We start from the raw sequence: 127,474 nt of genomic DNA, 5'->3' as shown, positions 1-127,474 counted from the left end.
GGTACTTTTTATGAATTTGTACGATTCCACCAATTATTAAAATCCGTTCGGTGTACGTGCAGTCGAAGCTTCTGCCTTCGGGCCCCGTACGATATTTTGGAGGATGCAATCGAATGATATATATGTACGGACATCGCAGAAAAAGTCGTGTGGAAATCGCAAGGAACACGGACGTACCTCGTACGATGCTCGTAACGTCAGTGTGACCTGGGTATTGATTTAATATATCAGATTGCATATGCATTGGTTCATATTGATTTCTAAAATAGTCCATATTAGTCTATATTTAAAACCAGCTCTTTCAATGACGCCCCGCATGTTTTATTGCTAAAACAGTCGGTGACATTGGAAATGAAATAGTATAGCATAGCCTCAACTAAATTATATGATTGATCACCTTTTTGTGCACCGTTTTAATTTCAAGTAAGTCTTGCACTGATTTTAAGGACAGAGACCACTTAATAAATTTCCTCTATATTTTATAGCCGATTGACAAAATTGCACGCGAAATAACACTGATTTCTGGTGTTTCATGACCCCCGACACCATATATGGGAAGAATGTTCCACTTGTTTTCTAAATACTAAACAACGTTGGAACATGTTTCTTATAAGAAAAATACAATTGGTTGAACGTAACCATTGTGTATTCGATTAACTGACCACATCCGGCGTAGTAATACAAACAGTGCGATGAACAAGAAAACAAAACAGAAGATCAAATAGATTCAACATGTTCAGCCTGTTATTAAAAACACAATTCCATTCAGCCTCAAAACCTTTAAAGGTGGAAAGTAGCCAAGAGTCTTAAATGGTATAACCATGCTTTAACTCACTGTCATGTGTTTTAAAAAAGGGGAAAAAAACATGTAACACTGAGTAGCCACATCCGAATTGGTGTAATTTGCCCTCAAGACACGTGCCCTGTTTTCGTCCGGACTGAGTATGTTGAATTCAAACAATAATTTCCCTGCCATGACTTGAATTTAATATTTAATACAAGCTGTTTATCAGTGTTACGTATTCATTTGCTTTCAACTAAACCCTGTTTTGTTTGTTAAATAAAAAAAACGTTATGTACACACAGCATGGCTCCGAAAGAAGCATAAGTCATTTTAGCGGGCAAGTCATTAAACATTTAAAGAGTCTACGGGGAACAGGCGAAAAGTAATTAGCGTTATCGATGAACAGCGTCGCTATCCGATAGGACTTGTTGAACTGCCGGTTGCACAGGGCAGTTCAGTTTTAACGTAAAACCAAGAGTACAAACTGCGGTTCGGTTTTAACGTAAAACAAAGAGTACAAATTATTTAAATGACTGAGTTCCCTTACCATTGTTCATTAACCGATATAACCCCGAATTATCTACAAAAGGCCACTATCTACTGAGATAAGGCCAAATAAAAAATAGGTCTGTTTCAGGTTACCCGACCGACCCTATTTTTTCCCGCCGACCCTAACCTATTTTTCTCTGAAAAAAATGTGATTTGGGTACGAAAAGCATTTGTTACGAAATGTATGTACGTAAAGTTGACAATATTATATAATATATTTCTAAATGTATTTACCGTACTTCACCTTAGAGTTCGAACACCTTAAAATAATTAATTTTTCCCTCTCCGAATTAATAGAAAATAACCATTTTTACATGTTTATCTACATGTATGGTAAACCTGCCTTTTTTCTTCATGTCTGCATTTTACCACTCATTAATTTATCCGTAGTTATCAATGGTTATTATGCCTATATGTGTAACTCCTTCATCAAGTTAATTAAAATCCCATTCAACACCATTTTATACATGCATTGAAATGAATAAACACCTTTTATCGGCTTAAGATCAAACAGTCACATTGTGTGACGTCACATAACTCTCAGTTATACACACGAGGATCTCATGGAGAGCATGGATATTGCTATGCAGGATTAATGTTTCTGAGTGGTGTTTTCGATTGTAACTTAAGTATTGCATTTCTAACTTTAATTCATCACATTAAATAGTTACCTGTATCATTGAATGAGTTGATTTTTATTGATGTCACAATGAGTATTACTGTACGATTATTGCTTCATAAAGTCTATATTAAAAGTGTGGTACAAGTTTCAAAGTTTATTGGCGGATCGTTTTACATACATGTCATGTCTGTGTTTTCTTAATCTCTTGATTGCCCTTGTTGTTTTTTTAATCCTCCATTAAATATATCACACATCCTTTTCAACAGGCAATAAATCGTTTAGGATGGGTAGTAACTAACTAACTTATCACAGTGATGTATACGGTTAGGTAATCTAGCCAGGCATTGTAACGATAAAGATCAATAATATTTGTTTGTGAGACTTAGTAAATGTAAAAGTTACAATCAATGTCCTTTGGGTGTCCGAAAATTAGGTACCTAAAATAAATTATTTTTGAAAATAATAATGGATGTCCGAATTTTTAGATTGTCCGAACTCTAAGGTGAATTACGGGTAGTTTGTGCTTGTGTGGCAGGTATATTTCAATTCTTGAAATATAAATTTTCTTGTCAGATACAAATGAGTCAGATACTGACTTTCGGATTGATATGTCAGACTTAAGTGTGCAATTTTGGCAATAAAACCTGCATGTTACTTGTTCTTCAAACCTGAACCCCCAGGTCCTCTTGACAGCATTGAGGTTTCCTTGGCTGATGGCTTATATGGTAAATTTGCTGTCCCACTCTTCATGTAATTATGTAACAGGGAGGTTAGCATTCTACAGAGGGTGATTGAAAGCAAAAGGATGCATAAAGAAAAGTAAAACCGTTCCTGGAAAGTCTTAAATAATAGCAGAGTGGTGTACCATAACTTAGTTGAAATCCAACCATCATTGTCAAAGTATTTACCAGACAAATAAAGAATGTTTCCTTTAAAGCATGGAACATGTTTAAAAACTACTGATAAACCTGAAAATTGATTACTTTTATTTTTGTTACTTTCTGAGTCAACAGTTACTGAAATCAATATATCAAAAAAAAAAAAAAAAAAAAAAAAAAAAAAAATGTTCCGACCTACCTACCCTATTTTTTTGGCAGCGTTACCTGAAACGCACCTATTTTTTTATTTGGCCTTAACAGGTTTATTACAACTATAAGGTTTGAACTTATATAAAGTTACTTTTGATTTCTAATAGTATTGCATCTTTAATGGAATAATAAATAGAGAACCTTTATGATTAAAGTCTATTTGTATTTAATTCAATTATTATCTTTGATACACAAAATATGTTAGAGCATAGTTGTCGCAAATTCATCTCTTTGGATGGAGATTTAAAGCCAAATATTCAAAAACAACGTATTTGTGCTCCTTGATATGCTATTAAATAACATTTATGTCGAATGTTTACAAAGGAGATATGTTACACCACTTCTTTCATCTATGATTGTAATTGTTCTCATTCAATGTCCCCTGGAAGCTGCACTCTCACAGATATACCATTTTTACAACTTTTTTTTTGTCTTGGAAAGAGCAAATTTTTGCGTAAATATCTGCAAACCAGTGATATAAGATTGCTGACAAAAAATCAGATCGTAGATTTTCATATTTCCGTTCGAAAATAATGTGTTATGGCTTAAACCATTACTAACTGTTAAAGAAAAATGCAAAAAACATCAATTTTTGAACTTTAATATAAAAATCTGCGATCTAATTTTTTGTCAGCAGTATTATATATTAACTGGTTTCCATGGATTTTCGCAAAAATTGGCTCATTCTTAGACAAAAAATAAAAAAAAGTTGTCAAACGTTCAATCTGTGAGAGTGCAGCTTTAAAGCATCCATTATATCTTTTTATAGATATTGCACAAGAATGTTTCAAAGAGGTCCAACGTATAAATCTCAGATTATTGGGCATTTCGGAATTTTATTAATAGTGTTTAAGTGTCCCTTTAATTAAATTGAAATACACGGAAAATATTGTATATGCTTAATGTTTTCATTAACAGAAGAGTTAAAAGCCTTTCTTCTTTGCAATTTTAATTAATTACATTCATGTTCAATTTAATTAATGATCGAGAAATTGATCATTAGTATTTAAATGAAGAAATACGCAAATCTTGTAAAGATTTCAGACGTCGTAACCAAATAACATAAAGTAGGAAGAACAGTTTGTGTACTTGTATTAAATTGTCAATAATAAACATAAGTTTTCAAATGGACGCATCTCACAGTGGAGGATCTGAAGTAGCTAGGACGATTTGGATAGTTGGATCTCCAATTGTTTTCTCCTTTGGAATCGTTGGCAACATCATCACAATGATTGTTCTCCTGGGACGTAAAACACGTAAAACATCAACGACAGTGTTCCTGACACTTCTGACATTTTCCGACATATTGGTGATGGTCGTAGCTTTACCTAGATGGTGGTTTATTTACTTATAAGGGATATATATTAGGCACCTTACCGATGCAATGTGCAAAGTACAGTTTTTTCTTGTCCATGTGGTAGGCAACGTGTCAAAAACTTGCTTGGTCGTCATTGATATTGAACGAGTTATTAGCAGCTGGGCCCCCTTTATTGCTGAAAACAAATGTACACCAATGCTGGCAACGATAATGTCCGCAGTGGTAACACTTATTATCACCGCACTGGAAAGTCATATTCTTTATGGTTTTAGCTTGCAAACAGTAAACGCACCCACTGTAAATATTGCCAGCCATGACGACACGTATGAAGATATGCTGGACAACATTACTAAAGACGCATCTTCCAGATCTCATGAGAATGCATCTTTGTCGGACATAAACGTAAACCTGATGGTAAACGTTACACATGATAACACAACAAACGCTGTCGATGAAAGGTATATTTGTTGGATTAATGATGACGGATACGATAAATTTTACAACGAGATATTTTCACAAATTCAGTTGGCTACCGACTTCGTCTTACCAATGTCCCTTCTCCTGAAAGAGAGGGGGGGGGGGGCTATTCATTATCGGTAAATTGGCAAAGACTGATGTTTTTTCAAAATCAATGAAGGTACGAACACACGAATCCGGAAGTTCTCTCAGAAGCCACTCAACCCAGATCACAGTTACTATTCTCGTTGTAAAAACCGTGTTTCTACTTTGCGAAACACCAGTGTCAGTTTTCATGTTTGGCCGCTCTCTGTGGATTGACCAGAAGGTTGGAATGACCACAACGCAGGAAATAGTATGGGCTGTCTGTAACCAACTATACTACATCAACCATGCTATCAACTTCATGCTGTACTTTTTTTACCGGATCGTGATTTAGTATTTGATCTTCTAAATTGTAAACGCGCTGTTGAAATGTCAGAAACATTTTTTGGACAAAGTTCAGCCTTGTTACTACTAGGCAAAGAAATTAACATGTTATCCGTTTAGGAACTCCGGAATCATTTTAGTGGTTTTAACCGAGGCCATTCGCGTTAAGCGCAAAACCTTTTCCCGAGTGTTAGTAATGACAGTTCCAACAAGGAATAATTAGTCAATTAATTAATGTAAACTATCTGAAATATCTAGTTTGTTTGCCTGTTTGTCATTTGGCTGTGGGCTATTGTGCCATAAAACATTATCATGGTTTTTGGCTACGGTTATGGTCATCAGCATCGTAACCACTAGGTAAAGCAACTTATCGCTCACCGTTGGCAAAAAACCGGGATTGTAACCGGAATATTTCTAATAAATTTCAAACTTATTTTTCAGTCTGCAATTAAATGATTATAACATTGTGGTATGCCAAGTGCATTTTAGCTTGTTTGTCTGGTTGTCTCTTTGGTGCTGTAAAACAAACAAGATGGTCGAAAGTTCTTGAATACTGTGCTTGCCATGGTTGTTTCCATCGCACCATTATTTATCTCTTCGTCAAATGAATTGCACTCGCATGGTATGTGTAAGGTTAACACAGGCACTGGATGTATAGCATAAACCGAACAAGGACAAGTGGATAAAAAAGAAAAAAAAATGTAGTAGCACCTTCGGCATACCTACAACACGAAACATATTTTTTTGTAATATATTTAGAGACACCTGGCATATTGAATCACGAGTTTTACTTGGTTCGTATCCTAACAAACTTGGCAGTTATAGCATTTTAAACTATGAAACACATCAGGATGGATAATCAACATTGGTTTCATTTTTTCTCGTTTTTTGTTCATCTCCTTTTTTGTTACATGCACGACTCTTACTGGTGTTTAATGTCAAACCACATTTCTTGAAATCATTGGGTGTTCAGAATGTCTTCACGTTTATTCTTAATTCTTACTCTTTTGAAGTTTTGCTAAATGTTTAGTGTCATTTAGTTGTAACTGCTAGAAAATCCTGTCCGCCATTAACATCTGCGTAGAATGGTGATTATGGGGATTTGTTTTTTTTAACCAGGCTTTGATTGACAATTTGATTAAAAATATTTGTTTGGACAGAACATAAAGAAAATGCATATCATGTATCAAAATATAGTCATACTTTTTGCCTCATGAAATCATCAGCCAATAACAAAATTAAGTGGTCGCGCGCATTGTTGATGGTTACTGTTTATAGTATTATTCAATGTTGATGAACACATGTATGTATCAACAGTTTGTAACGTGCGTACGAGAAACAATAAAGAAGGAAACCTAGACAAATAAACCCCAAATCAAACAGCCGTTTTCTAATATGTCTTTATCTTGGTCAAGTTTATCAACCAATATGTTCACCGACACACTTATAATCATGGCGTCAGTTCAAAAAATATGAAAAGTATTTTAATGTTTTGCCGAAAAGCCTACCTTTATGCTTTTCTTAGATATGCATATAAACGAACGCCTCGCGAAAAAAGATATTGTTAGATTTTATAAATTATAGATATTGAAGATGAATTCCATTTTATATTTATCTGTCCATGCTATGGTTAACTAAGAAAGAAATATTTATAACGTTGTTATAACATGCATCCTTCTGTGTACAAGTTTCTACAATTATTGAAATCAAATGACAAGAATATAATTATTAAACTAAAAGAAGCTCTGGTAATTGGAAATACCCTAATATAAAAAGGTCTCCTGAATACTTCGCTGTTATTTAAATCGGCTCATTCGAACGTCGTTGTTAACTCCACTTTATTGCTTGTTAAAGCATTGGTAACTGTTAATCGGTGTGATATCAGAATAAAGTATGAAAATGCGTTCCTTGTTTTAAGTACGAATGTATTATTAACGAAAACCGGATTATAATAATGGTGTCATTGGCGGTCGGTCGGTAGGTCTGCCGGTCGTGCGGGCGGATTTTCGTCCACTAGGGGTTTCTAGAGAATAACTTTAGTTTCGTTCACCATATCGACATTAATCTTGGTGTAGAGTAAGACAATGTCAAGAGCTCGCTTGGGATTGCTTTTGGGTCCATTTAGTCAAAGGTCAATGTCACCGTAAATAAAGATAGAAAATTTGTTTCAGCGAATAACTACAGTATTGTTCATCATATGGACACCAAATTCAGTGTGTATTATGACCATCTGGAGAGCTCGATTGTTATTGTTTTCGGGCTCCGTTCTGTTGAAGGTCAGGGTCACTATAAAAACAAACTTGTGTCACTTACGTCACCTTTGCAACATTGATGGTCATCATGTACTCATTATTCAAATTATTCAACTAGTTTACTTCGGTGTCAAAGTCACTGTTACTACAAATAGGAAAATGGGTTAAATCTGAATCTCACAACGATAGCTGAAGTACTTTAATCGATCTTTGAAAACCTGGTTTATTCGCATTCCGGTATTTCTTGTTTTTAAGATAATTTGCATTATGTTGTTATTATTATTTATTATTATTGCTATTCTTTTATTTTAGGTATTTAGAAATAACAATATTTTGACACAACGATGCAAATAAAATTAAGTTTCATCTGCAAGGTAATGATTTATGTATCAATTAATTTTTCCTCAATTCAAATTTCAATCAAATGGGCAAAAATACACTTGCTCATCAAAACAGTTTTACACACTTTTTCCCACATGGCATTCTTAACGGTTGATAGCTGCGCTTATTGCGAAGTTTTGAATGAACTAATAATAATGTGTTCATATGACTTCTATGTACTCTGCAACAGTGCGTTTACGTGCTGTGTTGTTACAAACATATCCGCAATTATATTTTGATGATGCCGTTTGTCTGTCAAGGTGTTTTTATTTGTCGGCATTACAGCATTAATGGTCAAATGTGTCTGTGTTTAGACCATTGTACATAATAACAGCAATGCAATGTACATGTAAATAGTTTATTGAATTTTAAGAACTACCTTATATGTTTAAATTCATGATTTGTACTTGGAGGCTGATTTCGGCCATTTAATGTTTGCAGGTTCTCGGTTGTCTTAGAGAAATGGATGAAAACTCTTCATGCAAAAACACGACAATTACCAGTTTAGTAAATTATCGCATTGTCTTTGACAATATACGAAATACCGATTCTCAAGGCATAAATTATACTGATAGATAAATGAAGGACGCATTATAAGTTATTGTTTATGTGATAAGCGCATGTTAAACTCGTGCTCGGCTGGGATAGATTAAATTGTTAACTTCTCGCCCGTCTTGAACACGTCTCTGTTTGTTTCGTTGCAAAGCTAAACTTGTATGAGTATTTTTTATGTTTGTGTCAATCAAATATGTCGACTGCTTTGGATTTGATGAAAATAACATTTTAAAGGAAGACAATCTGTTTATACTGCTTAGAATGTCCTGGTAGTTACCAGTGTAGAAGGAATACGTAAAGGACAAATGAAACACAACTCATCAAAAGTCTACGTTTTTTATCAGTAACAATATATTCTACGAAAAAAGATACAATATACTTACAACGTATGATTGCTCCTTCGTGAATACAGAATATATAACAGTACACCTCGAATAATTACACTGATCAGAAAGTAGCGCTATTTATATGTATTAACTTAGAAGATGTTTATTAATAAACGTATACTGCTCCAGTTCAATTTAAATGGTTTTGATTACAACTAATCCAAACATTATGGTAACTTGCAAATTAATTAGAGCCAAGCGAACAAAAACAACAGTAGTGATTAGTTTTGCGAGATTCTTAACAACGATATAATCAAAAGTTGTTTATATGTTAATTATGTAAATTCAAACGCAACTAAATACGTTCGTAATTGGACTACTTTGATTAAAAATAATAAAGATGGCATGCCCAGAAATGAAATAAATAATGTCACAATTAATGCGTTTGTTCTCCAAAAAGAAGCATTATAATGAGATAATACGTTACCCCACGTATTAAAAAATAACGTTATGTCTATTGGCGCTTCCCAAACAGATTTGTTTGTGTTTCTGTTTTGTGTCATCATCAAAAGTTTGTAGTAACTAAACATCATTACCCATTTTAATGAGAGACCGTACGATGATGGCAACAAATTTTCATAATGATAAGAAAATAAATTTTGAAATATAAGATTAAAGACTTTTCTTATTCTCCAATGTTTTTGGCATTTTAGAAGTATTTAATACTGTTGTAAGTTCCTTTGATCATCATTTAATTCAAAATAGAAAGGTTTTTATGTTTTAAGTTGCCATTTAAGGATATAATCAAAGACATTTGTCTATTAATTAATTTTAACTACATGCTCAATCGTTAAATTTATTATTTGTTTTCAAGTATTTAAATGGAGAAGAAATACGAACATCCGTCATAAAGAGAGCAGACATCGCAACCATGTTAACATAGGTGGGACAAATTAAAGGAATAAGAGAACTGATGTATGGGCAAAAACATTTTTAAATAAATCTTAAAATGGATGCATCTCACAGTGGAGGATCTGAAGTAGCTAGGACGATTTGGATAGTTGGATCTCCCATCATTTTCTCCTTTGGGCTTGTTGGCAACATCATCACAATGATTGTTCTCATGGGACGTAAAACACGTAAAACATCAACGACAGTGTTCCTGACACTCTTGGCATTGGCTGACATATTGTTGATTCTCGTAGCTTTGCCAAGATGGTGGCTCATTTACTTATTCGGGATAGAGATTAGACACCTAAGCGATATAATGTGCAAGATACATTTCTTCCTTGTCCATGTGGGCAGCAACGTTTCGAGTTGTTGTTTGGCGGTGATTACTATTGAAAGAGTTATTAGCACATGGGCCCCCTTTGTTGCTAAGAAGAAATGTACACCAACGATCGCAACCGTAACGTCCGTTGTGTTAACACTTATTATCATCTCACTAGAAATACACATTCTTTATGGTTTTAGCTTGCAATTAGAAAACTCACCCACTGGAGACACAGGCAGCCATCACAACTTTAACGAAGAAATATTGGAGAACATAACTAACGACGCATCACCTAGGCCACATGAAAATACCACTTTGTCGGACGCAAACGTTAATCTGATGGTTAATGAAACAGACATTTTCATTACATATGAAAACACAACAAGGGCTATCAGTGCAATGTATATTTGTTGGATAAATGACGACAACTACCGTAAATTCTACAACGAGATATTTTCACCTATCCAATTGGCGACCAGCTTTGCCTTACCAATGTTAATTCTTGTTACAGGCGGAGTGCTAATTATCAGTAAATTTGCCAAGTGCGGTTCCTTTCCCTCTAAATTCACGAAACCACGAACACTCGAACCCGGAGGTCCCAAATTGTCGTCTCTCAGAAGACACTCAACCCAAATCACAGTGACCATTCTCCTTGTGAACACCGTGTTTTTACTTGGTGAAACACCTGTAGCAATTTTCGTGTTCGGCCGCTCTCTGTGGATAGACCAGAAGGTTGGAATGACCACAACGCAGGAAATAGTATGGGCTGTCTGTAACCAATTATACTACATCAACCATGCCGTCAACTTTATGCTGTACTTTCTTACTGGATCGCGATTTAGGAAACACGTATTTGATCTTTTGAATTGCAAACGCGCTGTTGAATTATCAGAAACATCTTCTGGGCAATCGTCAGCATTGTAACTACTGGCGGTGAAAATAACTTGCTAGCCATTAAGGAGTAATTTAATTGATTGATTTAGTTTGTGGTTTGTCTGACCTTTCAAACCAGAAATGGTTATCGCATTGTTTACTATCTAGGGCGTTTCGTGTTATTTGCCTGCAGTCAATTGTATAACACTTCGATAATTTTTCCACAGGTAATTGTTTAGCTTGCGTACACATTTAAATCATTTGATAAGTTTATAGATGTTATTTGATAAATATTGACCAACCAATACAAACAGGGGTAAATTTGCTTAAAGGCCTAGTTTAAGGAATGTTTGGCATGATAATCCCCCTGCTGTGCATCTCCTGCTAATCGCACTGGTGTCACAGTAGGGGCCAATTTCCTGAGTATTGGTTTATTGGCTCAGGGCCATTTAGGGTCCATTTCTATAATAAATCATCGAAAACTGCACAGCAGGATACTCAGATTGGAGATCTGATAAGCCAATCAGGCAATAAGATTAAGATCAATTAACAAAGGTTGTGTACTAATACACGGTTATTGTTGTTGTTTTGTTTTGTTGTTGTTTTTTTTGTTGTTTTTTTTGGGGGGGGGGTCACTTATAGAAGGCTTAAACTAGGCCTTCAGACCTAAAGATTAACCAGTTCTATAAAGTTGGTTGCTGGTAACATCTTGGCTGTTGGTTGTTGTGCCATAGAGCATGATATTGGGATGTTCCTGCTACTGCACTATGTACTAGTAATCTTTTTTGTTTTGAAGGATTTTCACAGGCAGAGGGTTTATAAATGAATAATGGTCATTTGACCAGGTATGCAACTAAAAAAGAACATATATTAAGAAAATACTTCATTAAAGTTTATTTTATTTCTCACAACGTAGTACTTGCAGGAGAATATTATTTTTTAGCTATATTCAGAAACGCTCGGCGTATGGGCCACGGTTCGATTTTCACTTGGGGCCACTCTGAAAGCTTAACAATTATTACTGTTTATGTTTGCTGAACACATACATATTGGCAACAGACATTAGTAATATTGTTTTTCGTGTTACCTCATTTATTGTTTCCGTTAAATGTACGCTCTTTTCTTCTCAATATTAAAACAACATTGGAATCAATCGGTGTTTTTACAATGTATTCAAGTGTATTGCCAATTGTGAATCTCGTGTAGTTTTGCTAAATATTTATTGTATATTAGTTATAGCTGCATGTATTTATTGTGTATGTTGATGGACTGCATTTGGTCATTGTCATCGGCGTCTTCAATGGTAATTGTTGTGTATTTCAATTTCATTTGTTTAAATTATTCTGCAATTAAACATTTTGATTATTTATAATTTTGGATAAAAGCTTACAAAGTATGTAAATCATTTGCAACATATCAAAATATATAATTTGGCTGGAAGAAGATATATAACTTATTAGCCCATCGAACGTTTGTGCCGTGAGGATACTGTAGTAATACTTATTTGCCATTGATATTATTATGCAGTGTGATAACAACTCACATCAACTGTTTGCAACATGCAAATGAGAAACGGGTGTTATATAATGAGACCTAGTCAAATAGCTCCCAAATCAACGAGCCTAAGAAAAACGCCTTTTTACTTTGTTCAAGTTGTTCAACCACTGAGTTCATTGACACAGTTGTAACGATATTTTTAATTGTTTAAATAATGTCGTCGAGTTGTTGTGTTTGTTTTACAATCATATTACACATGTATATAATCGTCATTTGATGCCTTCTGTATTGTTTTACAGTGACTGCAGTTTATATCGCCTCATTTGAAAGGCCTTATCAGTTCTACTTCTCTGCTTGTTATAGTATTGGTTAATGTCAATGTTTGTGGTATTAGAATAAATATGAAAATGCACTTTTTGTTTTAAGTAGAATCTTAATATATCATATGCTATTATATGAATCAAATACGCTGCTTTGTAAATGACGTGTCAATAAATTTAATAGATATACAGTAATCATGTGATTCGCTAGTTTGTAAGATACTTTGCATCATAATATTATTTTTATAATTATTCCTTCGATGGAGTTAACTAGGAAAACACTTTGTAAAGCGGCTGGATCTTCATTGAACTAAGTTTTATATACAATGTGATGATAACTGTATCTGATGTTTCCACAATTTAAATTTTCAATAGATGGGCAAAATTCAACTTCTACTCACTCGTGAATTTCCACAGAAATACATCTATACATCAAAGTTAATAGGTTCCGACATAACATTCTAAACAGAGGATGTTTGCACTTATGACGAATGTATAATTAAGAGTTTTGGATAGGATTCCTATATAACGTGTATATTCCTATTAATGTGCTTATTGTAACAGGGTACAATTCTTTGTATGAATTAAGAATTGGTTGTGTGTAACCTTTTTATGTTCTTTTAGTTCATTCACTGTGACCATTGTATTTTTTATTACCTGTCTTCTGACCATGACCATGTCGGCATAGAATTATAGTTTTTCCCGCCATTTCAATCATGTGATCTGTCACATGATTGCAGTACTTATTCAGAGTTTGATGAGAAAGGTTGGACTTCTCTTAGAAGTCAACTTTGGTTTTTTTTGTGCAGAATTTGGACATATGTTTTGGTGCGTATTATTTCTGATACTGTATCTGCAATTACCCTTTCTGTATTTGCAATGAGTTAATATGTGTTTTGTATTACGAAAAATGCATTTAGTACACATTTACTTTTTCTGCACGAGTTTCTAGAATTCAAGATGGCGGCAAATTCTTATCTAACTGATTATTAACTAATCAATTTACAATCACTTTTTCTACATCTTTTACACTTTTAAAATGATCCTTATTACAGCTAACCTCAGTCATGGACTTGTCCTAACCCATCACGGGAGAGAGACGGTTGAGAGCGTATATATCCTTTCATTCCACATATGGTAAGCCATTGTTAGATAGCCTATTGTATGTACAGTCGGCTATCTTTTGTATGTCATTATACTGTTTTTTATACTTGTGTTTATGCCACTGGATTTAGGTCACGTTTCATTGTTATAAACTGTTATAAATCACGTTTATATATGATGTTGATATACATGTATAAATTATACCGGATAATGTATATATAAGTTGTATAAGATTAAGTATTATCTTATTCTTATGATTGTATTTATCTATTTTCAGAATGCGGAATATACATAGATATAAATATAAGTTTACTAAGTTATTCTCATGATTACCGTGATTACCGAACTCTCTACAATAAACCGTGAAACAACCGGACTCTAGTGTGGACTTTTTCTTTTGAGCTAATATAGCTGGTAACAACATATTTATTCATTGGACCAGCCGGGCATGTAACCTGTATATTACATTATATTTAGACAATTAAATATAATTACATTTTTTACATATACATAACTTGTAAAAAGTTTTTAACGAGGCAAATGGAAGACCAATCATATTTATTTTAATAAAATTGTCACGTCGTCTGCCTAAAATATTGTTTCTTGAGGTGATTTCGTGTTTGGCAGTTTTCATGGCAAAAAGGCGAGAAGATGCAGTTTTTAGCGGGTTTTCAAAGGCGAAAGGCCACCAAATCAGGGGCGAAAACACGAAATAATAAATTGGCAATTTATTTTCTAATTACGGCGTCTTTTGACAAAGTGATACACAACAAAAGTTTCAAGTTTCAAAGTCCTTTTGCAGATTCGGCATTAAATATGCCTTTGACAATTAGCTACATAAGCATGGCAATAAAAAAGTACAGTATACGGAGATCGTTCAAAATAGAACAAACAAACGATGAATTATTTTTAAAAATAACAACAAACAAACGTAATTATAAATGAAACATTATTTCATAAGAAAAAACAATATTTCTTTAACACGTAGAGTCCTTCTTGTATTTTCAATTTAGTTTGTTTAGTTATTTGTGGTTGACATTTCTTTTAAACATTTAGAAAAGGCAATGATGTTATTCCAAGATACTCCAAACATCTTTTGATCTATGACAAGGCGAGAGGGTATCCGAGTTAGGATGATGTGATCGTTAAAAAGGATGAAGTTCCTGGTTCTAGAGCTTAAGTCATTTTCCTTCAGGCGAGGACATAAGGCTACATCGTAATTTCAACATCTGAAGCCTATATGGACGTTACAGATGACAACAGGTTACTTGATTCTTTGTGTTTTATATTAGAGTTTCTTGTCTTAAGAAAGAGAGGAAATATGGCCCAATACCATGAAACCAAGAAACCAAAAAACAAGCCACCATTCATTTTCTGAGTACCGCAGTCAATATATTTGTATTTCTCATCGTTTTACATATTATCTTTCTTTTAACAAGCATTTTTAAGGAGGGCATCTTATATTCAAAACACTTACTCGGTTATCTACCAGACAAAGACAAACAATTTGGAGTGTGTAAACATGGCAGGAAATATAGGCTAAACACATCAGTGCATTAGAACATTCGTCAGCCAATGATATATTGAGAATTACTGGTCGGCATACCAAGTGGCTCAAATGTTACAGTACTAAGATAGTGACCATTCGAATATAAATAAAGCTGAATGATACATTTAGAACTGCATAGCTTTATACTTTGTTTGTAAAGGTTTTACAGCAGCTGTAAGATCCACAGAAGCTCTATCTTTGTCTCGACCAATGCAGCTAGAGCTACTGTTGAGATAGTCTTACGAATATATTGGTATTACACAGTCATACAAAACAGCAAATGTATCTGATGAGAGTGTGCATTTTCCCCCCAAAAGGTCACAAGTCCAAATCTCCGATTACCTTGCATGTCGGAACATGGGGCCAAAAATACTTAGACGTTGTACATTTAATAGATGATATAAATATATAATTATATTTATAAATATCACATAATTTATTAGAATCGTATGTTCACCTAGGGCTCAAGCGAAAGAGTTAAATAAAGGAGGATGATGCACCCTGTCCTGTTTTTGGTTGCACCCTTCTGTCCTCAAGGAGCCATGTGTAGGCATCCTTCTGTTTTTGTAGAATTTAATGCTTAAGACTTTCAACAATTTATTTTGTTTTGATGAATTACAATACAATTATGAGAACATACAAACTTAACATATTTTCTGTCAAATGCATGATGTGTAAGTTCTTCACAGCCCGAAACAACATTTCCTTTTTATCTTGAACATATTCTAAAACCTGGCCTTCACCATAGTTAGCTAACAATAAAAATGACTACATAGTAATAGCTGCCTTGAAAATATAACCATCAATGGTAACATTTATCATGCTGTTGCTTTCTTTCATTAAAAGTATTGTGCTTATATATTAAGCACAACACGCTGTGATAACGTCGTTGATTCAAGTTCTCAATTTAACAAGGGATTGTTTTTTTTTTATGTAAACAACATGAATTGACTTTGATAACTTCAAACACCAACATCAAACGAATATATAAGTGGTATCGTTGCACCTATATTTATTTTAAGAACACTTTTCAACATAAAATTACATAAAACATCCAAAACAGAAGTAAAAATTATTGTGCCGTACACATATCGACGTCATCAATTTATACCAATCATGCCAGTGTTGAAAGCTTGATTCGTAAAAGGTTTGGTTCAGATTAGATTATTTATTGATATATATTTTACCATTGATACATTAAGTCACAAAGTTTGATAGCAGTATATGCAAGTACATATGTTAGACTACTGCAAAATTCACAAACAACCCAATTTATACCCTCTGCCCCGTCTTAACCTTTCATTGTTAAAACGACCATCAAAATACCAAAACGTCAATACATATAGTCATTTTTAATACAGTATCTTCAAAGGAATACCTTAATTTATATGATCACAAAATATTATGAGACGACGTCAAAAACTCAACAACGTCTTAAGAAAAAAATGAGAAACAATGAAAAAGGAAACACAGACAAATAAACCCCAAATCAAACAGCCGTTTTCAAATACGTTCTTATCTTGGTCAAGTTTATCTACCAATATGTTCACCGACACACTTATAATCATGGCGTCAGTTCAAAAAGTATGAACAGTATTTTAATGTTTTGCCGAAAAGCCTAACTTTATGCTTTTCTTGGCTTAGACTACCTGTGTATTCATTTGAATTCAGACTGGTAAATATGCCAGTTATCGAACGCCTCGCGAAAAAAGATATTGTTAGATTTTATAGATATTGAAGATGAATTCCATTTTATATTTATCTGTCAATGCTATGGTTAACTTAGAAAGAAATATTAATAACTTTGTTATAACATGCATCCTTCTGTGTACTAGTTTCTATAATTATTGAAATCAAATGACAAGAATATAATTATTAAACTAAAAGAAGCTCTGGTAATTAGAAATACCAATCAACTTTTGAGATAAATGTTTATTTCAATCCCCAATTTTAATTTTAAACCACTTATGTATATTGTTAACTTCTAAATGAACACTTTTGTATGATATATTGTTATACAACATTTGAAAATGTTCTACCATTGTATATACACGTTGACCACAATTGATGAAAACATGTATGTATTGTAGACTATGAATATTGTACAAGTCTAAATGATATACATTTGTACTGTTCTGTTCTGTTGTGTTGTGTTTATAAAATTGTCGTTGAGTTGTTGTGTTTGCTTTCATAATTATGTGACATAAAAAGGTCTTCTGAATATTTCGCTGTTATTTAAATTGGCTCATTCGAACGTCATTGTTAACTCCACTTTATTGCTTATTATTGCTTTATTGAATATGCCATTTGACTCCGTGGACATTGATACCTTAGTGTGCACATTTGAAACAGAATTACAAAATATTGTTGACAAGCATGCCCCTGTTAAAGAGAAAATTCTAGTTGTCAGGAAACAAAAAGCATGGTTCAATGATAACATCATGAAGCTTAAGCGTACCTTACGTAAAGCCGAACGTATTTGGAGGAAGTACAGACAACAGGACCAATTTGAATATTTTAAACAAATCAGAAGTTTGTACAGTTATGAAATCTGCAAACAGAAGAAAACAGTCATGGTTGACAAAATTGAAAACGCAAAAGGAAATACCAAACACCTGTATCGTATAGTGTCCGAACTTACTGGCACCAAATCTGAAAATCCAATGCCCTCTGCCGTGAACGACACAACGTTAGCTGAACAATTCGCAGATTTTTTATGGACAAAATTGCCACTATCAGAAATGCACTCAATGACTACCAGTGTTTTGAGCCTATTCCTAAGGACACCTTGTGTTTCAACAGTTTCCAGGAGCTTTCGCAAACGGACGTTAAGCGAATTATAAGTGAACTGAATACCAAGTCTTGTAGCATTGACATCTTACCAACTCATATATTGAAGTCATTTCTAAACGAACTTTTACAATGTATTACGCGAATTGTCAATTTATCACTAGCAGAAGGTGTATTTCCATCCAATTGGAAACAGGCTATCGTTCGACCACTACTGAAGAAAGCGGGACTCGAGTTTCACCTATCTAATTATAGACCTGTTAGTAACCTGTCGTTCCTCTCAAAAGTGATTGAAAAGGCAGCCTTACTAAGACTAAATGAGCACGTCGAAGCCAACAGTCTCCTTCCGGTGAACCAGTCTGCATATAGACGCTATCACTCGTGTGAAACGGCAATAGTCAGATTGGTCAACGACTTGCTGGACGGCATGGAGAAACAGGAAGTGACGGCATTGATTGCACTCGACCTCAGCGCCGCCTTCGATACTGTAGACCACGGCATCCTGCTTGATGTCCTCCACAAACAGTATGGCATTGCTGACTCGGCCTTGGCGTGGGTCGATTCGTATCTGCGTCCCAGAAGTTGCCGTGTGAGTGTCAACGCCGCCATGTCATCCTCGAGGTCACTGGAATGCAGTGTTCCTCAGGGAAGTTGCCTCGGCCCTTGGCTGTACCTCACTTATGCTGGCACACTGTTTGACGTCATTCAACCGTCAATTTCCGTGTACGGGTTTGCCGATGACCATATTGCCGGCAAGCGTTTCCGGCCTGCCTCGGAGCTTGAGGAGCACAGTGCCATACAAGAGCTTGAAGAGTGTGCGACCACAATAAATGAGTGGATGAACGCGAATAAACTTAAGATGAACACATCGAAGACAGAGTTTATTTTATTCGGACATAGTTCTCAACTAAATAAATGTTGCACAACTGAAATCAACATTATAGGTGACAATATCCCGTCCGTGAAAGTTGTGCGATATTTGGGCGCTTACCTTGACCAGTTTCTAAATTTTAAAGAACATATTCGAATTAAGTGTAAAAGTGCTATGTTTAACTATCTGAGGATTAAAAGTATCCGTAAATATCTGACCGTAGACGCTACCAAAATTCTTGTTTTGTCGCTTGTCATCTCCCATCTCGATTATTGTAATGCATTACTTTACGGAATAGCCGATTGTGATTTATATAAATTGCAGCGTATACAAAATATGTGTGCGAAACTTGTTCTTCAGCGTGGAAAATATGACAGTGCTAAAGACGCGTTATTCGAGCTCAATTGGCTGCCAGTTAAAGCACGAATTCAATTTAAGATACTGTGTTTAATGTTTAATTGTTCAACCGGAAATGCCCCATCATATCTCACGGAACTATTGACCGTAAAAATGCATCGACGTGCCGGTTTGAGATCCTCTGCTACGTCGGAACTTATTTACGATGTCCCATTTAATAGGCGAAAAACATTCTCTGACCGGGGTTTCGGTACAGCAGGCCCAGTTCTTTGGAATAAACTGCCTGTACACGTCAAGAACTCGTCTTCCATAGAACAGTTCAAAAAGAATCTTAAAACTCACTTCTTTAGAGATTTTTATGCATTTTTCTAGTCGTTGTTCATACTGTGGTTTTAATAGAAGATAGACTGATTGGACTTATCCGTGTTTCTGTTATTTGTGTTCTGTGATATTTATATGAATTTTTAGAATCCTGATTTATTTTTTATTGTAATATATTGTAATTTAAAGTGTTTAAAGTCTTAAGTTGAGTGTACTTTTATCATCTTAATCAAGCTCATGTATAATTTATTTTTATTTTTATTAATATAATTCAGCTGATTCGAGCCTCTGTTATTCGTGGCATCGATGTATAAATTTATTTTAGTCACAACGATCCATTTTTTAAAGCAGGTTATTTAAATTTTTAGAAGTAGTATGTATCGTGAATTGTTAATATTTTAATAATTCTCTTATTGTTTTATAGTTTTGCTACCTACGTTTGACATGTTTTATATGGTATATGTCTCAGTGTTTGATTTTGTTCTATAATTTGTGATTCTTATATTTTGTATTGTGTGTACAACGCCATTGAATATTTATATAGAAATAGGCGTTTAATGAAATAAATCAGTTTCAGTTTCAGTTTATTAACGTATTGGTAACTATTAATCGGTGTGATATCAGAATAAAGTATGAAAATGCGTTCCTTGTTTTAAGTACGAATGTATTATTAACTAGGCTCGATAAATTAGAAAAGTTAGAAACAAAGGTGAATGAGGTTGACGCAAAACTCTCAAAACTATGGTCAGATTTGGAAAAACGTGTAACAAAAAGTGAAGAAAAAGTATCGACCTTAGAAGAAAAAATCAACGGACGAGAATTCGATGCGGCAACAGAAAATGAAGAAATTGCCGAACTTAAAAAAGACAATGAGGGTATTAAGGCAAATTTAAATTTTATCGAGACACAGGCGCTTGCAAACAATCTAATCATAGGCGGAATACCCACCTGGGAGAACGAGGGGACGGCAAGAAACGATGGAACCTCCGGTGCGGCGGCGCCCACGGAGAACATGGCGGACACCAAAAAGGCAGTGCATAAATTTATTTTGGAAGTGCTTAAAATACCAGAACAGGATGCAAACGATATTAAAATTGAAAAGGCCAGGAGGATAGGGTTCGCGAAAGGAAATAGACCTAGAAATGTGCTTGTTACTTTTAGGTACTTCTCGGATAAAGAAAAGGTAAAGGCAAACAGGGATAATCTCAAGGACACAGAAACTTTCATGCATGATCAGTACCCGAGAGACGTTGTCGAAAAACGGAAAAAAACTAATTCCAATAATGCTGGCAGCACGAAAAGACAAAGTTGATGCGTACATTAAGTACAACAAACTTTTTGTGAATGGTCGTGAGTACACCGACAGCAAGTATGGTAAAGTGCAATAGGACAGATATGAGGGTGAGTTGAAAATTTGTTCTTGGAACTGTAATGGTCTTACCAAAGACAAGCTAAATGATGACGAATTCCTTAAAATCATACAGGGGACTGATATCGCATTTTTATATGAAACATGGACTTGTGACTTAAATGCGCGGGTCGGTGGGAAGGCCGACTACATTCTTTGTGACAATGCAGTATCGAATTTAGACCCCGATGACTATGTGCCAGATACGCCCCTGGGAAGGGTAACACAAGACACAGTACATAACTCGCACGGTATACAGCTGATTGACCTATGTAAAGCGACAGCCATGCGTATTTGTAACGGACGATTAGAGATCAGTAGATCGGTGACGTATTACTCAACAAACGGCTGCAGTTTGATAGATTAACTTTTGATCGAGGAAAGTAACTTCAGTGTCATAACAAAGTTTACCTGTCCAGTGTTTAATACTTTTTCTGACCATGCCCTATTATGTTTGCAATTAACAGTTATAACTCGATCACAAATACTCCCGAGGCAAATATGTCACATTCTGTTAAATGGGACGAAAGAAAAAAGGACGAATTTCGTAGAAATATAATATCTTCATTGCCTGAATTTAATGCAATATGTAATCGCATTGACAGAAACAGTCAGGATAGCATAAATGAAGGTGTTTCCAAATTTGCGAAATTAATTAACGATGTTGCTTTGCCACTTTTCTATAAAGAACGAAAAAATAGAAGGGGATGCAATGGAATTTATAATCTATCAGACTGGTTTAATGCCGAGTGCCGTGAGAAAAAAATCGGAATATAAAACTGCGTTGCACACTTTTAATGTAACTAAAAGTGCAGAAAATAGAAATATATTGAGTGAAAAGAAGAGAGCGTATTAAATCATAGCTCGAAAGACTAAACGTTTATATCATGAAAATAAAATTAAAGAAATTGAAGGTTTGAAAACGCCCAAAAGACTTCTGGAAGTATTTCTCCAAGAAAAAGTCGCCGATGGGAGAAAACATTAGCATGACGGACTTTTATAAATACTTTAAATCTTTATCAGAAGAAACTGAACACGGTCATAATGTTGCCGTGATAGAAGAGGACGTGCCCCTTCCGCACGAGGAGTTAGACGTTGACGTCACGGTGGACGATGTTAAACGTGCAATGAAAACATGAAAACGAGGGAAAGCTGGTGGTCCTGATTTTCTTATCAATGATTGTTTTATTGAAGCGGGCGACATTTTGATAGGTCATATAGTCGATTTGTTTAATCACATATTACACAGCGGAGTATTCCCTAATGAATGGATGATCGGCATATTAGTACCAGTATTTAAAAAGGGGGACCGAAATGACGTCAATAATTACAGAGATATTACTTTGATAAGTTGCTTCGGCAAGATTTTTACATCTGTTATTCACCACCGTTTGTCTGTTTACTGTGAGAAGTACAATATTATCACCGATGCACAATTTGGGTTCAGGAAAAACATGTCTACTGTAGATGCCATTTTTTGTTTGAATGGGCTTATTGAGCACTATTTACAGAATGGTAAAAGACTATATTGCTCATTCATAGATATGCGGAAGGCCTTTGACAGTATCCAAAGAAACGCCCTGTGGCACAAACTGAAAACTTTAGGCCTTTCTGGAAAAGTTCTGAACATTGCTAAAGCCATGTACGAATCGGTACGGAGACAGGTGAAGCATTGTGGAAACTTCTCCGATTTTATAGACCTTAAACTCGACCTCGCTCAAGGAGAAGTATGTTCTTCGATATTTTATTCACTCTATGTAGAAGACCTAGAGATTTACCGTGCATCTAGATTCGAAAGCGGATTATCGTTAAACGACATTTCCCTTATACTGCTATTATACGCCGATGATATGGCCATCCTTGCGGAGACCCCCGACGATCTTCAGAACAGCTTAAATCAACTACACGAATATAAACAAAAATAATAGTTTTTAAGCGGAGAGGTAGAAAATTAAACAATGAACAATGGTTTTATGAAGGTGTTGAATTAGATGTTGTAAACGAATTTAACTACCTAGGTAGCGTGTTTAGTGCAAATGGTACATTCAGTACGAATCAAAGCACCGTGGCAAGTAAAGGATTAAGAGCCATGAACAAATTGTTATTAAAAACAAAACACTTAACATTTAGTCCTAAGGTTTGTTGTGAGCTCTTTGACTCATTTGTAGCGTCAATTTTAAACTATGCATGTGAAATATGGGGTCATGTTAATTCTAAGGAGATCGAACGCATACATTTGAAGTTTTGTAAACGCATTTTAGATGTTAAATTATCGTGTAGCAATGCCGCTATTTATGGAGAATTGCAACGATACCCATTGTATATAAACAGATTTTCCAGAATTATAAAGTATTGGTTGGAAGTGGTTAAGAGTAAAAATTGTGTTATAAATGCTATATATAACTGTTTGTTACAAGACTGTATCGATGGTAAATCAAATTGGTTATCAAAAATTAAAGAATTATTATGTAGATATGGATATGCATATGTGTGGGAAGATCCCCAGTCTATTAATTGCAATCATTTAATTGTGCAATTTAAACAAACCATGATCGACAATTTCATGCAGGAATGGCATAGGGATTTAGAAAATAACATCGTTTTATCCTTATTGTATAAACATATGAAATTAAACTTTGAGGACGAGCAATATTTGGACGTCATTAGGAATTCAGAAAAGAAACGTTTAGTCGTTCAGATAAGAACTTCTACACATCGGTTAAGAATAGAAACCGGAAGATACGGACGAAATCGTATTGAAAGACTTGAACGTGTATGCCAAGTGTGCAACTCAAATGACATTGAAGATGAGTTCCATTTTTTGTTTAAATGTGCACCTTATGAAGAGCTTAGACGAAGCCACATTATAACTTTTTATTGGAGAAATCCAAGTGTTTTTAAAATGCTTTTACTGCTTAATTCTAAAAGAAGAAACGAACTTAATAATCTTGCCACCTATATTAGAGATGCATATCGAATTAGAAATAACGTATTAAAAAACACTCTATGATTTTTTCTTTGCATAATATATCCAGGATGTGATGAAATATTATAATTTGTTCTCTTGTTTTCATCTTTATGTGCGCATGCACTGCTTAATATTTAATTATCACTTTGTTAATATGTAGAAACTCATACGCTTGTTTTGCTTATTGTTTAACGTTTGTATCTATCTATTTTGTATATTTTTATGATGAGAAACCGTAATGGTTTAAATCGAATAAATTATGTTCTGTTCTGTTCTGTTCTATTATTAACGAAAACCGAATTATAATAATGGTGTCGTTGGCGGTCGGTCGGTAGGTCTGTCGGTCGGGCGGGCGGAATTTCGTCCACTAGGGGGAGTAGGAACATGTTATGAGCTCGCTTGGGATTGTTTTGGGGTCCATTTTAGTCAAAGGTCAATGTCACCGTTAATAAAGATAGAAAATTCGTTTTCAGCGAATAACTACAGTTTGTCCATCATATGGACACCAAAGTCATTGTGTATTAAGAACATCTGGAGAGCTCGATTGTTATTGTTTTCGGGCTCCGTTCTGTTGAAGGTCAAGGTCATTATTTACAAAAAAAACTTTTTTTGGTGTCACTTACGTCACTTTTGCAGCATTGATGATCATCATGTACTCATTATACAAATACTTAAAGATGCACTCTTACTCCCAAATAAGATTACTACAATTAATAATATTGTTTTAATATTCCAAAAAGGATGAATAAACGTCGAAAACGATGGTTCTTATGAAGGATACCATGTTTAATTTGAAAGAAATAAGCATATAAAACGATATTTTTACCTTATGAGAATAAAGTAGACCACAGTAAATCTTTTAGCATTCACCAATCATTTAATATTTTTGCACTTTCTGATATTAAATACACGGTTACAGTCTTGTTATCAGTAACTAATATTTTCCATGAATGCATTATTTAGTAAGTAGTTAAAGGATTATCAGTCAAACTTGATGTATGTTATTCATGTGTATGTATTGATTTTGAATAAGAGTGTCACTTTAACTTTGGTATCGAATAATGTAAGTTAGGTGTAACTTAACTTTGTATATAGGGTTTACCTATAGTGACCAAACTAGGCATGTAGGAAGAGTTTATGGCGGACGTCGATGTGATTGTGTTTAGGGCCCCCTGGTGTCAAAAACACTTTTACTAAAAATAGAAAAATGCGTGGAATCTGAATCTCACAACGATAGCTGAAGTACTTCAAACCAATCTTTGAAAACATGCTTTCGTCGCATTGCGGTATTTCTTGTTAATTAGAATTAATAATATGTTTGAAACTACTATGCAAATGAAATTAGCTCCATCTGCAAGGTAATGATTTATTTATCTAATAATTTTCCCACAATTCAAATTTCAATGAAATGGGCAAAAATACACTTGCTCACCAATACAGTTTTAAACTCTTTTTCCCACATGGCATTCTTAACGGTTGATAGCTGCGCTTATTGAGATGTTATGAACGAACTAATTATAATGTGTTTATTAGACTTCTATGTACTCTGCTACAGTGCGTTTACGTGCTGTGTTGTTACAAACAACTCCGCAATTATATTTAAATGATGCCGTTTGTCTGTTGTTTTTATTTGTCGGCATTACAGCATTAATGGTCAAATGTGTCTGTGTTTATGCCATTGTACATAATAACAGCAATGTAATGTACATGTAAATAGTTTATTGAATTTAAAGAACTACCTTATTTGTTTGAATTCATCATTTGTACTTGGAGGCTGATTTCGGCCATTTAATGTTTGCGGGTTCTCGGTTGTCCTGGAGAAAGGGATGAAAACTCTTCATGCAAAAACACGACAATTACCAGTTTAGTTAATTATCGCATTGTCTTTGACAATATGTGAAATACCGATTCTCAAGGCATAAATTATACTGATAGATAAATGAAGGACGCATTATAAGTTATTGTTTATGTGATAAGCGCATGTTAAACTCGTGCTCGGCTGGGATAGATTAAATTGTTAACTTCTCGCCCGTCTTGAACACGCCTCTGTTTGTTTCGTTGCAAAGCTAAACTTGTATGAGTATTTTTTATGTTTGTGTCAATCAAATATGTCGACTGCTTTGGATTTGATGAAAATAACATTTTAAAGGAAGACAATCTGTTTATACTGCTTGGAATGTCCTGGTAGTTACCAGTGTAGAAAGAATACGTAAAGGACAAATGAAACACAACTCATCAAAAGTCTACGTTTTTTATCAGTAACAATATATTCTACGAAAAAAGATACAATATACTTACAACGTATGATTGCTCCTTCGTGAATACAGAATATATAACAGTACACCTCGAATAATTACACTGATCAGAAAGTAGCGCTATTTATATGTATTAATTTAGAAGATGTATATTAATAAACGTATACTGCTCCAGTTCAATTTAAATGGTTTTGATTACAACTAATCCAAACATTATGGTAACTTGCAAATTAATTAGAGCAAAGCGAACAAAAACAACAGTAGTGATTAGTTTTGCGAGATTCTTAACAACGATATAATCAAAAGTTGTTTGTTAATTATGTAAATTCAAACGCAACTAAATACGTTCGAAATTGGACTACTTTGATTAAAAATAATAAAGATGGCATGCCCAGAAATGAAATAAATAATGTCACAATTAATGCGTTTGTTCTCCAAAAAGAAGCATTATAATGAGATAATACGTTACCCCACGTATTAAAAAATAACGTTATGTCTATTTGCGCTTCCCAAACAGATTTGTTTGTGTTTCTGTTTTGTGTCATCATCAAAAGTTTGTAGTAACTAAACATCATTACCCATTTTAATGAGGGACCGTACGATGATGGTAACAAATTTACATAATGATAAGAAAATAAATTTTGAAATATAAGATTAAAGACTTTTCTTATTCTCCAATGTTTTTGGCATTTTAGAAGTATTTAATACTGTTGTAAGTTCCTTTGATCATCATTTAATTCAAAATAGAAAGGTTTTTATGTTTTAAGTTGCCATTTAAGGATATAATCAAAGACATTTGTCTATTAATTAATTTTAACTACATGCTCAATCGTTAAATTTATTATTTGTTTTCAAGTATTTAAATGGAGAAGAAATACGAACATCCGTCATAAAGAGAGCAGACATCGCAACCATATTAACATAGGTGGGACAAATTAAAGGAATAAGAGAACTGATGTATGGGCAAAAACATTATTAAATAAATCTTAAAATGGATGCATCTCACAGTTGAGGATCTGAAGTAGCTAGGACGATTTGGATAGTTGGATCTCCCATCATTTTCTCCTTTGGGCTTGTTGGCAACATCATCACAATGATTGTTCTCATGGGACGTAAACACGTAAAACATCAACGACAGTGTTCCTGACACTCTTGGCATTGGCTGACATATTGATGATTCTCGTAGCTTTGCCTAAATGGTGGCTCATTTACTTATTCGGGATAGAGATACGACACCTAAGCGATATAATGTGCAAGATACATTTCTTCCTTGTCCATGTGGGCAGCAACGTTTCGAGTTGTTGTTTGGCGGTGATTACTATTGAAAGAGTTATTAGCACATGGGCCCCCTTTGTTGCTAAGAAGAAATGTACTCCAACGATCGCAACCGTAACGTCCGTTGTGTTAACACTTATTATCATCTCACTAGAAATACACATTCTTTATGGTTTTAGCTTGCAATTAGAAAACTCACCCACTGGAGACACAGGCAGCCATCACAACTTTAACGAAGAAATATTGGAGAACATAACTAACGACGCATCACCTAGGCCACATGAAAATACCACTTTGTCGGACGCAAACGTTAATCTGATGGTTAATGAAACAGACATTTTCATTACATATGAAAACACAACAAGCGCTATCAATGCAATGTATATTTGTTGGATAAATGACGACAACTACCGTAAATTCTACAACGAGATATTTTCACCTATCCAATTGGCGACCAGCTTTGCCTTACCAATGTTAATTCTTGTTACAGGCGGAGTGCTAATTATCAGTAAATTTGCCAAGTGCGGTTCATTTCCCTCTAAATTCACGAAACCACGAACACTCGAATCCGGAGTTCCCATTTTGTCGTCTCTCAGAAGACACTCAACCCAAATCACAGTGACCATTCTCCTTGTGAACACCGTGTTTTTACTTGGTGAAACACCTGTAGCAATTTTCGTGTTCGGCCGCTCTCTGTGGATAGACCAGAAGGTTGGAATGACCACAACGCAGGAAATAGTATGGGCTGTCTGTAACCAATTATACTACATCAACCATGCCGCCAACTTTATGCTGTACTTTCTTACTGGATCGCGATTTAGGAAACACGTATTTGATCTTTTAAATTGCAAACGCGCTGTTGAACTATCAGAAACATCTTCTGGGCAAAGGTCAGCCTTGTAACTACCGGCGGTGAAAATAACTTGCTAGCCATTAAGGAGTGATTTAATTGATTGTTTTAGTTTGTGATTTGTCTGACCTTTCAAACCAGAAATGGTTATCGCATTGTTTACTATCTAGGGCGTTTCGTGTTATTTGCCTGCAGTCAATTGTATAACACTTCGATAATTTTTCCACAGGTAATTGTTGAGCTTGCGTACACATTTAAATCATTTGATAAGTTTATAGATGTTATTTGATAAATATTGACCAACCAGGCAGAGTGTTTATAAATGAACAATGGTCATTTGACGAGGTATGCAACTAAAAAAGAACATATATTAAGAATATACTTCATTAAAGTATTTCATTTATTTCTCACAACGTAGTACTTGCAGGAGAATATTATTTTTTAACTATATTCAGAAACGCTCGGCGTATGGGCCACGGTTCGATTTTCACTTGGGGCCACTCTGAAAGCTTAACAATTATTACTGTTTATGTTTGCTGAACACATACATATTGGCAACAGACATTAGTAATATTGTTTTTCGTGTTACCTCATTTATTGTTTCCGTTAAATGTGCGCTCTTTTCTTCTCAATATTAAAACAACATTGGAATCAGTCGGTGTTTTCACAATGTATTCAAGTGTATTGCCAATTGTGAATCTCGTGTAGTTTTGCTAAATATTTATTGTATATTAGTTATAGCTGCATGTATTTATTGTGTATGTTGATGGATTGTATTTGGTCATTGTCATCGGCGTCTTCAATGGTAATTGTTGTGTATTTCAATTTCATTTGTTTAAATTATTCTGCAATTAAACATTTTGATTATTTATAATTTTGGATAAAAACTTACAAAGTATGTAAATCATTTGCAACATATCAAAATATATAATTTGGCTGGAAGAAGATATATAACTTATTAGCCCATCGAACGTTTGTGCCGTGAGGATACTGTAGTAATACTTATTTGCCATTGATATTATTATGCAGTGTGATAACAACTCACATCAACTGTTTGCAACATGCAAATGAGAAACGGGTGTTATATAATGAGACCTAGTCAAATAGCTCCCAAATTAACGAGCCTTAGAAAAACGCCTTATTATTTTGTACAAGTTATTCAACCACTGAGTTCATTGATACAGCTGTAACGATATTTTTAATTGATTAAATAATGTCGTCGAGTTGTTGTGTTTGTTTTACAATCATATAACACATTTATATAATCGTCATTTGATGCCTTATGTATTGTTTTACAGTGACTGCAGTTTATATCGCCTCTTTTGAAAGGCCTTATCAATTCTACTTCTCTGCTTGTTATAGTATTGGTTAATGTCAATGTTTGTGGTATTAGAATAAATATGAAAATGCACTTTTTGTTTTAAGTAGAATCTTAATATATCATATGCTATTATATGAATCAAATACGCTGCTTTGTAAATGACGTGTCAATAAATTTAATGGATATACATTATTCATGTGATTGCTAGTTTGTAAGATCTTTGCATCATAATATTATTTTTATAATTATTCCTTCGATGGAGTTAACTAGGAAACACTTTGTAAAACGGCTGGATCTTCATTGAACTAAGTTTTATATACAATGTGATGATAACTTTATCTGATGTTTCCACAATTTAAATTTAAATAGATGGGCAAAATTCAACTTCTGCTCACTCGTGAATTTCCACAAAAATACATCTATACATTAAAGTTAATAGGTTCCGACATAACATTCTAAACAGAGGATGTTTGCACTTATGACGAATGTATAATTAAGAGTTTTGGATAGGATTCCTATATAACGTGTATATTCCTATTAATGTGCTTATTGTAACAGGGTACAATTCTTTGTATGAATTAAGAATTGGTTGTGTGTAACCTTTTCACGTTTTTTTAGTTCATTCACTGTGACCATTGTATTTTTAATTACCTGTCTTCTGACCATGACCATGTCGGCATAGGATTATAGTTTTTCCCGCCATTTCAATCATGTAATCTGTCACATGATTGCAGTTCTTATTCAGAGTTTGATGAGGGAGGTTGGACTTCTCTTAGAAGTCAACTTTGGTTTTTTGTGCAGGATTTGGACATATGTTTTGGTGCGTATTATTTCTGATACTGTATCTGCAATTACCCTTTCTGTATTTGCAATGAGTTAATATGTGCTTTGTATTACGAAAAATGCATTTAGTACACATTTACTTTTTCTGCACGAGTTTCTCGAATTCAAGATGGCGGTAAATTCTTATCTAACTAATTATTAACTAATCAATTTACAATAACTTTTTCTACATCTTTTACACTTTTAAAATGATCCTTATTACAGCTAACCTCAGTCATGGACTTGTCCTAACCCATCACGGGAGAGAGACGGTTGAGAGCGTATAAATGTCCTTTCATTCCACATATGGTAAGCCATTGTTAGATAGCCTATTGTATGTACAGTCGGATATGTTTTGTATGTCATTATACTGTATACTTATATATATATATATAAGTTGTATAAGATTAAGTATTATCTTATTCTTATGATTGTATTTATCTATTTTCAGAATGCGGAATATACATAGATGTAAATATAAGTTTACTTAGTGGTTATTCTCATGATTACCGTGATTACCGAACTCTCTACAATAAACCGTGAAACAACCGGACTCTAGTGTGGACTTTTTCTTTTGAGCTAATATAGCTGGTTACAACATATTTATTCATTGGACCAGCCGGGCATGTAACCTGTATATTACATTATATTTAGACAATTAAATACAATTACATTTTTTACATATACATAACTTGTAAAAAGTTTTTAACGAGGCAAATGGAAGACCAATCATATTTATTTTAATAAAATTGTCACGTCGTCTGCCTAAAATATTGTTTCTTGTGGTGATTTCGTGTTTGGCAGTTTTCATGGCAAAAAGGCGAGAAGATGCAGTTTTTAGCGGGTTTTCAAAGGCGAAAGGCCACCAAATCAGGGGCGAAAACACGAAATAATAAATTGGCAATTTATTTTCTAATTACGGTGCCTTTTGACAAAGTGATACACAACAAAAGTTTCAATTTTCAAAGTCCTTTTGCAGATTCGGCATTAAATATGCCTTTGACAATTAGCTACATAAGCATGGCAATAAAAAAAGTACAGCATACGGAGATCGTTCAAAATAGAACAAACAAACGATAAATTATTTTTAAAAATAACAACAAACAAACGTAATTATAAATGAAACATTATTTCATAAGAAAAAACAATATTTCTTTAACACGTAGAGTCCTTCTTGTATTTTCAATTTAGTTTGTTTAGTTATTTGTGGTTGACATTTCTTTTAAACATTTAGAAAAGGCAATGATGTTATTCCAAGATACTACAAACATCTTTTGATCTATGACAAGGCGAGAGGGTATCCGAGTTAGGATGATGTGATCGTTAAAAAGGATGAAGTTCCTGGTTTGAGAGCTTAAGTCATTTTCCTTCAGGCGAGGACATAAGGCTACATCGTAATTTCAACATCTGAAGCCTATATTGACGTTACAGATGACAACAGGTTACTTGATTCTTTGTGTTTTATATTAGAGTTTCTTGTCTTAAGAAAGAGAAGAAATATGGCCGAATACCATGAAACCAAGAAACCAAAAAACAAGCCACCATTCATTTTCTGAGTACCGCAGTCAATATATTTGTATTTCTCATCGTTTTACATATTATCTTTCTTTTAACAAGCATTTTTAAGGAGGGCATCTTATATTCAAAACACTTACTCGGTTATCTACCAGACAAAGACAAACAATTTGGAGTGTGTAAACATGGCAGGAAATATAGGCTAAACACATCAGTGCATTAGAACATTCGTCAGCCAATGATATATTGAGAATTACTGGTCGGCATACCAAGTGGCTCAAATGTTACAATACTAAGATAGTGACCATTCGAATATAAATAAAGCTGAATGATACATTTAGAACTGCATAGCTTTATACTTTGTTTGTAAAGGTTTTACAGCAGCTGTAAGATCCACAGAAGCTCTATCTTTGTCTCGACCAATGCAGCTAGAGCTACTGTTGAGATAGTCTTACGAATATATTGGTATTACACAGTCATACAAAACAGCAAATGTATCTGATGAGAGTGTGCATTTTCCCCCCAAAAGGTCACAAGTCTAAATCTCCGATTACCTTGCATGCCGGAACATACGAGGGCCAAAAATACTTAGACGTTGTACATTTAATAGATGATATAAATATATAATTATATTTATAAATATCACATAATTTATTAGAATCGTATGTTCACCTAGGGCTCAAGCGAAAGAGTTAAATAAAGGAGGATGATGCACCCTGTCCTGTTTTTGGTTGCACCCTTCTGTCCTCAAGGAGCCATGTGTAGGCATCCTTCTGTTTTTGTAGAATGTAATGCTTAAGACTTTCAACAATTTATTTTGTTTTGATGAATTACAATACAATTATGAGAACATACAAACTTAACATATTTTCTGTCAAATGCATGATGTGTAAGTTCTTCACAGCCCGAAACAACATTTCCTTTTTATCTTGAACATATTCTAAAACCTGGCCTTCACCATAGTTAGCTAACAATAAAAATGACTACATAGTAATAGCTGCCTTGAAAATATAACCATCAATGGTAACATTTATCATGCTGTTGCTTTCTTTCATTAAAAGTATTGTGCTTACATATTAAGCACAACACGCTGTGATAACGTCGTTGATTCAAGTTCTCAATTTAACAAGGGATTGTTTTTTTTATGTTAACAACATGAATTGACTTTGATAACTTCAAACACCAACATCAAACGAATATATAAGTGGTATCGTTGCACCTATATTTATTTTAAGAACACTTTTCAACATAAAATTACATAAAACATCCATAACAGAAGTAAAAATTATTGTGCCGTACACATATCGACGTCATCAATTTATACCAATCATGCCAGTGTTGAAAGCTTGATTCGTAAAAGGTTTGGTTCAGATTAGTTTATTTATTGATATATATTTACCATTGATACATTAAGTCACAAAGTTTGATAGCAGTATATGCAAGTACATATGTTAGATTACTGCAAAATTCACAAACAACCCAATTTATACCCTCTGCCCCGTCTTAACCTTTCATTGTTAAAATGACCATCAAAATACCAAAACGTCAATACACATAGTCATTTTTAATACAGTATCTTCAAAGGAATACCTTAATTTATATGATCACAAAATATTATGAGACGACGTCAAAAACTCAACAACGTCTTAAGAAAAAAATGAGAAACAATGAAAAAGGAAACTTAGACAAATAAACCCCAAATCAAACAGCCGTTTTCAAATACGTTCTTATCTTGGTCAAGTTTATCTACCAATATGTTCACCGACACATTTATAATCATGGCGTCAGTTCAAAAAGTATGAACAGTATTTTAATGTTTTGCCGAAAAGCCTAACTTTATGCTTTTCTTGGCTTAGACTACCTGTGTATTCATTTGAATTCAGACTGGTAAATATGCCCGTTATCGAACGCCTCGCGAAAAAAGATATTGTTAGATTTTATAGATATTGAAGATGAATTCCATTTTATATTTATCTGTCAATGCTATGGTTAACTTAGAAAGAAATATTAATAACGTTGTTATAACATGCATCCTTCTGTGTACTAGTTTCTATAATTATTGAAATCAAATGACAAGAATATAATTATTAAACTAAAAGAAGCTCTGGTAATTAGAAATACCAATCAACTTTTGAGATAAATGTTTATTTCAATCCCCAATTTATATAATTTTAAACCACTTATGTATATTGTTAACTTCTGAATGAAAACTTTTGTATGATATATTGTTATACAACATTTGAAAATGTTTTACCATTGTATATACACGTTGACCACAATTGATGAAAACATGTATGTATTGTAGACTATGAATATTGTACAAGTCTAAATGATATACATTTGTACTGTTCTGTTCTGTTGTGTTGTGTTTATAAAAATGTCGTTGAGTTGTTGTGTTTGCTTTCAAAATTATATGACATAAAAAGGTCTTCTGAATACTTCGCTGTTATTTAAATTGGCTCATTCGAACGTCATTGTTAACTCCACTTTATTGCTTGTTAAAGTATTGGTAACTATTAATCGGTGTGATATCAGAATAAAGTATGAAAATGCGTTCCTTGTATTAAGTACGAATGTATTATTAACTAGGCTCGATAAATTAGAAAAGTTAGAAACAAAGGTGAATGAGGTTGACGCAAAACTCTCAAAACTATGGTCAGATTTGGAAAAACGTGTAACAAAAAGTGAAGAAAAAGTATCGACCTTAGAAGAAAAAATCAACGGACGAGAATTCGATGCGGCAACAGAAAATGAAGAAATTGCCAAACTTAAAAAAGACAATGAGGGTATAAAGGCAAATTGAAATTTTATCGAGACACAGGCGCTTGCAAACAATCTAATCATAGGCGGAATACCCACCTGGGAGAACGAGGAGACGGCAAGAAACGATGGAACCTCCGGTGCGGCGGCGCCCACGGAGAACATGGCGGACACCAAAAAGGCAGTGCATAAATTTATTTTGGAAGTGCTTAAAATACCAGAACAGGATGCAAACGATATTAAAATTGAAAAGGCCAGGAGGATAGGGTTCGCGAAAGGAAATAGACCTAGAAATGTGCTTGTTACTTTTAGGTACTTCTCGGATAAAGAAAAGGTAAAGGCAAACAGGGATAATCTCAAGGACACAGAAACTTTCATGCATGATCAGTACCCGAGAGACGTTGTCGAAAAACGGAAAAAAAAAACTAATTCCAATAATGCTGGCAGCACGAAAAGACAAAGTTGATGCGTACATTAAGTACAACAAACTTTTTGTGAATGGTCGTGAGTACACCGACAGCAAGTATGGTAAAGTGCAATAGGACAGATATGAGGGTGAGTTGAAAATTTGTTCTTGGAACTGTAATGGTCTTACCAAAGACAAGCTAAATGATGACGAATTCCTTAAAATCATACAGGGGACTGATATCGCATTTTTATATGAAACATGGTCTTGTGAAAGTAGCGACCTTGAAATAGATGGTTACACATCGCATAATTATTGTCGACGCTTCCAACACAGAAACGCAAGGCGTAACAGTGGCGGAATTGCAATATATTACAAAAGCAAGCTACAGCCTGGTATAAATATTGTAAAAACGCATTTTAATATAATAGCATGGATTCGGCTCGACAAAAGATTTTTTGGACTGATAGAAGATCTGTACATATGTGGTGCATATGTTTGGGGAAATAACTCGCCTGCATATCATGTTTTTGACCATAACCTTTTTGAAATCATTGAAAATGATATATTATACTTGAAGACGTTTGGAAAAGTAGCTCTTATGGGTGACTTAAATGCGCGGGTCGGTGGGAATGCCGACTACATTCTTTGTGACAATGCAGTATCGAATTTAGACCCCGATGACTATGTGCCAGATACGCCCCTGGGAAGGGTAACACAAGACACAGTACATAACTCGCACGGTATACAGCTGATTGACCTATGTAAAGCGACAGGCATGCGTATTTGTAACGGACGATTAGAGATCAGTAGATCGGTGACGTATTACTCAACAAACGGCTGCAGTTTGATAGATTAACTTTTGATCGAGGAAAGTAACTTCAGTGTCATAACAAAGTTTAACTGTCCAGTGATTAATACTTTTTCTGACCATGTCCTATTATGTTTGCAATTAACAGTTATAACTCGATCACAAATACTCCCGAGGCAAATATGTCACATTCTGTTAAATGGGACGAAAGAAAAAAGGACGAATTTCGTAGAAATATAATATCTTCATTGCCTGAATTTAATGCAATATGTAATCGCATTGACAGAAACAGTCAGGATAGCATAAATGAAGGTGTTTCCAAATTTGCGAAATTAATTAACGATGTTGCTTTGCCACTTTTATATAAAGAACGAAAAAATAGAAGGGGATGCAATGCAATTTATAATCTATCAGACTGGTTTAATGCCGAGTGCCGTGAGAAAAAAATCGGCATATAAAACTGCGTTGCACACTTTTAATGTAACTAAAAGTGCAGAAAATAGAAATATATTGAGTGAAAAGAAGAGAGCGTATTAAATCATAGCTCGAAAGACTAAACGTTTATATCATGAAAATAAAATTAAAGAAATTGAAGGTTTGAAACGTAAACGCCCAAAACACTTCTGGAAGTATTTCTCCAAGAAAAAGTCGCCGATGGGATAAAACATTAGCATGACGGACTTTTATAAATACTTTAAATCTTTATCAGAAGAAACTGAACACGGTCATAATGCTGTCGTGATAGAAGAGGACGTGCCCCTTCCGCACGAGGAGTTAGACGTTGACGTCACGGTGGACGATGTTAAACGTGCAATGAAAACATTAAAACGAGTGAAAGCTGGTGGTCCTGATTTTCTTATCAATGATTGTTTTATTGAAGGAATGACGTCACCATTACGTCATATGTACTTCCGTTGTGTGGACAATTCTCAATAAAAAAAAAAGTTCTTATGATTGATAGACATGTTTTCACATGCTTAATTCACTGTAAATCAAAGCTATCATTATTCCTGAAACTTTTATACCTTAAGTATCTATTCTTGCTTGATTTATCATTTAGAGTAGATATTAAAGCATAAACCGCTGCCCTATAGTTGAAAGGTCATTTTGGAAGAACTGTCATGGCGGACGGTGCAATTTTCAGAGTTTGTTTTTCAAGTGGAGTGATTTTTCTTAGGAATAACTTGACCCCCCTTTTTATTGGCTTGAAAGGTAATTTAAAGCTTGTAATTTAAGAATATATGTGGTTATCATAGCCTGCATTCGCTCGAAATGCCTTTAAATGTTGTCTAAAAATTATAATTTTACATTGAATTATGTAGGGAATAACAATGGTGGTGTGTAACCTAGAAGGGACCAAACTGCTTTGTTTAAAAAGTGTTATTTTTGGTAAGAAATGTATTGCATTTCACTATTTCTGGCAAATTTTCACAATTAAATGCATTTATCTTGTCCGGTTGATCAAAATATGCTATTTCCTGGTTTTCACAACTTTCGCCTATTTTTTTTAAAAAAATGAGACGTCTGCAATCTTACGAGCACTGAAAATGTCCAAATTTGGTGAAAATTTGACTGCGAGAACTTAAAGTGTGTGCAAAGATGTGTAGAACTGCCCCATTTGATGCTTAGAATGCCATTTGAGTCAAGGTTCAGTTGAAAAACCTCAAAGAATGGCATTTTGGGCCAAAACACCTTAGAAAATACAGACGCGCAGGCACTTGGGTGACAGGCAGTGAAACTGGAAAACCTGACACAGACTATCAGATTGAGCTAGCTTTGGGTGTATTTATGTATGAAGGACTAATCGAAAGTGTCTTTCATAAAAAAAATGCAGGGACGGGTTTAGTTATAGGAATGACGTCACCATTACGTCATATGTACTTCCGTTGTGCGGAAAATTCTCAATAAAAAAAAAGTTCTTATGATTGATAGTCTTGTTTTCACATGCTCAATTCACTGTAAATCAAAGCTATCATTATTCCTGAAACTTTTATACCTTAAGTATCTATTCTTGCTTGATTTATCATTTAGAGTAGATATTAAAGCATAAACCGCTGCCCTATAGTTGAAAGGTCATTTTGGAAGAACTGTCATGGCGGACGGTGCAATTTTCAGAGTTTGTTTTTCAAGTGGAGTGATTTTTCTTAGGAATAACTTGACCCCCCTTTTTTATTAGCTTAAAAGGTAATTTAAACCTTGTACTTTAAGAATATATGTGGTTATCATAGCCTGCATTCGCTCGAAATGCCTTTAAATGTTGTATTAAAATTATAATTTTACATTGAATTATGTAGGGAATAACAATGGTGGTGTGTAACCTGAAGCGGGCGACACTTTGATAGGTCATATAGTCGATTTGTTTAATCACATATTACACAGCGGAGTATTCCCTAATGAATGGATGATCGGCATTATAGTACCAGTATTTAAAAAGGGGGACCGAAATGACGTCAATAATTACATAGGTATTACTTTGATAAGTTGCTTCGCCAAGATTTTTACATGTTATTCACCACCATTTGTCTGTTTACTGTGAGAAGTACAATATTTTCACCGATGCACAATTTGGGTTCAGGAAAAACATGTCTACTGTAGATGCCATTTTTTGTTTGAATGGGCTTATTGAGCACTATTTACAGAATGGTAAAAGACTATATTGCTCATTCATAGATATGCGGAAGGCCTTCGACAGTATCCAAAGAAACGCCCTGTGGCACAAACTGAAAACTTTAGGCCTTTCTGGAAAAGTTCTGAACATTGCTAAAGCCATGTACGAATCGGTACGGAGACAGGTGAAGCATTGTGGAAACTTCTCCGATTTTATAGACCTAAAACTCGGCCTCGCTCAAGGAAAAGTATGTTCTTCGATATTTTATTCACTCTACGTAGAAGACCTAGAAATTTACCTTGCATCTAGATTCAAAAGCGGATTATCGTTAAACGACATTTCCCTTATACTGCTATCATACGCCGATGATATGGCCTTCCTTGCGGAGACCCCCGACGATCTTCAGAACAGCTTAAATCAACTACACGAATATTGCTCTAGCTTGGTGCTAAGTGTCAATACAGACAAAACAAAAATAATATTTTTTAAGCGGAGAGGTAGAAAATTAAACAATGAACAATGGTTTTATGAAGGTGTTGAATTAGATGTTGTAAACGAATTTAACTACCTAGGTAGCGTGTTTAGTGCAAATGGTACATTCAGTACGAATCAAAGCACCGTGGCAAGTAAAGGATTAAGAGCCATGAACACATTGTTATTAAAAACAAAACACTTAACTTTTAGTCCTAAGGTTTTTTGTGAGCTCTTTGACTCATTTGTAGCGTCAATTTTAAACTATGCATGTGAAATATGGGGTCATGTTAAATCTAAGGAGATCGAACGCATACATTTGAAGTTTTGTAAACACATTTTAGGTGTTAAATTATCGTGTAGCAATGCCGCTATTTATGGAGAATTGCAACGATACCCATTGTATATAAACAGATTTTCCAGAATTATAAAGTATTGGTTGGAAGTGGTTAAGAGTAAAAATTGTGTTATAAATGCTATATATAACTGTTTGTTACAAGACTGTATCGATGGTAAATCAAATTGGTTATCAAAAATTAAAGAATTATTATGTAGATATGGATATGCATATGTGTGGGAAGATCCCCAGTCTATTAATTGCAATCATTTAATTGTGCAATTTAAACAAACCATGATCGACAATTTCATGCAGGAATGGCATAGGGATTTAGAAAATAACATCGTTTTATCCTTATTGTATAAACATATGAAATTAAACTTTGAGTACGAGCAATATTTGGACGTCATTAGGAATTCAGAAAAGAGACGTTTAGTCGTTCAGATGAGAACTTCTACACATCGGTTAAGAATAGAAACCGGAAGATACGGACGAAGTCGTATTGAAAGAGTTGAACGTGTATGCCAAGTGTGCAACTCAAATGACATTGAAGATGAGTTCCATTTTTTTGTTTAAATGTGCACCTTATGAAGAGCTTAGACGAAGACACATTAAAACTTTTTATTGGAGAAATCCAAGTGTTTTTAAAATGCTTTTACCGCTTAATTCTAAAAGAAGAAACGAACTTAATAATCTTGCCACCTATATTAGAGATGCATATCGAATTAGAAATGACGTATTAAAAAACACTGTATGATTTTTTCTTTGCATAATATATCCAGGATGTGATGAAATATTATAATTTGATCTCTTGTTTTCATCTTCATGTGCGCATGCACTGCTTAATATTTAATTATCACTTTGTTAATATGTAGCAACTCATACGCTTGTTTTGCTTATTGTTTAACGTTCGTATCTATCTATTTTGTATATCTTTATGATAAGAAACCGTAATGGTTTTAATCGAGTAAATTTTGTTCTGTTCTGTTCTGTTCTATTATTAACGAAAACCGAATTATAATAATGGTGTCGTTGACGGGCGGTCGGTAGGTCTGTCGGTCGGGCGGGCGGAATTTCGTCCACTAGGGGGAGTAGGAACATGTCATGAGCTCGCTTGGGATTGTTTTTGGGTCCATTTAGTCAAAGGTCAATGGCACCGTTAATAAAGATAGAAAATTCGTTTTCAGCGAATAACTACAGTTTGTCCATCATATTGTGTATTAAGAACATCTGGAGAGCTCGATTGTTATTGTTTTCGGGCTCCGTTCTGTTGAAGGTCAAGGTCACTATTTACAAAAAATCTTTTTTTGGTGTCACTTACGTCACTTTTGCAGCATTGATGATCATCATGTACTCATTATACAAATACTTAAAGATGCACTCTTACTCCCAAATAAGATTACTACAATTAATAATATTGTTTTAATATTCCAAAAAGGATGAATAAACGTCGAAAACGATTGTTCTTATGAAGGATACCAAGTTTAATTTGAAAGAAATAAGCATATAAAACGATATTTCTACCTTATGAGAATAAAGTAAACCACAGTAAATCTTTCAGCATTCACCAATCATTTAATATTTTTGCACTTTCTGATATTAAATACACGGTTACAGTCTTGTTATCAGTAACTAATATTTTCCATAAATGCATTATTTAGTAAGTAGTTAAAGGATTATCAGTCAAACTTGATGTATGTTATTCATGTGTATGTATTGATTTTGAATAAGAGTGTCACTTTAACTTTGGTATCGAATAATGTAAGTTAGGTGTAACTTAACTTTGTATATAGGGTTTACATATAGTGACCAAACTAGGCATGTAGGAAGAGTTTATGGAGGACGTCGATTTGATTGTGTTTAGGGCCTCTGGTGTCAAAGTCACTTTTACTAAAAATAGAAAAAAGGGTTGAATCTGAATCTCACAACGATAGCTGAAGTACTTCAAACCAATCTTTGAAAACATGCTTTCGTCGCGTTGCGTTATTTATTGTTAATTAGAAATAATAATATGTTTGAAACTACTATGCAAATGAAATTAGCTCCATCTGCAAGGTAATGATTTATTTATCTATTAATTTCCACACAATTCAAATTTCAATGAAATGGGCAAAAATACACTTGCTCACCAATACAGTTTTACACACTTTTTCCCACATGGCATTCTTAACGGTTGATAGCTGCGCTTATTGAGAAGTTATGAATGAACTAATTATAATATGTTTATTAGACTTCTATGTACTCTGCTACAGTGCGTTTACGTGCTGTGTTGTTACAAACAAAACCGCAATTATATTTTTTAAATGATGCCGTTTGTCTGTTGTTTTTATTTGTCGGCATTACAGCATTAATGGTCAAATGTGTCTGTGTTTATGCCATTGTACATAATAACAGCAATGCAATGTACATGTAAACAGTTTATTGAATTTAGAGAACTACCTTATTTGTTTAAATTTATCATTTGTACTTGGAGGCTGATTTCGGCCATTTAATGTTTGCGGGTTCTCGGTTGTCTTAGAGAAAGGGATGAAAACTCTTCATGCTAAAACACGACAATTACCAGGTTCAATTACTTAGCGAAAACCGAGAGCTTGCGAATTTTTTGTGTTACAAAACAAGTATTTCAAAATACACCAACACAAAATGGCAGAAATTGGCCAGCGAATCTTTAAGATTGATGCTGTTAATATGAATAAACTGCGAGACTGATTCACATACAAACTCATGACATGTAATGCCATCAGCATTTTGATCATTGACAAGGTGGGGAGGTATGCTCGTATGGTTTTTCAAAGGAGATAGTGGTGATTTGGAGGGTGTAAACCTTAATCTTCAACGGGGAGATACCTGGGGCTAATATTAGCCAATACTAGCAGTCGTAATCTTAACATTAAAAACATGTCGGAACGTCACAGAGAGCAACAGGTTATATGTGTTACTTTCTTAATGATGCAACATTAATACACAGTGACGTTAAATGTATATATATGTTCGGCAAAACAATGTAAATATTAGATAAGCATAATTTCATTTTACGACTATGATATTTTAAATCGTATGACATGGTTTTTAAATTATGACTGAAAATCATTCCAATCCTATCTAATTCTAATCTCATCACCCTTTTTTATTTTGATTTAATCCTTTACACTTAAACATAATCGTGTCAATATAGTCTTAATATTGAACTAGCTTCAGATGTGCTCTGTGAACGCATTGTAATATCCCCAAATATGCAACAAATCTTTGTTATTCATAAATGATGTACATGTTTGGGGTTTTTATGTTTACCATGTAAACAAAGCCGTTTCTTTTGTAATATTTTCCTTTAAAGTTATAACAACAGTTTATAACATAAATATAACTCACTTTTATTCAGCCATGATTTATATGTACTCATTTTTCGAATACTTATTAAAGACCAAGTTGTTCTGTATGGGGACAGCCATCTTGAATAAGCTGCTTTCGCTTTGCATCTGTCATAATAATGCCGATTTTTGAGGTTTCCATTGTAATCTTTCTCTTTTTAGCATTTCGATGTTTGTGTCTTTGTGGCAGTCATGTAATTTAGACCTTCTCCTAACCATACACAACATTTTAGAAAACATTTTATTCATTATGTTTTATGTTCCTTCGGCTTTAGTATATAAGCTCGAGCTTGCAGACGATCAAGGACTCTGGCAGCCATTTTCATAGCAACAAGCTGAATTTACATTTCATTGTTATATTTATCTAAATTCACAATAGAAATACATTATAAGTAGGAATTAAGTATAGAGTCATTGGTTAAATTCTTCATACTCAATTTCAATAGAATTAAAGTATTATTTAAGAATAGTTTGACTTAAAATTTCGGTGAGGAAGAGAGAGAGAGAGAGAGAGAGAGAGAGAGAGAGAGAGAGAGAGGAGAGAGAGAGAGAGAGAGAGAGAGAGAGAGAACCTTCTATTTAAGTTCTGGGTATACAAAATTTGTGCTCTTATAATATTGAGAGTAAATTATAGTTGAAATATTCTTTTTCTTGATATTTGCACAAAGTTTAATAAATTCACTATTAGAAGAGTTGTTGGAAATTTACAAATAAACAGTAAACATGTAATATTTGGTTTTATTATTACTTACTTAAGCACATTTTAGCTTCATTTGATATTTTTCCAAAGTCCATTTTATTTATTGTTTACAATTTTAGTGGGGGGGTTTTCAATAGTGAAGATAGAACTTTCACAAGACTCTGTGATGTTATTAAAAGACTGAATGTAGCTGTTGAAAGCTAAATCTAAGCTTTCCAACATCAAAGCCATTCATTAGCAAGGGTGAGAGAACCCACATATATATATATATATATATATATATATATATATATATATATATATATATATATATATATATATATATATATAACCAGTACTCAGAAGTTTATTGAAGAGCACTTGTCAAAATGGTCATCATTCAGCTGTAAATAGGCAAGAGAATCTATACAGCGAGCTTACATAATTCGAAATAGTGCCCACTGAGGCAGGTAATCATCCAGTATATGGCATAGACGGAATTCTTCCGAAAGGTCAAATATATGTATAAAAAGTACCCGGTAGTTGGTACTCCATTGTAAACAAATGTGGATAATACCCACTCGGTGGAATTCCTAGATTGCAAGTGGGAAGGTGTACATGATATCGGAACGCTACAGTATATAGTCATTGGCACCATGGTAAGAACCATGACATTAAGCATCTTCGCCAGGTAAGAATCAACTCATTTAGCACCCAAGCAATACTAACTGATTATTGTCTTTCCATTTGTGTCCCAGTCAAACAAAATTTATGAAATACGTTGTTTCAATTTTATAATACCGATGTAAAAATATAATACATTTGTAGATCTTTTAGTAAATTATCGCATTGTCTTGACAATATATGAAATACTGATTCTCAAGGCATAAACTATACGGATAGATAAAAGAAGGACGTATTATAAATAATTGTTTATGTGATCAGCGCATGTTTAAACTCGTGCTCGGCTGGGATAGATAAAAGAAGGACGTATTATAAATAATTGTTTATGTGAACAGTGCATGTTTAAACTCGTGCTCGGCTGGGATAGATAAAAGAAGGACGTATTATAAGTAATTGTTTATGTGAATGACGCATGTTTAAACTCGTGCTCGGCTGGGATAGATAAAAGAAGGACGTATTATAAGTAATTGTTTATGTGAATGACGCATGTTTAAACTCGTGCTCGGCTGGGATAGATAAAAGAAGGACGTGTTATAAGTAATTGTTTATGTGAATGACGCATGTTTAAACTCGTGCTCGGCTGGGATAGATAAAAGAAGGACGTATTATAAGTAATTGTTTATGTGAACAGTGCATGTTTAAACTCGTGCTCGGCTGGGATAGATAAAAGAAGGACGTATTATAAATAATTGTTTATGTGAATGACGCATGTTTAAACTCGTGCTCGGCTGGGATAGATAAAAGAAGGACGTATTATAAGTAATTGTTTATGTGAACAGTGCATGTTTAAACTCGTGCTCGGCTGGGATAGATAAAAGAAGGACGTATTATAAATAATTGTTTATGTGAACAGCGCATGTTTAAACTCGTGCTCGGCTGGGATAGATAAAAGAAGGACGTGTTATAAGTAATTGTTTATGTGAATGACGCATGTTTAAACTCGTGCTCGGCTGGGAAAGATAAAAGAAGGACGTATTATAAGTAATTGATTATGTGAATGACGCATGTTTAAACTCGTGCTCGGCTTGGATACATAAAAGAAGGACGTATTATAAGTAATTGTTTATGTAAATGACGCATGTTTAAACTCGTGCTCGGCTGAGATATATTAACTATTAACCTTTCGCACGTCTTGGACACGCCTCTGTTTGTTTGGTTGCAAAGCTAACATTATATGGATATTTTTTTGTGTCAATCAAACATGTCGACTGCTTTTGAATTGATGAAAATGTCATTAAACAAGGAAAGAAAACGTTCATGCCGGGCTGAATTCTTTAACTGTTAACCTTTCGCCCATTTTGTGCACGCCTCTGTTTGTATCGTTGCAAAGCTAAAATTATATGGATATTTTTTATCTTTATGTACATCAAATATGTTGAATTTTGATTTGCTGAAAATGTCATTAAAAAGGAAAGAAAAAGTTTATACTGCTTGGAATGTCCAGGTAGTTACCAGTGTAGAAGGAATATGTAAAGTACAAATGAAACACAACTCATCAAAGTTCTAAGCGTTTTATCAGTAACAATATATTATATAAAAAAGATACAATATACTTACAATGTATGATTTCTCCTTCGTGAATACATAATATACAACAGTACAATCAGCACACTTCTTTTAAACACCGTGAATGAGCAGTGAGCAGAAAGTGGCGATGTTGTTTTTTTATATGTAATAATTTAACACTAGATGTATATTCATAAGCGTATGTTGCTCGAGTTCAATTTAAATGATTTTGATTACAACAAATCATAACATTATGGTAACTTAACAAATTAAATAAAGCCAATCGAACAAAAAACAACAGCAGTAATTAGTTTTCGGTTCTACTTAACAACGATATGACCAAACGTTGGTTGTTTGTTAATTATGTAAAACCAAACGCAACTAAATACGTTCGTAATCGGACTACTTTGATGAAAAATTATACAGATGGCATGTGCAGAAATAAAATAACTAAAGTCATAATTAATACGTTTGTTCTCCAGAAAGCAGCATGATAATGAGGATATACGTTTTTCCACGTATTAAAAAATAACATTATGCCTATTGGCGTGTCCCAAACGGATTTTTTGTGCTTCTGTTTTGTGTCATCATCAAAAGTTTGTAGTAACTAAATATCAGCATCCAATTTAATGAGGGACCGTGTGATGATGGTGAAAAAATACAATATAATTAGAAAATAACTTGTTCAAGAGAAAAGTCAATTAAATGTTTTATTAAATGAGTGACGTGATTTTTTTTGCATTTTTAAATGTATTTAACGATTTAATGGTATTGTGGTTTCCTAATTATCAAATTCGAAATGTAAAATTAAAGACTTTTCTTATCCTCAGATGTTTTTGTCATTTCAGAAGTATTTGATACTATTGTACGTTCCTTTGATCATCATTAAACTTAAAATACACAGAAAGGTTTTTATGTTTGAAGTTGTCATTTAAGGACATAATCAAAGACATTTGTCTATTAATTAATTTTAACTACATGTCATATTGTTAAAATTATTTGTTTTCAAGTATTTAAATGGAGAAGAAATACGAACATCCGTCATAAAGAGAGCAGACATCGCAACCATATTAACATAGGTGGGACAAATTAAAGGAATAAGAGAACTGATGTACGGGCAGAAAATTTATTAATCTTAAAATGGATGCATCTCACAGTGGAGGATCTGAAGTAGCTAGGATGATTTGGATAGTTGGATCTCCCATCATTTTCTCCTTTGGTATTGTTGGTAACATCCTCACAATGATTGTTCTCCTGGGACGTAAAACACGTAAAACATCAACGACAGTGTTCCTGACACTCTTGGCATTGTGTGACATATGGATGATTGTCGTGGCTTTACCTAGATGGTGGCTCATTTACTTATTCGGGATAGAGATTAGGCACCTTAGCGATGCAATGTGTAGGATTCATTATTTCCTTGTCTATGTGGTAAGCAACATTTCGGGTTGTTGTACGGCGTTGATTACTATTGAGAGAGTTGTTAGCACATGGGCCCCCTTTGTTGCTAAGAAGAAATGTACACCAAAACTGGCAACAGTAACGTCCGTTGTGTTAACACTTATCATCATCACACTAGAAATACACATTCTTTATGGTTTTAGCTTGCAATTAGTTAACTCACCGACTGGAAAGACAGGTAGCCATCACGACTTTAACAAAGAAATGTTGGAGAACATTACTAACGACGCATCACCTAGTTCACAGAAAAATGCCACTTTCTCGGACGCAAACGTTAACCTTATGGTTAACGAAACAGACCTTTCCATTACATATGAAAACACAACAAGCGCTATCGATGAAATGTATATTTGTTGGATAAATGACGACAATTACCGTAAATTCTACAACGAGATATTCTCACATATCCAATTGGCGACCAACTTTGTCTTACCAATGTTAATTATTGTGACAGGCGGGGTGCTAATTATCAGTAAATTAACCAAGTGCGGTTCATTTCCATCTACATTTACGAAGCCACGGACACTCGAATCCGGCGGTCCCAAATTGTCGTCTATCAGAAAACACTCAACCCAGATCACAGTGACCATTCTCCTTGTGAACACCGTGTTTTTACTTGGTGTAACACCTGTAGCAGTTTTCCTGTTCAGCCGCCCTCTGTGGATTGACGAGAAGGTTGGAATGACCACAACGCAAGAAATAGTATGGGCTGTCTGTAACCAATTATTCTACATCAAACGTGCCGTCAACTTTGTACTGTACTTTCTTACCGGATCGCGATTTAGGAAACACGTATTTGATCTTTTGAATTGCAAGCGCGCGGTTGAGCTATCGGAAACATCTTCTGGGCAAAGGTCAGCATTGTAACTACTGGCGGTGAAACTAACTTGCTAACCATGAAGGAGTGATTTAATTGATTGTTTCAGTTTGTGATTTTTCTGACCTTTCCAGCCAGAAATGGTTATTGCATTGTTTACTATCTAGGGGATTTTGTGTTACTTGCCTGCAGTCAATTGTATAACACTTTGATACTTTTTCCACAGGTAATTGCTTAGCTAGCGTACACATTTAAATCATTTGATAAGTTGACAGATGTTATTGGATAAATATTGACCAATCAATAAAAACAGGGGTAAATATTTCTTAAATCTAAACATTAACCAGTTCTATAAAAATGGTTGCTGATAACATCTTGGCTGTTGGTTGTTGTGCCATAGAGCATGATAGTGGAATGTTCCTGCTACTGCACTACTAGTAATCTTTTTTGTTTTGAAGGTTTTTCACAGGCAGAGGGTTTATAAATGAATAATAGTCATGAGACGAGGTATGCAACTAAAAAGAACATATATATATATATTAATTAAGAAAAAACTTCATTAAAGTATTTCATTTATTTCTCACAATGTAGTTCTTAGCATATTGAGATTTTCACCTGCACGGAGCAGGATAATATTATTTTTAACTATATTCAGAAACGCTCGGCGTTTTGGGCCACGGTTCGATTTTCACTTGGGGCCTCTCTGAAAGCTTAACAATTATTACAGTTTATGTTTGCTGAACAAATAATTCTAGCACACCGGATAGGCATTTCCGGTGAATTCAGCCGTGCTGGAAAACTCCATCTGGCATCCCCCCATGCCAGATGAGTCACGCGCTGTGACGTAACACTTTCATTTTCTTTTATTAAACACTAAATGAAACCATAGTTATGAGATTTCAATAGATGAGTTCGATTAACATTAACTTTACAAAATATTCCTTAAAAACAAAAAAAAATAACCCTTAAAAGACGTGATATCGAAGGAACTTATTGACGTAAGCGGTGAATACAAATTATTGCGCGTCATGACGTCAGTAAACATCATCGCACGCGCTTTTTGGTGAAATGTATAAAACGCTTTCTTATGTATTTTCTTCACAAAAAAAATGCAATTAAAGGTATGCTAGAAAATATATCTATCATGTGTGTCCGTTCCGGATAGAAAAATCCGACCCTCGGGCACGCTGCGTAGCCGGTAACTCGGCAAGCCTCGTTACCTGGCAACGCAGGTGCCCTCGGGTCGGATTTTTCTATCCGGAACGGGAACACATGACAGATATTATTAATATTGGCAACCGACATTAGTAATATTGTTTTTCGTGTTACAGCATTTATTGTTTCCGTTAAATGTACGCTCTTTTCTTCTTAATATTAAAACAACATTGGAATCAATCGGTGTTTTCACAATGTAATCAAGTGTATGACCAATCGTGAATCTCGTGTAGTCTTGCTAAATGTTTAGTGTCTATCAGTTGTAGTTGCTTGTGTTGTCTATGGATGTTGCTGGACTGTATTGGGTCATTGTCATTGGCGTCTTCAATAGTGATTGTTGTGTGTTGCAATTTCGTTTGTTTTAATTATTCTGTCATTGAACATTTGGATTATTTATAATTTTGGATAAAAACTTAGCCCATCGAACGTTTGTGCCGTGAAGATACTGTAATACTATTTATTTGCCACTGATATTATTATACAATGTTATAACAACACACATCAACTGTTTGCAGCATGCAAATGAGAAATGGGTGTTATATAATGAGACGTAGTCAAATAGCTCCCAAATCAACGAGCTTTAGAAAAACGCCTTATTATTTTGTTCAAGTTGTTCAATCACTGTGTTCATTGACACAGTTGTAACGATATTTTTAATTGATTAAATAATGTCGTCGAGTTGTTGTGTTTGTTTCACAATCATATTACATATGTATATAATCTTCATTTGATGCCTTCTGTATTGATTTACAGTGACTGCAGCTTATATCGCCTCATTTGAAAGGCCTTATGAATTCTACTTCTATGCTTGTTATAGTATAAGTTAATGTAAATGTTTGTGGTATTAGAATAAAATATGAAAATACGCTTCTTGTTTTAAGTAGAATCTTAATATATCATATGCTATTTTATGAATCAAATCTGCTGCTTGGTAAATAACGTGTCAATAAATTTAAGGGATATACAGTAATCATGTGGTAGTTTGTAAGATAATTTGCATCATAATATAATTTTTATAATCATTCCTTCGATGGAGTTAACTGAGAAAACGCTTTGAAAATGGCTGAATCTTCATTGAATTTAGTTTTATATAGAAGACGATGATTACTGTACCTAATGTTTCCGCAATTAAACTTTAAATTTAATGAGCCAACTTAAACTTTTGCTCATACGTTAATTTCCTCAGTAAATCAATACAGTTTCACAGATGTTTAAAGCTGCCTCCAAAATATTCTAAACAGATTATTTTTACTCTTATGTCGAATTTAATAAATGAATTTTGGATACGATTTTTATATAACGGATTTACGTATGTTGTCGTTGTCTGTAATTATATAAAAAAATTCTTTTAATGAGATTTTTGTTGGTCACTTATATTTCATTTGTCGACAATACAAAATTAATAGTCAAATGTGATTATGTTTAGGCCATGATAAATCACTACAATTTTTTTTTATATATTAATACTTGGAAATAGCTTTTATCGAGACAAACGAAGAGCAATCATATTTGTTTTAATACAATTGTCACGTCGTCTGCCTAACATTGTTTCTTATGGTGATTTCGGGTTTTCCAAAATGAAAGCGAAACGCCACCAAATCGAGGGCGAAAACACGAAATAATGATGTGGCGATTTTTCCTAAAGTCTTCACCGTTTGACAAAGTGATAAATGTCAATAGTTTCAAGTTTTAAAGTCTGTTGGCAAATTCGATATTAAATATGCCTTTGGATATTTAAAACATGAACATGGCAATAGACATATATTATAACATAATGTTCGAAATAGTACAAACAAACGGTCAATTATTTAGAAAAATAAAACAAATTGCAGTTTGGAAAAACAACAACAAACAAACATTATTATGAATGAAACATTATTACATAAAAAAACATGTTTTTAATCCTTAGAGTCTTTCATGTAGTTGGCAATTCATTTTTTTATTGGTTATTAATTTTTTATTATGTTATTGGATGTTGAAATAATTCTTTAAAACATTTGAAAGAGGCCATGATATATTCTCAAGATTCTCCAAACAAATACTCTGATATGCATTGCCGTATAAAGCGGTAGGCATTCAGGCGAGGACATAAACTCCATCATAAAATTAACATCTTAAGTCTGTATTGACGTTACAGATGACAACATGTTGCTTGATTTTTTAAGACTTTGTTTTATATGAGCGTTTCTTGTCTAAAGAAAGAGAGGAAATATGGCTCAGGACCATGAAACCAGTACAAAAAACAAGATACAAATATCTGAGTACCGCAGTCAATATATTTGTGCTTCTCATCCTTTTGCATAATATCCTCATTTATCAATGCATTTCTATCAACAATGATGTCTACAAATAAATTAGAACGATGCAATACAACCAAAGTGAAATAAAACATTGGATTGTTAAGACACGCATCTTCTTTTCAAAATACAATCAGACAAAGACACACAATCTGAAGAGTGTAGAATTGGCAGGATAACATAGACGTAACACGTGAATGCATTAACACGCTCGTCAGTAATGATATATTGAGAATTACTGACACGGCGTACCAAGTGGCTCGGATGTTACAATATGAAAACAGTAACTTTTTAAATATAAATAGATCTGAATAATGTTTTTTTAACTATATAACTTTATGTTGTTTGTAACTGTTGTTAAAAATAACATAATTACCAGCAGCTGTCAGATACACCAGCAGCTAAATATTTTGCTTAACAAAACCAGCTTCAGCTACTGTTGAGATATTCTTCTATATATGTGTATTTCACAGTCATAATAAGCAGTTTATGTTTCTTAAAGGATTACGCAAAACTGTGTCCAAAATTTCACAAGTCTGAATCTACGAGGTCCATTAAAATACTTGGACACTGTACATGATATATTTAATAGATGGTATGATTGTTTTTTATAAATATCACATAATTAATCAGAATATGTAATCTTAGTGCTTCAGCGAAAGAGTAAAAGGAGGGTGATGCACAATGTCCCTTTTTCGGTGCACCATTCTGTCCTCAAGGACTCAAGCATAGGCATTCTGCCTTTATAGAATAAATGCGTATGACTTTCAACTATTTATTTTGTTTTGATAAAAATAATTATATAATTACAAGAATAAACTATATATATTTTGCAGTTAAAACCTAGTGCTTTTCAATTTAACACAATTCCTAACATTTTCTGTCAAATTCATGATGTTCAAGTTCTTCATTGCCCGAAACAACATTTCCTTTCTACATTAATCATCTTTTTAAAACTTGGCCTTTTCTCCGTAGTTATCTTAATGTGCTTACAGTAGAAAAATAACTACAGAATAATAGATGTATTGAAAATATGACCATTAAAAGCTATCATGCTGTTGCTTCTTTAATTAAAAGTAGTGTGATTACATATTAAGCAAAGCACACAATGATAACGTCGTTATTTCATGTTTTTCAATTTTCAAAAGGGTTGTCGATTTGTTGATGTAAAAAGCAGGAATTGTATATGGCAGCTTCAAACTTTACTCTGCCCCGTCTTAACCTTTCATTGTTAAATCGACCATCAAAATACCAAAACGCCAATACATATAGTCATTTTTATTACAGTATCTTCAAAGGAAAATCTTGATTTATATGATCACAAAAACTACGAGATGTTTGTGTTCCTTCGTATTGAATACTGGGCTGGTATTCAAAGTCTTGAGTTTGAGACTTAGACTCAGAAAAGTAAATCTGTATTTTGTTGTAAAATGCTATTATAGGAGTCAAAATGGTTGTATTCGTTACAAACAATCTGATTTACAATCAGGCACTCATATTTTGTGAAAGCTAGTAATATTATACATATTTTGAAACAATTCAGATTTCAATTTTCTAATATTGATTTTCAAATTTAGACTTAAAATGTAAGAGAATACGGACCCGGTTGTCCTTTCATCATTATCAACATTTAAAGAAAGGATTATCAGTGTTTAATGCTTTCATTAAATAATTATTAAATACTTTTTTTCGTTGCAATTAAATTTAACTACAATGTTCAAGCTCCCTTAATGGACTGAAAATTAATTGCTTCAGGTATATAAAAGACGAAATAATTAAATCCGTTATAAAGACTTCAGACTTCTATTCAAACACAGGAAAGAAAACTTACTGTTCTTGTACAAAATTGGCAAAACTTAATATTTATTGTACTTAAGATGGACGCATCTCACACTGGAGGGTCTGAAGTAGCTAGGATAATTTGGATAGTTGGATCTCCAATTATCTTCTCCTTTGGTATTGTTGGCAACATCATTACAATGATTGTTCTCATGGGACGTAAAACACGTAAAACATCAACGACAGTGTTTCTGACACTCTTGGCATTGTCCGACATATTGATGATTCTCGTAGCTTTGCCTAGATGGTGGCTCATATACTTATTCGGGATAGAGATACGACACCTGAGCGATATAATGTGCAAGATACATGTTTTCCTTGTCCATGTGGGCAGCAATGTTTCGAATATTTGTTTGATCGTGTTAACTGTTGAGAGAGCTATTAACACATGGGCACCCATTGTTGCTAAAAACAAATGTACACCAGTGCTTGCAAAAATTACGTCCGCTGTGGTAACAGTAACCATCATCACACTTGAAATGCACATTCTGTATGGTTTTAACCTGCAAACAGTTAACACACTCACTGGAAATATTGACAGCTATGGCGACTATTATAAAGAAAAGATGGAGAACATTACTAACGACGCATCTTCCAGTTCTTATGCGAATGCCACTTTGTCGAACGCAAACGGTAACATGATGACAAACGAAACCGACATTTCCGTAACAAATGAAACCACAACCGAAAACACAACAGACGCTGTCGTTGCAATGTACATTTGTTGGATAAAAGACGACGGTTACGGTAGATTTTACAACGACATATTTTCCCATATCCATTTGGTTACTAGCTTTGTCTTACCAATGTCACTTCTTCTGACAGGCGGATTTCTTATTATCATTAAATTAGGCAAGAGTGGTTTATATCTCTCTTCTGCCAAGAAGGAACGTGCACAAGCATCTGAAAAATCAAAAATTTCATCTCTCCGAAGCCACTCAACTCAAATCACAGTGACCATTCTCCTTGTGAACACCGTGTTTCTACTTTGCGAAACACCTGTAGCAGTGTTTATGTTTGGCCGCTCTCTGTGGATTGACCAGAAGGTTGGAATGACCACAGCGCAGGAAATAATATGGGCTGTCTGTAACCAATTATACTATATCAACCATGCTATCAACTTCATGATGTACTTTCTTACTGGATCGCGATATAGGAAACATGTTTTCGATCTTCTGAATTGCAAATGCTCTGCTGAAATATCAGACACTTCAAATAGCAAAAGGTCAGCCTTGTAACAACCTAGCAACAGCTTACCTTCTATCCTTTCAGGAAAGTCGGAATGATTTAAGTGATTTTAACCGAACTCGTTCGCATTAAGCGAAGATCCTTCATTCTGAAATGATTTACGTAATCGAGTGTTGGCTTGTGTATGTTCCTACTCCACACAGTAATATCCCTTGAGATCTCGTACGGATGGCTTTGTCTCTCATCAATAAATTCCCATTGCACCATAACTTATCCTTGTCATACTAAGCAAATGTGAAATCTAAACAACGCCATGCGACGTCGTAAATAATTGAAAAGGAGAAAGTGTATGTATAACATTGCCTTAGACCCACTAGATTTTTAACTGCATGGGACATGTTTAGTGTATTTATTCCAAAACGTTCGGTGTATGGGTCACAGATTTTTAACCGGGTCTTTTCTGAAACTACAATATACGTTACATATTTGTTGAATACATCATAATAAAACTCACCATTGTTGCTAGTCTTGCTTCAATTCGTTCAACTCTTTTTTATGATTTAATCGTTACATGCACAATTCCTCAAAACAAATGTGCGAGCCTTTCCGTGAAATCTCTTCAAGTTTGTTGTAAATAAAATTTATATTGTAGCTTTTCGTAGTATTGTGTAGTTTTATTGTTGTTTAGCTGTAAATGATAGTATTTACCTTTGATGCTAATAGACTGGATATGGCCATTCTCGTGTGAGTTTACAATAGTTTCTTTCCGATTTTTGGTTTTTAAATCATACCAACTTGAAACGGTTGAATTAAATAAATTAAATTTTGGAAAGAAAATTCAAATTTTGCAATTCATTAACAACATATCACACTCTACGATTTGGCTCAAAGAAGATAAACATATAATACCACATTGAACGTTTGTGATGTTCAGATGTGCAGTCTTATGTATACGCCTCATGAACTCACCAAACCAACAACAAACTTGCACCCTTGATTAGCGAAGAGTCATTTATTCAATGTTGGCAAACATGTGTATTATCTGATTGTAACATGCATATGTGACACAGAGAGTATATAATGATACCTACTCATATAACCCCCAAGTCGTCCTTGTTTTGATCAAGTTTCGCATGATCACCATCAAAATTATAACGATGTTGTCACTAAGTATTAATATAATTGTCGTTGAGTTGTTGTGATTGTTTTCACAGTATATCTTGCACATGTATATGCCGTAAATTGACGGCTTTTGTATTCTTCGCTGTAATTTGTATCGGTTTGTTCGAACGTCGCTTTTATTTCTACTTTATTGCTAATTAAAGTATTGGTTATTGTAAATGTTTGTTAGATCAGAATAAAAATTTAAAAAACAACAACAACGTTTCTTGTTCATCAATGAAGGCATATATTGATATATTATCATGTCCTGTTATAAATGTATTCTTCCTCGAGACGAAAAAGAACAGAACAGAAATGAATGTGTTTTTCTGTTCTGCTAGATAAAAACAACGGATGCATTATTTTAAGGGAGATAAAATAATTGTGTGATTGGCTAGTTTTATGATAATCGGCATTTTGTAAATATTTATTATTTGTTTAATAAAGTTAAGGAAAAGTAAAGATATAGACACCTGCCTGAAACTTCATATAACTTACAAGGTGTTGTTCTCTTTATCCAATGTTTTTGCAATTCGAATTTTAATCTTACGACCAAAATTTAAACTTGGCTCACACGTGAGTTTCGACCGAAATATATTATCGTTTTACACACTGCAATAGTTGCCCGTAAGGTATTTTAAAAGAAACAGATTTTGCACTAATGAATAAAATAATGAATAAAATAATCATGGCTTCAAGTTATTTTATTTTTTCTGTACAATCAAATGATATGCGTTTCCGTAATTACTTTGTAAATGAGATCGTTGTATGTCTCAATTATATTTGAATTGTCGATAAAACAAAAATAATGGTAAAATGCGTCTGTGTTAAGGCCATTGTAAATATAATTACAAAAATGTTATATCATGTTTGATGTAAATTGTTTTTAACGATATTACTTGAACAACGTTCATTTGTTTGAATACAAGTGTCACATTGTATGCTCTTACATAAGATTAGTAAGGCCACATCAAATTGATATTTCGTTCCTCGGATTTACCGCTCCTATTTTTTTTGAAAATGTAAAAAAAATATTTTTATTTTTTTTGTGCGTCCGCACCTCCATTTTGATCGCCAAACAATTTTTTTTCAGGTAATAATTTATTTAAAGGCTAAAAATAATAAAGTATAATTTTTCTACGCTAGTTTTTGTGTTTTTTTTTAAGGGAAGTTACCGATGCGTAGTGTTTTTATACTGTATCTCGATCGGTTTAGCATTAGTTTCAATAAATTCAATCAAAATGGCGGCTTCCGGTATAAACAATGTGGCTCGAAATTTGGAAATCAAATCTTATTTTTGACAATAAATATGTTTTGAGCATGCTTGAAGTCATTGTTGATCGTCTCATGCACTAAAGGATCATTATTTAAAGCAATCATTATGCAATAAAGCATGTGTATCTGAGACTGGTAGCGATTATATTGCGTAATTAGTAACTCGTTTTGAATGAAAATCGGAATGATCAACTTAGTACTATTTTATTCAAGTCATAATACAAGGGACCAAAATTTTACCTCGTTACGACGATTCTGAAGATGACAGGTCATCTTAACTGGAACATGAGTCATTGTTTGGTCCAAATTGATGTATCAAGCTCATTTTTGATCAAATTCTGACAAAAAACAGTTTTGAACAAATATCGTTTCACAAATAGCGATATAAACACTGGTCTGGATATACCTCAACATAAGTAAGCCTAAGTTTATCACCTTATATTTTGTTTTTATTTGAAGCATAATCCACGATTGTAATGCACTTGTCAATTGTAACCACTGCCCCGCCCACCCCTCGCCCTTGTTCCAGGGGTATACCGGGGACAGCAGAGGCAATGGGCTGTGTTTTTACCTTTCAGGCGGCTCTGCAGTGCCTGGTGAATGTGGTTTTGTCTTCATATTGAAAATAGTCGGGAATGGGCCTTACATAGGTATTCGGGGTTGCGGGGCCATTAATTAGCAGGGATTTTACCAGCAGTGTGTCCCTGCAGGTCGGGTATTTTACCCGGGTTTTGAGAGACCGGAAGTCAAAGTGCCCGCTATTCCGGACTTGGGTGGGGGGGGGGGGCATATACAATTGGCTGGTGCATAAAAACATCTAAATAACCAAAAAATGTACAAAAAGTACTCTGAAAAATACCCTTGTTCTTTTTGTTTTAATAAGCACATGTCATTGCATTTCCTGTGATAATAAAAACAAAATTTAGTCTATGTTATATGGAGTCTGATATTTGATGATGCCTGTGTAAGTGATCATTTTTTACAAATCCAAAATCAATCCTAAGTTATGTCTAAGTACAGCTGCATATGATGTCAAACTAATTCAGGTAGATTTATATAAGTCGTTTCAAACTTTTTACTAAAAGCAGGGTTATTTATTATTATGAATGATCGTCATATTAAAGTACGTTTTAATTATATAAGAAATTAGATTTATCCATATAATGTTTGTACTAAGCACGGATGAATAAATAGTATGTTTTCCGACATTTTCCCAATGTCCATTAGAGGTTCAGTTTAAAATGGCATTAAAATGGGTTTAAGGGCAATTATTTTGAACAATCTTTCTTATTTATATTGAATTTAGAAAAAATATATTTTTCGCTCTTCGCTCGCTTCGGTTTTATGAAAACTGACAATTTTTTTTTTTTTTTTTTTCGCTCGCTCGCTCCAATTAGGGCAAAAATCCGAGGAACTAAACATTAATTTGGTGTGGCCTAAGGCTAAAATATGTTTGTGCACTTCAGAGGGTCGGTTTTTCGGAATTTTAGTTCAGGTGAAACTTCTTCTTAACGTTATTTTCCTACTTAAAGCTGCATTCTCACAGATGTACCGTTTTTATAACTTTTTTTTTTTTTTTGTCTTAGAAAGAGCATTTTTTGCATTAATATCTGCTAACCAAATACTAAAAAATTGCTGACAAAAGATAAGATCGCAGATTTTCATATTTCTGTTCGAAACTTAATGTTTTATGGCTTAAACAGTTATAAATGGTTTAAGAAAAATGCATAAAACATCAATTTTTGAACTTATATTAAAAATCTGCGATCTTATTTTTTGTCAGCAGTCTTATATAACTGGTTTCCATGGATTTTCGCAAAAAATGGCTCGTTTTCAGACAAAAAATAAAAAAAAAAGTTTTCAAAACGTTCAATCTGTGAGAATGCAGCTTTAACACCATCGCCGTTTAATCCGGGTCAATGTTAGCTAGAGTGCTCTATAAATAGAATATTGATGTGGTGCCGGAACAAGAATATACTAAAAAGGAATACCCAAAAGGAGAAAAAATAACGGTAGGAAATGTTGTCCGAGTGTAGTAAAAAATTGAAGGTTTGGATAAAGAAGTAAACAGTTTGATCTTGGCTAGGTAAGAGGTTATGACCATAATGCCGTTGATGTTGTGGAAGTGGTGATTTTGGCCTTCATCAAGAAGATAATGGCGGCAAGGAATTTAAACACAAACATGTGACAAATTACGAAACTAGTTCACCAACTAATGATAATTTCACTTTACTTGATAGTTTACGTCAAAGAATTTTTAAAGTAATTATTGAAAAGGACCATTATGCATACATTCAAGACAAACATTCTGACAATACATGCAATAAAGAATGGGGTAGGAATAGTTGTCTCCTGAAAATTACTTACTTCTTTTTGTAAAAGTTGACCTATTGATCAAAATTCCGTATGTTTTTGAAGCAGTTCAAGAAACTGTTCATCGGGGCAAAGCAGTGTATAACCGTCAGATAAAATGTCATTTAAATTCAACCCTCTAATATTCTATAACATACATGAAAGGGTGTTTGAGTAAGTGCATAAACGTTGTAGTGTATTTCCAAGTTAAATAGTTCAACAGTGCATCTATGACTTACTTTTTGTTTCATTAATGCATGGACAATAACTCTGATATGAGCATTTAAAAATCTTATTTTTAAATTAAAATGCTTTTGATCAAACTTGAAACACACTAAATTTGTTCTTGTTAATAGAAAATCGTTTTAAAAGAAGTTTTACTGTTCACCAAATATTTGTAAGAAGTAATTCTCAAGACAAAGTAAAAATGACCAAATGCTACAGGACTATCCTCTATATTTGGGGCATTGGGACCGTGCTCTGAGAAAGGGCTGTCTTTTTACATTTGGGGAATAGGCCCGGGCCCTAAGAAAGGAAAAAAATAGCATTTTTGGGCTGAAAATGGGAATTTTAAAATATGACAGAAACATAAAACAACAGAATCATTTTAATGCAATATGATGTCAATATACATGTCACCTCCAAAAACAGTACACAATGTAGTGTCAATAACATTTTATTTTTTGCCTGTTAGCATTTTATCAATTCATTTTATATAGAATCAGATTATGTAGGGGAATTCAAGCAAACATTTTTTGGAAAACTATATATACATTGGCCTGGTGCCTATCACCTCATCATCGAAAGCTCTGTGGTGTCACTTCTTTCCAGCCCGAGTGAAATGATCAAGTTACCATTCACCAACCCGTTCACACACGTTCATGAAATTAATTAAATTCCTCATATTTCAATCGAATTTTCACCGATTCCCAGAACCATTTTAAATTTGATAATAAATTCTGTTTTTTGTTACATCAACATTTTAAAGGACATTAAAAACTACAGTTGTCATCTTAAAAGGTCTCATTTCAGCAAATTTCATAAACAGATTCCCTTGCCCCAACATTTACCAATAATTACAACATTATATATACCATATATATTCCTCATCAGAGCAAACATAAACTTGAGAGCAATGATAAATCAAGTTAAAAAAAACAACAACATTTCAACTAGTAGACTATTTCAACATAAATAGAATATTGATGAAATATTTCATAGCAATAATGCAACGAATGATAACGCATACGTCGTTTGGTAGTCGATATGACAACTACGCAATTAAACATGCATTATCATTGTTTTCTTACAATGCTAAAGCATATATATATATGTGCTAAAATAATTTTGCCAGAAAAGATATTCCTAAAAGAAATCCTCATTTTCATTTTTATGGATTTCTAAAAATGATCTGACCACAAGTTCATGTCATGCGTTGGCTGCGTATACTGTTGGCAACAAATTCATGACAACTTATACCTTTAGGAGCTATTGTGTTGTGTTAAAGTGTTAGTATTAAATGCCAATTAACTGTAACAAACACATTATATACAATATTACCGTAATCCCTCACATACCAACAATGTTGTGACCGTTTTTGTTTATAGATACGGCACCCTCCCATGATAGCGCATTATATTCTTAATTATATGACTTAACATTTCATCCGTACGTGATAAAAATAAATATCATCAGTAGGTAAAATTTGGATGCCTAATTAATAGTCAAAACTAAGCTTACTTGACCCATGATTAGAATGAAGACTCACAATATAACTTAGAATAGACGCTTAGTATATTTATGCAAATATAGCGACCAATGACCGGCGCGGTGTAGCTTACAATATGGATAATCAGAAGTAAGTTTTAATTCATTTCATTGTTATCATTAATTAGTTGTTACATTTTTTTGACATAAAACTAGTTGCTTTGTAAAACATCTTTTAAATTAACTGTTTGGTGTTAGGCGTCCGCATTTCTTTGTATTAAGTTTCAAACTTACAATACGTTTCAAAATACTAAAACCTTAATTGAGGCGGGTCCAGATGTTGACATAAAGCGTGATAAAACAAGGGTTCGAAACTTTAAATAAGTGACCTTCCACTTCCCTCCCCGCACCCAAAAGCTGGATGCTAACAGGTTTAAATGTGGTTTGGGGGTTGTTTGATCACCTTCGAGAAAGTGCTGTTCATTTAAGCGTAGTAGTACATGTTGGTGATTTTCACGCACATATTTTTCTTCATATATTTTAACATTCAAGATAACTTGGACATACCCAATGCCCCCAGCCCAACACCACACACGCTGTACTCGTTTACGACCATGTGTTAACGTAATTGATTTACACACGTGCATATTTATGATGCAATAACTTTCGATTCGATTCAGACGGAAAGACGGATGTCACAAATGGTTGGTGTTTGGTGCTACCTACATCCTAGCGGTAATCAACATTGGCATGTTCTATTCATTTGCTGCCCTGTTTGTGCCAATTATGAACAGATTTGGCGCATCAAGAGCTGAAACAGCCATCGTTCAGTCGACTTGTGGTGGAGTACTTCTTTGCTCTGGTAAGTTGGATGATCAAGTCTTTGTTTATTCTTGAAAACGTCTAAAAGTATTACAATTTCTTCAAAAGGTCAATATTTGTTGTTACATCTGTGATATACGAATCATTAATGGTAAACATTTAACAAATCAGTCGTATAGATACGTTGGGAGTGATACACTTTCATCTTTTGTTTATCGTTTCAGGGTTCATATCTGGCATTCTTATTCACCGAATGAATGAAAGAACAGTCGGAATTGTTGGCTCTTTGATTATATTTATCGGAATGTTTTCATCTGTATTCGCTACGTCCGTTTTTGTATTGGTGATTTCACTTGGCGTGCTATTAGGTTAGATAAACTTTTAGAAGACAATATATCCATTTTTCGATCAAAGTTATTTAACTAAATATTGAAGTTCAACAGTCAGAACACCTCGGCAATTGTCCGTCACAAACATCCTCTGAAGTATGGCGGTGCATCAATATAAGTAGTTGATTATTTATGAATTGTACTGTTTTAAAGGGTTCTATGTATTACAAAATTCAAATTGATTCCAAATGAAGTGTTTTTTTGCATAAATAGTTAAGATTCCCTAGTGAAAAGTGCTTAAGTCTAACTGCTGAATTGAAATAACTACACGATCAACTTGCTGTGTAGTTAAATGTGAAGAATTCCGACATTATAAACCGTCCATATTTTCAATGGAAAATTGCGTTCCAATTGGAATTTTGCATGCGGGTATCTCTTTCAAACACAATCATTATGTTCAATATTATAAGACACAAGTTTGAGTTTATTATCGATAATACATGAAAATATTGCAGGGGCCGGAATGTCACCTATAGTTATTGGGACAATTTCTATTACCGGAAAACATTTTGAAGGCAGCAACCTAAACAGAATTGTTATGTCTGTGCTTTCAACGGGCTCCGGTGTTGGTGGGATTATATATCCTTACATCATTGCATACCTTGAGTATGTTTTACTATTAAGCAGCAGCATTTCGCATGTTAATATGCTTTAAACCATCATGTGTATCGCGAATATCCTACGAAATGATCTAACCCGACTAGCAGGGGAAGTAAGAATGCTTGGAGTTTGAAATATCACCAGAATCTTAAAGCTTTTTAGTATCCAATAATCAACTGATTTTATCATAAAAATTATTTAACATAATGATGCAAAAATTTAATGTAGTATCGGCTAAAACACATTTGCTGATATCTTTTATGTTTTTCAGTGAACAATACGGCCTTCCGGGAATTTTCATGATACTAAGCGGAGTGTTACTGAACAACATAGCGCTAATGATACTTTGGTCATCTGATAATAAACCACATAAGGAAAAGAAATCGACGAACGCGCCAGCAAAAGAAACACATGATAATCCTGCATTTCATATGAAGGAAATAACATCTTATAACACAGAAATCTCACAAAGGACACAGCAAGCACATCAGAATAATATTCAACATGAAGCTCTCACAAGCACAATTAATACGGAACATAACACAAACATTGTGATAATTGAAAAGCTTGAAACCACGTGGGGTAAAAATCGAGGAAACGGTGAAAGCAATAAAAAAACAACAGAAACGAAGTTGATCATTAAAGATAGTTTGTTATCTCTAATACGGAACAAAGTATTTATGATGTATTGTGTCAGCTTTTCCTTTGCAATGCCAGCACTCAATGTTCCTGTAATTTTTATAGTTGATATTTTCGTTAGTAGGGGATTTTCAATGAAGAATGCTATCTTTGCTTTGCTAATGTTCAATGTTTTCAGTGCGCTTGGACGCATATGCCCGGGACTACTTTTGAAAATACCTAGCATGCCAATTCTTGGAGTACCAATGTTAGCATTACTTTTGAGTGCTATAGGAACTGCGTTTATGCCTTTGGTGGCTTCGTTATCGCTTATGATCTCAGTAACATGCCTAATTGCACTGGGAAGCGGGATGTGTATTTCAGCGCTTGGTGCCACTACCATTGACCTAGTTGGCACCGCAGATTTATCTAATGCAGTTGGTATGTTGTTTACGCTAAATGGAATTGGATTTATGGCTGTTGGACCTCTCAGTGGTAAGTGAAGCGTTGAGTAAGAATCAAAACACAGGAGATGAAATTCACGGTCCATCATTGATAAAAGTAATATCTTGTAGATAATTTTGAATTATCATGCTATTGATCAAGATATGTTATATCAATTAATGTAAACAACAGCATATCCAAAAATGGAAAGTGTGTTGTACAGGGCCCATATTTATTAAGGTCTTCAGTGGAAATATCTGATATTCTGATTCAATTACCAAAACTGACTTATTTAATGTTGTTGTAAACTTGCTTAAGCAAGAGTAAGTAAGTAGAGTAAGATAACTTGTTTTACTATAAAAAAGCCGATATATTTTATTAATGTTATTTTATTAAAAATATTTTGAAACTCTTATGAATTAACTTTTTCCGAGCCTACCTAACAAAATCAGACTCAATCCGTTTGTGAATTTTAGCTCTGAGGATTGTCTTTGATTACTTTATATCCGGGTCAGTTTGTCATACGAGTTAAAATGCTTATATTTAACCATTTGCACATTCACAATATGAATGCACGACAATATAAATATATACATATTACCTTACATTAGAATTTCTGACCATAATATTGTTGCTTTTCACATTCCAGGATATATACGTGATACCACGAATAGCTACACCTACCCACTAGTCAGTGCCGCATCAGCTATTGCTGTTGGATTTGTGGTTCTTGCAATAGCCCTGCAGTACGAACGATCTGAGGCCAAACTAAGAAAGCACGTGACCAATACTGAACTTATTGTGACGTAATTTGATGTTGGCGGATAGTTTTGTCGCCATAGAAATTTGTATTGTGTGTTTAGTATACAAGCAAAAATTTCAATCCTTATATCTTCATTTTGCAGGTATAATGGTTATTGCATACGTTTAATGAAAATAAAAAAGCTTTGGTACAAACACAGACTCATTCAAAAAAAAAACCAGTTGAGTTTTCTTCATAAAACAACCCGTATTAGCTAAGTTAAAGGCCAATAGCTGATTGTATTAAACTTGGTTAAGTTGTCCAGATGTTATCGTTTGGTTCGACTGCACATTTAACGATTTGATTGGTTAATAGTTAGTATTGGATAAATATTGACCAATCAATGAACATTTCGACTAACTTTGCTATATCCAAAGAATAAACAACTTATGATTGGCTGCTGCTCTTTATATCTTGTGGCGGTCCCAAGTGCGAGTATAAATGAACTAACGCACGAACTCTTTATGTGTAGTGCAATAGCTTGATAACTGGATCAACGTTTATCCCGACTTCCACAGCCTGAAGAATATCAGTCATATAATTAAATACATTACTTTTTGAGCAGTCTGTAAAACAGCTGCTTGTACGCTGATAATGACTCTAACCGATATACATAAACAACTAAAAACGCCTCTATGCCACGATACCATGTTTTTTCTTTGGTTAGCAGGATGTTTGGGTATGTTTAATTCTACGTATCTGGATAAACGCAGCGACCTTGACCTTTTATCGTTCGTACCAACCCCAAATGTGTCTCCGGACGAGCTTGCTATTGAACAAACATTCGGAGCTCCGCGACCTTTTTATTGAAAATAACCTCGGATAAATATGGATGGTTTACATGGTCAGAAATTGGTCGACTTAAAGTCCGCATCAAGTCGATCGTGTAGTAGTTTAATTTAGCAATTAAACTTAATGACTCAGTTCTTGAGAATCTAAATTATCTTTGCAATAATACACTTCACTGGCAATCAATTTAAACTTAGATCAATAAATACAAGCTTAAACACTATATTTAATTAATGATATTATTCAATTTTTTACGAACTACTTTAACTGATGTACCAGCATACATTCGAGGTTCATTTCGATAAAAATCATACTAGTAGATTATTACAATCAAAGTTATTGGTCAACAACTTGATTTATACTAGTAGTTTGTTACAATCAAAACCATTTATCACCAACTTGCTTCCTAGTTTATGACAATCAAAGCCACAGTTCACAAATTTGCTTCATATGTTTTCACAATCAAAGCCATCGGTCAATTTCTTGATTCATAGTTTATTACAATCAAAGCCATCGGTCAACAACTTGATTTATAGTTTATTACAATCAAAGCCATTGGTCAACAACTTGCTTTATAGTTTATTACAATCAAAGCCATTGGTCAATTACTTGATTCATAGTTTATTACAATCAAAGCCATCTGTCAACAATTTGCTTTATAGTTTATTACAATTAAAGCAGTCACCCACTTACTTGCTTCATAGTTTATTACAATCAAAGCAATCGGTACAATGTCATGCAGAAAGGAAAACAATGCATCAATTTTATTTTGAAAATTAAACAACATAAATCTGTAACAACAATAGAAGTACCATAACTGGACAAACTGAGACATGATCTTATCAAAGAAAGGTATTTTAGGTAACAAAAACTTTTTGATGAATTTACATCGGAAAAACCATCATTTCATTTTATTTAATAAATTAGCATCTTTTCCATGCGTAAAAGGATAGACTTATGGATATACAAAGAAATCAAACAGATTCATGCTTAAAATTGTGCAGCAGCAAATATAAATAAATTTGAAAATTACAAAAATGAATGTGATTAACCATATAATAATATAAATTTGCATTGATATAAAGTTTGCATTGTTTGCGAAAAAAAGAACACAAGTCATAAAGATGTTGTTCAAAGCAAAAAACAATCAAAGATAACGAGAATACTTAAGCGTCTTAAGGTGACACAGTTTGTTAAACTGTCTAGTCAAATATAAGATATATGTAAATTAAAACATGAAACTTATTCATCAGCACATGCATTACATAAGAATACAGAGCAGTTATGATAAAACAGTTTCACTACATGTAAAAGCATGGTTTTTTATTTAGACCAAACAAAAACAATGTTATGGTTCCATTTACCTGACCAACCCTATATCTAAGTTCCAACTCTAATGAATTCTTCTGTAAAACAAAAAATAAAAGAAAAATATCCTTTATTACTTTTTGAAATATAAACCATGTAACGCTCATATTTCTACAGGGTGAAACAGTTTTATTCCACAGTGTTGATTTCCTGACAATAAAATAATTCCCCCCCCCCAAAAAAAAAATACCTATCTACCTAACTAACCTGTTTTATTCAAATCACTTTTCGAGATCTATTTTGGTGGAGCTTCAGAAATGTCTTGTATGTGAAATTCACTCAGTGATATTCATAGCAGATAATTAATTAGGGATGGGATATACCTGGCCCATATAATACGAAAATACTTCGTGCCCCTTTGATATTGGGGCCAGGCAGCTGAAACCATTTCAGCAGGTTAAGGGGCCACTTTAGGCCTTCATTAATCAATTGGATGAAGAATTCTGCCCAGAGGCAAACTGACTATTTTCAGAAGCTCCTTAGAGGGCTCTCCTTACAGTTTGGACGCAAACTGGAGAGTCAATACTAACAACAAATACAGAAACAACCAGAAGCAACCAACTGACTTTTATTCATCATTTCTTTCTGTGTGTGTGTGTGAGGGGGGGGCATTGAGTCTGTGGACAAATCACAGTAATATAAACAGAGTGAAGAGGTTGAGAAACCACACTGGTCTTGTACGTGAAGCTACTTGTATCAGTATGAGTTGCAGTTGGATTTAAGGTATCTAATGTACGAATCGTGCCATTGGCATTCCTGTTAACAGGGTTCATACAGCCAGACTGGGAAGATATTCAAGGCAATTTTAAGTAGATTTCAAGGAATTTTATTTGATAGGCAGTTTTATCTTGTGTTTTGACGACTGTGTTGGATTTCAGGGCAGACTCATCCATTGAACTGATGTCAATAACTTTTATGCAAAGTCTACACATTGCTGTGTGTTGCTTTTTCATGTTATACCAGACAAAGAAAAGCAAAGAGCCACCTGTTTAAAATGCCATTTTCGGTGACCATCACAGCAAAAGCAAAAGAAAAAAGGTAAATAGACTGAATTGGTTCTCATGTAAACTGTACCCCTTAAGAGCCCTGGACCTGTACTATCACACTTAGACCAACAGTTTCGAAAAGTAGAGTTACTGAAGCATCCACTAAGAACAAACAGTTTTGTAAAGATGGACCATTTTACTACAGACACTTCATTAAGAGCAAAAATTGGGAAATTTAAGTACTTTTCTCAAAATACAGTCTTTGGGTGACCCAGTTTTAGTGGGTTATTACTTCAATTTGTAAGGATATTACTTGCTGATTACCTATATGTAAAATAAATATCCAATTATTTTTCATTTTGAATCTTCTTCATTTCAATGAAAAAGTGCGTGTCTGGCATTAAAACCTGAATCATCCAAGATATACTTATGGGCCATCATGAGCACCTTTGAAGGTACATTTTAATGAAAATATTGAATGTAAACAAACTAAGTGAACACTTCAATTGTGAGAATACATATCAAGACGACTGTTAAAGCTGCACTCTCACAGATTTACTGTTTTAGCAACTTTTTTATTTTTTGGCTTGGAATGAGCCAATATTGCGTATGTATCTGCAAACCAGTGATATAATACTGCTGATAAAAGATCAGTTTGCAGATTTTCATATTTCCGTTGAAAATTGATGTTTTATGGCTAAATGCGTTACTAACAGTTAAGAAAAATATATAAAACATCAAATTTGAACAAATCTATGAAAACCTGCGATCTGACTTTTTGTCAGCAGTCTGGTTTCCATGCATTTTCATATAAATTGGCTCAGTCTAAGACAAATAATAAATAAATTTGTCAACACGTTCAATCTGTGAGACTGCAGCTTTAAAATCTGTATCAAACACAAAAAAATAACAGAAATCGATACTCATGCAAAAAATCTGTTAATAAAATAGGCCAACAATTCAAGAACATCATCATAATGGAACTGGAAAAGATTCAAATATGGAAACAAATGGGACAATATTTTCTGAAAGGAATTTTGACCTGAACAGTTAATTAGTCATCAATTAGACCTGTGTATGATACTGTAATCATATGTTACTAATTTATATTTCCATAAAATTATTTATATCTAAATGAAAAACAAAAATGTTTGCAATATGGGCACAAAAAAAAACAACTACTAAGTAATTGATGATTACTTTGTGTGTTAAATTAAAGATAAATGTGACTCTCGAAAAACCTTGTCAAATCTTTCTGTCAGGCCTTTTATGCAACTTATAGAAATATTTGTAAGCTGAAGTTATATGTGGAGAAATTAATAAATGATACCAATAGTATAACAAACACTACAACAAAACGACATCATCCATTCAACAGCTAAAAGTAAAACAAAACAACTTCATCCATTCAACAGCTAAAAATAAAACAACACTGACATCATTCATCCAACAGCGAAAAATAAAACACTGACATCATCCATTCAACAGCTAAAAATAGAACAACACGGACATCATTCATCCAACAGCTAAAAAAAACAACACTGACATCATCCATTCAACAGCTAAAAATAAAACACAACATCATCCATTCAACAGCTAAAAAAATAAAACTACACATTGACATCATCCATCCAAACACCAAGATCTTATAATTTAGGTAAGACAATCTTCCTTGCCTTCTATAACATGTAAACATCTTTATTATCCACCTCAACAAGAAAACTGTTTAATGTAGCTAAAAAATCAAAGTTCCAATGAAAATAAGAAAATCTACACAGTTCGGGCCCGTCATCCCCCCCCCATTATTTTTTTTATAAAAAATACCCCCCTACCCCTCTGAAAAAAAAGCTGGTTCCAAATTCAGATTTTAGTAATATTAAAAAAACTTTGAACTTCAAGTGAATAATACATACATTTTCTCTAATGAATATAAAACTAAATGTAAAGATGTTAGTAAAATAAGTAATATTTTGAGACTGAATTATGTATTCCTAGATGATACGGAATAATCGACTTGTAATTCGCTCCATGATAAAACTTGATCTATGGCCTGTGAAATTTTGTCATTTAACATAATTGAAGATTAGAAAGTGCTGAACTATTTTGCTCTATGGCTAACATCGCTTCAAATGATTATCTTTAAACAAGTGCACTGCAATCACATGCCAATTCTTGTCTGAAATTTGTTTTTGTTTTCAGCCAAAAGGGGCATAACTCATAATTGATAAAATCAGAGTTATGGGATACATATCATCATCTTAGTGCAATAACTCATTAATTTAATTTAGAAATAGAAGCAGATATTGAGTAATTGCATTAAGATGATGAAATGTCCATGTGCATTCAGTTCTATTTGAATAATTTTAACTGTGAATAAGCTTTGTGGCCAATGACAAAACTAAAGCCATTATGACACCTAGAATATTTGTTTAAAAACAGGACAAATCACTAAACCATGAATCAATATAGGGAGACAAACATGTGGTGCAGACTAGAATGTATAACACTGTTCAGTTACAATAAAGATATACATTAATTTCATGTTTTAAATAAGGATATTGCAGATGTAATGACTAATCACAATGTTATTATTACTATTAATTAAATGCCTAAAAAGATGTGAACACATATAATTATATGTACAGGTAACATAACATAATTATGTTTGTTTTACCAACATTATTTTACAAACACATAAACATCATTGTAACATGATGAAACAAGAGTGTCTTAGTAATTTTCAACGCTCAACTGTTCTTTTTCAGAGGAAAAAAGGGGATAAACTCATAATATATTACAGCAAGAGTTATGGGCCTTAACATACCGGTACATGTGTAATTTTTTTCTGTCAACATGTGAACCAAGTTTCATTTGAATATCATTAACACTTTTTTTTTAAATTCTAGTGAAGATTAAAAATTTTGTGCTCTGACAACAAAGACACTAAGACTATAATGATACCTCAAAACTTCTTTCCTAGAAAACAAATGAGCTAATAGTGTAGTAAGCTGTAAATAAAAGCTTACTGGAAATGGTTCATAAACAAATATTATGGACATAAAAATGCCAGTATACTATGGTAATTAAAACGTTTTATCAAACAACCACATACATTCCATGACATAAGAAAAATTACTTGAAAACAACAACAATATATTCAGTAATCTCATTGACAAACAAAATTATTAACGTAAAACCTGCATGCACCTTATTGAACTTAAATAGCAATCATTTTTTTTAACTTTTAATTTCCATTTAAAAATGGATAAACATTATTCAAAAGTATAAATCAAAACTTAAATAAAAATAAATAGTAACAAAGACAGCAACAATACCAAATACTTTTTATATTTCTTAACACAAAAGAAAATAATGGTTTTATTGATCATTGCGAAGTGCCGCCGGGTGAGAGGATTTTGGAATGGGTGACATTGCTAACGAAATTGTGTCTCCCCACCAAATTGGTAGTAAATTCATCACATACGTAAAAATATCAGCACCCGCACCACATGGGTATCGCTCTTTCGGGCGCTTGGAGAGGAGCCCACTTCTCATTGCACGCACCACTGGAGTTAAATCGTCCGGGAAAGTTTTGCACTGTTCCATTAGGCTGCTGTATATTTCGTCTAAATAATCAAGCCCGTATGTTGCCTTGGCATTTTCATCTAACTTCTCCCATATTTCTTCTTTTCTACCTTTTAGTGTGGATTCTGCAACATTTCCTGAAATATGTTTGTCAAAAATTATGGCTAAGAAGCACTGCTTAACTTAAAAAATCAGACTAGCTAAAAATTTCAAAGTCCAAAAATACTAAAATATCCCACACCCTCCCCCCTACCCCTCAGAATGTGTGACTCGAAAACCCATTTGATATATTGAAGGCATTATCTATTTATATTCTGTGAGAACATTTGAAATAAATTTAAAAAAAATGAAAAAGCTATGTCCAATTCTCAAAATCCATCAAAATTCATGTTTTTTCACCCAAAATATCAGGTGAGACTCTGTATCTTTAGGGTACAATGTTAAGAAATGTATTAGATGAACAAGTTCCCCAAGTTTCAAAGTGATAGCTTTGATAGTTTCCATGTAAGTGACCTTAATGCTTAGCTTAACCAACGCCTCCGATGACAAAGACGACAATCAAGTTACGACAAGTTTTCAAAAATCAGACGAGCTAATTATTTCTCAAAATGAAAACATTCATAACAATCGGTAACATTACATTAACATTATAATCACCTGTCCTATATCCGGTTGGTTCTATGATTGACACATTGACGCTCCACTTCTTCATCTCCTGTCGTAACGTGTCGGAAAACGCCATTAAAGCATGCTTCGCCATCCCGTAAGCACCATAGCCTTCAAATGAGATTCTTCCTAAAATGTACATGGAAAACAGATGTAAGTACATGTACATCTAAATGGTTGGAATAGCAAGGAAAGTTGGGGCTTTTTATGGAGAGTAGTGTACCAGTCAGTATTAAAGGTACTTTTTATGGAGAGCAGTGAACCAGTCAGGATTAAAGGTACTTTTTAAAACACTTGACTTTTACAGGGCTCGACATTAACGATGGTCCGGGACCACCAGATTCATGGTCCGGACCAGTAGAAACCAGTTCTGGCTAGTCCGACTGGACCAGTGAAATTTCCAAGAAGAAATAATTTAATCAGAAATGTTAAGCACGATCCCTGACTAAATCTGACAATATGTATAATCCAACAAATAAATGCAGTTCAAGCAGCGTTCGTTGTTTTTATTTACATTCCCTTGCGCATGCGTTACATCTGCGACCGGAAGTAATCAGCACAGAACAGTTTACGATAGCTGTGAAATCATCGGAATTAGGTCAATCTTTATTACGATGTAAAATTCCAATAACTTATTTTAGCAAATCATTTCGTCCATATTTATAGCATTGAATTTGGTTTTTAAGTATTTATCGTATGCATAGTAAATTAAAGCCATTTGCTAATGTGATTGACAAATTTTAATGTACATTCAAGTCAGATATGTACTAAATATCTTTTATTGCTGCCTGATAATCCAACGTATATTCTAGTCAATCCTCATACTATTGTTTCATTGTTGTAATGTTAACCAGTTAAAGTTTTATATCAAAATTAAAAGCTCACTATTATTTTCATCATGTGTGTATATAATAAACCTTCACAGGCAAAGAATTAAAATCATATCATCAAAAAGTATCAATTTGGTCAGGACTAGTGGATATTAGGTCAGGACCAGTAGAAAATATATCTACTAGTCCGAATGGACCAGCGGATTTAAAAGTTAACGTCGAGCCCTGCTTTTACAATATAAACAGGAAAACCATTATAATTTTTTTTAAACCTGTAAACTCAGCTGAATATTCTTATCATGTGAGATGATGTACTATAGTCCTAATACAAGCTCGTATAAACAATTCTAGACTTGTTTTAATGGAATAGTCAATACTGTATTTTTTTATGTTGGAACCATCAGTCTGGTCTCTTGTCCCTTTAACATTAACCCCATGCATACAAATTTCCACCAAACTCTTCTTTTTTTAGTAATTTTACATAAAAATGGACTCAATCCAATTTTGTATAGATTTGTTGTATTCTTTCAGAAAAAATATCACATTTTTTAATCTTTTGTCTATTTTTTTTTTTTAAAGCATTCTAAGGCAAATTTGGAAATCCCAATTTTAGTCAAAATGACACATTTTCCCAATTCCCAAAATAGTTGAAAAGAACAATACTGGTTTATTTTCAGAAAATAATACATTTTATTCATAGTATACCTAGAACACTGGAGACAACAACAATCCGGCCCTTTGCCTGTCGTATGAGTGGTAGAAAAGCCTTTGTGGTGTTGACAGTTCCAAACAGGTTCACATCAAACATTTTCCGCATGATTGGTTCAGGGGTCATCTCAAGCTCCGAGAAATAGCACACGCCGGCATTGTTAACAAGACCCCAAAGCCCTGAAAATAAATATTCCGCAATGCAGCTGTATTTTAACAGGCATTGGCAATTCCTGAAAAAATAATGCTGTCAATGTTTCTGTTTTATAGAGAATTAGTGCAAGAAAGAGACTTAAATCTTGTATCACTGTAGCAGACATAATTGGGCTGTCTTTTTACATTTGTTGAATGGAGCCAGGGCTCTGAGAAAGGGATATTTAGCTATATCACTCCTCCAACATAAATGATGCAATGCCATTGGTCCAGGACTGGTCATGTGGTGACCCCATCATTTTCCATATTGGGTCACCAAATTTATTTCGTACCAAAATGACGTCTATTTTCCTATTCCGATGAATAAATGAAGCATTTAAACATGCAAACAGGTTGTTGACGTGATATATATGTTACGGGGTTAATAGGTGACCTGATATGGGATATACAGGGTGGCAGGAGACCATATTCGGGTTCAAGCTTCGCTCTCACCCGATATTGTTTCCTTTGCCCTGTATATCCCATATCAGGTCACCTACTAATCCTTTAACTTATATTATTTTTACTTGAAAGGGAATTTTGCAAGTTGACCGTAGGTAGGGTAGGTAATCTGAACCACAATATAATGTTTGTTTGAACTAAAAAGTAAAAGCAAAGGTTCAGCAATAGCAAGATTTCTCTTTGAGGACCAAAAATTAGTTTTACTGGTTATGCATCTGAAATCACTCATATTATTATACTCTATGATACTGAAATTTCAGCTATATTTTGGTTTAAGTGGGATGTAAACTACCCCAGTAAACAAAAGTCAAGAAAAACATTAGAAAACCGACGCCTTAATCTTAGGTCACAATGACTTATACAACAGTAGATGGGTATTTTGACAATTTTAAAATACATTGATAACATCACATGATAATTTCATTCAACCAATCAAGTTAGTAATGGTCTTGAAAGACAATATTTGAGCAAATATCAACATTTGCTGAAGGGTTCCAGCTGTCAGTATCTTAGTTTTAACACTCTTTATGATTTGCCACACTTTATTACTTACCAGTAATATAAAAAAAATTGTACATGAGCATTTTACAAACCATGTGTTAGTCCTTTTAACATGTCGTATAATGTTTTTGTTCTCAGCTGTGAAAGGACTTGTACCAGTAACTTTATTCTACAACCTACCCTCACTTCCCACATCAAGGCGCACAATTTCAACAGCTTTCGAAATATCCTCATCCTTTGTGACATCTAATTGCAGAAGATGCATTCTGTAAAGAAACGTATTGTGATAAGCATTTCACATCAGTGACATTGTCAGTGAAAAAAGGGTCCTGTGGAAGATAAAATGATGCTTTCATTTTTGGGAGGTTTTGTGCTCTGGCACGTGATTTTCAAACTCCAAAATCCAAAAAGAATCAAATAATTCCAAACAAAAAATAACGATGCCAAAAATGTTCAAAGCGCAATTTATTTATTTTTCACATTTTGGGTATCATAATTTTTAGTTTGAAATTATAAGATTTTTTTAATTATTTTTAAAAAAATACTTGAAAAATGCTGATAGAGGAAAATAAGTGTGCAACGTTCTTAAAAAAAACACTCTCCTGAGTGCATAAAATATGACTTTAAAAGTATTTCAATTGTGCTACATGAGAAGAGCATGAATTAAACATTGCATGTGCATATGCCATGATATTGTTTACGTCTAACTTTCAAGTAAACCATATCATGAAACATGCACATGAATTTTATGCTACGACTAAGCACAAAAAATGCATTACAAATAACTGTCGTCCTGTTTCAACTAATGCTTCTTAAGATTAGTGTAAATAAATGTTAAAGTTGCCTGTCGGAAAACGAAGGCTTTATGCTCAGCATGCAAAGTTAATAAGCTGCACTATCTTTACTTAAAATGAGTGCAGGTGGCATCATATAGAGTTAATACAAGCCTGCTCAAACTAAGAATCAATAAGTCTAAATGCTGGAATTGTAGCTGAGACAAAGGATTATAACTGGTCCAAAAGTGGAAAAGTTCAAGTCATATGAATAATAAGGAATAATTTGGAATCTTAGTTGTTCACATTTCTATGTCTTGACAGAAGCACATGAAACATGACTTTTAGCAGAGTTTAAAGTGATACCTATGTTCAAGCGATGGAATATATTATATAATACAAATCAATTAGGGATTTATCTTAAGAATTATGGAAGGGTGCTCCACCCTGCCTCTTTTCGTTGCACCCTTTTGTCCTCATGGAGACCAGCATGGGCAACCTTTTCCTTTATAGAATTAAAATAAACTGTTGAAATTTGTTTTGTTTGGATTATATATACATGTACATACACACTTAAAATATTTGGCAGTTGAAACCTAATATTACTTCAATTAAACCCAATTCCTATCTTTTTCTGTCTTTATCTAATTAACTGTTAAATATTTATTTTGCATTTATTATAAATTATACCAACAAACTTTCAATATTTGGCAGTTGAAACCTAATATTACTTTAATTAAACCCAATTCCTATCATTTTCTGTCAAATTCAATGAGACAATTGCCCTTTTCCCCCTTAGAATCCTATCCCCTCTTTTGCAGCACTCTGACTTTTAAAAAGCTGGCTAAATCCCAGGCCCCAATTTCTTGAAACTTCTTTTAAGTTTAACAGGCTTAAGTCGCTTATTTCAATTAGCCAAAATGCATACTAATAATGGATTTTGATAAATGAAAAATGGTTTCTTCTTATTAGGCCTAAAAAAAAAAATTGTTTGGTTAGGGTTACATCCTTTTCAAAAATAGGAAGGGGAAGGTAGGCTTTTTTTTTTTTTTTTTTTTTTTTTATTAGGCTTTATATAAGAATGTCATTTTCATCATTGGAGAATGGTGTTAAAGTTATCTTCTATATAAGCAATTAAGGTTTTAAACTACATATTGAAAAGCCCAAAAAAAAAATTTTTTTTTTTCAAACTGACTATAAAAACGTTAGGGTCGGCGCCTATTCCGTAGGTAGGGTCGGGTAACCCGAACCAAATGTATTTTTTTTTAGGCCTTAGCATACAGATTTTTCTTATATAATTTATAGAAACTCAAAGAAGTAAATATAACGGATATTATAGAACAACAAAAATAGTGAGTTTAGCTTAATCCTGTTATAAGGGACTTAAGAAGTTTTGAGAAATTGGGGCCAGACTAACAGTAGATGAGCAAAAGAAAGCAATTTGATATCTAACACAATGTACAAACCAAGTTTGCAAGTCTATTCATCAAAACTCATGTCACAGATACAGGACAAGAAGATAATGTAGTCAATTTCTTCATGGATTGATAAAGGCCAAGGGCATGGTAATTTCTTCCTAAAATGGCACAGAAACAGGACAATGTTTATAAGAGCACTCTCAGATTCATCATATTATCATTTTTTGCAGTGATATTAATGTTTGATGACTCAAGTTTCTGACTTAAAACTTAAATCTGTATGAACGATTAGGAAAATTTAATACATTTTTTTTAACCGATGTCTAAAAAAGTCCCCAAAAATTATGAATATGCTGAACAAAAATTAAGAATATGCTGATCATTTACAAAATGAATGACATTTAATACCACCTTGATGAAAGTTCACTTATTCAAAATAGAACACTGAGAAAACAAGACCTGTCACAGAAAGTGATAAATGACCCCGAAGTTCCATTATGCAATAACTAATTTGCCTATACTCAAGATGAGCTAACATAAACTATGAGGATATGCTAGTTCCGATGAAGGTTGACCTGAAGAAAGAAACGAATACCTTTCCTCTCAGTTTCTAAACATATATGCATCAACTCATGATTAGCCAATATCTGTGACCATGAACCTTGAAGTATGGTCAAGGGTTTTGCACATGACACATAAGACATTGTCTTTATGTAATTAACACATGTGCCAAATAGTTCAAAAATCCGTTATTACAGCATGAACAAGTTACAGCCTGGACATGACCAATTATACTTCATATGCATATATGCAACATTACATAACGATAAACTTTTACATGTGACCTTGATTTTTGAGAAGAAAGTGTGTCTTGCATGTGACACGTCATATATATATATGTACAGTGTGATTTTAATTAGCCTATCTTTGGATATTTTTATGAAATGCAACAACTCTCAACTGTATTTCCTACATTTGTATATGGTTTGAGCTAAAGGGTTTTGGGAGGGTGCTGCACCCTGTCATAATTTTGGAAGCAGTGTCCCTTCTGCCCTCATGGCACCAGAATGTGCACCCTCCTCGGCTTTCAAAGAATATTAAAACAAAAAATGTTATTATGAATTCGAACAAATTACATATTTAGTAGTTGAAACCTAATAGTACTTCAAAAAAGCACAATTTCTAACATTTTCTGTGAAATTCATAAACTTTTACACACATGTAACTCAATATTTGAGATAATGATTTTCAAAACTCATGTCATTACACAAATACACAAGAAGCTGTCAAATGCCAAGACAATGGCAGGATAAAAGAACAAAAGTTTAGCACAGCGTGACACCTTGGTCAAAACGCCTAAGGTGGAAAAACTAGCATGAGAACACATAAATATGTAACAGAAATCAAAAATTGCTTGTGCACCTGTCAGGGTTCTAACCCTTGATCCCCTTGCTCAGCAGGCGGATACTCTACCACATTGCTATAAGACCTAGAATTTATAGTAACCATTTGGAGTGTTCCCCTGCAGCGCTAGATGTTGTGGGTTCTACCCCAACATATACATATTGAGGCATTGCAAACATTATACAAACTGAATATAAACAAAAATAAGATTACCTATCAGAGCAGGTATGCCTAAGAGAAACAGCCCCAGGTCCATCTTTATCTAAACATCCAGCATACACGTGCATTCCAATGGCATCCAACTTCTTTACGAGAGCATTTCCAAATCCAGAGTCACAGCCTATAAAAAATAAACAAAACAAATTTAATTTCACTTTTTCTACCAAGAATAATCTTTAACATGTAATATAGAAAAATTGAAATAAGTTGTATTTAACAGTTTAATACAAATGTAAACATTTTGTAAATATGAGAACAAATTAACATTTAGGAAGTATAAACTAACACACTAGTTGATTTTAATCCATGTAACTGATGATAACGGTGTGTCTGATTTATACTAATTAATAGCACCATATCTTACATTTATATGAAAAAAAACCACAAACCTGTGATGACAACTGCCTTGTTCCCGACAGGAAGATGGCTGGCTGGTAAGATGGAATAAATCAACAGACAGCCAGCGGCAAAGCATCCAACACCTAATGGACCTTTCACAAAGAATTGACAAAGAGGTTCTCCTAAAAACAACACTGCTAAGCTCAGTGCTGATCGAAATCCAAATCGAAATTCATTTGTCAAGAATTTTGAAAGAACAGCCATTGCAAATACGACTGTAACGCAGGAATACAGTATGGAAAATATAATGACATCGTCTTCAGGAATATCATCGTCATCTACTACGAAATTCATGGTTGACAAGTGAAGAAATAATGTCATTCTAAGAAGATTTTAAACAAAAAACAGACGTGTTCGCTTGATTCACAGCATGTCGTCCGCCATTTTAGAAATGTACTTATTTATGTAAAGAACAATCTGATTGGCTGACAGGCGATTGGTTTAATGAAAACTGTAATTTCATTTGTCCATGCATTAAAGATGGCTGCGCCCATGGAAAATATGATTGTTTTGACGGTTCTGGCTTTTATAAGCCTCACTGCGGGTGTAAGTAGTGTTCAGACGATACAATTTAAAGACGGTTGTTTAATTACTTGAAAATTTCTGTCAAGCCTATTTTTTCCTACAAGTTGAAGTTAATAGTCTGGGTAAAAAGATCGTATTCAACTTCACACCACTGAAACTTTGGCTTATAGATAATTTTAGTGTAAAACTGATTTATTCCACCTACGGGTACAAATGAATGTCACACCACTATAAAGTCGTTCCAGATATGGAGAAGTCGTATATTATATTGTTAAGATATTTGGCGGGATCTTCAATTGTTAGTCATTCTAAAATGATATTCATATTCATATTATGATGTTTAGCCTGGTCATCATTAAAAAAAAGCCTGGACAGCATTTTAGAAACGCCGTCCAGGCTTCTTTTTTTATGATTCATAAAAAAGAAGCCTGGACGGCGTTTTAGAATGACTATTCAATTGTTAGATATGATACATGTTCCTTATGTTGTACTTGTTGCTATCTTGCCATCTCAAAATAAATCTTATCATGTCTTACTGTGTTTGGGTATTAAAAGAACAAGCTGCCCGGTTTGCACATTTTGATAGAGCACCTTGATAGTGTTCTGTTAATGAGGGGAGGAGTGTAGTGTATGTGGGTAAGAAACAGCAGCTGGGTAGCTCAGTTGCTTAGAGCGCCGTGCTAGTGTTCCGGCAGCCCTACAACAGATGAATGTTTCCTGGCAGATCTGAGACAATAAGTCATATTTTGGGAGCATTGCTGAACTTTAATTATTAGAGTAAAAATGAACTTTTTAACCAGAGTCCAAGGTTATCCTCATCCTCTGTAATGTTTTACTTTTGATGTCAAACTTTGCCAGTTGTCAAAATAAACACAAGTCCCTGCACCGAAAAAATGCTTGCCTGGCTTGCTCAAATCCACGATTTTATATATATAAATTATATCTGGTTCTTGATTGAAATTGTTTGGCCCTGATAGACCCAATTACTGCATTCTGATTTCTTACACAATTATATTCAATGTAAATTATAAAAAGTGAACAGAAAATAATATTCTTGGACATTGTCAATGTACAATTTTGATCTATTTTTTGCAGTTTGAAGATGAATTTGAAGGCTCTCGAACACTAAGTTTGGAACATTCTTTCGATCAAGGTGAATATCATATAAATTTGTATTAGTATTTGACATTTAAACTTTTACTTTACATACCGGGGTACATGTGCTATTAATGTGCTGGGTTTGTAGTAGTGTACTCTCATTTAATATTGAATCCTTTAACATTAATTTTAGTTTTATTATGCCCACTTTTATAGAAAAAGGGTCATGTACATAGTCCTGCAAATGACTGTTGGTCACTCTTTCTGTTCCTTGGTAGATGAGGTCTTTTCCACACATTAACATGAGACTGGTTTGACTTACATGTAGAAACATCAGTGGAAGGTAGCCCATGACCGGCTAATGACCACTGGATATAGGTAAGTTGGTCAAAGGCAAGGTCATGGGAACCAGTCTCATGAAACTACAGTGGTATAATTCCCTCGACCAACAGATAACCCAATTGATTTTGTGGTCATTAGGTCGAAGGTTACTATCAACATTATTTTAAAAACTTCGAGAGCCATTTTACGTACATGGAGGACCATTTAACTTCAGTTGTTGGTTGCCTCTGACCTGTTGATGACCTACATGTACATATGTACTTGTTTTATAAGCTCACCTTTGTTGTTTGAATCTCTATTTGAATCACCATGTGTAACTATTATACATTCTGCATTATGCAGTGAAATTCAAATGTCATCTATGTTGGAAACAAAATTTATCGTGACACATGGTACTGATGGACCAGGTTAATCTGATCTTCATATAATATTTTCTAGGCCTTGATCCTGTGTTTACAAAGCGTGGAACACTCGTCATCAAATCTGTCCAGTCTAAGAGGGCCACGTTTTCTCAGAGTGCTCCTCTTTCCAAGGATGATAGACAGCTTCTCAGGGTATGTTAGTTTAAACTTATTATATACGCAGATAGATATATCTTGGAGCTGATACATTGGTCACCTTTGTAACATTGGATCTCATCACCAACAATTGTGTCTTATGTACTAACGAATGTATTGCACACTCATAGTGTTCCCGCTAGGTGTATTGCACCATGGCCTTGAAAACAAATTTGTATGGTTAAGGTTACATCTTGTCCAAAAACAGTTAATTTTTAATCCAAAAACAGTTAATTTTTAAAGAAATATTTAATGAAGGGACTGTATAAATGGTAGGGTTGGTGCTTATTTCGTTGGTAGGGTTGGGTAACCTGAACCTGGAGTACCTTTTTTAAGGCCCCAAATGACCTTTTGACTCTTGGAAATGTGCCATGCTGCCTTTTCATTTTGCACTGTGCTTCGTCATAAAACTTGATATAAATATTGGTCAGTATGGATAATAGTGTACCTACAGCTATTTATTTAACATTTCAGTGTCTAACAGTAGCTACGGCCATTGAATAAGTATGAAATGGTCTTAAAAATCTTGTGTTGCATGAAACTCCAAGAGTGTTGCACTTACACTCATGAAACTATGAATATTGGTCAGCATAGGCAGTGATATACTTGTCATATGTCTGACATTTTACTCAATCTACAATAGTTATCGTCCACAATTTAGTAAAAAATGGTTTAAGAAATCTTCTTTCGCATGTACCTTCAAAAGTATTGCACCTTCACTTGTGAAACTTCACAGGAATGTTGGTCAGCTGCCTTTTGTTTTTCAGTTCACTCGGTTTAATAATAGAATAGGCCCTTGACCCAAAGAATGGTTTGAAAAATATTGTGCTGCATAATCATGTACATGTAGATGCAAAAATATTTCACTAAAATATACTCATGAAACTTCATAGGAATAGCTGGTTGTGCACCTGCCTTTTGGTTGCCATTTGATTTTCTCTCTGTATAACAATAATTTTGGCCCTTGATTTGAAAAATCTTGTGAAGCATGTAGTTAAAAAAGTAGTGCATAGGAATGTGGGTCAGTTCTTACTTCTATATAACACATGCTTATGTTGTTAATTTTGCAATGAAGCCTATAACCATTCCTGTGTCCAGGTGTGAGGTGTCTATTGAAGATATTCATCATGTCAAAATTTTCTTTAACATGTGTAATTTATGATATTTTCATTTGCTTCAGAGCACTGTTGATGATGATGGAATGTACAGGGTGCGGATTCCAATTCGAGAGACAGAGGAGGGAACTGTTTATGTCTCCAGCTTTACAAGGGCTGTATGTTATCTCCCTTGATTGATTTTATTTAATTTTTTATTATACTCGGTTTGGTTAAAGGTACTCTTTGATCTGAAATCCCATTTGTTTAAGTGTTGAAATATGAAAATTGAGTCTCATAACATCATAGAGGGATTTGAAGGTGTTTCATAATGCTTCACAATTCGCTAATGGAGATAACTTGGTGATTTCACTTAATGCTTTTACTAATACTTCAAATATGCACTGTTACTCACAGTTCATTCAGTTGCTTTAATTTACTGAAAAGGATGAATAAATATTGAAATTCCATTTCATTTCAGTGTGCAATATACGAATCATCCCTGAGTGACACATTGATAGTTTCCGTGGACCAGTCAGGAGAAGTATTAGGTGTTTCCATGGCAACCACAGGTAACTGTGAGGGCTTACAAGTTCCGACATCAAATCTGACAGACTGGAGAACAAGAGTGGAACTCTCTGTTACAGTGACTGGGCCAGCGTGAGTTTTTCACCCTTTTAAGTTCAAAAACAAATTAACAATAACTGTTTTTTTATCCCCCCCCCCCCCCCCCCCCGAATCGACTATTTCGGGAGGGGGATATTGTTTTGGCATTATCCGTCCGTCCGTCCCTCCTTCCATCAGGTACCATATCTTGGTAGGCATTGATCAGAAAATGTTCAAACTTGGTCAGAATATTCCCTTTGATCATATCTTGACCACTTTTTAAAGTGGGTCACATGGGGTCAAAAACAAGGTCACTAGGTCAAATCTTAGAAAAATCTTGTCCAGAACCATATCATGGTAATGATTGGTCAAGTTATGTTCAAAATTGGTCATGATGTTCCCCTTGAAGAAATATGGACCACCTAAAAAAGTGGGTCACATGGGTCAAAAACTAGGTCAGTAGGTCAATTCTTAGAAAAATCTTTGGTACATACAAGAGGCATTATACATGGTCAAATATTCATGAAACTTAATCAGAATGTTTTCCTGATGAACTCTTGATCGTTTATAAAACTGGGTCACATATGATCGAAAATTATGTCACAAGGTCAAATCTTAGATTTTTTTTGTCTGGAATGGAAATTATTGGTCGGATTATGTTAAAACTTGGTCATGATGTACCTCTTGATGAAATATGGACCACTTGTGAAAGTGGGGCATATGGGGTCAAAAATTAGGTCACTAGGTCAAATTTTAGAAAAAATATTTGAAACACATGTATGGTCTTATATTCATGAAACTTGATCAGAATGTTTTCCTTGATGAACTCTTCGACATGTTTTAAACTGGGTCACATGTGATAAGAAATTAGGTAAAATCTTTCAAAAATCTTGTCCGAAACTATTTTATAGTGGTGATTGGTCTGATTAAGTTCAAACATGGTCAGAATGTTCTCTTGGGTTTAATTTCGACTGCATTTTTTAAGTGGGTCATATGGGTCGAAAACTAGGTCACTAGGTCATATCTTACAGAAATCTTGGGAACACTCTAGAGGCAATACATCTGATTTAATTTCCATGAAACTTAATCAAAATGCCTTGATGAAATCTTGGAATAGTTTGAAACTAGTAGGTCATGTTGGGTCAAAAATGAGGTCACCGAGTCAAATCTTAAAAAAACCTTGTGGACATTCTAGAGGCTATATTGTTTGCATATATCTGGACCAATCTTCAAGAAACCTGATCAGAATGTTTGCCTTGATAAAATCTTAGATTAGTTTGGAACTGGGTAACATGGAGTCATAAACTAGGTTTCTTGGTCAATTCTAATTGTTACATTTAATATATACAATATTGTTTTTTTATTTCAAACAGTTGCAATCAAACTCAAACTCATATATATATATTTCATCAACAATTGATTTCCATTCCTTGACTTAGCCCAATCAGGCAGGGAATATCAATTCAACAAATTTGCTTGTTTCCTTTTGATTTAAGGAGGTCATATCATTGTGAATTTTGGGATTGGCTAATTTCATCAGATTTACCTCAGCATTATTTCAATAAAATAAATCAACATTAGGCCAATAATAAATAATTGCCAGATTTTCGCAACGACGCCCATTTGATTTTTAATGCGGGGGTGGGTTGTTGGGGGGCGGTTACATTTATTTCTCTTAGATCACTGTTTCATCTTGTTTATTTTTTTATTATTGCATCTGAGACCATAAACATGAGTTTCTAGATGAACCATGATCATAACAATTCTTTTTTACATGTTTATATAGTGTTATACATAGACACTGTATGTATGAATGCACACCATTCCCACGGACCGATACGCAAATGCAGACACTAGTTCAACCAGTGACTTTATTGGTGCAATTTACTGCCTTCTAAAAGCTGTTTCTCCTTGTGAAAAAATGTCCATTTTTCCCCAAATATTTTACTTTTTCCCCATTTGATAAATGCAAAATATGTTAACGAATAAAAAACTCAATGAATAATAAACAAAAACTTGACAAGACTAGCTCTTGTAAAAAAAAACATGTATATTTGCCATTTTATTAGCTATTTTGGCCTGATTTTGTTTATTTCCCAAAGTCGATTTCCATTTGGGCTATTTAAAAGAAAATGGCTAGTTTGAGTATTTCCTAAATAAAATGAATAATATACAAATTATCATCATTTCTTTTTTCCATATCTTGTATTTCTGTGTCTTCTAAAAGTCTGGGAAGTTTGACTGAATTAGCTCCAGCAGAAAAAAAGTTATGCACAAAAAACAGGCCAAAATTGTCAGGAGTGTAACAAAAAAACGTGACACTTTACAAAAAGCACTCAATTCAAAGCATTACTGTAAACAACATTGGCGAATGACAATGTAATAACTTTATTAACCAGTAAAAAAACATTATGTTGACCACACGGTATTTTAAAAATTTAAGCAATATTCCATTATTTATGCATGAAATATTACTGATACTGATAATGTGTGTTAGGAATTTTTCCACATTTTTTTTCTTTAAAAAACTCTTTTTAAAGTATTGCTTGGATGAATTATCATATAACTTACAATCTATTTATTTAAAGTTTAGGATAATATATCATTATTTCATGTGTACAATATTTTTTGTGTGTTATTACTCTTTTTGATGTTTAGCTTTCTAGAAAGAAGCTGGCCTAAAAATGTCAGGAGTGTAACATTTGGTATAAAATGAAACACAGTGTTGGCGAACAGTTAACAAAATTAATGTACTAATTAGGGTGTTTCCTGGAAGTCTATGTCATGGAGTGATCATGAAAAATTATCATGAGTGAAAATAGTGGTTGGTTACTGAGCATGTAGATGATACGTGCCCGTCAGGAGTATAACAGTATATTTTTACAAATGTTAAGATTACAAATGTCAGAAGTGAAGGATACATTTTCAATCTGATGTAAATAAGTTTTAACCAATTTTATGCGTATAAATGTCATAAAAAATGTTTGAATTTATAACAACTCAATTACTATGCAACTGATAGAAAAATCATACAGTGACAGACAATCAACAAATGGTATTTTTTGGCTACAATGAGGCAAACTGATGACTCTGTTCTATAATTTAATTCATTTAAAACTATGTGACTTTAATTTCCAGCATGACTATTGACATGTCCTTCAATGTTACACTCCTGACCAAATATAGGTTTTGAGTGTGAATACTATTTTTTTACAGAAGAAATATCATAGAAAATAGGGACAAATTAATTGTAAGCCTTCCAGGTCTCAAAAGGGCACTAAGAAATAAAAAAATACGAGGAAGAAAGTCACTAAAAGTACATCAGAGGAAAGAATTAGGAAATACGGAGAAAATCTTAAAAAATGACAATGTAAAGTTTTAAAAAATGAAAAAGAAATAAGAAAACAAAGGAAACACAAGAAGCAAGCAAAAATCAGAAAATTGCCGAGTTATGAAGAATCTTTTAGAAAACCCCAGAGCTTGGGCCAAGACAATAAAGCTTTTATTGAATAAGGCAACTTCTAACAGACGATCAAAGTTGGTTGACAAAGATGACCATGAAGTTTTGGAGGAAACACTTGAAGTAAGCAAAGTCAGCTGTCCAAAAGTATGAGAGCAAAAATGTCAAAAGTAAGTGGGCATCTGCAAACAAGAAAAATAGTCAATCAGGCCAATAGAATGTCATGTCTAAATAGATACAAGAAGAGGAAAGACACTCAATTGAAAATTACACTGTCAAAACCAGCAGCTTGGGAAGATAAGCTGTACACCTTGAAAGCAATTCAAGAATCATGCTCAACAAAAAAGACACCATACAGGTAAATGGAAATCATGTACCAGTACCTAAATGCCATTTCCTAAGTTGAAGTCTAGAACAGCAGATAAATATGTAGGAAAAGGCAGCCCAGGCATATTTTACAAACTACAGAGAGCTGTCTGACATATCAGAATGATAATGTCCTTTTGACACTATACCTGGGACTGTGAGAATTGGGGTGTTGACTATATTCATAATTTGTATGAGCCATTACTTTCAATTTGTACCGGATCATTTTGTGGCTGATTATTCAACAGTATGCAGAAAGAAGAAGTCTCTACAGTGACACAGAGGTGACATCAATTTATTTATATTGTGGCCACAATTTAGTAATTTGAGGGCACAACTTAGTAACTTGTGGCCATGACTTATTAAATCGTGGCCACAACACAGTAATTAATATTAGTTACTTAGTTGTGGTCACAAGTAACTAAATTGTTGCAGCATTTTAATAAGTTGCGGCCTCAATTAAGTTACTAAGTTGTGGCCTCAAGTTACAAAGTTGGTGACACAATTGACTAAGTTGTGGCCACAATATATAAAGTGTTGCGAATGTCACGTCAGTGCCACTGTATTAGTGTAAGTCTGACTTAACCCTTAGGCTGCTGATGGCGATTATAAAGGCTTTGCAAACAGCTTGGAACCAGACCAGACGCCGAGTAACTCGGCGTCTGGTCAGGTTCCAAGCTGTTTGCCACTTAGTCAATATATCCCCAAAGTTTCAAGTAAATTAAAAGAAATTTAGAATAAACCAGACGACATTTTTGAGCAGACGACAATTTACCCAGCATGCAAAGGGTTAAAGAAGCAAAGGTAAAATAAATATTCAACAGTAGATGTACAATAAATTTATATTATTACTGGGTATATTAATCATCATATATGATAGAAGGACCTATTTTATGAACATGTTGTGAAATATGATTTTCTAATGAACATGTCTTAAAAGTGGATGGCTCAGATATTTAGATTAGATTAATGCAGTGAGCTACCTTCAATGGGATGTACACCTGATCAAATGCAGATGATACATCATGGCCATTCCAAGCATAATATACTAAGAAAACTATCACTGCCAACACTTATGTCTCAGTTTAGGGTTAAAATAGAAATTTGATACAATGTCATAGTAACTTGAACTTGAAATATTTTGTCAGGAGTGTAACAATTCGGAACAGTTGTATTTAATTACTTACACTGAATACCATTAGTAAAATGAAATAATAGTGTTACTGTTGTAGTGCTTTACTGTTATTTCAATTGAGTTTTGCAATTTTTTACAAGTTGAGCAAGTTGAGCAAGAATTAAGTAACAGTAACACTTTTTTATTATTTTGAAAAACCTTTCTCAGATTATGTAAAATTGCAATGTGTCAATGCTAAATTTGTTTTATTATGTTTCACTGGCTATCAATTACTTTGTAATTGCATGTCTTTTGATCTATACTGAGAAATTTTAAGTGAAATCTATTTAATGGTTGTAATCTACATATGTCAGGAGTGTAACAATTTCTTAAAATATTGTTCCTGTTTTTATTTTTGCTGCGTGAAGTGAATTATAATGCCTCCTATGATGTCTTTGTTAATGTTACTTGTTATTGTTTGGATTCTAAGAAAATGTTGTTGTTGTTTTTTAAAAATTTAATTGCACAATTTAAATAGAAAATAAAAAAATACCTTTGAATATTACATTTCATCAGTAAAAAAAGTACAGACAATCAAATTCTTCAGAAATTTTGAGCGACTGTGTAAATTCAACATTCCGTTAATGTATGCTGACTTAAGAGCTACTAAAATAATAATTGGGAGACATGTTAACATAGGTTATTTCAAGAAAAAATGACATTAAAAGTGTTCATGTATTGTGTGTTTTTATTCCATGTTTAGTTTAATAAAAGTTTGATAAAAATGTTAATATGAGTTGTTTTCTCTATACAAAACCAATTTTGTACACTTCAAAGTTTGTTCATCAAAACTAAGCAGTAACAGCCTTGTATTTAATGATGATTTAAATTTAGACCATTTTTCAACTTTTCTAACCATTTTTTTTTAAATAGCCCATTTGCAATGCACAGGTGGTAAAAATAATTCCAAAAATTATCACTGTCAACCCTTTTTATTTGAGGCAATAAAATTAAAGGGCAGCGGAAAAAGAGTGGGCAGAGGGGGATGAAAATCTAGCAATTATTTTATAGTGGCCTTAAATTAAAAAATAAAATGGATTTAATTTTGATGCACATTTTTTTGGTATTAAATCAGCAAATTCAAACAATCTGAAGTATTTATAAGCCTTTACAGCTGTTTAGCCCCAAAATGCATAATTGGCAGTTTCGTGTAGAATGTGATTTTAAGCAGAAAAATGATCATGTTTGTATTCATGTCAATCTCTACCTGTAATCTACAATAAAAATCTCACGATACTGCATCACAATTTGGCTTTGAACTACACAACCTCATACTAAATTAAATATTCAGTCGTAAAAAGCCATGTCTATTTTTACTCTTAGACCTGATACACAGAGCTACATTGAGAAACTGAAGCGAGAAGAGCAAGAGAAAACCAAAGGTGGCAAGTCAGATGACCGATCATTCTTTGCTAAATATGTAAGTATAATTTACTAAATGAAATCAAAGTAATTCGCCTTAAGGTGTATACCAGTTTGACTCCAGGACACCCAGGCATACAAATCTAGTGCGTAAATATTGAAATCAGGAATAAAACTTGAAGGCTTAGCTAATGTATATACAGTGTATATGCATCAGATTTTTACGCTCCCCAAAATGAGAGAATATCTATAGTTCAACATGTTTTACGTCCGTCTGTTCTTTTGTCATTCTCAACCTTGTGCGGAGATTTTCTTAAATATTATAGATTCTGATTGGATTTCAATTAAACTTGATACATAAACAGTATACAGTGCACAATCCAAATTTGCCCATACTTTTTTTGTTATATATATAATAATATTCAACCTTGTCTGTAATATTGCTAAAACCAATCACCTTCTACCTCATAATATATTTTATTACAATTGATGTCTTTTAATGGACAATGGGCATTTGGGGAGCATCCATCGCTTCCAATGATATGGGTTTTTTTCTTTCACAAACAATGACACAGCAGAATGGACACAATGCACTCGAAACATCATAAAAATCTGGCTATTGACCTTAATATTACGATTTCTCACAATCTTCATGTAATTGATTTAATTTGTGCTTTATCACATTGCTGCATCGGCCATGAAGTTGGCGTTCAAAAGCCGTAAACAAGTTCCAATTAGCAATAAAAAAAGTTCATCTACAGATAAGAGCAATACTTTTTCTTTTTCTGCCTGATTGGATCAACCAAACCAATTCATTAGTGACACTTATAGATTCATTTCGTAAAACAATATTAAAGGGACCAGACACCAGATGATACCTTTGCAAGAAAGAAAGAAAACGTACACACAAATGATATCGTTGTATACAAATTATTGAATCTTACTTACTAATGGATCACTTCGTTTACGAGTCGACGCATGTATCGTTTGCTTATTTTTCTAATCCAAAATTAAGTGGGTCTGTCTACCCCAATAAAGTATGTTTATCTAATCATGTGACTTTCACATGCTAAATGTAAACACTATAAACTGGAAAACCATAATGCGCTATTTTTAAACGGGTAAACATAGCTAAGACAGCATCAAAATATTCCTTAATCATGTAAAACTAAATCTATTTTTGGCATAATACTAGCTCATATTGACAATTCTAGGCTTTTTTTTAGGAAATACTGTATTTGCTGTGTTTTGGATCATCTGGTGTCTAGTCCCTTTAAGGCCTTTGTCAAAGTTCATTTAGAACTATTTACCTCAGAAGAGCTGGCAAAGAAAAGTTTTTTTATGCTGGGTTTTGAAGCTCATCTTTATTTTGATGGAAAAAAAGTTGAGGAACTGTCTGATGTTGTTGTAATAGGCTGCAACACAGTTCAAGGCTATAACTCTAAATAAAAAGGATTTTTAAATGAGGCTTGTTGCTAGCAAGACCCATAACACTTGCAATGTTGAGATATGCTTCTTGTTCGAGTAGGGGAGAAACAAACAAGAAATGGCACTCTTGTTTTCTTCAACACTCTTAGTGTGAAGAGTTTGTCATGACATTTAGGTATTGATATCTACCGTGTTCGGTTTCTTAGACACTATGTTTTCAATGACTGTCTCTTATTAGCGAAACCTGGTTATTAGAATGAGGTATGTCATTGTGAGGGCGGACGGCCGGGCAGGTGGGCATTGTCAAACTCACATATTTAACGGAATAACTTTAGTTAGGGTTGACATTATCTTATGACAAACTTTATACTGTTAATCATTGAAAACCTGGTTTTGTCGCATTGCGGCATGTCTTGTTTCTTATTCAGGCATTTTTGCAGGAATATAAATAAGGCATTTGTATTAACAGACATAACATTACTTAATGCTAGGCTAACATAGATGAAACAAGCCCTTCTATGAAAAATTTAGCATTTTACCCGTGTAGGTATACTGAACTGGTACTAAATTTGACCAGCGGCATTGACCTTCTCATGAACTCTAAAGCTACTTTTCATAACTTTATGTACTGTAATTATCATGTTTTTTGTTATGCCGCCAGCATATTTTTTAGACTTGGGGAAACCCCCAGTCTTAAGGTATGACCACAAGTGTCTGAAATGAGTGTGTGGAGTTTAAAGTCAAAATCAAATGGTCGCTATTCAGTAAATCAGTGGTTTAAGTATATATGAAAGCTGCTAATGTTTATTTATTATGTATTGCAACATTTACTTATACTTAAACACTGTTTATGTATGTTTTTTTCAGTGGATGTACATTGTGCCGTTCGTGATCATTATGTTTGTTATGCAGTCTATGGACCCAAACCAAGGTGGCGGTGGGGGAGGTGGCAGTTAATAGAAAAAATAATTAGGATAAAGATTGTCTGTTTTTCAAAGTATTTTCATATAATTGGTGATGTCGTTGGCAAGTTTTTTAGTACAACCCTGGCATATTTAACTTACTAGGCTCAAAGGTAGAAAATGGTTATATTTCACAATTTTTGAAAGACTGAAAATGAGCAAGGCCCACAACTCCAGCTTTACGAAAAGTCAGTTTATCTTACGCCCCTTTATTGATGAACAAACAGACCAGCATTGATATCTGTCGACTGTGCTCTTGTCTTAAGTTAAATTACATCATCCAATATATGTTTCCATTTAACAATTCCATTAATAAAATCATGTTATAAGGTACCTGTAGTTAGTCATCCATTTTGTTCATAAGGGATTAAAGAATGATCGAGTATTGTCGAAAATTGATCTTTAATGATTGAGGTCGATGATAATCAAGTGCTTTATCTCGGAGTCAACTATCACTATTTAAACATATTCTCTAAAAAAAGGAAATGTTGTGGACAAACAGTATAAGTTGTTTTTTGTTTTCAGCTTAACTTTTCAACCTTAACATGGAAAAATTAATTCCAAATAACAATATACAGCATGATAATTGCTTTTATTCAATGATAAGAACTCTTGTAAACATGAAATAATTCAGCTTTCTGTTCTTTTATAGTTTATATAAATGGTTGATATTTCTAGAAACTTCATTTCGATTATACAATCTAAAATTTATCAAAAGGCTATGACCGATTTTTTTCAAACGATCAATTAGGGTATGAATTTAAACCTATTTTCAATCCACTGTTCATATTTATATGTGTTCAATGAAATAATGTTACTGTATTGCACTTTCATAATATAACAAGGTACAACTGTAATGTGCTGAGCCCTCGATGAGCTTAATAGAATTGTCATGTAATTTCCCCTTTTTGTCAACTTTGATGTAAATCGTCTTATTTATATTCGTATGTGTGTAAACATTTTTGTCATGTAAAGTATGTTTAAATATTTCCACTTTATTTATAAATATTCAGAGTATACTAGAAAACTGCTCTGTATGAATTTCACATTTTGCAAAAGAGGTTGGGAAACACTACTTGTAAGAACAAATTGCTTGTGAACTACTTTTTGGGTGCTTAACGTCATTCAGGTATCTGTAGAATATACGGTGTAAATGAGTGTAAGGTTTTAAATGCCAGTCAATATGGAACTACTTTTTGGGTGACACGTCATCCAAGTTTGTAATCTATATGTCAGTCGGAACTCCTCGGCCATTTTCATTGTATATTTAGATGGATGGTTTACAATGTAAGAATTCTTTACCTTTTACTGTACTGCAAGTAGATTGCGTAGTAATTTCAATTCAGCAGCTAAACCTCAGAACTTTACTCTTCAGAAATATTAATTATTTATGCGATAATACACTTCGTAGGTAATCAATTTGATCTTAGTTGATTTCACATTAAAACACTACATTTATTCATATTATTATTATTTATTTTATGAACTACTTCTACTGATGTACCCACATATATCTGACAGTGTTTTTAATGGAATATGGCTGAGAAGTTCCGATTGTTTAAATGAATGTAAAGTTAAAAACACCCAGTAAATATTGATGTAACATGTGCTGGATCTATGTTACCGGAACACAGGAATATAATTTTTTATGTGTAGGCTGGTGCAAATCAAGTTTAAATTTTTTGATTCCACACATGGTCACACCTGTAATAAAATATACTTGTGTGAGATAGCCACATGTACAAATAAAAGTGCATTAAATGTTTTGCAACCAGAACCTGCGTATTTTTTAATAAGATACATGCATGTATATAGTAACGTAAGAGTAGAATCTGTCATAGATTTTATCTTCCAGTAGAGTCAATGAAACATTATTGGCCCCATTGTTTCGAACTTTGTTAAAGTTAATATTTTGATTATCAATATCGTTTTCAACTTTTAAAAGCCAAACATTTTATGATGTACTCATATGTTTAAATAAAACAAATACAGCTAAAACAGTTGTCTCAAATTTTGTAAGGAAGACCAAGGTCACAAAGATCTTAATCAAACTGCCTAATGTTTTCAATACTGTCCATTTTGGCTCACATGTTATCATAACCATTTAACTACCCTGGAATTCATTCAAAATAGTTAAAGCAGCAATTTCTGAATTGTACTTCATTTGTAACTTGTTACATAAATTATATGTTGGTTTGCAAGCAAGAATATTGAAAGAACACCTGTTTTATGGCATGGCATATATGTCCTATGTATTGATACCTGTGTGAAGTTAGAATGTCATTAAATGTCAAATGTGAAATAAAGTACAAAACTACTCAACAAATTCCAGCGTTTATTTTTCTATTTAACTGTGTATTTTTCCCAAGATGTTGATGAATGTATTAATGGAGCATTGGCGGAAATAATAAAAACCATATACCCTTCAGACGCCATTTCCGTTTTGGACAGCCCCATTCCATACCATACACCAATAAAATGCACAGTCCATACTATAAGACACTTGTGGAAATGTTTTCACATGAAGAACACACTGTAAATGTATAAAAATGTCATAATTCTTGAAAGTATTGTACAAGAACAATCATTGCAAATTCACTGCTTCCCTTATACGTGACGTATTATATATTCACTTAAGAACTTAAGAATATTTGTCCAATCATCACCATATTTGAAGAAGGTGTATGAGCATACTTTCTCGGAATATATCGGTCAAGTTTTGATTAGCGTTATCACTGGAGTCACTGGAGAGTTATCGCCTTTGATTGTCCGATCAAAACTTAAATAGCTTTTGTCCTATCATCACCAAGTTTGGCCAGAAAGTGTATGGTTATAATATCTTTAACAAGTTCTATAACCATATTGCTTGGGTCACTCGAGAGTTATCGCCCTTCAATTATAGAAATGACAGAATCGCTCTTATCAGATCAATACGTTTAAAAGCTTATGTCCGATCAACACCAGATTAAAGTTGACCCCCTACCTTAATTGTTTTGAAAGGTAATTAAACAAATGTATTCTAAGAATAAATATGTTTATCCCAATCCCCCAACCCCCACGCATTTTTTTAGCTCGACTATTCGAAGAATAGGTGGGCTATACTACTCGCCCCAGCGTCGGCGTCGGCGTCTGGTTAAACTTTTAGGGCAAGTTGGGGTTTTCACTTATAAGTCCAATACCCTTCATTCAATTGACTTAATACTTCACACAGTTGTTCAGGACCATCACATGATGAGGTCAGATAACTCCATATTATTCTTTACACAGGTTAAGGCCCCTGATTGACTTAGGTTAAAGTTTTAGGGCAGGTTAAAGTTTTAGGGTAATTGGGATTTTCACTTAAAACTCCAATACCATTTATTCAATTGACTTAATACTTCACACAGTTGTTCAGAGCCATCACATAATTAGGTTAGATAACTCCATATTATCTTTTATACAAATTATGGCCCCTGATTGACTATGGAACTTAGGTTAAAGTTTTAGGGCAGGTTGGGATATTTATTAATAACTTCTATACCCATCATTCTATTGACTTAATACTTCACACAATTGTTCAGGACCATCACCCAATAAGGTTACATAACTCCATAGTATCCTCAATACAAGTTATGGCCCATGATTGACGTAGGTTAAAGTTTTAGGGCAAGTTGTTTTCACTGTTTAATAAAAAAACTCCTATACCCTTCATTCAATGCACTTAATACTTTGCAGAATTTTTGACGACCATCTTACAACAAGGAACATTACTCCATTTTAGGCCTAAATACAAATTATTTCCCTTGATTTTTTTAATTTATTTTGAAAGGCACATTAGGATCAATGTCACTGTTGCAAAAAATAGAAGAAACAGTTGGAACTGAATGTCTTCTGCCAATCATTTAAAACCTGGTTTTGTCACATTGCGATTCTTGTTCACTTTTCAATTTGATTGTTTTATTGCTTTTGACAGGCATATATATATTACATTGTTATTGTATTCACTTTTAAGTCAAAGCGGCGTAGTCGAGCCCGCTGTCTTACGACGGCTCTTGTTACACTACGTGTAAGGCACTTTTACTGCATTGCACTTAAAAGATGCTTTTACTGCAAACGTTTCTACTGCACTGTAGGCGTAACCGTTTTTTAGGCACTGTTAGCGTAAGACGATTCTACTGTTCTATACTTGTAAGCCCCTTAAACTGCCCAGTACGCATAAGCCGTTTTTACTGCACTGTACGCTTAAGACTCTATTACTGCATTGTACTTGTAAGCCGCTTAAACAACACTGTACGCGTAAGACATTTTAACTGCACTGTATTTGCACGCCGCTAAAACTACACTGTACGCGTAAGAAATTTTTACTGCACTGTACTTGTAAGCCGCTAAAACTACACTATACGCGTAAAGCGTTTTTCTGCACTGTACTTGTAAGCCGCTTAAACTACACTGTTACCTTTAGACGTTTTTTCTGCACTGTACATGTAAGCCGCTTAAACCACACTGTTACCTTTAGACGTTTTTTCTGCACTGTACTTGTAAGCCGCTTAAACTACACTGTTACCTTTAGATGTTTTTTTTTCTGCACTGTACTTGTAAGCCGCTTTTACTGCTTTGTAATTGTAACCGCTTTTACTGCTTTGTACTTGGAAGCCGTATACGGGAATGACGAGTTTAACCTTATATCTGGCCTAATTAGAATTTTTCTCTTCAATTTGTAAGATTATAATCACAACATCGTTACACCAATTAGATCTGACAAATAATTTACCTGGAATAGGTATATTCGTGGTCCAAATTGCAACCTGCTTTTATGTGTGATCAGCCTGATGAAGTAACATTAATAAACGTTCGGCCATAATAAAAAACAAATGATGGCTTTACTGTACTAATAAAGCATTGCTTCCATGCTTGTCATTATAAAAAGTGTCCAAGTGTGTGAGTAGTCATGTTTAAATCGATATCAAAATATTCAGATCGGAGTTGGAACTAGCTTCGGAAAGAATGCGTTATTATTCAGCGAACATTACAATATATCCCGAAGGATTGGTAGTTGGTACCACTGAGGATGGGTAGTCCTGAACTGATTTAGATTTGAGTTTGGTAAACTGTTTGCTTACTGAACAAATTACACACGATGCATTTGATACATATTTAGAGTTGTATGGTGACTGGTTTCTGTCATATCGTGTGGGCGCATTTTCGCGGCGAAAGGGCGAGAATCCGGAAGGTACACTAATAAGTCGGTCAATTTCGCCCAATCACTTGGCGCATTCTTGCATTTTAACGCGAAAACACGACAAAGTGATATTTCTTATCAAGATAAGCCGCTGTACTCACAATTCATTCTTACATTATTAACGAAGAAACGTACTGCACCAAAATAAAATGTTTACTCACTTGTATATGCAATTATTGAATGTAATGTAATGGCAGTATCTTTAGAAAGGCTCAACCATTTCGGATATGCGTTCGCCTTTCGGAAATCGAGAATGCGCCAAGTAACGGGACGAAAATGATGACGGTAAAGTTGGAAGGTAGTTGGTAGTTGGGGATTCGAATATTCAACAACCTACCCGTTGCCAATTGGGGATTCGAATAGTCAACTACCAGCTAGTTGCCAGTTGGGGATTCAAAAAATCAAAGTTAGATATGGATATTGAGCTACTCGACTATTTGCACTCGGTTATTCGCGAATTTCCATATGTGACCTTTAAACCCGTATATATAGACATAATCTGAATCGCAAACTTCTGACTCGTAAGTAGTTAAATATTCGCGAATAATCGACTGGAAATGGTCGAATATCCGACTGGCGAATATACGTATAAAAGTTATTTAAAACAGCGTTTATCGCAAAGAAACATATGTGTACATGCATAAACAAACATTTGGCGGTCGAATTTTCCATATGTGACCTTTAAAACCGTATATCTAGACATAATCTGAATCCCAATCACTGACTGGTTAGTAGTTGAATATTCGCGAATAATCGACTGGAAATGGTCGAATAACCGACTGGCGAATATACGAATAAAAGTGATTTAAAACAGCGTTTGTCGCAAAGATACATATGTGTACATGCATAAACAAACATTTGGTGGTCGAATTGTCCATGTGTGACCTTTAAAACTATATATATATATATATATATATAGACATACTCTGAATCCCCAACTACTGACTGGTAAGTAGTTGAATATTCGCGAATAATCGACTGGTAATGGTCGAATATCCGACTGGCAAATATACGAATGAAAGTGATTTAAATCAGCGTTTGTCGTAAAGATACATATGTGTACATGCACAAACAAAAATTTGGCAGTCAAATTTTCCATATGTGACCTTTAAAAACAGCATGCTACGTTAATGTTTTAGAATATAACAACTGTTTTAACATTAAGATATCCCGATAAAGCCTAAAAATACATTTGGTTCGGGTTACAAGACCCTACCTACGAAATAGGCACAGACCCTACCGTTTTAGGGTCGGTTGGTAGTCAGTGTTTGTGAATATGGAGTTTTAAACCGTAAGCTTTTTACAGAAGATTACTTAAACATCAATTCTCCAATTATGACAATAAAGTTCTTATTTAAAACCTAATGCCTACCTTCCCTACCTGTTTTTAAATAGAATGTAACCCTTACCAAACCTATTTTATTTGACCTAACCAAAATGCTGCTTTAAAGTCCAATATGATAAAAGCCTTTGAAGTTGCCGCTTACATCAGATAAACATTTTTTACATTAATGTAATTAATGTTTCAGGATATAAAATACTAAAATGTTGTGCAATATTATATTTAAAGTTATAAATATGTCTTTACATTTCAAATCTAAATTTGTGTACATGTATTGTGCTTATATAACTCGTGGGTAGAATGATATATTTTTGATAGCATGAATCTTTGAAAAGGGACAAGGACATACTTGAAACACACGTGTAAATAGGGTCATTGACAAAGTAGAAACACAAATGTTATTCATGCCCTTTGAAATATTAATAAACTTGCTGCTTTTTGGCAAACGAAGTTTGAAGGCGATATATTGGAGTCATCCTGTGGTCGGTCGGTCGGTTGTTTCGGTTCGTCGGTCGGTCCGTTGCAAATTACCTGACTTAAAAACTACAAGATGGAATCGGATTAAACTTCATACAATGGTAGAGCATAATAAGAGGAAGTGCAGTGTACAAAAATCATAACTCTATTCTTGCCTATTACTGAGTTATTGCCCTTTGTTACTTTTTTGTCCGGAGTATAACTTGGATGGAATTCATTGGAACTTCATACAATGGTAAAGCACAATGAGAGGAAGCGCAGTGTTTGAGAACCATAACTCTACTTAAGCTATTTACTGAGTTAATACCCTTTATTTGCGGTTTTTGCTGTCAATTTTTTCCAGACATTACCTTGCAAACTAATACTTCATACAACGGTAAAGCACAATGAGAGGAAGTGCAGTGCACAAGAACCATAACTCTATTTTAGCTAATTACAGAGTTATGGCCTTAAATACTTTTTTCTTGTCCCGAGCATAACTTAAAAACTATTGGATGTAATTTAATAAAGCTTCATACAGTGATAGGTCATAATGAGAGGAAGTGTAGAGTACAGGAACTGCAATTCTTTTTCAGCCAATTACAGAGTAATTGCCCTTTGTTACTTTTTTCTTGTCTGGAGCATAACTTGAAAACTACTGGATGGAATGTAAAAAAAACTTTATACAATGGTACAGCACAATGAGAAGGAGTTCAGTGTACATGAATCATTACACTATTTTAGAAAATTACAGAGTTATTGCCTTTTTCTGTGTTTTTTTTGTCAAACTTTTGTCCGGACAATAACTTGAAAACTACTAGATTGAATTTCATAAAACTTCAAACAATGATAAATCAAAATGAGAGTCGGCGTTCGGGAGAATTAATCACCTTCAGTGATAGCTCTAGTTAATTTTGTTATCATGTAGGCCTACATCTGTACGGAATTCAAACATTTTTAGTTAAAAAATGTTCTTATTGATAATGATTACAACTGTTCATTTTTAAGGGACACAAAGGTTGTAAGAATTTGTTTTAAAATCTGTTCATTTTAATTTACACATATTCATACTTTTTATCGATCACTTGCCATCAACATGCAGATATTCATGTAAAAAGAATTGTGTTAATTCTAGCGTTACTCATGCTTTACAGCAAAATGTCTTCTGTAAACTTTTATTTGTATTGTTAATTTTCATAGCTGACACAAAAGAGCTCTAATTTTACTTTTGATGATATTTCAACATTGTTACAAGCATTATGTTTGCCTTTCAAATGAAAAGTGTTTTTGGAATGACCTATGAAATGTGAACGAGCAGATTCTGTTACATTTTTACGTGTTTGCTACTCGCATTCTGCAACATTGTTGATGTGTGCCTTTTGAACTTTCATAACATGTCTGGAAACTGTTTGTAGTTGATAAAATTACTTTTTGGAATAAAACTGATATGGTGCTAAGTTGTGAATGAGTTTGAAATAAAATACCGAGTTTATTGAATTAGACTAAATAGTGTGCTTTCCAGCGATCCTACATTTCCTTATTTTTCCACTTCCTTCCCACTTGAAAGTCTCCTATTGTTTCCTACTTTTTGGTAATTCTTTCATAAAATTCGTCATAGCTGTGAAAACACATCAACATCATGCTATATAGAAAATGGTAAAAGGAAGTTCTTAAATTAATGAAAAACCCTTTTTCCCGTACCTTTTAAGCTGGATTTGTTTCTGTAGTTATTCATATAAAAATTTATACCAACTGCAACTGGTCAAATACTACTGCATGACATCTGATTCTGTTCTCTTGTGCACATTCAATTCTTTCTAAAAAGGATACTTTTGTCACTTTGTAAATCATTCTTTTAATTCTTCGCCATAGGGTCACAAAATGTTTTTTTTCATAACCAAGATCCAAAAAAGTGAATGTATCATTTTGTTTTCGATTCATTTCTACTGATGTTTTCTTTTCGTGTTATCTTATATAATTTTTTTGTTCCATGTACGCTCAAACTTTTATAATAATCCAAAATGTGTTTCCTACGGTGGAACAGAGGTGACATCCGTATACTTTATTTATATAATGGCCATAACTTAGTAAATTGAGGCCACAACTAGTAATTTGTTGTAAAATACATCTGACATCAACTGAATTTATGAATAAAACAGACACAAGCACTGAGAATTTAAAATTATAATGCAATATGAACACCGATATCTTTCGTTTATGTTTTGCTTTTCTCGCTTAAGTGAAGTGATTACTCCCATTTGAAAAGACAAAAGTTTTCATGGTGTTAAAAAAACTTTTCCACTCGGTTGTTGGATAACATTGGTCATTTCTCATATGTATGTACAACTAATTCCAGTTTCAGATTTATTTAAAAGAATGCAACATATGACAAAGTACAATTATGCATAATCAATACAAACATAACAACATACATTTGAATAAGAAATTTGATTCATGAAACACAATCAGAAGCAAAAAATACAAGAGCTAAAATGACAAAATTTCAAAATAATAAATATGAGGATAGTTTTCAGCTAGACTATTCGAGGAATAAGGAGGTCTTTACTACTCGCCCCAGCGTCGGCGTCCGGTTCAAGTTTTAGGGCAAGTTGAGATTTTCAACCTACAATACCCTTCATTTAATTCACTTAGTACTTCAAACAGTTGTTCAGGGCCGTGACGTTATGAGGTTAGATAACTCCATATTATCATTTATACAAATTATTGCCCCTGATTGACTCTGGAATTTAGGTAAATGTTTTAGGGCAGGTGGGGATATTTATTAATAACTTCTATACCCTCCACTCATTAGACTTAATCATTAATTAATACAGCTCTCGTTTTATAAAGAACTGATTTGCCATGAAAGTGGTCACTCCCTGTTTTTTCAACCAGACTTGTGACTGGCTTAGGTCAGGTTAAACACATGACAAAGGAGAAGTTACACACCATTACTCTGCCAGCACCCTTAAGAGCCCTCCCAGGCGGGTTATCTACTGTAGAGGTCCTAGCGAGGAGTAGTACTGGACCTCTCGGAACATTTCTACGGGGCCACACTGGTATTTTATAGGCATAACGCCAAACTAATGATCAAGATACACGAAAAGATATACTGAAGCAAGTATCAGGTGCATCAGCTGCATAGTCCGATCAGTATCGAAGGGATGTCTGCAATCAACATCATGTACTTAAACCACTAGTCAGGCTTGTAAACTCTAATGAGTTCACCTTCAAACATGCATCATTGGGTAATGAAGCAAATGTTTGGCCACAGACGTCACTTTGTCTATCAAAAAGCAGGTAGGAAATGGTAACTAGTATCGCAGATACCTATTTCCGTTTTTTATTAATCTTTTTGTCATCACCATCATGACCATCACCACCAACACCGTGCTTATCACCATCATGACCATCACTTCCACCTCCACCATCGCCACAATCGTGCTCATCGCCATCATAACCAATACCACAACCACCGTGTTTACAACCATCATAACCACGATCATCATGACCATCACAATCACCACCGTGCTTATCAACAACATGACCATCACCACAATCACTGTGCTTATCACCATCATGACCACCACAATCATGACCACCACCTCAACCTTGCTCATCACCATCATGACCACCACAATTATGACCACTATCTCCACCATGCTCATCCCCATCTAACCACAACAGTCATGACCACCATCTCCTTCGTGCTCATCACCATCATGACCACTACAATCATGACCACCACATCCACCGTGCTCATCACCATCATGATCACCACAATCATGACCACCACCTCCACCGTGCTCATCACTATCATTACCACCACAATCATGACCACCACCTTCACCTTGCTTATCACCAACATGACCACCACCTCCAACGTGCATATCCCCATCTACCACCACAATGACCACCACCTCCACCGTGCTCACCACCATCACGACCACCACAATCATGACCACCACCTCCACCTTGCTCATCCCCATCTGACAACCACAGTCATGACCACCACCTCAACCGTGCTCATCACCATCATGACCACCACAATCATGACCCCTTCCTCCACCGTGCTCATCCCATCACCATCATCGTCTCAACCTTCACCTTAATAACCACAACCAGCATCATCACCTCCACCTCCGTCAACATCACCTTCATCACCATCAACTCCACCTCCATCATCTCAACCTCAGACACTCCAATGTCACCACCACCGCCACCTCAATCACCATCACCACCACCAGCAGTATCAAATCCACCATCACCTTTACTTCCACCTTAATCACCATCACCATCACCACCACCAGCATCATCACCTCCACCTCCACCTCCATCACCTACGACACCATTACTTCCACTCCATCACCTCAACCATTTCCAACTGCATATAAATCACCATCACCATCACCATCGTCACCTCCACCTCCACCATTATCTCCACCTCAATCACCACCACCTTCATCTCAATCACCATCACCATCATCTTCACCTCGACCATCAACTCTTCTTCCACCTCAATCCCCCATAAGCATCACCACCACCAGCATCATCACCTCAACCATCACATTCATCTCCATCACCACCACCTCAATCACCAGCACCTCCACCTCCATCACCTCAACCATTTCTTACTGCATATCAATCATTATCACCATCACCATCATCATCGTCTCTCTCCATCTCCACAATTATCTCCACCTCCATAACCACCACCTCCACCTCAATCACCATCACCATCACCATCATCACCTACACCACCACCTCAACCTCAACCACCATCACATCCACCTTCACCATCACCACTACCATGAGCATTATCACCTCCACCTCAATCACCATCACCATCATCACTTCCACCTCAATCACCATCACCATCATAACATCCACCTCCACTATAACCTCCACTTCCATCATTTCCACCTCAATCACCATCCTCATCACCACCACCAGCATCATCACATCCACAATCAACTCCACCACCATCACTTACACCATCATCACTATCACCTCAATCGCAATCACCACCAAAATCACCCTCCCGTCACCTCCACCATTTCCAACTGCACATCAATCACCATCACCTTCACCATCACCTCCACCTCCACCCCCACATTCACCATCACCTCCACCTCCATCACCACCATCTCTACCTAAATAAGCATCACCATCAACACAATCACATCCACCACCATCACCATCATCACCTCCACCTCAATCACCATCAACATCATCACCTCCACCTCCACCATCGCCTTCTTCTCCATCAGCTACACCATTATCACCATCCCCATCACCACCAGCAGCATCACCACCTCCACATTACCCTCCATCTCAATCACCACCACCTACACCTCAATAAACTGCACAAGAATCATCACCCCCACCTCCACCATCACCTCCATCACCACCTCCGTCAACATTACATTTATCCCAATCACCATCGCCTTCATCACCACCAACATCATCATCTCGACCTCCATCACAACAACCTTAACCTCCATCACCTCAACCTCATCATTATCACAATCACACTCACAACCTTCATCACCACCACCATCATCATCAGCACCATCACCATCATCATCACCTCCACCTCAATCACCATCACCAGCATCATCAACTCTACCATCACCTCAACCTCCATCACTACCACCTCCACCTCCATCAACATCACCTCAATCAACATTCAAAACTGCACATCAATCACCATCACCATCACCATCATCACATCCACCATAACCTCAACCTCCATCACCTCACCATCATCATCTTCACCTCAATCACCATCATAACCAGCATCACCACCTCCATCATCATTAGCAACATCACCATCATCACCACCTCCACCTTAATCACTATCACCAAAGCATCACCACCTCCATCACCTCCACCATTTTCAACTGCACACCAATCACCATCATCATCATCGTCTCAACCTTCACCGTCATCTCCATCACTATCACCTCAATTACCACAATCAGCATCATCACCTCCACCTCCACAATCCCCTCCACCTCCATCACCTCCACCTCAATCACCACCACCATCACAACCACCAACAGCATCAAATCCTCCTCCACCATCACAACCACCTCCGTCACCATAACCTTCATCACCATCAACTCCAACTCCATAACCTCAACCTCAATCATTTTCACCATCACCACCACCTCCACCTCAATCACCATCACCACCGCCAGCATTATCACTTTCACCATCACCTCCACTTCCAACTCAATCGCCATCTACACTACCAGCATCATCACCTTAACCTCCACCTCCACCATCACCTCCACCTCCATCATCACCACCTACGTAACCATCACCTCCACTTCCATCACCTCAACCATTTCCAACTGCATATCAATCACCATCACCACCTCCATCTCCATCAACATCACCTCAATCAACATTCAAAACTGCACATCAATCACCATCACCATCATCACATCCACCATAACCTCAACCTCCATCACCTCACCATCATCACCTTCACCTAAATCACCATCATAACCAGCGTCACCACCTCCATCATCATTAGCAACATCACCATCATCACCACTTCCACCTCCACCATTATCTTCACCTCCATCAACACACCTTCAACTCAATCAACATCACCATCACCTCCACCCCGATCATCACCTCCACTTCAACCTCAATCACCATAAACATCACCACTACCAGCATCATAACCTTCACCATCACCTTCAACTCCATCATCACCACCTCCTTCACCAGCACCTCCACCACCATCACCTCAACCATTTTCAACTGCATATCAATCACCATCACCATCACCATCATCACCTTTGCCTCCACCATTATCTCCACCTCAATCAAAATCACCTCCACCTCAATCACTATCACCATCATCACCTACACCACTATTACCATCATCACCTCAGCCTCAATCACCATCCCCATAATCATCTCCGCCTCAATCATCTCCACCTTAACCTCAATCACCATCCACATCACCACCACCAGCATCATAACCTCAACCTCCACCATCATCATTTACCTCCATCACCACCACCATCATTACCTCCTCCTCAATCATCATCACCACCACCATCAACAGCATCATCACCTCCACCTCTATCATCACCTCCACCTTCATCACGAACGCCTGCATATCCATCACCATCATTATCATCATCTCTCCCTCAATCACCATTTCTAACTGCACATCAATCACCATCACCATCATCACTTCCACCTCTTCCATCACATCCACCTCATTCACCATCAACATCACCGCCACCAATCTTATCACCTCCAACTCCGCCATTACCTCCATCTCCACCTCCATTACCACAACCTCCATCACCATCACCATCTCCACCACCATCATTATCAACTTCATCTCCACCATCAGCTACACCTCATCACCACCATTTCCAAGTGCAACTCCACAACAATCACCATCACCACCACCACCATCATCACAACCACCTTCGCCATCACCTCCACCTCCATCACCACCTCCTCAATATCAATCACAATAATCACAACCAGCATCATCACCCCAACCTTCACCATCACCACCACCTCCATCACCATCACCATCCCCATCTACACCTCCATCTCAATCACGATTTCCAACTGCACATCAATCACTTTCACCATCATCACCTACACCACCACCAGCACCTGCATCACCATCACCATCATCACCTCCACTTCAATCACCATCACCATCATCACCTCCACCTCCACCATAACCTCCACCTCCATCACCTCCACCTCAATCACCATCAACACCTCAACGTCCATCACCTCCAACTCAATCACTTTCCCCATCACCACCAGCATCATCACCTCCACCTCCACCAGCACCACCACCAGCACCACCTCCGCCTCAAAAACCATCACCATCATCACCTTCAGCTCCACCTCCACCTCAATCACCATCCCCATCACCATCGCCAGCATCATCACCTCCACCATCACCTCCATCATAATCACCATCATCACCTCCACCTAAATCACCATCACCACAAGCATCACTTTCACCATTTACAACTACACATCAATCACCATCACCATCACCATCAACACCTCCACATCCATCACCACCACCTCCACCTCAATCATCACCTCCTGCATCACCACTATCACTTCCACCACCATCACCATCACCATCATCACCTCCAGATCAATTACCATCCCCATCAACACCACCAGCATCATAACTTCCACCTCCACCATCATATCCATCATCACCACCATCACCTCTTCCACCTCAATCACCTTCCCCATCAGCACCACCACCATTATCACCTCCACCACCACCACCTCCATCACCATTACCGCCACCTCAATCAACATCACCATCACCTCCATCTCCATCACCACGACCTCCATCATCATCACCTCCACGTCCATCACCTAAACCATTTCTAAATGCACATTAATCACCATCATCATCATCTGCAACTCAACCATCACTTCCATCACCAACAACTCCATCACCAAAACCTCCACATCCATCACCTCAACCATTTTCAACTGCACATCAAAATCACCATGAACACCTCCACCTCAACCATCACCTCCACCTAAATCACCATCTCACTTCCACCACCACCACCTCCATCACCTCAATCTCAATCACCATCACCATCATCACCTACAGCACCAACTTAATCACCATACCCATCACCACCACCAACATCATCAACTCCACCACCATCACTATCACCAACATCAACTCCACCTCCATCACCTCCACCTCAACCATCACCTCCATCACCACCACTATCATAAACTCCACCTGAATCACCATCACTACCAGTATCAGCAACTGCACAGCAATCACAATCACCATCATCACCTCAACGTTCAACACTTCCTCCACCTTCATCGCTACCACTTCCACTTCAATGACCACCACCAGCATCATCACATCCACCTACAACTACATCACAACAACCATCATCACCATAACTCCACCTCAATCATCATCACCATCACAACCACCAGCATCATTACCTCCACCTCCACTATCACTGTCACCTCCGTCACCACCAACTTTATCACCATCACCTCAACCTTCATCACCTCAATCTCAATCACTATCACCATCAACATAATCATCACCTCTATCACCACCACCTCCTTTTTAATCACCATCACCTCCACCATCACCTCCACCACCATAACAACCAAGTCCACCTCCATCACCCTCACCATCATCAACTCCTACTCAATCACCCTTTACAACTGCACATCATTCACCATCACCATTATCACCTCCACCTCCACCGCCACCTCCACCTCAATGACCATCACACTCATCATCGTCACCTCCACAACCATCACTTCCACCACCATCACCGTCAACTCAATCACCATCACCATCATCACCTCCAGCTCCACCTTCACCTCATTCATCATCCCCATCACTTTTGCCAGCATCATCATCTTCACCATCACCTTCATTACAATCACCATAAACACCAATATCACCTCCACTATTTCAAACTGCACAACAATCACCATCACCATCACCATCAACGCCTCCACATCAATCACCACCACCTCAACCTCAATCATCACCTCCAGCACTATCACCATCATCACCTCCGACTCCATCAGCTCCACCTCCATCACCACCACCATCATCAACTCCACATCAATCGCCTTCAACCATTTCGAACAGCACATCAATTACCATCAACATCACCATCACCTCCACCTCAATCAGCACCTCCACCTCAATCAGCATCACTATCATCACCTCCATCACCATCACTCCACCACCACCACCATTATCACCTCAACCTCAATCACTATCACCTCCATCAACTCCACCACCACCTTAATCCCCATCCCCATCACTACCAACAACATCATCACCTCCACCTCCATCACCACCACCTCCACCTCCATCACCTCATTCTTATCACTATCAACAACATCAACTCCACTTTCATCACCTCCGCCTCAACCATCACCTCTATCAGCACCACCATCATAAACTCCACTTGAATCAACATCACTACCAGCATCCCAACCTCTATCACCTCCACCATTTCCAACTTTACATCAATCACCATCACCATCATCACCTCAATGTTCACCACCATCTCTACCTATATCAACACCTACTCCACTTCAATGACCACCACCAGCATCATGACATCCACCTCCAACTCCATCACCACAACATTCATCATGATCATTACCTTCACCTCAAGCATCATCAACATCACCAAAACCAGCAATATTACCTCCAACTCATCATCACTTCAACCTCCGTCGGCAACACCTTCGTCACCATCAACTCCACCTCCATCAGCTCAACCTCAATCACTTTCACCATCACCACCATCATCATTTCTATTAACACCACCTCCACCTCAATCACCACCACAACCACCACCAGGATCATCACCTCCACCTTCACCATCACCTCCATTAGCATAACTACCAAGTCCACCTCCTTCACCATCACCATCATCAACTCCACCTCAGTCACCATTTCCAACTGCACATCAGTCACCATCACCATAACCATCATTACTTCCACCATCGCCGCCAGTTCCACCTCAATCACAATCACCATCACCACCACCAGCAACAACATCCCAATCTCAACCAAAACATCAAACTCCATCAACATTAACTCCACCTCAATCAAATTAACCATTTCCAACTGCACATCAATTACCAATACCATCACCATCATCACCTACACCTCCACCATCACCTCCATCTCAATTACCGTCACTATCATCATCGTCACCTCCACCACCATCACTTCCACCACCATCACCGTCACCTCAATCACCATCACCATCATCACCCCAATCTCAATCACCTCCAATTTAATCACTATCCCAATCACCACCAGCATCATCACCTCCACCTCCACCATCACCTCCATCACCACCACCATTACCTCCTCCACCTCAATCACAATCACCATCCCCGTCAGCATCATCACATCCACCATCACCTCCACCACCATCACCATTATCACCGCAACCTAAATCATCATCACCACCAGCATCACCATCAACACGTCACATCTATCACCACCACCTCAATCACCTCAACCTCCTTCATTCTATCATCATCACCTCCACATCAATCACCATCCCCATCAACAACACCAGCATTATCCCCTCCACCTTCACCATCATTATCTCAAGCTCCACCTCCACCTCAATCACCATCCCTATTACCATCACCAGCATCATCACCTCCACCATCACCTCCATCACCATCATCATCATCACCTCCACCAAAATCACCATTACCACCAGCATCATCTCCACGATTTCCATCTGTACATCAATCACCATCACCATCACCATCAACACTTTCAAATCAATCACCACCACCTCCACCTCAATCATCACCTCCAGCATCACCACTATCATCTCTACCATCATAACCATCACCACTCCACCTACATCACCTCCACCACAATTACCACCACCAGCATAATTACCTCCACCTCCACCATCACTACCTCCATCACCATCACCTCCCCCTCCATCACCTCAACCTCAATCACTTCACCATCACTACCGCCACATTGATCACAACCACCATCATCAGTAGCACCATCAACATCATCATCATCTCCACCTCAATCACCATAACCATTACCACCACCAGCATCATCACCTCCACCATCACCTCCATCCCAATCAACACCACCATCATCACCATCACCATCATCACCTCCACCTCAATCACTATTTCCAACTGCAAATCAATCACTTTCACCATTATCTTCATCACTTTCAACCACCATCCCCCACCTTAATTGCCATCACAATAACCAACAGCATCATTATCACCTTCACCTCAACCATCAACCCCATCTCCATCAACACCACCTCCATCACCATCACCTCCACCTTAATCACCATCACCACCACAAGCATCATCACCTCCAACTCCATCACCACCAACTCCATCACAATCACCTCAATCTACATCACCCAACCATTTCAAACTGTATAACAATTACCATCACCATCACCATCGTCACCTCCACCTCACTCAACCATTACCTCCAATTCCATCACCTACACCTCAATCACCATCACCATCATCACTTACACCACCATTATTATCATCACTTATCCTCAACCACCATCATCACCTCCACCTCTATCACCACCACTTTCATCTCAATCACCATCCCCATCAACAACAACAGTATCATTACCTCCACCTCCACCATCACCTCCACCCCCATCAACACCACCATCATCACCTCCACCTCAAATATAATCACCACCAGCATCACTACCTCTATCAACATCACCTCAATAACCATCACCATCACCACCACCAGCATCATCTCCTCCACCATAACCACCATCACAACCTCGATCAACAACACATCATCACCTCCATCTCAATCACCATTGCCAACTGCATATCAATCACCATCACCATCATCATCATCACTTCCACCATCACCTCCACCTCCATCACCTCCACCTAAATAACCATCACCTCAACCATTTCTTACTGCACACCAATCACCATCACCATCACAATCACCTCCAGCATCATCATCATCATCACCTTCACACCATCACCATCACGTCCATCGCCATCACCTCAACCATTTCCAATTGCACATCAATCCCCATCCCCATCACCATCATCACCTCCACCACCATCACCATCACCATCACCACCATCACCATCACCTCCACCTTAATCACCTTCATCATCAGATCAAACCACCATAACCTTCACCACCATCAGCATTATCACCTTCACCTCATTCACATCACCATCATCACCTCCACCTCCACCATCACTTCCACCTCCATTAACTCCACCTCTATCACCTACCCAATCACCACCACCAGCATCATCACATGCACCATCATCTCCACCTCCATCACCTACACCATCATCATCACCACCTCAATCACCATCACCACCAGCACCACCACCTCCATCATTTCAAACTGCACATCAATCACCATCACCATCACCATAATCACCTCAACCTTCACCATCACCTTCACCTGCATCACCACCACCTCCACCTCAATAACCACCACAAGCATCATCATCTCCACCCCAATCACCACCACCTGCACATCCACCTCCATCACAATTACCATCATCACCTCCACCTCAATCACCATTTTCAACTCCAAATCAATCACCATCACCATCACAATCATGACTTTCAAGTCCACCATCCCCTCTACCTCTATGACCATGACCAACACCACCACCAGCATTATCACCTTCACCTTCATCACCACCATCTCCATCTCAATCACCATCACCATCGCCATCATCACCTTCACCACCATTACTTAGCCTTAATCACCCTCATCATTTCGACCTCTATCACCACCACCTCCACCTCAATCACTATCCCCATAACAACCAACAGCATCATTACCTCCGCCCCCATTATCACTTCCAGCCCCATCACCCACACCTACACCTCTATCTGCACCCTCACCACTATTTCCAACTCCACCTCAACCACCATCACCTCCACCATCACCACCACCTTTATCTCCACCTCCATCGCCTTCACCTCCACCATCATTACCATTTCGAACTCCATCTCCACATCAATCACCATAATCAACACCACCACCTACTCCACCTCAATAAACACCACCAACATCACCAACTCCACCATCACCACTATCATCACCACCACCTCAATCACCATTTCCAACTGCATATTAATCACCATCATCATCACCGTCATCATTTCCACCATCACCTAAACCTTAATCACCACACCCTCCATCACCATTACCTCCACTTCCATCCCCTCAACCATTTCCTACTGCACACCAATCACCTCCAACATCACCATCATCACTTCCATCTCCATCTTCACCTCCACTTCAATCACGATCACCACCACGAGCATTATCACCACCACCATCAATTCCACCTCAATCACCATCACCATCACCACCAGCAGCAACATCATCACCTTCACACTACCAGCATTATCACCTCCACCTCCACCTCCACCTCCACCATCATTTCAACCTCCATCACCACCACCTCCATCACCATCACTCCCACCTCCATTACCTAAACGATTCCCAACTGCACATCAATCACCATCACCAACACCATCATCACCTCCAACTCCACCATCACCTCCACCTCTATCACCACCACTTCCACCTTTATAACCATCACCATCACCTCAAAGCACCATCACATCCACCACCATCACCAGCATCATCTTCACCTCAATCACCATCACCATCATCAGCCCCACCTCCACCATTACGTCAACCTCCATTACCTCCTACTCAATCACCATCCCCATCACCATCACCAGCATCATTAACTCCACTTCCATCACCTTCATCATCATCACCTCCACCTCAATCACCATCACCACCAGCATCACCACGTCCATCAAATCCACCATTTCAAACTGCACATCAATCAGCATCAGCTTCACCATAATCACCTCAACCTCAAAAACCACCACAAGAATCATCACCACCACCACCACCACCACCAGGATCACCACTTACATCACCTTCACCTCCACCATCACCACAATTTCCAACTTCACCTCTTCATCAATCACCAGCATCACATCCACCTCCACTTTTACCTCCACCTCCATCACCACCACGTCAAATTCAATCACCATCACCACCACCAGCATTATCATTTCCCCCTACAATATTACCTCCACCTCAATCAACATCACAATCTTCACTACTAGCATTATCACCTCTACCTCCACCATCACCTCCTCCTCCATAACCACCAACTCCATCACTATCACCTCCACCTCAATCACCATCACCATCAGCACCACCAGCATCATCACATTCACCTCCACCATCACCTCCCCCTCCATTACTTCCACATCCATCACCATCACCTCCACCTCCATCACCTCAACCATTTTCAACTGCACATTAATCACCATCACCATCATCACCTTCACCCCCATAACCACTACCTCCACCTCAACCACCATCATCATCACCATCATCACCTCCATATCAATTTCCATCACCATCAACACCTAAACCTTCACAATTAATTCTACCTCCATCAACTCCACCTCAATCACCATCCCCATCACCACCAACAGCATCATCATCTCCCCCATCATCCCCATCTCCAACACCTCCACATCTATCACAATCACCACCAGCATCACCACCTCCATCACCTCCACCATTACCAAATGCACATAAATCACCATCACTATCATCAACTCCACCTTCATCACCACCGCCTCCTCCTCATTCACAACCACCATCATCATCACCTCCAGCTCCACAATCACCTCCATCGCCACCAACTCCATCATCATCCCCAGCACCACCACCACTATCACCACCTCCACCCTCATCACCTCTACCTTAATCACAATCCCCATTACCGCCATCAGCATCATCACCTCCACCTCGTTAACCTACACCATCATCGACTCAATCACCAACAAGACCAGCATCACCATCTTAATCACCTCCACCATTTCAATCTGCACAGCAATCACCATCACCATAATCACCCCCACCTTCACCATCACCTCTACATCCATCACCACCACTTCCACCTAAATAACCATCACTATCAACATCATCATCTTCACCTACATCACCATCATCGCCTTCACCTCAATTACCATCGCCATTATCACCTCCACCTCCACCATCACTTCCTTCTCCATCACCTCCACCTCAATCACCATCACCACCAGCATCACCACCTTCATCACCTCCACCATTTCCAACTGCACATAAATCACCATCACCATAATCAAATCCACCTCCATCACCACCACCTCCATCACCATCACCTCCACCTCCATCACCTCAACCATTTCCAACTGCAAATCAAATACCATCACTATCATCACCGCCATCACTACCATGATCCTCCACCTCAATCACTACCACCAATACCTCAATAACAAATACCATCACCATCATCACCTCCACCTCCACAACACCACCTCAATCAACATCACCATCAACATCACCACCTCCACCACCATCACCTCCGCCACCATCACTATCATCGCCATCACCATCATCACCCACACCTCCAACATCACCTCCACATCAATCACCACCACCTCCACCTCAATAACCATCACCATCAACATCATCACCTCCACCACCATCACCATCACCTCCAACACCATCACCACAAGCTCAATCACCATCACCACCACCAGCATCATCATCTCCACCATTACTTTGACCATCATCACCTGAACCTCAATCACCAGCACCACCAGCATCACCACTTCTATCATCTCCATCATTTCCAACTGCACAACAATAAACATCACCATGACCATAATCAACTTCACCTACACCATCACCTCCACCTCAATCACCACCACCAACATCATCACCTTGACCTCCATTACCACCACCTCCACCTCCATCACCTCAACTTCAATCATTATCACAATCACAATAACCTTCATCACCACAATCATCATCATCATCATCATCATCATCATCATCATCATCATCATCATCATCATCATCATCATCATCATCATCATCATCATCATCATAATCATCATCATCATCATCATCATCACCATCACCATCATCACCACCTCCACCTCAATCTCCATGACCAGTATCAACAACTCCGCCATCACCTCCACCTCCATCACCACCACCTTCAACTCTATCAACATCAACTCAATTACTGCCTCCAACTGCAAATCAATCAACATCACCATCACCATCATCATTTCCACCATCACCTCCACCTCCATCACCACCACCTCCATCAACATCACCTCAATTACCGACTCCAACTGCACATCAATTACCATCACCATCACCACCACTAGCATTATCACCTCAAACTCAACCATCATCTCTATCTACATCACCACCACCTGTGTATATTTAACGTTCTCAAATGAAGCACGATCTACTTGTATTTTTTTCTGTTCGACACGTTTCTTTCATGACCACCATCCCGATTACCACCACCGGGCTCATCACCATCATAACAATCACTATCCACCACCGTGCTCATCATTATCATGACCACCACCAACACCACCACCAACATCATCACAGTGCTAATCAACATCATGACCATCATTGCCACCTCCACCACCACCACCACCACCACCACCACCACCACCACCGTGCAATTCTCGTCACCATCATGACCAATACCACTTCCACCGTGCTCACCACCATCATAAGCATCACCATCCACCACCGTTCTCATCACCATCGTGACCACTACCATCCATCACCTTGTTCATCACCATAATGACCATCACAATTTACAACCGTGCTCATCACCATCAAACCACCTGCTATGTGCTCATCACCATCATGTCCACCACCACCGTGCTCAAAACTATCATGACCATCACCAACACCGTGCTCATCACCATCATGACCAATAACACCAAAACCGTGCTCATCGCCATCATGACTAATAACACTAAAACCGTGCTTATAATCACTATGACAACCTCCTTCAATCACCGTGCTTATCACCATCATGACCATCACCATCACTATCACCGCCGTTTTCATTATCATCATAACCATCACTATCGACCACCTTGCTCATCACCATCATGACCACCACCACCACCACCACCGAACTCCCCACCATTATGACCCACACCATCAACACCGTGCTCATCACCATCACGACCACCACCCTCCACCACCTTGCTCATTACCATCATATCATCACTACCTACCACCTTGCTGTGTATCATATTGACAATTACTATCCACCACCGTGGTCATCACCATCATGTCCAACACAATCCTCCACCACGCTCATCACCATCATGACCACCATCATCTACAACGATGTTCATCACCATCATACTATCACTATCAACCACCTTGGTCATCACCATCATGACCATGACTCTCCACCACCTTGCTCATCACCATCATACCTTGTTTATCATAATCATAATTATCACCATCCACCACCATGGTCAACAACATCATAACCACCTGTACCGTGCTAATCACCATCTTGATAATTACCATCCACCATCGTGCTTATCACCATCATGACCACCACCACCACCACTTCCCCGTGTTCATTACTATCATAACCGTCACCATCCACCACTGAGCTCATCATCACCATGCCCAACGCTTTTCACCACCTTGCTTATAAACATCATGACCATCACTATCCACCACCTTGCTTATCACCATCATGACTACCACCATCCACCTCCATGCTCATCACCATCATAACATTACCATCCACCACCTTGCACATCACCATCATGACCACTACTATCCACCACCGTACTCATCAGCACCATGACCATCACCACCACCGTGCTTATCATCATCATGACCATCACAACCACCATGCTTATCATCATCATGACCATCACAACCACCACCATGCTTATCACCATCATGACCATCACCGAGCTTATCACCATCATGACCTTAACCATCTATCACCGTGCTCACCATCATCATGACCATCACCATCCACCACCTTGCACACCACCATCGTGACCTCCACCATCAACCGTCGTGATCATCACCAAAATGACCATCCGCCACTATGCACATCACCATCATGTCCAACACCATCCACCACCATGCTCATCACAATCATGACCACCATCATCAACAACCATGCTCATCACCATCCTACTATCACTATCCACCACCTTGCTCATCACCATCATGACCACCACCATCTACCACCTTGCTCATCATCATCATGACCACCACCATCCACCACCTTGCTCATCACCATTATGACCACCACCATCCACCACCTTGCTCATCACCATCATGACCACCACCATCCACCACCTTGCTCATCACAATCATGACCACCACCATCCACCACCATGCTCATCACAATCATGACCACAACCATCCACCACCATGCTCATCACAAGCATGATCACCATCATCAACAACCATGCTCATCACCATCATACTATCACCATCCACCACCTTGCTCATCACCATCATGACCACCACCATGCTCATCACAATCATGACCACCATCATCAACAACCATACTCATCACCATCATACTATCACCATCCAACACCTTGCTCATTACCATCATGACCGTCACCATCCAACACCTTGCTCATCACCATCATGACCATCACCATCCACCACCTTGCTCATCACCATCATGACCATCACCATCCACCACTTTGCTCATCACCATCATGACCACCACCATCCACCACCTTGCTCATCACCATCATGACCACCACCATCCACCACCTTGCTCATCACCATCACGACCACCACCATCCACCACCTTGCTCATCACCATCATGACCACCACCATCCACCACCATGCTCATCACCATCATACCATCACTATCCACCATCTTGCTCATCAACATCATGATCATGACTATCCACCACCTTGCTCGTCACCATCATGACCATCAGCATCCACCACCATGTTCATCAACATCATGACCATCACCATCCACCACCTTGCGCATCATCATCACAAACAGTACCATCCATCACCGTGCTCATCACCATCACGACCATCACAATCCACTACCTTAGTCATCAACATAATAACCATCACTCTTAACCTAAATGTCATCACCATCATGACAATCACAGTTTGACCATCACTATCCAACCCCTTGCTCATCACCATCATGTCCATCACCTTCCACCACCGTACCCATTACCATCATGACCACCTGCACCGGGCTCATCACCAGCATGACCATCACCATCATTAGCACATCCACCATCAACACCCGTGCTCACCACCATCACCACATATATCACCACGACGTGCTTACCACCATAAGCACATCCACCATCACCACCACCACCGTGCTCACCACAATCAGCACATCCACCATTACCACCACCATGCTCACCACCATAAGCACATCCAACACCACTACCACCACTGTGCTAACCACCATCAGCACATTCACCACTACCACTGTGCTTATCACCATCAGCACATCCACCACCACAACCACCACCACCACCACCGTGCTATCCACCATATGCACATCCACCACCACCACCGTGCTATCCACCATCAGCACATCCACCATCACTACCGTGCTCACCACCATCATCAAATTCACCACCAACACCGTGCTCACCACCATCAGCACATCCACCGCCACCACCACCACTGTGCTTACCACCATCAGCACATCCACCACCACTTCCGTGCTTACCACCATCAGCACATCCACCACCACAACCACCACCACCACCGTGCTATCCACCATCAGCACATCCACCACACTCACCACCACCACCACCACCACCATGCTATCCACCATCAGCACATCCACCATCCACCAGTCTATTATAAGCCACGTGCAAAATTATTCATATGAAGCCTCATAATTGTTCAACTTTTTAAATAAAGCTGGTATATAGGAATATACACGAGTATGAAATAAACATTTTCTGATACCCGTGTTTGGTAAAGGAAATCTTGGGAAAGAATGCTGGTGCCTTTTAGCATTTTCACTATAAGATTTAAAAAACCATCAGAAAATGCCATTTTCAGTTTTCGTGTTTTTCTTAAAAAAATAAATCAGATTTGTTAATTCAAAGAACATTTTAGAAAATAAATAAAAAATGTTGATTGAAAAATATGTCCATAAATTTAAGACAAACAATGATAAGCTCATGAAGAAGATTATTTCAAGGGTGGCTGTTTTTTTTCTATTTAAAATAACAAAATTGATCCGACATCTCTCCACAGTTTAAAATGCATCATAGAATATTTTTACTTTGGACAAATTCTAATACAAAGGAGTGAGCAAAAAATACATATCTTTGTTATTGATGTTGTCCACAGCCTATTTTGCGAACAAGACTGCCAATGTAGCCCCATCACAACTATCACCACCGTCATGACAACCACCACCACAACCACCATCATGCCAATGTCTCCCGGTGTCCACCAATCTAAATGAAACAGCTTATGAACTATGGACAAGACATTTAAAGAGCTTCAAAGGTAAGCTAGGCGATATTCATTATCAATATCATCATCACCATCATCATCATCTTCATCTTCATCACCAACATCATAGTTGACCACAACAAAAAACATTATGACAACCACTACAATCATCATTGTCATCACCATCCCAACTATCATCACCTCCACCATCACCACCACCACACCACAACCACCGTGATGATCACCACTAAAACCATCACCACCACCACCATCATCACCACCACCACCACCACCACCACCACCACCACCACCACAACCACCATCACCACCACCACCACCACCACCACCACCACCACCACCACCACCACCATCACCACCACCATCCACACCATCACAACCATCATTATTACCACAATCACAACCATCATCATCACCATCACCACCATCATCATCACCACATCTACCATCACCACTACAAACACCACAACCACCATCACCACCACCATCAACATAACCACCACCATGAACACCACTACCAACAATATCATCACCGAAACCACCACCACCACCACCACCACCACCACCACCACCTCCATCACCACCACCACCATCACCACCTCCATCACCACCACCACCATCACCACCACCTCCACCATCAACATAACCACCACCACCACCAACATCATCATCACCACCATTACCATCAACACCACCACCACCATCATCACCACCACCATCATCATCACCACCACCATCATCACCACCACCATCATCACCTCTAACACCATCACCACCAGCTCAATCACCATCACCACCACCAGCATCATCATCTCCACCATCACTTTGACCATCATCACCTGAACCTCAATCACCAGCACCACCAGCATCACCACATCTATCATCTCCATCATTTCCAACTGCACAACAATGAACATCACCATCACCATAATCACCTTCACCTTCACCATCACCTCCTACTTCATAACCACCACCTCCACTTCAATAAACACGACAAGCATCATCAACTTCACCTGCACCATCACCTCCATCACCATCACCTCCACCTCAATCACCACCACCAACATCATCACCTTGACCTCCATCACCACCATCTCGACCTCCATCCCCTCAACTTCAATCACTATCACAATCACAATAACCTTCATCACCATCATCATCATCATCATCATCATCATCATCATCATCATCATCATCATCATCATCATCATCATCATCATCATCATCACCATTATCACCACCTCCACCTCAATCTCCATCACCAGTATCAACAACACCGCCATCACCTCCACCTCCATCACCACCACCTTCAACTCTATCAACATCAACTCAATTACTGCCTCCAACTGCAAATCAATCAACATCACCATCGCCATCATCATTTCCACCATCACTTCCACCTCCATCACCACCACCTCCATCAACATCACCTCAATTACCGACCCCAACTGCACATCAATCACCATCACCATCACCACCACCAGCATTATCACCTCAAACTCAACCATCATCTATATCTCCATCACCACCACCATCGTCACCTCCACGTCAATCACCATCACCAACAGCATTGCCACCTCCATCATCTCCATCATTTTTAACTGCACATCAATCACCATCACCATCATCACCTCGACCTTCACCATCACCCCCACCTCCATCACCACCACCTCCTTTTCAATCAACATCACCAGCATCATCATCTCCAACTCCATCACCACCACCTCCATCACCATCACCTCCACCTCATCATTGCATCATCAACTTCACCTCAATCCCCATCACCATCATCACGTCCACCTCCTACATCACCCCCACCTCCATCACCACCACCTCCTTTTCAATCAACATCACCAGCATCATCATCTCCAACTCCATCACCACCACCTCCATCACCATCACCTCCACCTCATCATTGCATCATCAACTTCACCTCAATCACCATCACCATCATCACGTCCACCTCCTACATCACCTCCACCACCATCACCATCGTGCTCATCACCATCATGATCATCACCACCACTTCCTTGCTTATTACCATCATGGCCATCACCATCCATCACCGTGCTCACCATAATCATGACCATCACTATCCACCATCTTGCTCATCGCCATCATCAACACCACCATAGCTTTCTCATCCCCATCATACAATGAAAATTACATTTTGACCATCATAACCATTATCTCCAACTTCTTGCTCATCACCATCATGAAACTCACATTTTGATCATTTCCTACCAGTCTATTATAAGCCACGTGCAAAATTATTCATATGAAAGAATGCTGGTGCCTTTTAGCATTTTCACTATAAGATTTAAAAAACCATCAGAAAATGCCATTTTCAGTTTTCGTGTTTTTCTTAAAAAAATAAATCAGATTTGTTAATTCAAAGAACATTTTAGAAAATAAATAAAAAATGTTGATTGAAAAATATGTCCATAAATTTAAGACAAACAATGATAAGCTCATGAAGAAGATTATTTCAAGGGTGGCTGTTTTTTTTCTATTTAAAATAACAAAATTGATCCGACATCTCTCCACAATTTAAAATGCATCATAGAATATTTTTACTTTGGACAAATTCTAATACAAAGGAGTGAGCAAAAAATACATATCTTTGTTATTGATGTTGTCCACAGCCTATTTTGCGAACAAGACTGCCAATGTAGCCCCATCACAACTATCACCACCGTCATGACAACCACCACCACAACCACCATCATGCCAATGTCTCCCGGTGTCCACCAATCTAAATGAAACAGCTTATGAACTATGGACAAGACATTTAAAGAGCTTCAAAGGTAAGCTAGGGGATATTCATTATCAATATCATCATCACCATCATCATCATCTTCATCTTCATCACCAACATCATAGTTGACCACAACAAAAAACATTATGACAACCACTACAATCATCATTGTCATCACCATCCCAACTATCATCACCTCCACCATCACCACCACCACCACCACAACCACCGTAATGATCACCACTAAAACCATCACCACCACCACCATCATCACCACCACCACCATCACCACCACCACCACCACCACCACCACCACAACCACCATCACCACCACCTCCACCACCACCACCACCACCACCACCACCACAACACCACCACCACCACCATCACCACCACCATCCACACCATCACAACCATCATTATTACCACAATCACAACCATCATCATCACCATCACCACCATCATCATCACCACATCTACCATCACCACTACAAACACCACAACCACCATCACCACCACCATCAACATAACCACCACCATGAACACCACTACCAACAATATCATCACCGAAACCACCACCACCACCACCACCACCACCACCACCACCACCTCCATCACCACCACCACCATCACCACCTCCATCACCACCACCACCATCACCACCACCTCCACCATCAACATAACCACCACCACTACCAACTTCTCATCACCACCATTACCATCAACACCACCACCACCATCATCACCACCACCATCATCATCACCACCACCATCATCACCACCATCACCACCACCATCACCATAACCAACACCATCATCACAACCACCACCACCACCACCACCACCACCACCACCACCAATACCATCACCACCATCACCATCACCACAACCAAAACCACCACCACCAATACCATCACCACCATCACAGTAACCACCACCATGGCCACTACTACATCAACACCATCATCATCACCACAACCACCATCACCATCAACATCATCAACATCATCATCATCATCATCATCAACAATATCATCAACATCATCATCATCATCATCATCATCATCATCATCATCATCATCATCATCAATATCATCATCATCATCATCATCATCATCATCATCATCATCATCATCATCATCATCATCATCATCATCATCATCATCATCATCATCATCAACAGTATCATCAACATCATCAACATCATCATCATCATCATCATCATCATCATCATCATATGCAAGACCATCATCACCATCCATTACATACTTAACCCTTGTACACGGACTATGCATTTTTGTCATCAATTCTAGCATTATCTATATATTTACCTAAAGATGCTAAGTTTCATACACTTTGATCGCCCGCTTCAATCCAGCTGTCAAGCTAAGTACCGTCATCAGTGAGTTGTTGCCCATAACCAACTCAAATGCATGTGTCATCACTTCATTTGGACGTTGGACACCTCCAGTACAGTGGGCACTGAAACATTGAACTGGTCATGCAGTCATTTATTTCAATAAAGAGTTTATATATGTAAAATTAAAACAAGTAGCTGAATAAAAGAACACATACTAAACATATTAATTTACATGTTAATTAACTAATATTATTCAATAGTAATAAAAAATAAACGGCTAAATAACTATAACAAGAACCACCATTGCACACTTAAATTTATATAGACATAACTTTTATGACACCGTTCACCTAATGGCAACAATACATTTATTGTTATGCGATGAATTGCGATTTGAACAGATCCGAAGATGTTGTGTTCATCGCTATATTTTGTTTTCACTTGTTCATTAAAGATATTTATACGCATTGTTTACTATTTAAATGTTTGACAAGAGAGGGAGGCTGACGTCATAAGAGTGCGAGATTGTGATTGAAAGAAAAATCGGCAAATGAGGTTTGATGGTTTTGCTGTGGGCCACAGATCGTGTGAAATATTGTAACTAAATAATCAGTCCAGGGTGTGGAGAAGGCGAACCATCCTGCCAAACACCACCATGACTGAGTGAGAGATGCCGCACCCATTCCATGAAACAACATTGTTGCATGGTGAGAGAATCATCAATGTTACTAAAATACACTTACTTTACAGGTGCACCTGTATGTTATTAAGCTTTGCGTCTCTTGATTCATGAATATGTTCTGTTCTAGATATATTTTTAAACTCTAACATGTAGGTGCACCTCTTTCATAAATACAACTGCACCTCTATATTTAAAATTGAGGTGCACATCTTTAATATACAACTACACCTCTATATTAAGACTGTCATGCCTTTTCTGAGACCTGCACCTTAAAAATTTAGGTGCAACTCCATTTTTTTTAATTTACATGGCCATTTAGTAACTTTTCACCAAAAAGGTTCAAAGTCAAGCTTTACTGGCTTGCTCACACTCAATCTCATGGTCAAGTTTGTTATAAATAGCCATTGTGTCAAAATTCCTGCTTGTTATTTAGTAAAAAAGTCTAAATGAGATGCCTCAAGAAGTTTGTGTTGTTGACAGTAAATACTGTAAACACCGTCTGCGATTCACTCAAATATGTGTGCGATAAGACCCCAGCTTCTCGATAAATCTGAAGCGTAACAGACTTAAAAAGCTTGAACCTGTTATAAAATATTTCCATAAATTGGGGCAAAAAAACATGACATACAAGATTATAAGTATCTTCCATGGCCGAGAGTGTAAGATAGGTTAACCTCGTTTCCGCAAAACACCCTACGCTCGGGTCGGAATGAACTTATCTTACACGAGTGGCTATGGTAGATGCTTTTTCTCCCACCTCAATTAAACAAAATTAAGTAAAAATGTATTTTTTTGCTGGAACTCTTTTGTGCTTAGTGAAAATAATTGCGTATGGACATGCGATAATTCGTGGTTGTCATGGATATTCGCGCAGTGATTCAGAGTATGTAAATTGTCTGATCGGTCTTTAAATAGTTCTAAGTAGAGTGAAGCATTATTTCTTGAAAGGTTCGTGAAAACTGTTTTCTGCTGACATTTGAAGCGAGAAATAATTAACAAGCGTTCTAAATATTGCCACAAGACAAGGTTTCCATGATGCGCTTCAAACAGACGCTACAGACGACAGTCTTCAACAAGAGAGGTAGTTACAATGTGGTGACCATTAAAAGAAGTTCCATACGGGCATTTTATCTTCGCCCGTGGGCAAGATAAGAATTTCTAGCATGGTTAAATTAATGGATCTACTTTTCTCCCACCTCAGATAAGTAGATCCATAAATTTAACCATGCTAGAATTTCTTATCTTGCCCACGGGCGAAGATAAAATGCCCGTATGGAACTTCTTTTAATGGTCACCACATTGTAATTACCTCCCTTGTTGAAGACTGTCGTCTGTAGCCCATCATAGAAACCTTGTCTTGTGGCAATATTTAGAACGCTAGTTAATTATTTCTCGCTTCAAAAGTTTCATTAAGATTGTGACCAAATTGTGACCTCTAGAGTGTTAACAGTCAAATTGTTGACGACGGACGACGACGGACACAGGGCGATCACAATAGCTCACCTTGATCACTTCGTGCTCAGTTGAGCTAAAAATGTACTGCATTAGCAGTTTCTGTAGTTGATAACATACTTAAAGCCCGTCTAAGGCAGTGCCTTATTTCATATTATCATACTGTGTCAAAACTTGCCCCCTTAACGATTTTTGTATCAAGCTTTGGGGCAGCTGTTTCAGCTGTACTAATTCTACTGAATTATGAGCGAATATTCAACTACTTCACGTTAAAAAGTTAGCAACGAAGTAGTTTATCACATTAAAAAACTCAAAACAAGTTCTGAACAATTGACCCATTGTTCAATCATTTCTTTCATATAAAACGCTAACCTTAATTATCCACAATTGCGCCACCAATGATGTGTTTCTTATTGCGTCTCTTTAGCCAAAACTCTATTGTAAAGGATTCACTTCCGGTTAGATGAAGCGACACTTCCGGTACCGTTGGCGCTGAAACATTGAACCTATATGTATGTTCAAAAAATGCCGTCTTAAAGAGTTAACACGAATACCACTTAACTAAGATCATTAATAAAAGACATTTTAAGATGCAACACCGAAGTAAAATGTATGAGCCACATTGCGCCATTTTGGGCCTTCTGTCATCTCGTTTACGGTTATTATCTGATTGATTATTTGAATTAAATGACATTTCAGAAAGCAATTACTCAAAATCTCATGATGATATTACTTGTGTTTCGAAAGATACGTGTTGACAAGTAAGACCAATGTTTTCCACATTTAGAAAACTACATTTGACGTCACGCACATGACAGACTTACGAAAGTACTTAATTGAAATCACGTGAAACATTGACGCATTAATATTTCAATATGCGTATCATCTTCGTTGTTTTCTTAATAAGGAATCTGTCTGGGACATAAATAAAGAAACAGTTCGTGAGTCATTTTTTGTACCGATAATCCGTAGGGCTGTTGAAGACAACTTCTATTTTTGAGACAATTAATTCAGTCAAAATAAGAAGGGACGAAATCCGTGTTTTCTGTGGAAACAAGAGTAAATAAATGGTCATAAGTCGTCAGTGATGCGCAAATGTCAATCCTTCAAAGGAAGGAAGTTTAGAAGAAATTAATATACATGTTTATTGATGATTATTTCATTTGTAATAGTTTTGAACGATGGCCTATGTTTGCGCGATGCGGCTCGTATGTTTATACAAAGTGTATTCTTT

General features: G+C 36.1%; 5 protein-coding genes across 5 annotated transcripts; 4 read left to right on the top strand and 1 right to left on the bottom strand.

The window, feature by feature from the left end:
• Positions 1 to 46,899: 46,899 nt before the first annotated feature.
• On the top strand, positions 46,900 to 54,626 carry LOC128230657 (uncharacterized). Its single transcript, XM_052943101.1, has 2 exons — positions 46,900 to 47,161; positions 54,214 to 54,626. The coding sequence occupies exons 1-2, from the start codon at positions 46,900 to 46,902 to the stop codon at positions 54,624 to 54,626; spliced, it is 675 nt and encodes a 224-aa protein (XP_052799061.1).
• A 6,484-nt stretch (positions 54,627 to 61,110) lies between these two features.
• Positions 61,111 to 64,762, top strand: LOC128230248 (monocarboxylate transporter 4-like). The gene is made up of 6 exons (XM_052942358.1): positions 61,111 to 61,222; positions 61,752 to 61,933; positions 62,118 to 62,261; positions 62,738 to 62,888; positions 63,154 to 63,995; positions 64,594 to 64,762. Exons 1-6 carry the CDS (start codon positions 61,209 to 61,211, stop codon positions 64,752 to 64,754), a joined length of 1,494 nt encoding a protein of 497 aa, XP_052798318.1. The 5' UTR covers positions 61,111 to 61,208; the 3' UTR covers positions 64,755 to 64,762.
• Positions 64,763 to 66,101: 1,339 nt separating this feature from the next.
• Positions 66,102 to 79,429, bottom strand: LOC128232532 (retinol dehydrogenase 7-like). The gene is made up of 6 exons (XM_052946155.1): positions 79,037 to 79,429; positions 78,642 to 78,768; positions 75,014 to 75,099; positions 73,676 to 73,858; positions 72,132 to 72,269; positions 66,102 to 71,611 (listed from the first exon to the last, which is right to left on the bottom strand). Exons 1-6 carry the CDS (start codon positions 79,365 to 79,367, stop codon positions 71,268 to 71,270), a joined length of 1,209 nt encoding a protein of 402 aa, XP_052802115.1. The 5' UTR covers positions 79,368 to 79,429; the 3' UTR covers positions 66,102 to 71,267.
• An 85-nt stretch (positions 79,430 to 79,514) lies between these two features.
• LOC128229850 (ER membrane protein complex subunit 10-like) lies at positions 79,515 to 94,346 on the top strand. Its single transcript, XM_052941703.1, has 7 exons — positions 79,515 to 79,592; positions 80,667 to 80,724; positions 81,450 to 81,565; positions 82,749 to 82,841; positions 83,144 to 83,322; positions 89,592 to 89,688; positions 91,926 to 94,346. Exons 1-7 carry the CDS (start codon positions 79,527 to 79,529, stop codon positions 92,013 to 92,015), a joined length of 699 nt encoding a protein of 232 aa, XP_052797663.1. The 5' UTR covers positions 79,515 to 79,526; the 3' UTR covers positions 92,016 to 94,346.
• A 10,697-nt stretch (positions 94,347 to 105,043) lies between these two features.
• On the top strand, positions 105,044 to 123,898 carry LOC128230656 (uncharacterized protein DDB_G0271670-like; the record flags this gene model as incomplete). Its single annotated transcript, XM_052943100.1, has 7 exons — positions 105,044 to 105,135; positions 107,840 to 108,064; positions 108,418 to 108,705; positions 109,053 to 109,304; positions 121,254 to 121,681; positions 122,634 to 122,659; positions 123,764 to 123,898. Coding segments are annotated over 7 exons (1,446 nt in total), but the record flags the coding sequence as incomplete, so codon positions are not given.
• Between the last annotated feature and the right edge of the window lie 3,576 nt (positions 123,899 to 127,474).

Source organism: Mya arenaria, chromosome 4 (assembly GCF_026914265.1).
Source record: "Mya arenaria isolate MELC-2E11 chromosome 4, ASM2691426v1".
NCBI lineage: Eukaryota > Metazoa > Mollusca > Bivalvia > Myida > Myidae > Mya > Mya arenaria.
The sequence above is the reverse complement of the archived record's forward strand: the minus strand, read 5'-3'. Positions and strand labels throughout refer to the sequence as shown.

Excerpts from the sequence above, each read along its gene's own strand:
- LOC128230657 (XM_052943101.1), top strand. The coding sequence starts at position 46,900 with ATGGATGCATCTCACAGTGGAGGATCTGAAGTAGCTAGGATGATTTGG. Across the intron at positions 47,162-54,213 it reads GCACCTTAGCGATGCAATGT|GCGGATTTCTTATTATCATT; the intron begins GTAGGATTCATT and ends TTCTTCTGACAG.
- LOC128230248 (XM_052942358.1), top strand. Across the intron at positions 61,934-62,117 it reads TGGAGTACTTCTTTGCTCTG|GGTTCATATCTGGCATTCTT; the intron begins GTAAGTTGGATG and ends TTATCGTTTCAG. Across the intron at positions 62,262-62,737 it reads TTCACTTGGCGTGCTATTAG|GGGCCGGAATGTCACCTATA; the intron begins GTTAGATAAACT and ends AAAATATTGCAG.
- LOC128232532 (XM_052946155.1), bottom strand. The coding sequence starts at position 79,367 with ATGACATTATTTCTTCACTTGTCAACCATGAATTTCGTAGTAGATGAC. Across the intron at positions 78,769-79,036 it reads CAAGGCAGTTGTCATCACAG|GCTGTGACTCTGGATTTGGA; the intron begins GTTTGTGGTTTT and ends TATTTTTTATAG. Across the intron at positions 73,859-75,013 it reads CCTTGATGTGGGAAGTGAGG|GGCTTTGGGGTCTTGTTAAC; the intron begins GTAGGTTGTAGA and ends ATTTATTTTCAG.
- LOC128229850 (XM_052941703.1), top strand. The coding sequence starts at position 79,527 with ATGGCTGCGCCCATGGAAAATATGATTGTTTTGACGGTTCTGGCTTTT. Across the intron at positions 80,725-81,449 it reads GGAACATTCTTTCGATCAAG|GCCTTGATCCTGTGTTTACA; the intron begins GTGAATATCATA and ends AATATTTTCTAG. Across the intron at positions 81,566-82,748 it reads ATGATAGACAGCTTCTCAGG|AGCACTGTTGATGATGATGG; the intron begins GTATGTTAGTTT and ends CATTTGCTTCAG.